Source organism: Bombina bombina, chromosome 4, assembly GCF_027579735.1.
Source record: "Bombina bombina isolate aBomBom1 chromosome 4, aBomBom1.pri, whole genome shotgun sequence".
Classification (NCBI taxonomy): Eukaryota; Metazoa; Chordata; class Amphibia; order Anura; family Bombinatoridae; genus Bombina; species Bombina bombina.
In genome coordinates, this window is record NC_069502.1 from 443,448,834 (window position 1) to 443,593,012 (window position 144,179).

The window sequence follows — 144,179 nt, forward strand, 5'->3', positions numbered from 1 at the left end:
TTATAGGGTTTGCGAGGCGGGAGTGAGGCGGTTTAGGGGTTAATACATTTATTATAGTGGCGGCGAGGTCCGGTCGGCAGATTAGGGGTTAATAAGTGTAGGTAAGGTAGCAGCGACGTTGGGGGGGGGGCAGATTAGGGGTTAATAAATATAATGTAGGTGTCGGCGACGTTGGGGGCAGCAGATTAGGGGTTCATAGGGATAACGTGGTTGCGGCGGTGTCCGGAGCGGCAGATTAGGGGTTAATAATAATATGCAGGGGTCAGCGATAGCAGGGGCGGCAGATTAGAGGTTAATAAGTGTAAGGTTAGCAGTGTTTAGACTCGGGGTTCATGTTAGGGTGTTAGGTGCAGACTTAGAAAGTCTTTCCCCATAGGAAACAATGGGGCTGCGTTAGGAGCTGAACGCTGCTTTTTTTGCAGGTGTTAGGTTTTTTTTCAGCTCAAACTGCCCTATTGTTTCCTATGGGGAAATCGTGCACGAGCACGTATTTCAAGCTGGCCGCTACCGTAAGCAACGCTGGTATTGAGAGTTGAAGTGGCGGTAAATATGCCTCTACGCTCCCTTTTTGGAGCCTAACGCAGCCCTTCAGAGAACTCTAAATACCAGCGTTATTTAAAAGGTGCAGGGGAAAAAAAACACACGTAGCTAACGCAACCATTTGGCCGCAAAACTCTAAATCTAGCCGTTAGTTATGCAAAACTGGGGAATTGGTAATTAAAGGATGATCTTTTTGTCTTTTTAAACAATAAGTAGGCTGTCTTTTTAAGGGATAAGTGGAATCTTTAAATCTAATGGCTTGTCCAGGGTCCTGGGAGTTACTTGTTTTTATTGGCAGTTCTATTTGGGTGCTGAGGGATCCTATACAGCAATATGTTTTCCATAACACTTTCACTTTTAGGTTACAGTTTTAGGTTGCAGTTATTGCACATTATAAAATATTTCGGGACTGCAATAACCGTACCCTAAATTTTTTTAAGTATACAGCAATTGCAAAAATGGCTCCCAATTGGAGAGGAGGGGATATTGAAAAATAGTTTTTATAAAGTTAGACTATCAATGGATTTATGAATTAGAGACTAAATACCCAAAGGGGTTAAATATAGAATTTAGCATAACACCATTCGTACACTGATATCCTTTTTTATAGATTTTATAATTTTGTCTAGAAATATTTGAAGCAAGTTTTCTGTAGAATGAGAGTCTTTATATATTTTATTTTATTTATTTTTCATTTCATATGTATAACTTCCTCCCATCAACTGAATAGTTAGATTTTTCCTCCTTAGATAACCCCCCCTGCAATGTCCCATGAAATTAATAGATTAGTTAAGGATTTAAATATGTATTGTTAATATGTATATTTGTATTAGGATCCCTCTCTACTTTAAAAAGACCCCTTTCCCTATTTCTGGTTATATATATCTATTTGAACACCATTTTTAATTGTTGATTGATAGTTTCTTACTGTTGTTTTGAAAATAGGTTATCTAATACATTTATATGATTAAGTACGCTGAATATTGTATCCAATAGCGTGAAATGTGATATGTTTTAAGATACATTACTAATTGAACCAGGTTATCAATTAATAGGGAAGAATCTGTAACGTTTACCCATAACCAATCAAAACACTTCATTGGGGTTTATAAAGCGACACAATATGGACTTCAACATACTGTTTGAAAAAGGCTGTGGAATCAGCTGAAACGCGTAGCAAGGTTTGGAAGCTGGAAAAAATACTGCCTTTCATTTAAGCTGTAAAACGCTAGAACGCTGTGAGCACAGGAGCTGGGTTAGATCATAAGAAGCAAACCTCCAAAAGGTCGGAAGGTCAAGGAGCACTACGTTGAATTTAGGTGGCTTCACGGTGCCTGCAAAACCAACAACAGAGGTTTGCAGAGGATCTTTGCTCAAGGACGTGCCATTAAGATCGGAGCGGATACTACTGCAAAGGCTTTGCTTTAACATGAAATGGCTTTTACTGGTAACTGTCTGAAAGACTCAGTACTATTTTGTGTTGAGTAAACGTTGCAAGATAAGTTTGCTATATATGGATTGGTTAGAGACGTGCAGTCACTAGAGGCAGGTGAGGCAGGGCTTCACCTGTCATATGGGCAAAAATATTTTTTTTATTGGCTTCACAGCTAAATGTTGTGCAATGGAGAGGCACAAGAAGGTCTGCTGCCCTCCATTACACAACATGCTATGCCACCTACTAGATGAAAGTGGTTAAGATCATTGCATGGTCCATAAGTGCTTATTTGAGGCAGGCCTCTTTGGGGCTGACCCAGGGGAGCCAATCCAGTGAGAGGCATCAGTCAGGGGAACGTATGGTTGGGGCTGAATGTTAAATCATATAAAACAAAACAAAAACGGAAAAAAACAACTTTCATTTATTTTGTTGCTACACTGTGCAGCTGCCATCTTTGCTTTAGTGAAAAAGAGAGTTCTGTACTTCCCCTCCAAGTGCAGTGGAATGTGCCGCTGTCACTTCCTTACAGAGCAGGAAAATATGCAGTGAGCAGTGTTTTAGCCACATTTTATTGAAGTAAGTGCTGCAACCTTAGATTTTGCTGAAAGGGATTCTGTTAGTGAAAATTATAATTTAATGAATGTGGTTTAGTGTTTTTTGTTGTTTTACTATTTTACAGCAGTTTAAGGATCATTTTTGTATTTTGTTAACTCAAACTTTACACCCACTACCTTAGCAGCTTGCCTCTGTACTGCACACTAGTTTATAGTTGTATCACTCTCTTACTGACTTATGAACTCTCTGTAGCTCTGCAACTGTGTTTTCTCACATTATCTTACTATTATACTGTTTGTATGGATGAGTTGTTATTTGACCAGAGTAAGCTAAACCAACAGCATGGTAATGTAAAATGAAACCAAGCAGTTTAGAATGAGTTATAGCAAATATTCTCCATGGGTCCTGTAGCTATATTATTTCATTTAAACCAGTGATTCCTTAGGTGTATGTTGGACAACCCGGATGTAGACAACAAATAATAATTTATTAATGCTCCCATTCATATGTGCTGTTCTGTTTCAGATATTTAAAATAGATTGTAGACTATTAGCATTTGATAGTCACTTAAAATATTACTTAAACATTCAGTGGTGCCTCCCCCATTTCAGTGTTCCCTCTCTCCCCCCTTATGTGTCTCTCTCCTCCCTCTCTACCCCTTCTGTCTCCCTCTCTCCCCTTCTGTTTCCCTCCACCCCTGTCTGTCTCTCACTCCCCTCTGTCTGTCTCTCTCTCCTCTGTCTGTCGCTCTCTCTCCCCTCTGTTGCTCTCTCTCCCCTCTGTTGCTCTCTCTCCCCTCTGTCGCTCTCTCCCCTCTGTCGCTCTCTCTCCTCCCTCTGTCTCCCTCTCTCCCCCTTCTGTCTCCCTCTCTCCTCCCCTCTTTCTCACTCCCCTCTGTCTATATCTCACTCCCCTCTGTCTGTCTCTCACTCCCCTCTGTCTGTCTCTCTCTCCCCTCTGCCTGTCTCTCACTCCCCTCTGTCGCTCTCTCTCCCCTCTGTTGCTCTCTCTCTCCCCTCTGTCACACTCTCTCTCCCCTCTGTTGCTCTCTCTCTCCCCTCTGTTGCTGTCTCCCCTCTATCGCTCTCTCTCCCCCTCTGTCTCTCTCCCCCTCTGTCTCTCTCCCCTCTGTCTCTCTCTCTCCCCTCTGTGTGTCTCTCTCTCTCCCCTCTGTCTGTCTCTCTCTCTCCCCTTTGTCTGTCTCTCTCTCTCTCTCTTCCCCTCTGTCTCTCTCTTCCTTTCCCCCCTCTGTCTCTCTTTCCCCTCTGTCTCTCTCTCCTCTCTCTCTCCCCTCTATCTCTCTATCTCTGTCTCTCCCCTCTGTCTCTCTCTCTCTCTCTCTCCCGTTTCTCTCCCTCCCCACTGTCTCTCTCTCTCTCTCTCTCTCTCTACCCTCTGTCTCTCTCTCTCTCTCCCCTCTGTATCTCTCTCTCTCCCCTCTGTCTCTCTCCCTCTCTCTCTCTCTCCACTCTGTCTCTCTCCCTCTATCCCCTCTGTCTCTCTCTCTATCTCCCTTCTGTCTCTCTCTCCCATTTGTCTCTCTCTCCCCCCCCTCCCCCTCTGTCTCTCTCCCTCTCCCCGTCTCTCTCTCCCTCTCCCCATCTCTCTCTCCCTCTCCCCCCGAGTGCTTTTCTGTGTTTCTGTCTACCTTTTATTTATTTAATTAATGAATTGGTGGTGCCATCTGAGAGTGTGGCTTTATTTAAAGGGGTGGGGTCAAGAGCCCCACCATATTTAAATTTCACCAGCCGCCACTGGATCAAGACATTTTTATATTTACTGAATAATGAAGGAATCTATAAGCATAATTTGCAGCATTAAAGTAAAAAGTATGTTTTAAACATATTTTAATGGGCCTGGAATTCTAGATCTCATAATCAGAGCAAGCATTTTGTTATCTGGCAAGAGTTTCTGTTACAATCCTTTAGACTAAAATCAGATGTTTACTAAGTTGACCAGTTTTCCAAGACACCATTTAAAGGGACATGAAACCCATGTTTTATTTCATGATTTAGAAAGAGCATGCAATTTTAAATAACTTTCCAATTTACATCTAATATCTAATTTTCTTAATTCTTTTGGTATCCTCAGTAGCTGCTGATTGGTGGCTGCACATAGATACCTCGTGATTGGCTCACCCATGTGCATTGCTATTTCTTCAACTAAGAATATCTAAAGAATGAAGGCGTATCCTAGACAGTGCCTCACCAGCCTCTGACGTCACCGCATGTACCTACTCACATAAGTCCCGGGCAATTTTTTAATGAGATTTGATTGAGTACTGGGTATTTGTAACATTTTGCTATGTATATTGTTTTATTCCTTTAACTAATACTTTTTTAGTAAGGAGGAGCCTTACTAAAAGTGGTTTTAAATATTTATCAGTAAAATTCTTTTGAAGTAGACACAGATTCTGTCCTATTAATTTTAATGTATGTTTTTAAAAAATATTAGGCACATATTTATATAATATATGTTTGCAACAAGTGAGTTTAAACTGTACAGTGTTTTTTCTTTTTTCTTTTAGACTAGTAGTCCTAGTACTGGGATTTCTGGGTGCAACGAATTACATTTTGTTCTTTGATTCAGTCCTCCTATACAATATTGTGGTTTTTATTGGCTTTTTGGGTGTTTAAATAGGATGGAGCCGACCCTGTTAACTGCTACCATTTAACCTGTATAATAATTTTTTTACCCTGAACTGCAAAACAAAGCATCTTTTGCTAATAAAATGACAGTTCTAAATGATTTTAAAGCATTTGTTGTGTTTGCAGATGTTGGGCCAGATTACAAGTGGAGCGCTCGAGCGTTAACTGTGCTAGAAGTAAGCTTTTTGCGTGCTTTGGGTTGTGCTCGTATTACAAGCTGAAAGTAAATGCATAGTTAAAACCATTATTAAATATGAATATTGTATAAATATGTTTTTTAATTTTTTCCATCTCTAATGCACTTGTATATGTATGTCTATATATGTGTAAATATGTAATTATGTGTTTATATGTGTATATATGTCTGCAAATACATATATACACATATAAATACATATGTACACACACACACACTTATACATATATATGTATGTGTCTCTTTGCCTGCCTGAGACCTCATATCTTTGAGCCTTTAACTTTATTGTGCAATATTTTTATTAATCATTTTTATTAGACAGTGTTATTATGAGTGTAACTGTACTTTGTAATGTGTTTTTGATGTGTTTTGTGTCAATTTTTTGTTCAGCAAAAACAGTTAACCAGAGCTCTGAGGTTGCACTTACCTGACGCGTTAACTTCAATTGCGCTCAAGTGATTGTGTTTACTATACGAGCGGAAAATCTGATGCGCACAAATAACCGTGATAAACCCCTTTTCACTTGCGCGCAACAGTTAGTGCACCACTCGTAATCTAGCCCATTGTGTTCAACTGCTGATATCTATTATGTACTTTGTTCCAGAATCAACACATAAATGTTCTAAAATAAATGTTATATCATGTACTACTGCACATATAACTTATTTCTTAAAGGGACACTAAACTCAAATTTGTTTCTTTCATGATTCAGATAGAGCCGCAACTTTCTTACTATTATAAACTTTTCTTCGTTCTCTTGCTAAAAGGTAGGAATCTAAGCTTAGGAGCCGGACCATTTTTGGTTCAGCACCCTGGATAGCGCTTGCTGATTAGTGGCTACATTTAGCCACTAATCAGCAAGCGCTACCCAGGTTCTGAACCAAAAATGAGCCAGCTCCCAAGATTACATTCTTGCTTTTCAAATAAAGATACCAAGAGAATTAAGAAAAATGTATAACAGTAGTACCTTAGAAAGTTGCTTAAAATTGCTGCTCTATATGAATCACAAAAGAAACAAATTTTGGTTTAGTATCCCTTTAACAACATGCAAGGTAATCAATAAATAATATACATCTTAGATAATTTGAAAAATAAAAAGCTTGTGTGTTACATCATTTTCTAATTGCTCTATTGATTACATATTGCTATTCGTTTAACTGTTACAAATGGGGTTAAACACATAGATAAATAAATTTCCAGAGCACCAATGCACTACTGAGACCTATTAGAACACATCTGGTGAGCCAGTTACATCAATCACCAGCTAGCTCCCAGTAGTGCATTGCTGTTTTTGAACCTACCTAATACCTATATATGCTTTTTAACGTAGGATACCAAAAATATAAAGTATGTTTGGGGATAAAAGTAAATTGAAAAGTCAATTAAAATTGCCTGCTCTGTCTGAGCAATGTAAGATCTAATGAATCCTGTTGTCAAGTGATTTATAAGTGAAAACAACACTACCAGTAATCTATTAAAGGGACATGAAACCCAAACATTTTCTTTCATTATCTAGACGGAGCGTAGAATTTAAACAACTTTCCAATTTACTCCTATTATCTAATTTGCTTAATTCTCTTGGTATCCGTTGTTGAAGGAGGGCAATGCATTACTGGGAGCTGGCTGAACATATCGGCTAAGCCAATGGCAAGAAGAATATATGTGCAGCTACCAATCAGCTATCTCCCAGTAGTGCACTGCTGCTCCTGTGCCTACTTAGGTATATGTTTCAACAAAGGAAATAAAGAGAATGAAGTACATAGACGTATAATAGAAGTACATTGGAACGTTGCTTAAAATGATACGGTCTGTCTAAATTATGAAAGAGCAATTTTGGCATTCATGTCTCTATAGGGTATTTCTTACATTAATCTGATGGGATATGGAAGAGAGAGAACACACAACCTTAAGAGATACATTTTTGGCGTAAAGGGACAGTCCACACCTTAGTCATCTTAAGAAAGGGACACTGAACCCAAATCTCTTCTTTCATGATTCAGGTAGAGCATGCAATTTTAAGCAACTTTTTAATTTACTCCTATTAATTTTTCTTCATTCTCTTGCTATCTTTATTTGAAAAGCAAGAATGTAAGTTTAGATGCCAGACCATTTTTGTTTCACAACCTGGGTTGTGCTTGCTGTTTGGTGGCTAAATGCACCCACCAATAAACAAGTCCTGTCCAGTGTCTGAACCAATAATTGACTGGCTCCTTAGCTTAGATGCCTTCTTTTTCAAATAAAGATAGCAAGAGAATGAAGAAAAATTGATAATAGGAGACAATTAGAAAGTCGCTTAAAATTGCATGCTCTATCTGAATCATGAAAGAAAAAAATTGGGTTTAGTATCCCTTTAAATTCTTCCCTTCGATTAAGCAGCGAATAGCCTCCTGCACCCCTCTCTATATCATGGAGCAGGAACGATAAAAAAGTTATTTTAAAAAGAATATCTTTTCTACCTACTTTGAAATAGCCCCAAACTCAGCCCACTGATGACATCACAAACCGAGTTGCATATGGTGTCCAATCGCAAAAGCCTCACTAGTTGGATTCAGCAGACTGTCAATGCTATTCAGTGCCCAGATGCAGGATTGTGACGTCATCAGTGTGCGGAGTTTAGCGGCCATTTCAATGTTGCCAGAAACAATATTCATTTTAAAATAGCTTTTTTACCATTCTTGCTGCATTATATAGAAATGGGTGCAGGGGGCTGTTTGCCGCTTAATCTACTGTAAGGTAAGACTTTAAGATGACTAAGGTGCAGACTGTCCCTTTAACGCTAGATTTCATCATGATTTTAATACAAATTTGGCTGTCTATCCAAATATTATATACAGTATATATGTTTTGTTATGATTCATTTATTGATCCAGAATATATTAGAAATAGTATATTTCTCTTTTTATACATAGATGAGTGTATTATGCATTTTCAGGTCCTGTTACAGGTGATTTCACTTAGTTCATTACACTAATGAGTTAACATTAAAGGGTTGATTTATCAAGCTACGGCAGACAGGGGCATACATATGCGGCCCTGTCCGCCGCAGCTCGCCTCTGGCAGAATTGCACACAGCCAATCACATGTGGGCAGGAGCTGTCAATCTCCTTGGCCGGACGAGACTGGGGAGATTGAAATTCTCCATCTAAGAGGTGGAGAAGAGGCTAGGAGGCAGCGGTCTGATGACCGCTGTATCATAATTACGGACTGCAGGTTCTCTTGTGAGAACCTGCAGTTGAAGGAAGGAGAAGGAAGGCAAAGCCTTTTATAAATTGACCCTAGGTGTTTGAGGAGCCTGGATCTATTTTAATCTATGTTGGATTGCTGGTCCAAATTGTGATCAAGTGCAGTCACACAAAATAAATTTGCTTTGCTACCAATGATCCTGTTATTGAAATATTGCTATTTCTGTGTTACCAAGTTTTTAATTAACGTTTTTTTTTTTTTAAATAAAGATGTTCATTTTTTTGGAAAGCTTTGCATTTTATTTGATTTGCTGTTAGGCCCTTAATGGAAAACACCTTTAGTTGACAAGTAGAGGATACTGAATATTTTATGGAGGAGATGTTATAGTAGCACAACATAGCAGCACCCTAGTTGCAGTGTCCCATAGATGACCTGATTTCTGTCAAACATTCTGGGGGCTTTTGGCTAGTAGCTTATTGTTATGACACAAATAGCCTCTCAGAAGGACCTCATCATTGTGTCTATGTATCCAACCAGATGAGAACTGAGAGTTGTGCATGGTGGGCAGGTGTGGATGCCTGTGGGTTGAGTTTGCTTTGAAATCATGACCAAACCATGGAGGGGGAGTGGCAGAGCTCCTGGATGTGACTGTTGGGAGCTTTCATAGCTCAATAATGTTTTTCAGACCTCTCTGGCAGCAGAGGGATTAGCTTAAAGGGACATATTACTCATATGCTAAATCACTTGAGGCAGATGCAGTATAACTGTAAAAAGCTGACAGGAAAATATCACCTGAGCATCTCTATGTAAAAAAGGAAGATATTTTACCTCACAACTTCCTCAGCTCAGCAGAGTAAGTTCTGTAAAAAGTTATACTCAACTGCTGTCCAGCTGCAGGTAAAAAAAATTAAAAAATGAAGAAATGAACAGCAGCCAATCAGCATCAGCAGTGCTGAGGTCATGAACTCTTTTACTGTGATCTCATGAGATTTCACTTAACTCTTATGTGATTTCATTGTAAACTTACTTACACTGAATAGGGAAATAACATGAGTGTGCACGAATGCTTGCTCCTTCTGCTGTCCCAGGGCAGACATACTGATTTGCTGCTTAGAAGTCCTTTACAATGGGATGTGGCTACTGAGGAACTTTTGAGGTAAAATATCTTTCTTTTTACATAGAGATGTTCAGGTGATATTTTCTAGTCAGCTTTTTACAGCTATGCTGCATCACTTTCAAGTGTTTAAACATTTGGGTATTATGGCCCTTTAACAAGTAACTTTATAACCTGAAGCTACAGTACATAACAAGAACCATGACAGCAGGGCCAACAGGCTGATCGGGATCTGCTGCATTAGTATTTCTCATTACAAATAAATAAAAACAATAAAAAGCAAACTATTTTAGTTTTTTTATGTAATTTATTCCATAAATAAACTTTTACATAATTTTTTTCAAAATCTTCAAAACCCATTGAAGTTAATTTTAAGTTATTAAAAACACTAAAAAAATGAGAAAGTAAATTATATTAATATACTTTGTTTTATTCTCTTTATTGTGTCAGCAAATCACATCTCCCACCATGACACTTTCCTCATGTTACATCAGTCTCCTGTTTTCTATCCTGTAATTAAAGGTGTCACCTGCAAATGGAAAAGGAGGCGGTACATTATAAGCTCCTCCTAAAAATATCCACAAGGTCCCAAGAAGCATGACAGGAGTCACAAGGAAAAGGCACAATCGGTCAAAAGTCCGGGCAATGCGGTACCAGTTATCCTTCTCCTACAAAAAAAAAATGCAAATGGTGTTAATAAAAAGATAAAAACAGGAAGCTGGTAAATACAGGACTAACATAAAATACATGGAAACAGGTTAATCGAAACCACCACCCATAATGAAAGTATTAGCCTTTGTGTGTATATAAAGGGCCACTAAAGTCATAATTAAACTTTCATGATTCAGATCATTTTAACAACATTTTTAATTTACCTATATTAGAAAATTATGCAGTCTTTTTATATGCATACTTTCTGAAGAACTAGCACCTACTGAGCATGTGCAAGAATTGCCAGCATATACAAATATGTGATTTGCTGAAGGTGTCACATAATACAAGGGCAGAGAAATGGATGTCAATTTCAAAAGTTTTATTATTCCTTTGCTGACTATGCAATTCTTCTGTGTATTAATGGTCATTTTAACTCTTTCTCATTACTAGAGTACACATTTTGCTTAAAAAAACAAACCCTTATTGCTCTTGTGTAAACATTATGATTGACCCACACCCTTTATAAGACCAAAAAGTAAATCCGTAACCTGCAAACACTCCATATGAAATAGCTGATTTAGGAAATTTTCAACATTTTGAAACTCTAAGTTACAGATTTTGTACTTGGATTTTCTAGAGAGTGAGGGACAAAGCAAACTTTTTAAACAAAACCAGGAGAAATGTCCCTTTAAGTGTCAGGTAGAGAAACTGTACATTCAATATAATGAAATATTGCACACTTCAGAAAGCCTTTAAAGGACCCAAAATGTTTCCTTTATGATTCAGATATAGCATGCAATTTTAAACAACTTTCCAATTTACTTCTATTATCTAGTTTGCTTAGTTCTTTTAGTATCCGTTGTTGAAAATCATACCTAGGTAGGCTCAGGAGCTAGTTGCTGATTCGTGGCTGCACATGTATGTCTTGTCATTGCCTTACCAATCTGTTCAGCTAGCTCCCAGTAGTGTACTGCTGCTCCTTCAACAAAGGATACCGAGAGAATGAAGCAAAACTGATAATAAAGGTAAATTGAATCATGAAAGGAAAAATATTGGTTTCATGTTCCTTTAAGACTGAAACTTAGAACACAGACAAATTAAATTACTCAAGACCAGTAACCTGATCACTGATCTGCGCACAAATGTAGTTATTTTGAAGAGAAGGACTTAAATTTCATGATTGAGATAGAGCATACCATTTTAAACAACTTTCCAATTTACTTATATTATCTAATTTGCTAGGTTATCTTGGTATCCTTTGTTGAAAAGAATACCTAGGTAGGCTCAGGAGCAGCAATGCACTACTAGCTGCTGATTTGTGGCTGCACATATACGCCTCTTGTTATGGTTAATCCAATGTGTTCAGCCAGCTTCCTGTAGTGCAATGCTTCTCCTTCAACAAAGAATACCTACGGAATGAAGCAAATTTGCTAATTGAAGTATATTGGAAAGTTGTTTAAAATTGCATGCTCTATCTCAAATATGAAAGAAAACATTTGGGTTTCATATCCCTTTAAAGGACCTTTATAGTTAAACAAATTGCATGCTCAAATTTGTTAGCGCATATAATTATAAAAATAACAATGATGTAATGCTATGTGTTTAACCCCCCCCCCCCCCAGAGGAGTTAAACACATACTTAGTGTTGCTCAGGAGCCTTAGAGCACTACTGGTCCAGAGGGGAAACTGTGTATGTCGTATGTTGTTCTCAATATTTAATGAATTGAATAAACCTTGGTCAGTTAAAAGGGCAAACAATTTTCATACTGAACACCATTTGCACATAAAAAAGAAAATTAAACATTGGAACATCTCAGTAGCTGAGTAAATTTTGTTATTTTTTTTAAATGATATGCTAATATTTAGTAGAAATGCACGGAAAAACCTGTTTCTATAAAAAAAAACACATGGCCGTTGTGTTTACAAAAAATAATCTATACTAAACTTATTTGTATAATAAATGCAATCTCTGTGTAGCTCCAACATACTTTTTCTTTAACATAGTCCCCCCTCCATAGTCCACAAATGCAAGAATGCGTAGTCAGACATTTTACTAATAAATATTCTGCTCTGCTGAGTGAGTCTCTTGAGTGCTCACTTACAGACTCAGATTTACAGAATCTAAAGCGCTATGCTCTGGTGAGATGATCTAAGTCTCGTTAGTACTGTGAGGTCCCTTAATGAATTTAAGAAAGGCAAATTTTACCTTTTGAACGGTTTACCTAGCTATGGGTTTTGGGTGTGAAGGAGAAACATATATTACAATATAATGCTCAATTAAACTCCCCCAAAGGTTTTGCGTGATTTCTCTCTATGCTCGTGAGTTTATTTATCATCAGGCCCAGATTGTAAAGGGCCACCAGGCTCCCTGAATGATAAGAGAGACTATTTGTGCAAGGAGATAGAGTTTGACCAGTAGATGCCACACTTTCTATATTGGAAAAGAGATTAAACTTCTTGCGCTATAAATCCAACAGCAAGGACCAGCACTACAGATGGATACTAGTTCCCTACAAACTAGCAAAAGGAATATTGAAGTGAAAAAACAAGTACTGTGGGCGCCTTAAAGGGCAGGTCAAAAAAATATATGAGTTGATTATGTCCTAATACATATGAAAAAAATCTTTTAACAAATGATAGGTAAATGATCAAGAAGAAAAAAAATATTTTAACAAATGATAGGTAAATGATCAAGAAAAAAAATAATCTTTTAACAAATGATAGGTAAATGATCAAGAAAAAAACAACAGCCAATTGAAATGGATGTTAAAATATAATTTAATTATACTTTACTAAATGTATTAAAAAAGTTGTAAGCGAAATAATTCATACAATGAGATAAATATAAAAAGGCAATACTAAATGTACATAAATAAATGCATAAAAACTTGTTTATATAAAATGAGTAATTCTCTGTAAGTGACCTATCTATGTAGAGAGAAGACCTCTAAAGACACTTCAAAATACTTAAGCCTCTGCTGCAGACAGGGTTAAGGAAGCAAAAAAGCAGTACTAATGAGAGAAAACGAATCCTGGTGATTTAAGCAAAATAACAATGAACTGCAACAATAATGCTCAATTCAATTTCAAAGTTTTAGGATTGGTGTAAAACGGCAATCCTGCGCAGGTTATAGCCGTGGAGAAACAGTACCTTAATTTGTTCAGGAGCTCCAAGTGTTTTTGTAATCCAGTGTAGCAGTTATACCGCCAGCATGAAACAGCTCTGGGAACCCTCTGTGTGTGATGGGAAGAAAGCCGCTGAGCTCCTCTCCCCTGCACACTCTGGAATTCCACCCTCACCTGTGTGATGTCCGTTTGTTGCTTCAGTGTTTCCTGGAGTACGGTGTCCTTAGTGAACCACAATAGTGTGAAGAAAGTAGTTCCGGCAACGTTTCAGCTCTTAGCAGAGCCTTTGTCATATTTTGCTTAAATCACCAGGATTCGTTTTCTCTCATTAGTACTGCTTTTTTGCTTTTTTGCTTCCTTAACCCTGTCTGCAGCAGAGGCTAAGTATTTTGAAGTGTCTTTAGAGGTCTTCTCTCTACATAGATAGGTCACTTACAGAGAATTACTCATTTTATATAAACACGTTTTTATGCATTTATTTATGTACGTTTAGTATTGCCTTTTTATATTTATCTCATTGTATGAATTATTTCGCTTACAACTTTTTTAATACATTTAGTAAAGTCTAATTAAATTATATTTTTACATCCATTTCAATTGGCTGTTGTTTTTTTTCTTGATCATTTACCTATCATTTGTTAAAAGATTTTTTTTTTCTTGATCATTTACCTATCATTTGTTAAAAGATTTTTTTCATATGTATTAGGAAATAATCAACTCATATATTTTTTGACCTGCCCTTTAAGGTGCCCACAGTACTTGTTTTTTCACTTCAAGGTGCCACACTTTCACCTGCAACAGCTATCCTGTGCTTTCTGCAGGGCATAGGAAAAGTAATGCGTTCACTGTTCCGTGTTTTACCACCTAAGAGTGATTACCACATTGCCCTGAGTGTGCTGCATTGCTCATGGCAGCCAGCGAACTGCCTGGATTATGGTACCATATTGATTTTTTCATAAAAATGGATTCTCTGCTAAAACCAATAAAAGGCAATTACAAATGGATCACTAGAGTGGGCAATCGATTACCGTGTGGAATATAGCAGTGTAAGTCTTGAGCCTGTGGGCCACATGTACGAAGGAGTGAGCAGACAACCTTCTTAAATGATTACAGTAAATGCAGTATACCATAAGTCCCTACCTAATGTAAAGTTACTGTATATAATGGATGCAGTCTATAAATAAAACACAAAAACCATCAAAAGAATAAATGATGTTACCCTTAGAGAAAAATTCCACATGTGCAAATTAACATAAATGAAATTGGTTATATAAGATCTTAATTTATAATGCTCTTTCAATGCAAAGCCAACCACAATAATAAGAATTTGCATCAAGGCATATAACTAAAGAAGAAAGTTAATAGGATTTGGTTTGAGGTCACTTTCAGAAGGATTGTTAATATAATGTATGTCAACCAATATTTAAAGGGACAGTCTACACAAAAATTGTTATTGTTTAAAAAGATAGATAACACCTTTACTACCCATTCCCCAGCTTTGCACAACCAACATTGTTATATTATTATACTTTATTCACAGATTCTAATAGCTATCTTCATGCCTCTAGTGGACACCATAAAAATTGGATTAAAAATATACCGTTTGCCCAATTTCAACTCTAAGTTACAGATTTTGTACTTGGATTTTCTAGAGAGTGAGGGACAAATCAAACTTTTTAAACAAAACCAGGAGAAATGTCCCTTTAAGTGTCAGGTAGAGAAACTGTACATTCAATATATTGAAATATTGCACACTTCAGAAACCTTTAAAGGACCCAAAATGTTTCCTTTATGATTCAGATATAGCATGCAATTTTAAACAACTTTCCAATTTACTTCTATTATCTAGTTTGCTTAGTTCTTTTAGTATCCGTTGTTGAAAATCATACCTAGGTAGGCTCAGGAGCTAGTTGCTGATTGGTGGCTGCACATGTATGTCTTGTCATTGCCTTACCAATGTGTTCAGCTAGCTCCCAGTAGTGTACTGCTGCTCCTTCAACAAAGGATACCGAGAGAATGAAGCAAAACTGATAATAAAGGTAAATTGAATCATGAAAGGAAAAATATTGGTTTCATGTTCCTTTAAGACTGAAACTTAGAACACAGACAAATGAAATTACTCAAGACCAGTAACCTGATCACTGATCTGCACACAAATGTAGTTATTTTGAAGAGAAGGACTTAAAGGGGCATGAAACACCAAAAATATATTTCATGATTGAGATAGAGCATACCATTTTAAACAACTTTCCAATTTACCTATATTATCTAATTTGCTAGGTTATCTTGGTATCCTTTGTTGAAAAGAATACCTAGGTAGGCTCAGGAGCAGCAATGCACTACTAGCTGCTGATTTGTGGCTGCACATATACACCTCTTGTTATGGTTAATCCAATGTGTTCAGCCAGCTTCCTGTAGTGCAATGCTTCTCCTTCAACAAAGAATACCTACGGAATGAAGCAAATTTGCTAATTGAAGTATATTGGAAAGTTGTTTAAAATTGCATGGTCTATCTCAAATATGAAAGAAAACATTTGGGTTTCATATCCCTTTAAAGGACCTTTATAGTTAAACAAATTGCATGCTCAAATTTGTTAGCGCATATAATTATAAAACTAACAATGATGTAATACTATGTGTTTAACCCCCCCCCCCAGAGGAGTTAAACACAAACTTATTGTCGCTCAGGAGCCTTAGAGTACTACTGGTCCAGAGGGGAAACTGTGTATGTTGTATGTTGTTCTCAATATTTAATGAATTGAATAAACCTTGGTCAGTTAAAAGGGCAAACAATTTTCATAATGAACACCATCTGCACATAAAAAATAAAATTAAACATTGGAACATCTCAGTAGCTAAGTAAATTTTTTTTTTAAATGATATGCTAATAATATTTAGTAGAAATACACAGAAGAACATGTTTCTATAAAAAAACACACGGCCGTTGTGTTTACAAAAAATAATCTATACTAAACTCATTTGTATAATAAATTCAATATCTGTGTAGCTCCAACATACTTTTTTTTTTTAACATAGTCCCCATCCATAGTCTACAAATACAAGAATGCGTAGTGAGACATTTTACTAATAAATATTCTGCTCTGCTGAGTGAGTCTCTTGAGTGCTCACTTACAGACTCAGATTTACAGAATCTAAAGCGCTATGCTCTGGTGAGATGATCTAAGTCTCGTTAGTACTGTGAGGTCCCTTAAGGCAAATTTTACCTTTTGAACAGTTTACCTAGCTATGGGTTTTGGGTGTGAAGGAAAAACATATATTACAATATAATGCTCAATTAAACTCCCCCAAAGGTTTTGCGTGATTTCTCTCTATGCTCGTGAGTTTATTTATCATCAGGCCCAGAGTGTAAAGGGCCACCAGGCTCCCTGAATGATAAGAGAGACTGTTTGTTCAAGGAGATAGAGTTTGCCCGGTAGATGCCACACTTTCTATATTGGAAAAGAGATTAAACTTCTTGCGCTATAAATCCAACAGCAAGGACCAGCACCACAGATGGATACTAGTTCCCTACAAACTAGCAAAAGGAATATTGAAGTGAAAAAAACAAGTACTGTGTGGGCGCCTTAAAGGGCAGGTCAAAAAATATATGAGTTGATTATGTCCTAATACATATGAAAAAAATCTTTTAACAAATGATAGGTAAATGATCAAGAAAAAAAAATCTTTTAACAAATGATAGGTAAATGATCAAGAAAAAAAACAACAGCCAATTGAAATGGATGTTAAAATATAATTTAATTAGACTTTATTAAATGTATTAAAAGAGTTGTAAGCGAAATAATTCATACAATGAGATAAATATAAAAAGGCAATACTAAATGTTCATAAATAAATGCATAAAAACTTGTTTATATAAAATGAGTAATTCTCTGTAAGTGACCTATCTATGTAGAGAGAAGACCTCTAAAGACACTTCAAAATACAGGGTTAAGCAGTGGAGGCTCCTCCATTTGAGCACATTCGCACGTGCCCCCCTCAGCATCCCTGACGAAAAAAGAAAAAAATATATAATTTTTCCAATAGCCCCCTATTGAAAAAATTATATTTTTTTTACCCCCCAGAAAAAAATACAATATAAACTTTTATTTTATTTATTTTTCAATTATTTAAGTAAAAGTGCCATAATATTACACAAATAGATTACATAGATACACAGCCTGCCTGCCTGGCCCCTGTACTAGCCCTACCGCACGTGCGATAGCCTAAGCTATGGCACTGTGCTTTGCGCAATCTAAAATTGCCTGCTGCGCAGCTCCCAGCCTCCCCATCCCCATACTTAGCTGTTCGCACACTTCAGCCTGTGCGAGGGGTGGGAGGGACTTGAGGGAGACAGGCAGCAGGCCATCAGCAGCCAATGACAGAGTCACAGAGAAGAGCCGCGTCATCAACTCATCATTCCCATGTGATCATGTGACATCCTTTTGACTGCCTGCAGACCGGGAGAGTGAGAGTTGTTGCTGTGATGCCCCAGACAGTGTTTGCGCGCTAAAAGGTAGAGGTAAGGGCTTATGTATTTTTTTTATTTTTGTGGTTTGATCACACCATGTTTAGTTACTAATATAAGTTATATTAGTAACTAAACATGGTGTGATCAAACCACAACTGCTCTGCTGTATATTTAGTCATTTGTTTCCGGTGGTGGCCCAGTGTGTATATTATACACACAACTCTACATGGCACAACAGGCAACGTCATCAACTACATTTGAGCCTGGCCGGTGGCCGCTGTCACTTAGGCTGCATCTGCCGAGTGCTTCTGACTGCTTGTTTTTCTTCTCTCTCCCCCCTTGAAACTAAAGTTACAGCCTTACAGTAACGATAACTAACTAACCACGCTGAACTGGAACTTCCTAAACACAGATATCTATGCATTATATATTGCACGGTATATAATGTATAGATATCTGTATTTAGGAAGTTCCAGTTCAGCGTGGTTAGTTAGTTATCATTACTGTAAGGCTGTAACTTTAGTTTCAAGGGGGGGAGAGAGAAGAAAAACAAGCAGTCAGAAGCACTCGGCAGATGCAGCCTAAGTGATTGTAGCAAAAAAGCAGACGCACGTTACTGGCTTCCTCCCCCAGTCACCCTTCAGTAGTTTAGTAGCAACAGTCTTCCCTCCTGCACTGTCTGCTAGAATTGAGAGGTAGAGCAGAGGAATCTAAGCTTTATGTGGTGCAATTTAGCTCCGTGTGCTAAACACTGCATATATCATCTTGACAGGCATTGTTTAGCACACGGAGCTAAATCCCACAGCATAAAGCTTCTATCCTATGTGAATGTCTGTGCTTGCTATTTAGCAATAACATCTCTGCAGAGTGTGCAGGCTAATAAATTCCAGCCAGGGGGTAGAGTTCTTATTGGCTGCCTAGTGTCTCCCTTGTCAGTGTTTTAACTATTCAGGTATTAAATGGTTTAAATTACAGTGGCAAAACCATGATTTCCCTATGTAAATTTGCCAACACTTTCTGTCTCTGTATCTCTCCCCCCTCTCTGTGTTTGTATTTCTCCCCCCTCTCTGTCTCTGTATCTCTCCCCCCTCTCTGTATCTCTTCCCCCTCCCTGTCTTTGTATCTCTACCCCCTCTCTGTCTTTGTATCTCTCCCCCTCTCTGTCTCTGTATCTCTCCCCCCTCCACCTCTCTGTCTCTGTATCTCTCCCCCCTCTCTTTCTCTCTCCCCCCTCTCTGTCTCTGTATCTCTCCTCCCTCTCTGTCTTTGTATCTCTCCCCCTGTCTGTCTCTGTATCTCTCCCCCCTGTCTGTCTCTGTATCCCTCCCCCTCTCTGTCTTTGTATCCCTCCCCTCTCTCTGTCTCTGTATCTCTCCCCCTCTCTGTCTCTGTATCTCTCCCCCTCTCTGTCTGTGTATCTCCCCTCTCTGTCTCTGTATCTCCCCTCTCTGTCTCTGTATCTCCCCCCTGTCATTGTATCTCTCCCCCTCGCTGTCTCTGTATCTCTCCCCCCTCTCTGTATCTCCCCCCTGTCATTATATCTCTCCCCCTCGCTGTCTCTGTATCTCTCCCCCCTCTCTGTATCTGTGTGTTTGTATCTCTCCCCCTCTCTCCCTCTTCCCCCTATGTCTCTCTCTCTCCCCCTCTTTGTATCTCACTACCCCCTCTCTGTATCTCTCTCTCCCCCCTCTTTGTTGCTCTCTCTCTGTGTCTCTCTCCCTCTCTCTCACCCTTCTCACTATGTCTCTCTCTCTGTATCTCGCTCTTTATCTCCCCCTCTCTCTCTCCCCTCTCTGTCTGTCTCTCTCTCCCCCCTATATCTCTCTCTCCCCCCTATCTCTCTCTCTACCCCCCTCTCTCTCTCCCCCCCCTCTCTCTCTAATAACCATAAATTATATGCAGTTAACCTCCAAATGTACATTATGAAGAAAATGTAATAATGAGTTAAAGGGACACTGAACCCACATTTTTCCTTTCATGATTCAGATAGAACAATTTTAAACAACTTTCCAATTTACTTCTGTTATCTAATATGCTTTGTTCTCTTGATATCTGTTGTAAAAAAGGATACCTAGGTAGGCTCAAAAGCAGCAATGCACTACTGGGAATTAACTGATGTTTAGTGCCTGCACATATATGCCTCATGTCATTGGCTCACCCAATATGTTCAACTAGCTCTCAGTGAGATATTGATGCTCTTTCAATAAAGGATACAAAGAGAATGAAGCAAATTTGATAATATAAGTTATATATAGATATATATACATACACACACACACACACACACACATTAAAATGGGCGGGGCCATCTGAGGGGTGGGGCTAGTGCTCCCCCATCCTCAAAAGTCACCAGCCGCCACTGGGGTTAAGGAAGCAAAAAAGCAGTACTAATGAGAGAAAACGAATCCTGGTTATTTAAAGGGACACTGTACCCAAAGATTTTCTTTCATGATTCAGATTGAGCATGAAATTTTAAGCAACTTTCTAATTTACTCCTATTATCAAATTGTCTTCTTTCTCTTGGTATCTTTATTTGAAATGCAAGAATGTAAGTTTAGATGCTGGCCCATTTTTGGTGAACAACCTGGGTTGTCCTTGCTGATTAGTGGATAAATTCATCCACCAATAAAAAAGTGCTGTCCAGAGTACTGAAGCAAAAAAAGCTTAGATGCCTTCTTTTTCAAATAATGATAGCAAGAGAACGAAGAAAAATTGATAATAGGAGTAAATTAGAAAGTTGCTTAAAATTGCATGCTCTTTCTGAATTACAAAAGAAACTTTTTGGGTACAGTGTCCCTTTAAGCAAAATAACAATGAACTGCAACAATAATGCTCAATTCAATTTCAAAGTTTTAGGATTGGTGTAAAACGGCAATCCTGCGCAGGTTATAGCCGTGGAGAAACAGTACCTTAATTTGTTCAGGAGCTCCAAGTGTTTTTGTAATCCAGTGTAGCGGTTATACCGCCAGCATGAAACAGCTCTGGGAACCCTCTGTGTGTGATGGGAAGAAAGCCGCTGAGCTCCTCTCCCCTGCACACTCTGGAATTCCACCCTCACCTGTGTGATGTCCGTTTGTTGCTTCAGTGTTTCCTGGAGTACGGTGTCCTTAGTGAACCACAATAGTGTGAAGAAAGTAGTTCCGGCAACGTTTCAGCTCTTAGCAGAGCCTTTGTCATATTTTGCTTAAATAACCAGGATTCGTTTTCTCTAATTAGTACTGCTTTTTTGCTTCCTTAACCCTGTATTTTGAAGTGTCTTTAGAGGTCTTCTCTCTACATAGATAGGTCACTTACAGAGAATTACTCATTTTATATAAACAAGTTTTTATGCATTTATTTATGAACATTTAGTATTGCCTTTTTATATTTATCTCATTGTATGAATTATTTCGCTTACAATTTTTTTAATACATTTAGTAAAGTCTATTTAAATTATATTTTTACATCCATTTCAATTGGCTGTTGTTTTTTTTCTTGATCATTTACCTATCATTTGTTAAAAGATTTTTTTTTTCTTGATCATTTACCTATCATTTGTTAAAAGATTTTTTTCATATGTATTAGGAAATAATCAACTCATATATTTTTTTGACCTGCCCTTTAAGGTGCCCACAGCACTTGTTTTTTCACTTCAAGATGCCACACTTTCACCTGCAACAGCTATCCTGTGCTTTCTGCAGGGATAGGAAAAGTAATGCGTTCACTGTTCCGTGTTTTACCACCTAAGAGTGATTACCACATTGCCCTGAGTGTGCTGCATTGCTCATGGCAGCCAGCGAACTGCCTGGATTATGGTACCATATTGATTTTTTCATAAAAAACATAATTTATGTAAGAACTTACCTGATAAATTCATTTCTTTCATATTAGCAAGAGTCCATGAGCTAGTGACGTATGGGATATACATTCCTACCAGGAGGGGCAAAGTTTCCCAAACCTCAAAATGCCTACAAATACACCCCTCACCACACCCACAAATCAGTTTAACGCATAGCCAAGAAGTGGGGTGATAAGACAAAAGTGTGAAAGCATAAAAAATAAGGAATTGGAATAATTGTGCTTTATACAAAAAATCATAACCACCACAAAAAAAGGGTGGGCCTCATGGACTCTTGCTAATATGAAAGAAATGAATTTATCAGGTAAGTTCTTACATAAATTATGTTTCTTCTGTTATGTGTGATCAGTCCACGGGTCATCATTACTTCTGGGATATAACTCCTCCCCAACAGGAAATGCAAGAGGATTCACCCAGCAGAGCTGCATATAGCTCCTCCCCTCTACGTCACTCCCAGTCATTCTCTTGCACCCAGCAACTAGATAGGATGTGTGAGAGGACTATGGTGATTATACTTAGTTTTTATAACTTCAATCAAAAGTTTGTTATTTTACAATAGCACCGGAGCGTGTTATTGCCTCTCTGGCAGAGTTTGAAGAAGAATCTACCAGAGTTTTTACTATGATTTTAACCGGAGTAGTTAAGATCATATTGCTGTTTCTCGGCCATCTGAGGGAGGTAAAAGCTTCAGATCAGGGGACAGCGGGCAGATGAATCTGCATTGAGGTATGTAGCAGTTTTTATTTTCTGAATGGAATTGATGAGAAAATCCTGCCATACCGTTATAATGACATGTATGTATACTCTACACTTCAGTATTCTGGGGATGGTATTTCACCGGAATTACTCTGTTAAAAGTACATTAAACCTTTTAATAGGTATTTATTATGTTAAACGTTTTTGCTGGAATGTAGAATCGTTTGCATTTTCTGAGGTACTGAGTGAATAAATATTTGGGCATTATTTTTCCACTTGGCAGTTGCTTGTTTTAATTGTGACAGTTTCGTTTCTCTCTCACTGCTGTGTGTGAGGGGGAGGGGCCGTTTTTGGCGCTCTTTGCTACGCATCAAAAAATTCCAGTCAGTTACTCTTGTATTTCCTGCATGATCCGGTTCATCTCTAACAGATCTCAGGGGTCTTCAAACTTCTTTGGAGGGAGGTAGATTCTCTCAGCAGAGCTGTGAGACTTATATATTGACTGTGATTAAAAACGTTGCTCTGTAATTTTTATGTTTCAAATTTAATTATTGTTACTTTACTAATGGGAACAAACCTTTGCTAAAAGTTGTGTTGTTTTTAAGGATTGATGCTATAACTGTCTTTCAGTTCATTATTTCAACTGTCATTTAATCGTTTAGTGCTCTTTGAGGCACAGTACGTTTTTGTTAAATAAGATTGTAACCAAGTTGCAAGTTTATTGCTAGTGTGTTAAACATGTCTGATTCAGAGGAAGATATCTGTGTCATTTGTTCCAATGCCAAGGTGGAGCCCAATAGAAATTTATGTACTAACTGTATTGATGCTACTTTAAATAAAAGCCAATCTGTACAAATTGAACAAATTTCACCAAACAGCGAGGGGAGAGTTATGCCGACTAACTCGCCTCACGTGTCAGTACCTGCATCTCCCGCCCAGGAGGTGCGTGATATTATGGCGCCTAGTACATCTGGGCGGCCATTACAGATAACATTACAAGATATGGCTACTGTTATGACTGAAGTTTTGGCTAAATTACCAGAACTAAGAGGCAAGCGTGATCACTCTGGGGTGAGAACAGAGTGCGCTGATAATACTAGGGCCATGTCTGATACTGCGTCACAGCTTGCAGAACATGAGGACGGAGAGCTTCATTCTGTGGGTGATGGTTCTGATCCAAACAGATTGGATTCAGATATTTCAAATTTTAAATTTAAATTGGAGAACCTCCGTGTATTACTAGGGGAGGTTTTAGCGGCTCTTAATGATTGTAACACTGTTGCAATACCAGAAAAATTGTGTAGGTTGGATAAATACTTTGCGGTACCCGGCGAGTACTGACGTTTTTCCTATACCTAAGAGACTAACTGAAATTGTTACTAAGGAGTGGGATAGACCCGGTGTGCCGTTCTCACCCCCTCCAATATTTAGAAAGATGTTTCCAATAGACGCCACCACACGGGACTTATGGCAAACGGTCCCTAAGGTGGAGGGAGCAGTTTCTACTTTAGCTAAGCGTACCACTATCCCGGTGGAGGATAGCTGTGCTTTTTCAGATCCAATGGATAAAAAATTAGAGGGTTACCTTAAGAAAATGTTTGTTCAACAAGGTTTTATATTGCAACCCCTTGCATGCATCGCGCCGATTACGGCTGCGGCAGCATTTTGGATTGAGTCTCTGGAAGAGAACCTTAGTTCAGCTACGCTGGACGACATTACGGACAGGCTTAGAGTCCTTAAACTAGCTAATTCATTCATTTCGGAGGCCGTAGTACATTTAACCAAACTTACGGCTAAGAACTCAGGATTCGCCATTCAGGCACGTAGGGCGCTGTGGCTAAAATCCTGGTCAGCTGATGTAACTTCTAAGTCCAAATTACTTAATATACCTTTCAAGGGGCAAACTTTATTTGGGCCCGGTTTGAAAGAAATTATCGCTGACATTACAGGAGGTAAGGGCCACGCCCTGCCTCAAGACAAAGCCAAAGCTAAGGCTAGACAGTCTAATTTTCGTCCCTTTCGGAATTTCAAAGCAGGAGCAGCATCAACTTCCACTGCACCAAAACAGGAAGGAGCTGTTGCTCGTTACAGACAAGGCTGGAAACCTAACCAGTCCTGGAACAAGGGCAAGCAGGCCAGGAAACCTGCTGCTGCCCCAAAGACAGCATGAACCGAGGGCCCCCGATCCGGGACCGGATCTAGTGGGGGGCAGACTCTCTCTCTTCGCCCAGGCCTGGGCAAGAGATGTTCAGGATCCCTGGGCGCTAGAGATCATATCTCAGGGATACCTTCTAGACTTCAAATTCTCTCCCCCAGGAGGGAGATTTCATCTGTCAAGGTTGTCAACAAACCAGATAAAGAAAGAAGCGTTTCTACGCTGTGTACAAGATCTGTTATTAATGGGAGTGATCCATCCGGTTCCGCGGTCGGAACAAGGACAAGGGTTTTACTCAAACCTGTTTGTGGTTCCCAAAAAAGAGGGAACTTTCAGGCCAATCTTGGATTTAAAGATCCTAAACAAATTCCTAAGAGTTCCATCGTTCAAAATGGAAACTATTCGGACAATCTTACCCATGATCCAAAAGGGTCAGTACATGACCACAGTGGATTTAAAGGATGCTTACCTTCACATACCGATTCACAAAGATCATTACCGGTATCTAAGGTTTGCCTTCTTAGACAGGCATTACCAGTTTGTAGCTCTTCCATTCGGATTGGCTACGGCTCCAAGAATCTTCACAAAGGTTCTGGGTGCCCTTCTGGCGGTACTAAGACCGCGAGGAATTTCGGTAGCTCCGTACCTAGACGACATTCTGATACAAGCTTCAAGCTTTCAAACTGCCAAGTCTCATACAGAGTTAGTTCTGGCATTTCTAAGGTCGCATGGATGGAAAGTGAACGAAAAGAAGAGTTCTCTTTTTCCTCTCACAAGAGTTCCATTCTTGGGGACTCTTATAGATTCTGTAGAAATGAAGATTTATCTGACAGAAGACAGATTAACAAAGCTTCTAAATGCATGCCGTGTCCTTCATTCCATTCAACTCCCGTCAGTAGCTCAATGCATGGAGGTGATCGGCTTAATGGTAGCAGCAATGGACATAGTACCCTTTGCACGTCTACATCTCAGACCGCTGCAATTGTGCATGCTGAGTCAGTGGAATGGGGATTACTCAGACTTGTCCCCTACTCTGAATCTGGATCAAGAGACCAGAAACTCTCTTCTATGGTGGCTTTCTCGGCCACATCTGTCCAGGGGGATGCCATTCAGCAGGCCGGACTGGACAATTGTAACAACAGACGCCAGCCTACTAGGTTGGGGCGCTGTCTGGGATTCTCTGAAGGCTCAGGGACAATGGAATCAGGAGGAAAGTCTCCTGCCAATAAACATTCTGGAATTAAGAGCAGTTCTCCATGCCCTTCTGGCTTGGCCCCAGTTAAAAACTCGGGGGTTCATCAGGTTTCAGTCGGACAACATCACGACTGTAGCTTACATCAACCATCAAGGAGGGACAAGAAGCTCCCTAGCAATGATGGAAGTATCAAAGATAATTCGCTGGGCAGAGTCTCACTCTTGCCACCTGTCAGCAATCCACATCCCGGGAGTGGAGAACTGGGAGGCGGATTTCTTGAGTCGCCAGACTTTTCATCCGGGGGAGTGGGAACTTCATCCGGAGGTCTTTGCCCAAATACTTCGACGTTGGGGCAAACCAGAGATAGATCTCATGGCGTCTCGCCAGAACGCCAAACTTCCTCGCTACGGGTCCAGATCCAGGGATCCGGGAGCGGTTCTGATAGATGCCTTGACAGCACCTTGGAACTTCGGGATGGCTTATGTGTTTCCACCCTTCCCGCTGCTTCCTCGATTGATTGCCAAAATCAAACAGGAGAGAGCATCAGTGATTCTAATAGCGCCTGCATGGCCACGCAGGACTTGGTATGCAGATCTAGTGGACATGTCATCCTGTCCGCCTTGGTCTCTACCTCTAAGACAGGACCTTCTGATACAGGGTCCATTCAAACATCAAAATCTAACTTCTCTGAAGCTGACTGCTTGGAAATTGAACGCTTGATTTTATCAAAACGTGGTTTTTCTGAGTCGGTTATTGATACCCTGATACAGGCTAGGAAGCCTGTTACCAGAAGGATTTACCATAAGATATGGCGTAAATACCTATACTGGTGCGAATCCAAAGGTTACTCCTGGAGTAAGGTTAGGATTCCTAGGATATTGTCCTTTCTACAAGAAGGTTTAGAAAAGGGTTTATCGGCTCGCTCATTAAAGGGACAGATCTCAGCTCTGTCCATCTTGTTACACAGGCGTCTGTCAGAAAATCCAGACGTCCAGGCCTTTTGTCAGGCTTTAGCTAGGATCAAGCCTGTGTTTAAAACTGTTGCTCCGCCATGGAGTTTAAACTTAGTTCTTAACGTTTTACAGGGTGTTCCGTTTGAACCCCTTCATTCCATTGATATAAAATTGTTATCTTGGAAAGTTCTGTTTTTAATGGCTATTTCCTCGGCTCGAAGAGTCTCTGAGTTATCAGCCTTACATTGTGATTCTCCTTATCTGATTTTTCACTCAGACAAGGTAGTTCTGCGTACTAAACCTGGGTTCTTACCTAAGGTAGTCACTAACAGGAATATCAATCAAGAGATTGTTGTTCCATCCTTGTGTCCAAATCCTTCTTCAAAGAAGGAACGTCTTCTACACAATCTGGATGTAGTTCGTGCCCTCAAGTTCTACTTGCAGGCAACTAAGGATTTTCGACAAACGTCTTCCCTGTTTGTCGTGTATTCTGGTCAGAGGAGAGGTCATAAGGCTTCGGCTACCTCTCTCTCCTTCTGGCTTCGTAGCATAATTCGTTTAGCCTATGAGACTGCTGGACAGCAGCCTCCTGAAAGAATTGCAGCTCATTCTACTAGAGCTGTGGCTTCCACTTGGGCCTTTAAGAATGAGGCCTCTGTTGAACAGATTTGCAAGGCTGCAACTTGGTCTTCGCTTCATACTTTTTCCAAATTTTACAAATTTGACACTTTTGCTTCTTCGGAGGCTATTTTTGGGAGAAAGGTTCTTCAGGCAGTGGTTCCTTCTGTATAATGAGCCTGCCTATCCCTCCCGTCATCCGTGTACTTTTGCTTTGGTATTGGTATCCCAGAAGTAATGATGACCCGTGGACTGATCACACATAACAGAAGAAAACATAATTTATGCTTACCTGATAAATTCCTTTCTTCTGTTGTGTGATCAGTCCACGGCCCGCCCTGTTTTAAGGCAGGTAAATATCTTTTAAATTATACTCCAGTCACCACTTCACCCTTGGTTCTCCTTTCTCGTTGATTCTTGGTCGAATGACTGGGAGTGACGTAGAGGGGAGGAGCTATATGCAGCTCTGCTGGGTGAATCCTCTTGCATTTCCTGTTGGGGAGGAGTTATATCCCAGAAGTAATGATGACCCGTGGACTGATCACACAACAGAAGAAAGGAATTTATCAGGTAAGCATAAATTATGTTTTTCTTTCATGTATTTAGCAAGAGTCCATGAGCTAGTGACGTATGGGATAATGAATACCCAAGATGTGGATCTTCCACGCAAAAGTCACTAGAGAGGGAGGGATAAAAAAAAGACAGCCAATTCCGCTGAAAATAATCCACACCCAAAATAAAGTTTAAATCTTATAATAAAAAAAAAACTAAAATTATAAGCAGAAGAATCAAACTGAAACAGCTGCCTGAAGTACTTTTCTACCAAAAACTGCTTCAGAAGAAGAAAACACATCAAAATGGTAGAATTTAGTAAAAGTATGCAAAGAAGACCAAGTTGCTGCTTTGCAAATCTGATCAACCGAAGCTTCATTCCTAAACGCCCAGGAAGTAGAAACTGACCTAGTAGAATGAGCTGTAATCCTTTGAGGCGGAGTTTTACCTGACTCGACATAAGCATGATGAATCAAAGACTTTAACCAAGACGCCAAAGAAATGGCAGAGGCCTTCTGACCTTTCCTAGAACCGGAAAAGATAACAAATAGACTAGAAGTCTTTCGGAAATTTTTAGTAGCTTCAACATAATATTTCAAAGCTCTAACTACATCCAAAGAATGCAACGATCTTTCCTTAGAATTCTTAGGATTAGGACACAATGAATGAACCACAATTTCTCTACTAATGTTGTTAGAATTCACAACCTTAGGTAAAAATTAAAAGAAGTTCGCAACACCGCCTTATCCTGATGAAAAATCAGAAAAGGAGACTCACAAGAAAGAGCAGATAAATCAGAAACTCTTCTAGCAGAAGAGATGGCCAAAAGAAACAAAACTTTCCAAGAAAGTAATTTAATGTCCAGCGAATGCATAGGTTCAAACGGAGGAGCTTGAAGAGCCCCCAGAACCAAATTCAAACTCCAAGGAGGAGAAATTGACTTAATAACAGGTTTTATACGAACCAAAGCTTGTACAAAACAATGAATATCAGGAAGACTAGCAATCTTTCTGTGAAAAAGAACAGAAAGAGCAGAGATTTGTCCTTTCAAGGAACTTGCAGACAAACCTTTATCCAAACCATCCTGAAGAAACTGTAAAATTTTAGGAATTCTAAAAGAATGCCAAGAAAAATGATGAGAAAAACACCAAGAAATGTAAATCTTCCAGACTCGATAATATATCTTCCTAGATACAGATTTACGAGCCTGTAACATAGTATTAATCAGAGAGTCAGAGAAACGTCTATGACTGAGAATCAAGCGTTCAATCTCCATACCTTCAAATTTAAGGATTTGAGATCCTGATGGAAAAAAGGACCTTGTGATAGAAGGTGTGGTCTTAACGGAAGAGTCCACGGTTGGCAAGTGGCCATCCGGACAAGATCCGCATACCAAAACCTGTGAGGCCATGCTGGAGCCACCAGCAGAACAAACGAGCACTCCTTTAGAAACTTGGAAATTACTCTTGGAAGAAGAACTAGAGGCGGAAAGATATAGGCAGGATGATACTTCCAAGGAAGTGACAATGCATCCACTGCCTCCGCCTGAGGATCCCTGGATCTGGACAGATACCTGGGAAGCTTCTTGTTTAGATGAGAAGCCATCAGATCTATTTCTGGAAGTCCCCACATTTGAACAATCTGAAGAAATACCTCTGGGTGAAGAGACCATTCGCCCGGATGTAACGTTTGGCGACTGAGATAATCCGCTTCCCAATTGTCTATACCTGGGATATGAACCGCAGAAATTAGACAGGAGCTGGATTCCGCCCATACCAGAATTCGAGATACTTCTTTCATAGCCAGAGGACTGTGAGTCCCTCCTTGATGATTGACATATGCCACAGTTGTGACATTGTCCGTCTGAAAACAAATGAATGACTCTCTCTTTAGAAGAGGCCATGACTGAAGAGCTCTGAAAATTGCACGGAGTTCCAAAATATTGATTGGTAATCTCACCTCCTGAGATTCCCAAACCCCTTGTGCTGTCAGAGACCCCCAAACAGCTCCCCAACCTGTCAGACTTGCATCTGTTGAAATCACAGTCCAGGTTGGAAGAACAAAAAGAAGCCCCCTGAACTAAACGATGGTGGTCTGTCCACCACGTCAGAGAGTGTCGTACAATCGGTTTTAAAGATATTAATTGAGATATCTTTGTATAATCCCTGCACCACTGGTTCAGCATACAGAGCTGAAGAGGTCGCATGTGAAAACGAGCAAAGGGGACCGCGTCCAATGCAGCAGTCATAAGACCTAGAATTTCCATGCATAAGGCTACCGAAGGGAAAGATTGAGACTGAAGGTTTCGACAAGCTGAAACCAATTTCAGACGTCTCTTGTCTGTCAGAGACAGAGTCAAGGACACTGAATCTATCAGGAAACCTAAAAAGGTTACCCTTGTCTGAGGATTCAACAAACTTTTTGGTAAATTGACCCTCCAACCATGTTCTAGAAGAAACAACACTCATAAAAGACTGGAAAGGTTCTTTCTAGTGAAAATAAGCAAAGGGAATTGAATCCAATGCTGTGGCCATACAACCTAAAACTTCTGTGCATATATAGCAACTGAAGGAAATAATAGAGACTAAAGGTACCGACAGACGGAACCCAATAGAATTATCCCTTGTCTGATAGAGACAAAGACAGTGACACAAACTATCTGGAAACCTAAAAAAGGTGACCCTTGTGTGAGGAATCAAGAGCTTTCGAAAAAAAGATCCTCTAACTATGTCCTGAAGAGCAAGTGAATCATATGAGATTCCGCATCCTCAGAAAATAATCTGAATGAAAGCAGAAAAATGAAAATATGCATTTATTGTATCTAATGAAAACAAATAATGCTATCAATGACCATAAAAGGCAAAATAGTTTGAATAAAACTCCAAACCCGGTTCCTAAAAAAGGAACCCGGTTCCTAAAAAAGGAACTGGAAGAAATACCCCAGAAGATTCCAGGTTTGAGCAGCGCTTGAACCCCATGGGAGCCCAGCCATGCTTCAACAGTACCCAAAATATATAGGACAGAAACACACTTAAAGAAAGTGTTAGCCTTACTGGAATAAAATCAAAGAAATTTGGACAAAATAGAACCAAATAAATTTCAAAGAAGTCTTAACCTGCCCCTTACCAGCCAAGCTGGAATACGGCACGTACATGGCAATATTAGGGAGCTGATTTCGAACCCCAATTAAAAACATGTTACTTGGGAAAGAACTCAGGAATTCATTCCTTAATAAGAACAACCAAACTAGTATAAGCTTAAAGTTTTAGTCTTAGAACTCAATCTTGAAGCCCAGAGTAACAGTTAAGAATTGAATCCAATTATAAAACAAATAATTGATTATCTTAGAACAAAAGAAATATGGATTTTTTTTTTTTTTTAAAAATCACAAAATTCTTCTAGCTAAAATAGCTAAAGACATAGATTAACCCTCATTTGCAAAAATATTCAATAAAATGAAGAGACAAATGAAATTATTAGCATGATAGTCCAGTTTAAAGGACCAGTCAATACAGTGGACTTGCATAATTAATAAATGCAAAACAACAAGACAAATGCAACAGCACCTAGTCTAGTAAATGTTGTCCCTTAACAATGCTAAAATAAATCATAATCTGATACTTGATCTTAAAGTAAACAGAAAAAATGAAGCAATTGCAATATCCAAATAAATCACAGGACCAAGAAAAGTACCTGAAACGAAATAATTTTCCATAAATAAGATACAACTATCTAAAGGAAAATAAATACTATTTTGCTATAGAAACAATAGCATAATTAGTAGAAGTAGAGATAGCCCCAATAAATTGGAGAACCCTCCAAATTGAATTTAACTGCTGGCAAAGAATATAGTTTAAAACCTTCGAAGAAGGAATAAATGAAAATTCTCAGCCTATTCCATTCCCTAGAATGGGGAATTGGAAAGAAAACCTCTGAAAACACAGAAGAAATAAATAGGCAGAAATAGTGTCAGCTAGTCTTAAAGAACTAGTTACCTTAATATCCAAAATAATCAACACCTTTTCAACAAAGAACAAATGTACTTTAATAATAGAAAAATAATAAAAAAGTAGATTTGTTAGTGTCAATATCTGATGAAGAAAATTTCTGAAAGAGAAAAAAACATCATCAGAGAAGGATAAATCAGTATGTTGTTGGTCATTTGAAACTTCAATAATTAAAAAAGAAGTAAAAAGACCTAAAAATTTTATTAGAAGGCATGAAGTCAGACAAAGCCTTTAAAATAGAATCAGAAAAATATTTCTTATAAATCTTCTAAATATTTCTTGTACATAAGATGTAAGAATATAAATATATAAAGCATAAATACTAATGGATTCTGCATGTAAAAGTATATCATAATAACTTATTACAAACCATAGCTAAAGATAAACATTTATAACATTTAAAATAAATGAACTTAGCTTTGGTAGAACTGAAACTCAGTTAAGCGTTTATCCAGAAGTGACTTCTGATTCAGGGTCAATCTGAGACATCTTGCAATATGTAATAGAAAAAACAACAAATAAAGCAAAAATGATCAAATTCCTTAAATGACAGTTTCAGGAATGGGAAAAAAATGACAATGAATAAGCTTCTAGCAACCAGAAGCAATAAATAATGAGACTTAAATATTGTGGAGACAACAATGACGCTCAAATTTTTTAGCGCCAAAAAAGCCGCCCACATTATTTGGCGCCTAAATGCTTTTGGCGCCAAAAATGGCGCCACATCTGGTAACGCCGACATTTTTTGGCGCAAAAAACTTCAAAAAAATGACGCAACTTCCGGCGACACGTATGACGCCGGAAATGACAAGAAAATGTTTGCGCCAAGAAAGTCCGCGCCAAGAATGACGCAATAAAATGAAGCATTTTCAGCCCCCGCGAGCCTAACAGCCCACAGGAAAAAAAGTCAAATTTTAAGGTAAGAAAAATGATTTATTCATATGCATTATCCCAAATATGAAACTGACTGTCTGAAATAAGGAACGTTGAACATCCTGAATCAAGGCAAATAAATGTTTAAACACATATATTTAGAACTTTATAAAAAAGTGCCCAACCATAGCTTAGAGTGTCACAGAAAATAAGACTTACTTACCCCAGGACACTCATCTACATGTAGTAGAAAGCCAAACCAGTACTGAAACGAGAATCAGTAGAGGTAATGGTATATATAAGAGTATATTGTCAATCTGAAAAGGGAGGTAAGAGATGAATCTCTACGACCGATAACAGAGAACCTATGAAATAGACCCCGTAGAAGGAGATCATTGAATTCAAATAGGCAATACTCTCTTCACATCCCTCTGACATTCACTGCACGTTGAGAGGAAAACCGGGCTCCAACCTGTTGCAGAGCGCATATCAACGTAGAATCTAGCACAAACTTACTTCACCACCTCCACAGGAGGCAAAGTTTGTAAAACCGATTTGTGGGTGTGGTGAGGGGTGTATTTATAGGCATTTTGAGGTTTGGGAAACTTTGCCCCTCCTGGTAGGAATGTATATCCCATACGTCACTAGCTCATGGACTCTTGCTAATTACATGAAAGAAATGGATTCTCTGCTAAAACCAATAAAAGGCAATTACAAATGGATCACTAGAGTGGGCAATCGATTACCGTGTGGAATATAGCAGTGTAAGTCTTGAGTCTGTGGGCCACATGTTCGAAGGAGTGAGCAGACAACCTTCTTAAATGATTACAGTAAATATAGTATACCATAAGTCCCTACCTAATGTAAAGTTACTGTATATAATGGATGCAGTCTATAAATAAAACACAAAAACCATCAAAAGAATAAATGATGTTACCCTTAGAGAAAAATTCCACATGTGCAAATTAAACATAAATGAAATTGGTTATATAAGATCTTAATTTATAATGCTCTTTCAATGCAAAGCCAACCCCAATAATAAGAATTTGCATCAAGGCATATAACTAAAGAAGAAAGTTAATAGGATTTGGTTTGAGGTCACTTTCAGAAGGATTGTTAATATAATGTATGTCAACCAATATTTAAAGGGACAGTCTACACAAAAATTGTTATTGTTTAAAAAGATAGATAACACCTTTACTACCCATTCCCCAGCTTTGCACAACCAACATTGTTATATTATTATACTTTATTCACAGATTCTAATAGCTATCTTCATGCCTCTAGTGGACACCATAAAAATTGGATTAAAAATATACCGTTTGCCCAATTTCAGAGGGGCATATTTATCAAGCTCCGATTGGAACTTGATGCCCCGTGTTTCTGGCGAGCCTGCAGGCTCGCCAGAAACAGCAGTTATGAAGCAGCGGTCATAAAGACCGCTGCTCCATAACCTGTCCGCCTGCTCAGAGCAGGCCGACAGACATCGCCGGAAATCAACCCGATCGAGTACGATTGGGTTGATTGACACCCCCCTGCTGGCGGCCTATTGGTCGCGAGTATGCAGGGGGCGGCATTGCACCAGCAGCTCTTGTGAGGACAGAATAATACATATAAAAATATTTTTTAGACTAAATTTAATAAGGAATTAATGAAAATCAAACAAGCAGTTAAAAAACATTGGAATATTTTACTTCAGGACTCCATTTTGGGCAGAACTTTGGATCCAACACCTAGAGTAGTTTTTAGGAAAAATAGAAACTTGAAAGAAGTTCTAGCCCCAAGCAAATTGCGAGATAATAGTAGAAATACTAGGGGGAATTGGCTAAATAAATTGGCCAAAGGTTTTTTCAGGTGCAATAGAAAGGGATGTAATACCTGCCCCATAATTCACCATGATAATAAGAACATTAAATCTAACGCCAATGGATACACGACAGATATAAGACATGCTATGAATTGTCATTCTAAGTATGTAGTATATCTGTTGGAATGTTCGTGCACAAAATAATACATTGGAAGAATGAAAAGAACGATAAAGAGGAGAATAATGGAACATCTGGGCAATATAGAAAAGGGAAATGTGACCCATGGAGTAACTGCCATAAAAATGATAACTCTAGCCTCAGGTTTAAAGCAATAGAACAGGTAGTCCTGGATGAGAGACGTGGAAACAGATTGCTCCTTCTAAGACAGAGGGAGACTTTCTGGATCCACCGTCTACAAACCAAGGAACCCCGGGGAATGAACAGAGATGTGGACATTCAAGCATTCTTAGTTAAGATATATCTGTAGTGTATATTCTTTTTGTAATGTATTTTATGGGCATATATAAAACTAAGAATGTAGAAAGTATATTCTGTGGTCTTCCTATATATCTTTCTTATGCCCGTATTTATAAAATACATATAAGATGCAGTTTAGCTCCACCTGTGCATTTTACTTATGGATCTATAGTGTTTTGTTTATTTAATATGAGATACTTCAGTGCTCCTCTCTTAAATTGTATCTATGTTTTCACTAGGTCACAAGAGTCTTGAAAAATTTAAAATATTTTTAAAAAATAGAGACATATTCAGCAGTCCTCCATGCATTTTACTTATGATCTTATATATAAACTGCATATGATATGCTTCTTAATTTGATGCACATTTTCTTTATGGATTTAAAGCGTTTTTTAGTAGTGCTCCTCCCTTAAATTTTATTTATGTGTTTATTCTATGAATTCACAAATCTTGTAATGTAAATATATTATGTACAATTTTATTTATGTGTTTATTCCATGAATTTACAATTTTTGTAATGTAAATATATTATGTATATTCTTACTTTACTATTATTATTTATTCTTTAGGTATCATCATTGGACATATTTGCTAAATATTTCTAATTCACAGTGGTCTTAAGAAGGATTTTTTCTAATTGGTAATTATGTTTTTTAGATGTAAAAACAGAGTACGGATTAGCTTAAATAGAGATATTGCCTTTTGGAACAGTCCGGAGTTCTAACGTGACGTAGGTAGGGGGCGTGTATTTTTGGCCTATTTAAAGCAGAGCAGTAAGGTGGGTAGTTATGAGCCTGTGACGAAGCGGTATTCCCGTGAAACGCGTTAGGCCACGCCCACCTTACGTCACGTTCTCACTTCCAAGTAGCACCACTGAAGTAACTAATGACCAGAATTTACACAGCTTGGTAAATATATTTGTGATAACGAGTCACTTTGTTCCTGTCAATTGTGGTATTTAACCATAACGGATCATCTGTGGAGTCTTTCCATGCTGAAATAAGGACTTTGTCTTCCTTTATTATGACTGGCATTATTTGGACAGCTACGAAAAGAGGACAATTGTACCTTCACTTTGCGGCTTGTAACTTACCTCATTTGATTGAGGGTTCCTTTGTGAGTACCCATTGAATGGGATTTTACTTGTGACTGTTTAAACTTTTATTAATTTAATAAATATATTGCACTATGAGAGGTGCCTTGTGCGCTTGTTTTTTCAGATAGATCTAATATACTTTATAACATTTAAACCTCTAAATTTCCGCCTGTTTTACGCCACTACAGACAGCCTCTTATCACATGCTTTTTTTTATTAGCTTTTCACAACAGGAGACTGCTAATCCATGTGGGCCATATACATAACATTGTGCTCACGTCCGTGGAGTTGTGACTGACACTGCACTAATTAGCTAAAATGCAAGTCAATAGATAATAAATAAATAGCAATGTGATAAATGGGCTGTCAAAAGAGGCTTAGATACAAGGTAATCACAGAGGTAAAAAGTAAGAACAAAGGGAGTAACCCAATAGGGGGCGCTACTAAGAACGGTGTATAATATATATGTAGGCCCACGTGACCATATATGGATGTTTCAGACAAACAATCAACAAAGTACTAAGATAACATAGATACAATGCAAGTGTGTGTATTCACAATATTATACCCAATCCTAGATCAGGATGATAGACAAATATACAAAGTCCAAGATAACCCAATCTGGTATAGGTATCTGTCTTCTATGGGACTGGAGGCAGCACTCGATCTTCACCCTCCAAAGGTTATAAATCTAAAATCAAACACAGGAAAGAGGCGCCGTATGTGTGAATCTGAAGAAGCCAACGACAAATATGACATGTGCAGGGTACTCACAATGTGAAAAGGCACTCCAATGTGCCTATAGGGGCAGGCTGGTATTCACAGCAAACCAGCTGACTGAACCGGCTAACCAGGATACCCAAGGTAGAGGACTCTATGTCTTGATGGACTGTGTATACTGGATCCAGCAATGTGGGAACAGGAGCTAGGTGCAAACACAGGCACACCACTGTGTGAATCTGTAGGAGTACACAGGTAAATATGCAATCTGTGCAGGGTACTCACATTCTGTAGCGGCACTCAGTTGTGCCAGTAGAGGCAGGCTGGCTTTCTCAGCAACCCAGCTAGCTGTGTAGAGTATGAAGCAGGATACTAGGCAGCAATCAGGATTGGCAGGTAGCTCAGAAATGGACAATTGCAATGAGGATATATGATTAAAAGAAGGATTTTAATAAAAATTAAAAGCAATAAAATACATATATTCCTCATGCATAGTAAGTAAGTAGCATGCTACTTACTTACTATGCATGAGGAATATATGTATTTTATTGCTTTTAATTTTTATTAAAATCCTTCTTTTAATCATATATCCTCATTGCAATTGTCCATTTCTGAGCTACCTGCCAATCCTGATTGCTGCCTAGTATCCTGCTTCATACTCTACACAGCTAGCTGGGTTGCTGAGAAAGCCAGCCTGCCTCTACTGGCACAACTGAGTGCCGCTACAGAATGTGAGTACCCTGCACAGATTGCATATTTACCTGTGTACTCCTACAGATTCACACAGTGGTGTGCCTGTGTTTGCACCTAGCTCCTGTTCCCACATTGCTGGATCCAGTATACACAGTCCATCAAGACATAGAGTCCTCTACCTTGGGTATCCTGGTTAGCCGGTTCAGCCAGCTGGTTTGCTGTGAATACCAGCCTGCCCCTATAGGCACATTGGAGTGCCTTTTCACATTGTGAGTACCCTGCACATGTCTTATATTTGTCGTTGGCTTCTTCAGATTCACACATACGGCGCCTCTTTCCTGTGTTTGATTTTAGAGGTAAAAAGTATATTTATATAACAGTGTTGGTTATGCAAAACTGGGGAATGGGCAATAAAGGAATTATCTATCTTTTTTAAACATTACACATTTTGGAGTTGACTGTCCCTTTAAAGGGACTGTAAATGTTAATTGTTTTTAACATAGTTGTGCATAATTAATAAGCACGTTCAGAGACTCACCTTTTAAAATTGAAATTTTCACTATATTTTGCCAAAAATGCAGTTATGCTAAAAAAAGTATTAACGTGTACTGTCCCTTTAAAGACACATGAATAAAGGTCAATTATTGGTATTATAAGGGAAAATAATGCAATATGTCTGCTTTAAAAATACACTCTTCATGTGCACTGCAGCACAAAGCTAGCAGCAATAAGGCATCATGCGTGCACTTTTAGACCTTGTGAATGCACAGTAAATGTAAATAAATTTGCACATGAAATCATTGATTATCACCTGCGTATGTGGCCAAATACATTTGCATAGAACTGCAGCCTACCATCGGCACAGAGGCATCTGAATAGAGCTCTGTTAGAAAAGAAACAACTCATTTACCAAGTTTGTTTATGATTTCTTTATAAAATATTATGCATAATGAAAGAAATGCACATTACTTTTCAATACATTAAGGCCTAGATTTAGAGTTCGGCGTTATCCGTAAAAACCAGCGTTAGAGGCTCCTAACGCGGGTTTCTTACGCACTCCGGTATTTAGAGTTTATTTACCGCCACTCAAAATACACCTAACGCTCACCTTTCTACCGCCACCTCAGACCCAGTAGTAAACATATACCGCAAAAAAAAAAATCCACGAATCACAAAACAAATATTACACAAAGTACACTTACACTCATACAAACACAACACTATCTTTATTTTTCTTATTTTTTTTTTTTTCATTAAAATACAAAGGATTAAAGTTGCGAGATCTCGGGTGTTTGAAAAAAATCCACACAAATCCATTTTCCCATTGACTTACATAGACACACGGGAAAAGACCCTCATATACCTACATCTAACTAATAACATTATCACAAACATACACTCATCGATGCATACAAACAATATACACCACATGACATACACAAAATTTTTATTTATTACAAAAAGAACACGATTTAGCGACTTTTTCACGCAAGATCATGACGTCACTCACTTTACGAGGAAAACCAGTCTTAGAAAAAAAAAAGAGAAATATTTGGAGCCTCCATTGACTTCTATTGGGAAGACGTGCTCGTGCACGCGAAACCCTCATTTCCCTAACGCACGCAAATAGCGTAGACTGAAAAACTCCAAATACCAGCGCTAGAAAATACATGATTTCATGCGTTAGACCTAGCGATGATAAATAGATCAAGAAATGACTATTTCCCTATGGTGGACATATGGTTTTTAATATTAAATATTCACCACACCATAAATATTTTTAACACTTTTAGATTACATCAACTAAAAATCCCCATCACTAGTAACACATTATTATTTCAATAAAATTACATTTACAATTAAAATAAAATTCAATACACATTTCTGGATTCACAAACACTACACAATGGGAAACATCTCTCATTTACCTTTATTATTGCATTTCAGTTATTCAACTCATATGCTTGCAGCAACTGCATATCTACATAGGCTTAACACATAATCACTCATGGATGCACATACATTACGTTTAACATTCACTCATACATGTGCATTCAAATGATGGGGGACAAACACATTACATTCTCTACAGGAATCACAAAACACAACATATGGATTTGACTGTACTTGTAACATCATGATTCCATCACCAGAAACCATTAGGAATTACGTACAAGAAGAACATCATTACACCAGATTACAGATGTCACTTTATGGGAAGGAACAACAATGCCAGACCGCTATATACAAGTCAGCATATGTGGGACACAATCACAATATATACGTACATGTACATAACACGCATCACCCATCACGCAACCACAAAGCACACATTTAGATTTTATTCAGCACACAATAACAATGTAGCACAATACAACAACACAATGAGGATTTCACAACTACATAGGCAGGGTAATAATATCATGACGTCATTACAAGATTCAACCATACACATCACAGATTCACCACTGTACCGCCCCTTTAGGAACTTTAACACTCAATACTACAATACAACATATACGTAAACCACACTTTTGAACAGCATTATTATGGAGATTTCAATGGGACAATTAAGAAATATTGTCAGATCGCAAATCACTTATATATACAATACTACAGATGACAGCCGGAAGTTATTCAGTATTAGTGCCATTTGAATGGGACGCATACAATATTGACAGCTCGGCAATCACTTATATATACAATACTACAGATGGCAGACGGGAAGTTCGGAATTATTATTGCGATTTAAAAGGGACGCATACAATATTGACAGCTCGGCAATCACTTATATATACAATACTACAGATGGCAGACGGGAAGTTCGGAATTATTATTGCGATTTAAAAGGGACGCATACAATATTGACATCTCGGCAATCACTTATATATACAATACTACAGATGGCAGACGGGAAGTTCGGAATTATTATTGCGATTTGAATGGGACGCATACAATATTGACAGCTCGGCAATCACTTATATATATAATACTACAGATGACAGCCGGAAGTTATTCAGTATTAGTGCGATTTGAATGGGACGCATACAATATTGACATCTCGGCAATCACTTATATATACAATACTACAGATGACAGCCGGAAGTTATTCAGTATTATTGCGATTTGAATGGGACGCATACAATATTGACAGCTCGGCAATCACTTATATATATAATACTACAGATGACAGCCGGAAGTTATTCAGTATTAGTGCGATTTGAATGGGACGCATACAATATTGACATCTCGGCAATCACTTATATATACAATACTACAGATGGCAGACGGGAAGTTCGGAATTATTATTGCGATTTAAAAGGGACGCATACAATATTGACAGCTCGGAAATCACTTATATATACAATACTACAGATGGCAGCCGGAAGTTATTCAGCATTAGTGCAATTTTAAAGGGACGCATACAATATTGACAGATCGACAATCACTTATATATTCAATACTACAGATGGCAGATGTTACTTTATCGTTTACAAACAATATTGCATCAACATTGATCGATCACATTCTATGCACATTATACACAACTATGCACTTTCATTCATGTTAGCCTGGACGTGTGCTTGTTACTATAAGATCGCGTTTAAGAAATATTGATTACGCATATGATCAAACATTACAAACATGCACTGTATGTGTGATATTGGACACTTTCACATTGAGAATCATTGTTTGAAACTAACATTTCAGCAAACAACAAATAAACGCCCACTGTGAAAGCATTCGCGCCGCTCACATACAAACAGGTGAATACAATCAGCAAACATTACAAACTCACTACCATTGGACAAATCGTACTATAAAGCCCCCAAACAACATGGCCAATTCATCACTTGTGATCCACATCAGATCAAGTGCTTACCTTGTTACGCTGTTTTGAAAGATGGATGACGATGACATGGTAGACGCTGCTGGTGGTGCTATTGGCGAACTAGCTGTTGGTCGAATCAGGCAGCCTCGGCGGCTCAGACCGAGACGAAGGGGTCGTCTGGTTCGAGGTCCTCGTGTCTACAGGGTGAGACCCACCTTGGAAAACATGAGTGACTTTGAGGTTTTTGATAAGTATCGGCTCGATCGCGAACAGCTCATTGGCCTTTACGAGCTTCTTAAACCTCATTTGGAGCCACGTATACAAATAAGGACTGCTGTTCCCCCCATGAGTAAGATGCTAAGCTGTCTATACGTCCTGGCCTCAGGGAGTTTTCAATCCGGAGAACTGTACATGCATGGCCTGGCTCAAGGTACATTCTCTGGGGTGTTTAATAACTTTCTGGACGCCATGGTACGTATCAGTAAGCAATACATAGGATTCCCACAGAATGATGGTGATTGGAGGCGCCTGAAGCGGGAATTCTTTGATATTGCTCAATTGCCCAATGTCTTGGGAGCCATTGATTGTACCCACATTGCGCTGCGTGCTCCAATTGATGACTTGCCCTTCAGAAATCGCAAACATTTTCATAGCCTCAACGTGCAGTATGTTTGTGACGCACGGATGAGGATTATGCATGTGTATGCGAATTTTGGAGGGGCTTGTCATGATGCCCGCATCCTCTCTCTGTCGTCCCTGTGGAGACAGTTTGAGGAAAGACAAATGCCCCCTGGTTATCTCGTTGGTGAGTATTTGTGCTCAACATGGTTAATTATTTTGACAATTGCCCCTGTATTTTTTAACTGTTAGCGTCATGTTCAGCTATAGGATTAAATTTAACCATTTGTTATTTACCGACGCTAATGTCTAGTTTTATTGAAAAGCAGATATGTAGCATGTCTTACCTTAAGTGTTCAGATAGAGAATGCAATGTAACCATGTAGTTAGCATTTTACACAAGGTTTGGTTTAGTCAAAATACGCATATGTAGCATGTCTTAGATGAAATGGCAAGATATTATCTCATGCAATTTAACCCTGTCATTGTCTTTTTCCGCTAATGTCTAGTTTTATTGAAATGCAGATATGTAGCATGTCTTACCTTAAGTGTTCAGATAGAGAATGCAATGTAACCATGTAGTTAGCATTTTACACAAGGTTTGGTTTAGTCAAAATACGCATATGTAGCATGTCTTAGATGAAATGGCAAGATATTATCTCATGCAATTTAACCCTGTCATTGTCTTTTTCCGCTAATGTCTAGTTTTATTGAAATGCAGATATGTAGCATGTCTTACCTTAAGTGTTCAGATAGAGAATGCAATGTAACCATGTAGTTAGCATTTTACACAAGGTTTGGTTTAGGAGAAATACGCATATGTAGCATGTCTTAGATGAAATGGCAAGATATTATCTCATGCAATTTAACCCTGTCATTGTCTTTTTCCGCTAATGTCTAGTTTTATTGAAATGCAGATATGTAGCATGTCTTACCTTAAGTGTTCAGATAGAGAATGCAATGTAACCATGTAGTTAGCATTTTACACAAGGTTTGGTTTAGGAGAAATACGCATATGTAGCATGTCTTAGATGAAATGGCAAGATATTATCTCATGCAATTTAACCCTGTCATTGTCTTTTTCCGCTAATGTCTAGTTTTATTGAAATGCAGATATGTAGCATGTCTTACCTTAAGTGTTCAGATAGAGAATGCAATGTAACCATGTAGTTAGCATTTTACACAAGGTTTGGTTTAGGAGAAATACGCATATGTAGCATGTCTTAGATGAAATGGCAAGATATGATCTCATGCAATTTAACCCTGTCATTGTCTTTTTCCGCTAATGTCTAGTTTTATTGAAATGCAGATATGTAGCATGTCTTACCTTAAGTGTTCAGATAGAGAATGCAATGTAACCATGTAGTTAGCATTTTACACAAGGTTTGGTTTAGGAGAAATACGCATATGTAGCATGTCTTAGATGAAATGGCAAGATATTATCTCATGCAATTTAACCCTGTCATTGTCTTTTTCCGCTAATGTCTAGTTTTATTGAAATGCAGATATGTAGCATGTCTTACCTTAAGTGTTCAGATAGAGAATGCAATGTAACCATGTAGTTAGCATTTTACACAAGGTTTGGTTTAGGAGAAATACGCATATGTAGCATGTCTTAGATGAAATGCCAAGATACAGATTTATATATAAATTTATTTTTTTTATTTTATCTTTCTGACAACTTTTAATATGGATTATGGTTTTTAACAAATATATTTATACAACAATATACTAGTTTAAGTATTCTGTTTGAATTATGTTCTGTTCTAAATTTATAGGTGATTCTGGGTACATGAGCCGGCCTTGGCTCATTACCCCCTTGCGTAGCCCAACTGATGTGTCTGAGGAGCGCTACAATAGGGCTCATAAGAGAACCAGGGCGGTGGTTGAAAGGATGTTCGGGCTCCTGAAGATGAGATTCAGGTGCCTGGACCGTTCTGGAGGAGCACTCCAGTACAACCCAAAGAAGGTGGCTAAGATCGTTGTAGCCTGTAGCGTCCTGCATAATATTGCACAGCGGGCTGGGATGCTGCAGGCCGTCCCGGTGGACAGAGACCTCCTCAGAGATGAGGAGGATGATCCTGTTCTAGAGGGGGAATTCCAGGACGAGGGACTTGATGTCAGAGCAGACGTCATCAACCGCCACTTTAGACGGTAAATAATAGAAGTTACACTGGAGTATTTTCAATAGATGTGAACTCTAGGGAAATGACAAGTAGAGAATTGTGCAAACATGTTAGTATTGATCAAATGTTAGAATAATCTTTATTTCTCATAATATAGGTGATGCTCTGGGCATTGGGTCCTATAGCGAGTCTTTGCCACCTGGTTTTTAAAGAGGACATCAGATGGTAAGTAGAAATGTATGGACTGTTGCTGGCATGATTTGTACACAAATACATCATATGGCATACATTTTAAAAAATATAACTTTGTTTACACATTACTTAAAATGTACATAATCAGAAAGGGATACTCTAGAATGACTATGGTTCAATGTCACACAGAGGTTTGTTCTGCTCAATATGACTCATCTTCACACTTGATAGAAAATAACACAGGTTCATACACAGGCTTAGTAAGCTAGTGATAGATATTTATTATGAAATGGGGGGTGGGAGAGGGGTACAGAACTTATTCACACACTTGTATGAAATCTTTATATATAATTTCTTACATTAGGGAGATGACTTAATCTAAAGACTGAAAGGGAACAATTTGAAGCCTGACAGTGAAGATTTCCAAGACTGACAGTGGGGAAAAAGCCAAGATTGAAATTGAAGTATACCAATGGGATCATGTCTGGCATTATATTTCAATTCTGCTGACCTTGAAAACCATACAAATACATGTTCACATGGTAAGTGCAAACTATTTGATAGAATAAGGCTGTGGAGACATCCTATTGGAGACACTTAGATGATTTTCTATTTTGTAGATGGTATTTCCCATTCCTCTATTTAATGAACTGATGAATAATACACCTATTGAAGATCAACTGTTTACCCCTGAATTGACTTTCAAAGACCATGCATTGTCCAGGTTGGTGTACCAATGCATGCTAGTGAAGACTGTAGAATATTAGTAGCTTACATACATTAGTCATATTTAGTTCTTTATTAGATATTTAGGGATCACAATCAGACACTTAGATGATTGTACTTTTTTAGATGGTATTTCCCAGTCCTCTATTTAATGAACTGATGAATAAGACACCTATTGAAGATCAACTGTTTACCCCTGAATTGACTTTCAAAGACCATGCATTGTCCAGGTTGGTGTACCAATGCATGCTAGTGAAGACTGTAGAATATTAGTAGCTTACATACATTAGTCATATTTAGTTCTTAATTAGATATTTAGGGATCACAATCAGACACTTAGATGATTGTACTTTTTTAGATGTGATTTCCCAGTCCTCTATTTAATGAACTGATGAATAAGACACCTATTGAAGATCAACTGTTTACCCCTGATTTGACTTTCAAAGACCATGCATTGTCCAGGTTGGTGTACCAATGCATGCTAGTGAAGACTGTAGACTATTAGTAGCTTACATACATTAGTCATATTTAGTTCATAATTAGATATTTAGGGATCACAATCAGAAAAAGGAATACATATTATAGTTGATATAGAGGTATTTGAATGGACATGAAATATTACATTTATGTTCAGCATACATATATTGTTTACATGTGATATACATTATTATGTATAATTTTAATTTTTGATATTTAAATATAATTTTTAATCAACAATATAATGGTGTATGTATTTCATTAATTTAAAATCAATGTAATGATTATCTTTAAAAAATGTTGATCAAAGTTAGAGCATAGACACCATATGATTTTAAATGTATTTTATGAATATTTTACAACGTGTGTATTAACTTTGTTCCATTTTTATTATTTGTCATTTCAGATTGGCATCTGATGACTTCCTGGAATATTTAATTTTTTTCAATTAAATATATGTTTATTTTTAACAGATTCTAATATATATCAATATAATCTGTAAATAAATAAAACTTGGACTCCCATGACTGGTAGTTGGCTATTTGACAAGCACATGCATAAGAGAAAATAATGCATTAATAGTAGAAAATAAAAATCTTCAGAGAATATTAAAATATATCTTTTAACATTAATTGGGGAGTCAGATTCTTCAATGCTTTTATATTTAAAAAGTATATATTAAAAATATTTTGGATATGTATTAATATTATGATTGTTTTAACATTTAATAAGGTGAAGTGGTTCAATTACATGAAAGTGACAGTGTTGTTGAATGTAAAAAGAATTGTATAAGATCATGTATCTTCCTTAGGTATCTCAAAACATTATTAGAAAATATTTTACAATTATTACATTTAGAAATGGTAGGTCATTTAACTTTATATTTTTACAAAATTAGTTATTGGATGCCAGGTTAATCTATGTAATTTTCTAGTGGAGTCATTTAACTATACTTAGTAATATTATGTATTTATTACAATCTTACCTCTTGGGTTAGACATCAAATATCTATATAGAATGTAATTTCCCCTTTAGTTTATTTTGTCAATCTTAAATCAAAATACAATATGTTTGTGTCCTTAAAGGGGTCATTCAAAATGTATATTTTGTATACATTGTAACAAATATCATACAAGAATTTAAACATATTTAGAATGTACTATAGAATTACATTCAGTCTTTAAATATACTTGTTAAAATACAAATAAATGCACATATCTTAGTCAATGATATAAGGCATCTATATGCAAACAACAATCAGCATCAAAATAGCCTATGTAGAGATGTATTTAATCCACGAATATATATATAATTACAATATAATGATTGAATAACAAAACATATTAAGTTGGTCAAATATAAGATTATTATACAAAATGCATACATAACATATAGCTTAATGTCCCTCTACGCTGAAGGCTAAAAAAGACATCATTTAATAAATATATTTCAGTCAGTGTGTAAAACAATCTAGAAGTTCATCTAAATTTGCTTTACTCATATGTTAGACTCATTTAGCAAAATGAAGGTGCCTAGGTTTATGATATATTAAGCATTATTGTTAAATGTTTATTTAAAGGGACATGAAATCAAAATATACTTAAAGGTAGCCATTTAAAAAAACAATGATTTATACATTCTGAATGAGTATTCTATTTTAATCAACTTTAAAACTTGTCTCATATTATGAATGCTCATTGTGATGTTGCTATCATTACTTTAGAAATAAGGCAGTAAATATCTAATTTATTTGCTTCAGTACTCTGGACAGAACTTGATTGTTTGGAATAATTGATGCAACAATCGTCAAGGACAACCCAGGTTTTTATTAAACAATTGTCCGTAATATAAAATATCATTATTGATTTGCAAAGAAACATAACAAGATAACTTAACATTTGATAATCGTATTAAATAATAAAGTTGATTAACATTTCATGCTCAATCACCAATGGTAAATTTGTTTGGACAGTGTCCCTTTAAGAGATTTAAAGAGTGTATTTACTTCTCTTCCTATCTTGACATACTTTGCTTGAAAAGCATATCGAGATAGGCTCAGTAGATGAAGATTGGTGGATGCACAGAGATGCCTTATGTGATTGTCTCAACCATGTGCATTTAAATTTCTTCTGTTGAGGATATATAAATACTAAGAGAAAATGATTTACAGTTTAAAGTCTAAACAATCTTCTATCTCTACAGATCATTTGATACAATTGTTTGTTTGTAATGTCTCTTTAAAACTAAAGACGCCATTGCACAATAACATATATGAGCACTTCAGAGAAATACAAGCTCGAGGTTTATTTGCGAATAACAAAGCTGTAGTTTAACATTTATAAACAGATTATCCAAGTTACTGACATTCTAACCGGAATTTTAACATTAATAAATATTGCGTGGGAAACGCATCTTCAAACACCAGATTAGCATATTTAAACATTAGTGTAATGTCACGCAATAGCACACAATCAATGTGCATTATAAATACATTTAATAGAGCAATGTCAATACTTCACAATCAATTTATTTAAAGAACAATAAAGACATACAATATTAAATGTGTATTTGTATTAAAGAAACAGACCGTTATTAAACCCAGAAATGTCTACAACATTAATAATGTGACAGGATTAGATTTTAAACAGTATTTAATCATTAATATTTCACGGATCCCGGATATTAAATCTGCGTCACACATATCCGCATGACAGGCCCATGAGTTACAAATAAGTCTACATGAAAAATGAAGTTACAGCACCACCAAGCGGTATGTGTAAGGAAGTTACTAAGATATGAAACATTAAGGAACGGCCAATCAGAGTTCATCACACAAACACAACTTGAGTCAGGATGGTCTCACAGACATTATAACAATATTTCAAACTTTTATCCAATCAGATGTACAGATAAATTGTCCCATGGTGCATCTCATGTTTACTTCACCATATAAAAGTCCATTACACGTTGCCATCTTTGTCAGTTCTCTAATGCCTGCAGGCAGTTTATATTATTATAATATATTTATTGGACAACCCAGCAGGCATGTCAGTTCCCAGGTTCACCAAGGAGGAGAGCGCTGCACTGGTCCACGCCGTCAAGGACTTTTATCCCCAGCTGTTTGGGAACAAGAGGAGCTCGACAGATGCGCCTGTTAAGAAGGCCCTCTGGGAGTCTATCACCAATGCGGTTAGATTGGTGTGTGACGTCCAGAGGACCCAGGATCAGATCATGAGGAGATTCGGAGATATGAGGTTGCGTTTATCGAAAAAAGTCAACCTCATAAGGGACTGGGTACAAGCCCGTAAAAGAGGGGGCCAAAGAAAGGCCCCGCGGAAACTGTACCTACTCCCTTATGAGGTGACTTTATGAGAGCTCCTCAATCTCCGGGTCCCCAAAAGATTTAGATCCTCGCCATCCTCGGCCTCCTCTTCTTCCCTCCCAGCTGCGGGATCTCAAAGTCCTGACGCGGGGGACAGGGCAGATGCTTCTCCGTCCGGTGGCCTGGGAGGAGCCGATAGAGAATCTGAACCAGGTAATTATCCAACTTCATATAATATTTATAATTTTATAAATCAAAAATGTGTATTTAGTCAGATACTAAACCTATACAGATCTCACAACATACACTACATATGATGTTTAGATATCTGATTTTAGATTATTGACACATGAAATAGGAATGATGTTTCTTGCGCTCTACAGAATATGCATCACAGAGCGGAAATGTAATTTCGCATCCACGTTAACATGGGTTTGCGGAAAGTGGCATTGCTTTATACATGTTGTTCAAATGACGGATGCGTAATTCCGCTTGGAATCATTGCGCAATGATCGCGAAAATGGCATTTCTCATCCACGTTAACATGGGTTTGCGGAAAGTGGCATTGCTTTATACATGTTGTTCAAATGACGGATGCGTAATTCCGCTTGGAATCATTGCGCAATGATCGCGAAAATGGCATTTCTCATCCACGTTAACATGGGTTTGCGGAAAGTGGCATTGCTTTATACATGTTGTTAAAAATTAAATGGAAATTCTTAGATTAGTGAAGAATACAGTATTCTTATTTTAAATATTATATCTAATAAAAAACGAATAATACTAATAAATTATAACATATGGCCATCAATTGATGATTATGTAATAACAAGCAGATATTCTTAAAGATACAGTAAACAACACAACTGATTGAAAATAAGAGTCCAGGATATATTTATCATTAATTTAATTGCGGAAACTATTAACTCATGGGACTACCAAAGGATTAATATTTTTCTATTGATTTGATATTAATGTAAATATTTTAAACATGGCATGATTAGTATTAATGATATGCAATCCTCATTTAATATATTACAGATATGGATGTGGCTGCTGGATCCTCAAGCCAGGGCTTGTCACAGTATGGTATGTCTCATTTTAATTGACATTTGTCTTAGAAACATGGAATGAACATTACATACTAAATACACATTGTTCAATATTTATATGTAATGTCTATTTAATAGATGAAAATTATATAATTATTCGGATATCCTTAAATAACATATTTGATTTTAATTGCATGCTCAATACCATTCATTACATCAACATATGGAGTAGATAATTCATTAACAAACAACAACATTGTGGAATCTATTTAATTTTAGATTAAAGGGATACTGAGCTACAATTATTAATATTGTCTTTCACATACAGTATGCAATATTAATAAACATAAAATATAATACTATCATCATATGTGACATATTCTATTGCTAAATGTAGTTTAAAATAAAGAAAGTACGTTTATGTGCATCTAAATATTTGTTGACCAACCTGGGTTTATATTGATGATTGGTGGATACCTTCAACAAACAATATTTATTGAATCCAATATTCCTTATCTGCCTTTAAGATTAATATCGAACAACATTCTAATTATAATAGGAGTCAATGTTAAATCATTTTTTACATTTTGAACATAGAAATCAATTATTTAAATTAATCATGTCAGTGTCCCTTTAAGACAAAATAGATTCATTCATCTTTACATTATTTTTATTAAAAACTATTGATATATAAATCTAATTATCTGTTGGAGTTACTTTATAGATATCTGCATACTCTAACAGCACCATGATTACATATTTGTAATAATCAAGTTTGTTATGTATTGTGATAAATATGTGTTGTGTCCTAAACAAGATTACTGTACATTGAAAAAATGGGTCGATGTGACACATGTTTGTTTAGATTTGTCAACAGATGCTCCTCAATATGTGGTTTGTGTGTATTCTTGTAACTTCTTAAGGACATATGACGGAATAATTCCGTCATAAAACAATTGAGCTAAGTGAAAGCTGTGTCCTTAAAGGGTTAAGAACATTGATCATTGGGTATATTTAGATATGCAATAGCAGCATCTGAGATGAATTTGATGTCTAATGTAGTCTGACATTAAACATATGTTCAATACAGATATGTTTACAGAATCCCCTTGATTCAATCAAGCATTTTCTGGTGTAATGACTGCTCTATTCTTCACAATTTAAAGTTGATTAATGTTAAAATTCTAGACAGATGTGATTTAGTGATATCCAAAATGTGTTTAATAATATATATCTATATCATTAATAGAGAGAGTTGGTGTGGGAAGCCCACAGGAATCCAGCAGTGACATAGAGCCGCCTTTGCGGTCTCCTGGTAAGTCCATTGACTCATTTATATGTAATTGAAGGTGTATTGCTAATCAATATTATGATAATGATTCCGATGAAGCATAACATTATAACAAAACATAGAATTTATCTTCTGTTTATATATTTATTTTTTATATTGAGCGATTAATAATTTCTACTTTATTAGTCTACACATTTGTTATTCATAAGATGTCTAACATATGTTTTTTTCTATTTGTTTTTTTGACAACAGTCATCAAGTGATACACACATGAGAAATCTTAAATGTTCTATGTACTATGCTTTTATGAATTTAACATTAAGACAAACAATACATTAATATTCTGATTTATTGACAATAACAAATTTATTGTCATTTGTATGCTCCATCAAAATGATGTAAATCATAACTTTGTGTGTGTATATCTTTAATGCAACATTGATGTGCGTATTTGAGCAACAGTAACATATGTTATAATATCTGATCTTAAGGTGTACACAACATGTTATGTTTTACAGAGATTGATGTCACATGTGGGATGGAGGAGGAAGAGGCTGCCTTGGAGTCTGATGGTATGTGAAATATATCTATCATGTTTCCAACATGTTTCTTAGTTTGAAATCATTTTATTGAAGACATTCAAAGTCTACAGCTTTTTCCCTTTAAAAGGGAATATTATTTGTCTGTTCAAATACACTACTGCCCCCTTTCTATATCAGGCAGCATGAAAATCTGCTTGTATATATTTTTTTAAGAATATATAATTCATGCCATCATTATGTCACATGCATATTCCATGCCAAAACACAATAATAAGTTTCACATTGTACAGACAGTCATTGAGATTCATCTGAGTGCCTATATAGATACCATATCCTCATTTCAGAATAGTTTACAGATTCAAACACACTTCGAAGTATATTGAAAACATAATCAATTTGAAATGCGTTGATTTGATGTCAGGATGTATGAGATGTTAATATATTTTCTTTACATTTTCAGATGGATCCACCACTTCTGGTCATCTGGATTCCGCCCCTGCCCAGTCACAGACCCCTCCCCGTGCACACACCCCTGACCATGGCCACACCTCTGCACACACCCAGAGCACTTCCCATCACCAAACTCATGTCCATGCCCCGACCACTGCCAGCCCTTCCCATATTTCATATCCTGTCCCTCCCAAAAAACGTCCATACACCCCCCTTCGCCGCTCTCCCCGTATTCTGGCCCGTACAGCTGTCCAGACCCAAACTCCCCACTCCCCAGCTGTACGGCCTACCCTGGAGCAGCAGCTCACCACTCCCCAAGCCATTCCCATCCCTCCCCAAGCCATTCCCATCCCTCCCCAAGCCATTCCCATCCCTCCCCAAGCCAATCCCATCCCTCACCCCTGTTTAAACCTTCATTGTCCTGGGTGTCAGATTGTCCTTCCCAGGCACAGCTGTAAGTATCATTCTAAATACACTTTATAAGATACTTAAAGGTACAGTGAAGTTAAATTGGTTAAATTGTGATTCAAATCCAGCATGCAATGTTAAGCCAATGTATAATAGAATACTCTTATGAATTATTCGTCATTCTCTTGATATATTTATGGAAAACAACTTATTCCTATAATTAGTTTAAAAAATAAAATAAATGTGGCCATCATTTCTTTATTGTTGGATGAATGTATCCATCAACCAGCATGCACAAACAAAGTTCATCAACAAATATTGGCTTCCATAAAAACCAACATTCTTGCATTCAAAATATAGCTTGACAATTAAAACATATAATGAATATGTGTAATTTCTAAAGATTTGTCATGTCATGCTCTATCTGAATCAGTCCATTAAATATTTAGGTTCATTGTCCCTTTAATTGGATATCACTACATATACCAAACACCACTACTTGGATCCAAAATTTTATGTCCAAATGTGGATACATTATCTCTTGTCTAACCCAGTGGGAATTTAATTTCTTCTGGTTGCTATGTTTACACAGCTTGTCCTCAATGCCAAAATGTTTAAGGATAGGTGTGCCTACCACAGTCTAAATTGAATTTTTAAATTGCTGATGTAAGTACAATGTAAATCCTTTAACAAGATTTGATACACTCAAGCTGTATAAGTGGATCATCTAAAAACAATTAAAGGGGACAACATGTTTGAGTAACATGAGCCTTTAATGATTTCTGTCTGTCTGAATAACCTAATTCATGTGTAAAGAATATATGAAAAATAATTTATGTAAATAATTATTTTTCTTTATGATGACAATGTATGTATTAAAATATTTTATTCTGTTGTGTAATTATCCTTAATCTTTAATTTTATTTTATTTTAGGCTGTGACTCAGCATGGCTCATGCTAGAAGGGATAGCAAGAGTAGAGCAGGCCGTGTTGAGGAACGCAGATGTCCTGAGAGGGATGAACAACACCATGCAGGCCCAGCTCCGGATTCAGGACTTGACTCTGCGTGAAATTATGCAATTACGTTCAAGGCCTGAATCTGGAGCTGGACATGCACAGGACAATGAAGATGATGACCAGTAAGTGGAGGATCTGGATATGCTCCATGGTGGCAGATAATAATCCTCCGTCCACATGTTGAATTAGTATTTATATTGTTGCCATTTGGCCTTTTTATCAGTTTATTGTTGTGCCTGTTGCACTCTTTTACCTTGTCATGTGTCTCCAATGAGGCTATGCTGGCCCTTGGCAACTCTCTTCATGGACTGTGATGCACTGTGTTACCTTGCCATGTGTCTCCAATGGGGCTATGCTGGCCCTTGGCAACTCTCTTCATGGACTGTGATGCACTGTGTTACCTTGCCATGTGTCTCCAATGGGGCTATGCTGGCCCTTGGCAACTCTCTTCATGGACTGTGATGCACTGTGTTACCTTGCCATGTGTCTCCAATGGGGCTATGCTGGCCCTTGGCAACTCTCTTCATGGACTGTGATGCACTGTGTTACCTTGCCATGTGTCTCCAATGGGGCTATGCTGGCCCTTGGCAACTCTCTTCATGGACTGTGATGCACTGTGTTACCTTGCCATGTGTCTCCAATGGGGCTATGCTGGCCCTTGGCAACTCTCTTCATGGACTGTGATGCACTGTGTTACCTTGCCATGTGTCTCCAATGGGGCTATGCTGGCCCTTGGCAACTCTCTTCATGGACTGTGATGCACTGTGTTACCTTGCCATGTGTCTCCAATGGGGCTATGGTGGCCCTTGGCAACTATCTTCATGGACTGTGATGCACTGTGTTACCTTGCCATGTGTCTCCAATGGGGCTATGCTGGCCCTTGGCAACTCTCTTCATGGACTGTGATGCACTGTGTTACCTTGCCATGTGTCTCCAATGGGGCTATGCTGGCCCTTGGCAACTCTCTTCATGGACTGTGATGCACTGTGTTACCTTGCCATGTGTCTCCAATGGGGCTATGCTGGCCCTTGGCAACTCTCTTCATGGACTGTGATGCACTGTGTTACCTTGCCATGTGTCTCCAATGGGGCTATGGTGGCCCTTGGCAACTATCTTCATGGACTGTGATGCACTGTGTTACCTTGCCATGTGTCTCCAATGGGGCTATGCTGGCCCTTGGCAACTCTCTTCATGGACTGTGATGCACTGTGTTACCTTGCCATGTGTCTCCAATGGGGCTATGCTGGCCCTTGGCAACTCTCTTCATGGACTGTGATGCACTGTGTTACCTTGCCATGTGTCTCCAATGGGGCTATGCTGGCCCTTGGCAACTCTCTTCATGGACTGTGATGCACTGTGTTACCTTGCCATGTGTCTCCAATGGGGCTATGCTGGCCCTTGGCAACTCTCTTCATGGACTGTGATGCACTGTGTTACCTTGCCATGTGTCTCCAATGGGGCTATGCTGGCCCTTGGCAACTCTCTTCATGGACTGTGATGCACTGTGTTACCTTGCCATGTGTCTCCAATGGGGCTATGCTGGCCCTTGGCAACTCTCTTCATGGACTGTGATGCACTGTGTTACCTTGCCATGTGTCTCCAATGGGGCTATGCTGGCCCTTGGCAACTCTCTTCATGGACTGTGATGCACTGTGTTACCTTGCCATGTGTCTCCAATGGGGCTATGCTGGCCCTTGGCAACTCTCTTCATGGACTGTGATGCACTGTGTTACCTTGCCATGTGTCTCCAATGGGGCTATGCTGGCCCTTGGCAACTCTCTTCATGGACTGTGATGCACTGTGTTACCTTGCCATGTGTCTCCAATGGGGCTATGCTGGCCCTTGGCAACTCTCTTCATGGACTGTGATGCACTGTGTTACCTTGCCATGTGTCTCCAATGGGGCTATGGTGGCCCTTGGCAACTCTCTTCATGGACTGTGATGCACTGTGTTACCTTGTCATATGGCTCATATATTCCTTATTTTTACAAGATTATTTATAAACGTTGTGTATGTTTTCTTACATACTAATAAAATACATTTTATTTCACAAATCTTTGTCCTCATTCTTCCTGTTATTTTTTGAAAGCTCTAGTTTATGTTGTTTATCCTTAAAGGGACCTAACAAATATATTTGTTATAATGAAATCATATATGTAAGACAATAGTAAATGACTTTAAGATTAACATCTCCAATGTAATCTTATTATTTGTGTTTATATTATTTTCTCTTAGCTCTATCATTGCCTGATTATGATTAGCAGAGTAATTTCTTTATATATGTATATATATTTTTGTATTTGTGTATATATGTATATTTAAATGTTCAGATCCATGTGTGTATTTATAAACTCTGCATGAATTGATGCACCTTTACCAAATGATCTGAGTATTGATACAATGATATAATCCCTGTAAAGTGTTAATTTTATTTAAATAGTATTGACTATGTGTATGCTCTTTTTAAAAACAAAATAATGTCCCTTTAAGTGATGTTGATCACTATTGTAAATGAATGTATTTCCATTTGTAAAGCGTTTTTGTCCTTTTTACAAGAACAAGGACATATAGTTTTATTAATAAACAATCTTATTGTAATGTTGACAGCACCTGTATTTCATTTTCAAATCTATATTATTGTCAAAGTGTAACCAAATCAATCTCTGTGTGTAATGCAAATAATGTAGATGATGAATATTAGTTAACTAATATGTTAACAAAATACATCTCCTCCCATATATGGCTATCGGTAGGCTGACAATAATTAAACTTGAATAAATGACACGTTTAATCAATACATGTATAACTATTGTTATTCAACAACAATCCAAACATATCTTAAAACATCAATGGCATATGTATTTCTCATGTGTATCTTTTAAATGTTAAAGATATACACCATAGCTATAGTTCAAGGGACAGTCAAGTCCGAAAAGATGAATCATGATTTGGTGACATTCCTAGATAGCAATCTACACACATACTAGTTCCTAAAATATAAATACGTTTCTTAGTGATATGCCAAGATGTCACTGAGTCCTTGTATTGTCTGCGTTTTTTCAGCGATCTCGGATGCGCCATGTTGCTTAAGACGTCACCTGCCAGGCTGTCCAATGATTCCTTGTATTGACTGACGTTCTTACGTGATCAGGAATATGCCTTTTATTGGATTGCGTTTTGACGCGATCAAGGATGCGCCTTTTTTTTTTTTGTGCGTTCTTACGTGATCAATAATGTGCCTTTCATTGGATGGCGTTCTTACGTGATCAAGGAAGCGCCATGTTAAGACGGAACATGTAAAGGTAAAAAAACGTGTGATTGGATTGCGTAGTCCCGCAATATTTGTGCACGTTAAAAACGTTTGTGACTGCATGCAATTTTACAAAGCTTGCGAATATGTATTATTTGCATCATGTTACATTGTTGACCCGTAGCTGATAAAGACCAACACATTCTCTTTTGCTGGATGTCTGGTTGAATCAACGAACGAAAGCAAAATGTTTTCATGCATAGGATATTTATAGGCAAGTGCAAATCTCTCCAGTCCATGTTTAATATGTTTGTCAACAATGTTCCTTTTTCTGAAAAATTACTGTTGTGTTTAATGTTGAACATATCTAATTAATAAATATGCGCTATTGTGTTTGAATAAAGTAATCAATATGCATTTATCATATGCTAAATATATGATGCCGACTTCTTCTAAATGTAATTTCGTTGTATATTTTATGAAAGGTTCATTAGACACTCACATTATAAATAAAAATATTTGATTTTGTCTCTAGTTAGATAGTCCATTGTTTAACCAATCGGTTTATTTTGTCTTGTGTTGTAATAAAATGTAAGTAATTTTCTTAATCCTCGCAAAGCCAATGAGTTTCATGTGAGTACCATCTCCAGCTTTGTCCAGTTTGTGTAAAGGGTCTTTTCATATGTTAATGATGGGGTATTGTGTTGTTTTACGGTTGTAATGGTGGTTCATCTATATTTTCAATATAGCTAACCCTATTTTATTTTCAAGTGTTTGAAGCTTTTTAATATTGATATCAGTATATGTTAATCTTGTTGTTTGTAGTAGTGTCTATTACATACAGTTATGTAAAAAATATAGGATACTGTCCCTTGAATGCAAATGTTGTTTTTTGTATCATGTATGAGATCCACATAGTTTAATCTTCAAATTTATTTTTGTTAGCATATTTCCCCCCCCCCCACTCCTAAAAGGACTTTAAACCATATTCATTGTTAAAAAAAAATTCTTTACAATAAAATATTAACACAATAATGTCTCTTAAAGAAAATAGACTTTATTTAACACGTCAATATAAATGTTATTTAAAATTTTTTTTTTTTACAAAGTACATGTAGATATACCAACAAGCTTAAAATATGTGTTAGCATATGTAATGTTGTTAAAGGGACAGTTTAGAAAAAAAAATTTAAAAACATTATTCGAAAAGTCAATTCTGTAATATCAAGGATATCAAATGTTTATCAACAATTGAACATTTGTCTGGGTTTATTTACATTTGCTCTCTAAACCTATGAGGTTGGTGTGCTCATTTCTTAAATCTTGAAGAGTGCTTGTAATCATTATACAATTTGAGCACTAGAGGGCATTTGGATAGCATTTGTATATGTAAAACCTTGTGCTCATACAGCATATTATTGACCATGTATTGATCATTGATATCTAAAATGTTGTTATGTCAGAACAACAAATAAGTGGTCATTTTTCATAGTCATAGATACAAGGGTAAGCACATAAGTCACACATGTATTTCTCCATGTTTTGTTGTTTCAAACTTTATAATGCGTAATACAGTGTTTTCTTTGTAATCAATAATTTTCTGACTGTCCCTTTAAGCTGTGTTATTGGCATTCAAACAGTAATATGCCATCATGGATAATTGTTATGGTAATTTAGTTAGCGATTCGGGAAACAGTTTGGACATCACATCACAGAAACCAATCAATATCATGAACAAGGATAGGTATGTGATGATGTGGTTTTCACACACTTATAACCCACACTCTGCAAAGAATCTTCCTCCATGGACCCGGTCCCATAGAAGTCGATTATATACAGAGTGTGGTCCACAAGTGTATGAAAACCACATCATCACATACCTATCCATTACACAAAAAAAATATTTTAAGATGGAAAAAAATACTTACTTCCTCTTCCTTCCCCTCTTCCCACGGGGCTGAGGCTCTGGGAGAGGCAACTGCCGACTCCGAAGAGTCCTCCTTGGAGCTGTGGGAGGAGTGGAAGGAAGAGTACTGGGACGACCAAGGTGAGGAGTAGATGGCTGAGGAGGAGGAGAAGATGGATGAGGAGGAGAAGATGGCTGAGGAGGAGGAGGAGTAGATGGCTGAGGAGGAGGAGGAGTAGATGGCTGAGGAGGAGGATGACATGGGCCGGCAGGAGGAGATGGCCCAGCAGCAAGAGGCCCAGCAACAAGAGGCCCAGCAACAGGAGGTAGACCAGCATGCGCCTCCCGGAAAAATGTGAACATTTCCTGATGTAGATTAAACATTCTTGTTTGTCCTTCTTGTATTCTATTCAGTATATTGATTATTTCATTTTGGCCTTGAATTATTTGATTCTGCCCATCAAGTATTCTGCGTCGTCCTTCTATGTTTTCTATCCGGGAGGTACGCATCTGGTCTATGTACTCCAGTAGAACCCGCACCTCCGCTATTTCTTCTTGTTGTGCCTGTCGAACCCGTGCACGGCGGGGTGCCCGTGCACGGCGGAGTGCGGGTCTTTGAGGGACCTCGGGTTCCGCGGGTTCCGCGGGTTCAGCGGGATCCTCCTGTGCTTCCGGGGCCTCTTCATCATCTCCCGTGCGCTGTTCGTCACGGGGGGCCTCTTCCCTCCGAAGTGGGAATTCCTCACCACCACTCTCATCCCGGGGAGATGCAGGAGGCTGTGCTGCCTCGTCCCCAGACTCTGTATATAAATTAAAAAAAAAAAAAAAAAATGTATATATTAGCATATTTGCAAATAAAGGTTTAAATGACTTAGCTTACGATACAATTACAAATGCAGAATCATTAATCCACTTTGAAATCTAACAAACAATCAATACGATTTCCGCTTTTTCTAAACCGTGTTTGTGATATCTGGTCAATGTGAATGTTTTTGCGTTTGTTTTCAGTCTGTTTAAATGCACACCTAACCTATAGCCTAGATACTGATGTAACCGCAAAGTAATAGAATGCGTGTAAACAGCGTAATAGCATTAATCTGATCCTTAACACATGAAACCCAATGTTTTATCTTTCATGATTTAGAAGCATACATTTAGTATCAACTTTCGAATGTACTTTTCTTATCTAATTAGCTTCATTCTCTGGATATTCTTTGCTGAAAAGCATATCTAAATATGCTTATAAGATGCTGATTGTTAGCTGAATATAGCTGCCTCCTGTGATTGTTTCACCGTGTGCATGGCTATTTCTTCATTAAAATATATCTCAAGAATGAATCAAATTAGGTAATATAAGTACATTTGAATGTTTTGTCAATTTGTATTCGCTACCTCAATCATGAAAGTAAATGTTTGCGTATAGTGTCCATTGAAATACATTCGTATGTGAAATTATTGTTCAATGAGCTTACCGTCAGATGAGAGTGGCAGGTTCCCGGTATCGATTCCTCCGATACCGACTACTTCCACCTCGGAGATGCTGGGCCGCAACATTTCCTCCCATCTGCAGTACTCCATTTCAAGGGCAGGGCCGCCACCGGTCCCTGCGGCATGTCGGGCCTCCAGGCTTAACTTTTTTTAAGTTCAAGTTTACAGTCCCGGTACCGATGTTTTATAGAATCCATATCCCGGTTCCGGCCACCCACTGCATTGACTGCATTCCTAATCTCGTTCCAGAGCCTCCTCCTGTCAGTCGGGGTAGTCTTCTGGTGCTGCAGCATCCTATGCCTGGCCATATAGGCCTCTACGAGGGCCTCCTTCTCCTCCATCGTAAACCTCGCCTCCCTAGTCGCCTTGGCCTTCCCCTGTGACGATGCCCTCTGTTTCCCGGACTGTGAAGCCCTACTCTGACCGCCACTGGGCCCAGCCACTTGGTCATCTTGAACCAAGTGGCTGGGTCCACCCACCGCTTCCACCCCCGCTTCCTGCCCCCCTTCCTGCCCTGTTCCTCTCCCCCTCCCTCTACTCCCCCCTCTACCTGTCCCCTGCCTGGCCTCCATCTCCTCCCTAAACTAAACCCCAAATAATCAAACAAAAAGTGAGTGTGATGAAATGAAAGGGGGTCAAAATAAAGAACTAAAAAGACAAAAAAGGTGCTTAAAGTGTGAGGGATGTAAACAAAACAAAGAGGGTAAGGAGTATTTAAATAAACGAAAAGAAGAAGACTAAAAGGAGGATATGTAAACTAAATGTAACTAGGGGATGGGTATGGGATGGGTATGGGGTATGGGATAAGAGTAAATGGGATGAAAGGGAATGGGACTACAAGGAATGGGGTATGGAGTGTAGTATGAGGGGGTAGGGGGTATGGAGTGTATGTAGTGTTATTGATAAGTGTATGTATGTATTGAATGTGTTTGCGTGTAAATGTGTTAAGTGTACAGATAAATCACTCGCTCGCTAACTCACACTACTTCTAATTCTCAATAACAAACACTCCCACTAACGCTCACTAACTACCACTAACTGACGCTCACACTAACAACTATCACTAATAACTCCCACTAACTCACTCACGCTCCCACTAACAGACTCTCTCCCACTCCCACTAACTCCCACTAACTCACTGACTCTCTCACGCTAACACTACCAACTGACTCTCTCACGCTAACACTACCAACTGACTCTCTCACGCTAACACTACCAACTGACTCTCTCACGCTAACACTAACTCACTCTCAAAAAATCTCTAACTCTCTATTCTTAAATCTCAAAAGACCCACCAGCAACACAGTCAAAGAAGCCATGCTTGTGTGGTGCTTATATACCCTGTGTAAATGTTTAATGATGTCCCAATTTCCATTGAAATTAGTGTTCAGGTGTGCTTTATTAGCAATTAATATTATTGCAATGTGTATTAGGTGTGTTAATTTGCGCATGCTCATTTAGAGTTGGTATTTGTGGAATGTGTAGAATGCGATGATGTCATAGTGTTCGTTTTCGCTTTCATTGTCCAAAAGTATTCTTTTTAAATGTCAATTTGCGATGGTGTGTTCTTCGTGAAGTGTTGTATATGTATGTTTTTCATAATATATAATGATATTGAATGCGATTTTGTTTCTAGTGTATGTATATATTTTTTAATCCTTGTTGTTATTGTGCGATTTTCCGCATCTTAAAGTATATGCGTATTCCCCGTATAAATAGTATTAAAACTTCCCCCGCTTGTGAATGTGTAATGCTTGTGTGCTTTGTTGATTGATTGTTGTTGTGACATTTGCGGCGTGTTATTGTTGTGCATGATGTGGTATGCGTCATATGACCGAGCTGTGCGTATTCTCGCGAGATCGAGTGTTAGGTGAAAAAAGGCAATTTATTTGATTTCCCATTGATCTCTATGGGAGACTGTCTAACGCGGGCAGGATTACGCGTGTGACATACACGCGTTAGGAGCATCGTTAGATGGTCTTATCTTAACTCTAAATACCGGAGTCAAACAATGACGTGCGTTAGACATAAACACGCGTGGCGTTAACAGCCCATCTACCGCCGAACTCTAAATCTAGCCGTAAGTGTGCCATCTGACTTTTAATTAAATGAATTATAGGATTCTGCAAAGGGCTCATCTATAGTGGTCTATATAGCACAAGCGCTTGCTCATTCCAGGCACACACCTGTTATGGTCACTGTGAATACCATTCATTCTCTGTGCCTTGAGGAATGACACTGTTGCAAGCTGCTTAAAATAGATTGTTTATTTATATGTATAAATAGATACAACATATTATAAAGGGGTGCCAGAGACTGTGTTCAATAACACTTTATTCTGTGGTTTCAGGTTGGCTTCTCTTTTTTTTGCCATTATAACAAATGAGTTGCACTCCATTGCTTGCAATTTAAAGGGACACTCAAGTCAAAATTAAACTTTAATGATTCAGATAGAGCATATCATTTAAAAAAAAACAACTGTCCGCCTACTCTGAGGAGGTGGACAGACATCGCTGGAAATCAACCTGATTGAATATGATCGGGTTGATTGACACCCCTTATTAGCGGCCAATCTGCAGGGGGCGGCATTGCACCAGCAGTTCACAAGAACTGCTGGTGCAATGATAAATGCTGAGAGCGTATGCTGTTGGCATTTATCGATGTGCAGCGGACATGATCCGCAATATCGGATCATGTCCGTTTGCATCTTGATAAATGGGCCTCTAAGTGCTATTTCATTGTCTTTTTAATATTCATTTGTTAATTATGCAAATCTACTCTATTTATTGATCCTTTAATATACTGCAATTTAATGACATTGATGGAGAATGTTTGGCCTGGAACATCGTTCCAATAGTATTCACTGCTCTAGATTCACTAATCCCTTCTACAGCCAATATATGTCTTGTTTTTTATTGAATTGCATCCTGTCACTAAGCATTTCATATCCCAAATTTTTATGGCATAGGCTCAATGGAACCTCATAGGAATCAATAGGACTAGAAAGGTTTTTAGTGAATCTAGACTAGAATTTATTCACATAAAATCAATAAACTTAACGAAAACAAAAACTGTACAATAATATTTTGGCCCTTGTATTACATAAATTTAATGTACCACTATTCACACTACATAGTGTTACATAGCTTTTGTGATATACCTTTAAGGTATATCCCTCCCACTCCTCTGATCCTTTAAAAGGAGGTCCTTTATTCCTAATCAGTGCCTGATTATTGAAGTCAAACAGCCTCTTCCTGAGGTTGTGTATTCTCAGTCTCCAGGTCATAACTTCTATAAAGTTTTTGTTACGCTCTCGCTCTTACTGTCATACTTTGACCTATATCTAAGTTAACAGGATTGCCTAAGACAGTGTTTTTCAACCAGTGTGCCGTGGCACACTAGTGTGCCGTGAGAGATCCTCAGGTGTGCCGCGGCAGACTGACAACAGTGTGACATATTTTTTAAATTGTGCTCGTTTTTATTCTGGGCCGTTTTTTTATTTTGAGTGAGATGATGACTGAGGGTAACTGCGCACTGACAGCTCACCTCCCTGACCCGTGTTCACACTTAGAAGGAACCCCCACCCACTACAACACGTGCCTAGTCCACGCAACACTTCTATCCCCCATGCATGCTGGCGCAGCTTTGCTCCTCCTCCAGAACAGTTCCAGCCAGGTCACATCACTCACGTTCCCTCTCAGCACAAGGAACATGACTGGAGGACTGGAGAGGAAGAGGGAGGTGCTCCACATATAATCTTGTGCTCCACAGATAACACTTTTCCCAGTGTGGGGGTGTGAGGAGTATTTCCTTTTTAAGGCTAAATAAAGTGATCTCAGCTGCAGACCTGGGATAATGTGTGTACCACTATCAGTTTTGCAACTAATATTTATAATTAGTAGCTTTTTGTAGAGAGTGGAATTTATCTTTGAATTTGTAATTTGCAATCCTGAAATAGTTACAAGTTGAGGCTTGAGTTGGTAAACAGAATGACACAAGATTTTGCAACAGATCAGTTTAGAGAAACTTCACTTGATACAAATGTTGAAATGGTAACTTGTTGTAAATACTGCAGAGTATGAGGCAATTGGAAATTGTTTAATATGAGATATATTTAGTGCAGTATGAGTTAGAACACTAGCTTACCCTGATCTAAGTTGCGGGACACAAAGTGTTAAATCACACTGAGAATTCCTGGCAGCGTGTGCGCTGTAATATTTTCTGTGTGCTGTGGAAAACTGTCAGCGTCTGAGAGCGGTTCGGCTGGGAGGCGCTACCTTTCTGTAGCTTGACTGACAGCTGACGTCAGACGCTACCGCTGTTAGGCTGAAACCGGGATCAAGAGAAAGTCTGTATCTCCGGTAAATGTGAACACTGCTTATTAACACCTGTAGTTGTTGGAGGATCAGAAGAGAAATGCTGGTATCAATATAGGAGTTTTCCTGGTTCACAACTTAATCCTGTTGTACAAAGTGTAGCGGTGATGGGTTTCAGGGAATCGTGATGAAATGCCTTATTGCATAAAGAGGTTTAAAGTTGATGAGTAGATGAGTGAATAATCCAAAGATGAATCTTTCAGAGAAATCCACTTGAGAGTGGAAGTAGATAGATTTGCTTACTTTGCTGGAGCTTAGCTTAACAGTGACTTTCCTGAGATAAGAGACAAAAAACTAAGCACTAGGAACAGGGTGTGGTTTGAATTTAAAGGAAACAGGTAGGTGGTTCTGTCATAGGTGGGTGGATACAAGGAATTCCTAACAGGGGATGTCCCTCTTTCAAATTTTGAAATATTGGGAGGTATGTGACAGGCTCATCAGGCATCATTTACAACCATGACATATTGACATTTATTCACAGACAATCATTATGATTGTTTGTGAATGAATGTCAATATGTAATGTATAGTTTGTAGAAGGCATGGCATGACAGCACAGTACAGTGTGTGTATGTATGTATGTATGTATGTATGTATATATATATATATATATATATGTATATGGGATGGGGTGTGCCGCAGGATTTTTTTATGTAAAAAAGTGTGCCACGGCAAAAAAACGGTTGAAAATCACTGGCCTAAGAATCTGTACAGCACGGAACTCACCTCCTTTTGCAAGCCTCAGGATTGTCAGCTCTAGAAATCTATGCTGTAGTAGCTGAACGGAGACGCTGCCTCGCAGAACCGGAAGTGAGTCACACACTCTCTCACTGAGCCGCAGCTTACAGCGCACATCATCTGCTCCCCAGCAAGGTAAAGACTAACGGTCCTAATACCAGCTTACGTTCCAGTTTCTGTGCAGACTTATTCCTGGCTCCACTGTTTATCCAAAGGTATTGTGGTGTAGAACACGCTTGAACTAATACTCAATATACATACAGTGACATTTTAACCCCATGTGCCTAAGCTATGTATAACCTCATTCGTGTGCCTGTTATGTAAATATTTTATATGAGTGAGTGTGTATGAAGTCATCAGTTGAATATATTAAGGACTTATACAAGTTTCCTGAAAACAATCTCTGGGACATATATTTATCTCAATGGATATTTTACTCTGTTAGAGTGAAGTTCATTAATCCATTCTTTTCTTCACGCAGTATTTCAATTGCTGTGCATTAATTCAGCTCACTGTGTCTCATCCCTGTAATCCAGTTTATTCCAGGGTGTGTTCACAAAGGAGCAACAGAACAAACTTTTGCATTATTTGATTACTAAAGTGTGGGTTCATTACAGCTTTGGAGAAAGGGTATACATTGTTTCAATAATCCAAAGCTGCTGCTGCTGCTATTTCATAGTTTGTAATGAAATGTGAAATACAGTCAAGATGATTTTTGGATAAAAAAATAATAATATTCATTACCTCATTATAATCATTTTTGTCCCTCATGTGTTTGATAATAAAGTTGGCTCCTTCAATGCCTGGTTTAATCTCTCCATAAAACTGGTCCTGGGAATTGTCTGAAGTTACTGGATTCTCTCCTATGAAAAATAATAATTTAATGTTAGTAAATTAGGGAATGTCTAAGTATAATTGTGATCAGTTAGATGTGACAATTAATAATAATAATAAAATAATTTGCGATTTTTATAGCGTTTTTCTCCCTGTGAGACTCAAAGCACTTTACAAATATACAAACATAAGACATAAAAGTTAGGACTTTCTGAAGGTCAGATAAGCGGACTGAATACCTGATGTAAGAGGTGGGTTTTTAGCTTTTTTTTTTTTAAAGTCTCTCTGATTGCGCAAGCAGGGTCGGATTGGCCTACCAGGATAGCAGGAGATTTCCTGGTGGGCTGCAGCAGCTAGGGCTGGAAAGTTACAATTTAAAGGGGAGATTAATTGCTGCAATTCGGTTGTAGGGTGCTTATATAACAACAATTTGGCATTTTTATTTAATGCAAAGTAAAATAATTTAATTATGAAAAAAATATTGGGGAAGAAGTATCCTAGTAATCCTCTTAAGAAAAATGGGGCCTGTGAATTCTACTGACACAACGGAAAATAGGGCTGGTCTTCATATTTTTCCAGGGCTGCTTTTTATTCCCAGTCCGGCCCTGTCCGCAAGGTAAAGAGTTCCAGGAGGTAGGGGCAGCGTGGCTGAATGCCCTGGAGCCTGAGTTTGTCTTTATTCTTGGCACTGCCAGGAGGGATGTGCTGGCTGACTGAAGTGAGCGGGATGGGATGTAGGATGTTAGGAGCTCTTTCAGGTACTGTGGGCCTAGATTGTTTAAGGCTTTGAAGGTCAGTAAGCCAATTTTAAAATATGTTCGCCATTTAATTGGAAGCCAGTGCAGGGAGTGGAGAACAGGAGCGACTTTGCTTGGTCAGTAGTCTGGCTGCTGCATTTTGTGACCATAGTTCATTATGTGTAAATAATCTAATGTTTTGGCCTCCATTTCAATCCATTAGAGTTTGCCATGTAAAAATTGTATTCAACTAGGTGGTTGTTTACTACTTTTTCTTTGGCATTCATGTATATTAGACGCAACAAATTTTTTCATTAGTTAAAATGACAGTAAATTCCTTGTAAATACAAGATTTTCTGCAGCCTTACAATAAATGAACACAGTTTAAAAATGTTTTGAATGCAATAAGATACAAATAGTAAAACAGCAGCACTGTGGATTTTGCTTCAAAATCTTATTTATTCCAACATTGGGGGAACAAGTATAAAACACTTTTTTTTCTATTTGTATATTTATTTGTATATTTACCTTTGGGGTTGCAGGCCCCTACAGCTTGCACGTGAGTATATTGGAAGGTGCTGGGAAGTGTTTGACTGTTATTGAATGCAATAAGACCTTGTTTACAATAGCCAAACTCTAAGTACACTTGCCTGAATTGGAGGAGTCAGTTCATGTTACTTGAACAGATACAGCTGCCACAGTAATTATGTTAGCAAAACCACAATTAATTTGTAGTTCCTTATCTAATATTCACAGGCTGAAGATTGTTAGGGACAGATGTGGTGCAGGGTGTTTGGCTTTGGAAAAGTTTTTCTCTGAAATTCCCGGTAGTGAAGGGGTTAATAGTCTTAATAAGAAAATATCGATTTCATTGCAACTGAGCTATTAGATTGTCATCTTTAATTTAAATAATTAGGTGGATAGCAGCTGGGGTATCCAATGACACTTCAGCAGCCCCTGGCTAGATAGCCCTTTGTATCTTTTATTAAAGAAAAGGTTTAAGAAAAGGTTTAGTGGTGAAGCAGGCAGTGTTAAATTAAATGTGTGCTTCTGGTTAGGCCCTTGATGCTCTTAATATTATATTGACACTCTTCATGTGTATCTATACAGCTGTTTCTCCCCTTTAATTTGTTCCCAATTATCAATTTTACCTGCTGGAGAGTATTCAATCGTTTACAGATAGCTCCTTTAACTTAATTTCAACCTTTTTAAATAGATGCTTTTGCCTGTGGTATAGGGATACTGAAAGTTTCTATACTCCAGAATTTGTATTGTTTAAAAAGATAGATAATCCCTTTATTACCCTTCCCCAGTTTTGCATAACCAACACGGTTATATTAACCCCTTAAGGACAAGGCCATTTTTCAATTTCTTTCCCATAAGGACCAGGGCTATTTTTACATTTCTGCGGTGATTGTGTTTAGCTGCAATTTTCCTCTTACTCATTTACTGTACCTACACATATTATATACCCTTTTCCTCACCATTAAATGGACTTTCTAAAGATACCATTATTTTCATCATATCTTATAATTTACCATAAAAAATTGGAAAAAACACACTTTTTCTAACTTTGACCCCCAAAATCTGTTGCACATCTACAACAACCAATAGTTTCTAAATGTTGTCCTGAGTTTAGAAATACCCAATGTTTACATTTTGTTTGCTTTTTTTGCAAGTTATAGAGCAATAAATACAAGTAGCACTTTGCTATTTCCAAACCATTTTTTTTTAAATTAGCGCTAGTTACATTGGGACACTGATATCTGGCAGGAATTCCTGAATATCCCTTGACATATATATTTGTTTTTAGTAGACAACCCAAAGTATTGATCTAGGCCCATTTTGGTATATTTCATGCTACCATTTCCCCGCCAAATGCGATCAAATAAAAAAAAATCATTCAATTTTTTCACAAACTTTTTCACAATCTTTAGGTTTCTCACTGAAATTATTTACAAACAGCTTGTGCAATTAAGGCACAAATGGTTGTAAATGCTTATCTGGGATCCCCTTTGTTCAGAAATAGCAGATGTTTATTGCTGTGACTTTACTTTTTGCTAATTAGAAGGCCGCTAAATGCCGCTGTGCACCACATTTGCATTAGGCCCAGCAGTAAAGGGGTTAATTAGGGGGCTTGTAGGGAGCTTGTAGGTAGGGTTGCCACCTCAGCCATGTTTTCCTAGACAATTATGAGTTAGACATGCTACAGGGTGTGCAGGGAGGAACATGTATTGTGTTTCTGGACAGCACTATACATATTCCTTCCTGCACACCCTGCAGCATGTGTAACTTATAAGTGTTCTGTATTTTAAGGGACAGGTGGCAACCCTACTTGTAGGGTTAATTTTAGCTTTAGGGTAGTGTAGTAGACAACCTAAAGTATTGATCTAGGCCCATTTTGATTTATTTCATGCCACCATTTCACCGCCAAATGCGATCAAATAAAAAAAATTGTTAACTTTCACTAACTTTGGGTCTCTCACTAAAATTATTTACAAACAGCTTGTGCAATTATGTCACAAATGGTTGTAAATGCTTCTCTGGGATCCCCTTTGTTCAGAAACAGCAGACATATATAGCTTTGGCGTTGCTTTTTGGTAATTAGAAGGCCGCTAAATGCCGCTGCACACCACACTTGTATTATGCCCAGTAGTGACAGGGTTAATTAGGGAGCTTGTAGGGAGCTTGAAGGGTTAATTTTAGCTTTAGTGTAGAGATCAGCCTCCCACCTGACACATCCCACCCCCTGATCCCTCCTAAACAGCTCTCTTACCTCCCCCAGCCCACAAATGTCCCTGCCATCTTAAGTACTGGCAGAAAGTCTGCCAGTACTAAAATAAAAGTGTTTTTTTTTTATTTATTTTTTATAAAAAATAATAATATTCAAATGTGTACAATCCCCCCTTAGCCCCCAACCTCCCTGATCCCTCCCTGATCCCTCCCCCCACTAACTATTCGCCACCATTTTGGGTACTGGCAGCTGTCTGCCAGTACCCACTTTGCAATAAAATGTGGCCTTTTTTGAAAAATAAATAAATCACCTTTTCTGTAGTGTAGCTGCCCCCCATACCACAACCCCCCACCCCTCCCAGATCCCATTTTCAGATTTATTTTTTCCATCTGCCATCTCCCACCCACAACCCTCTCCCATCACTTACACATTTTTACATTCTAATTGTGGCCAGATCGGGCGTGTGCACGCTCCCGCATATCCAGGCATTTCGCATTGCTTACCAGCGATGGGCCGCCCACCCAATTCTCTGCAGCTGCTCCCACCCAGAACGATCGGCACCATCACTGGCCGATGGAGAGAGGGCCACACAGTGTGCCAAAAAAGGTACAGAATATCGAGGCATCACGGCAATACCTTGAAAGTGGCTGGAAGTGATCAGGTGCTTGACACCCCTAATGTCGTACAGGGTACGTCGCTGGTCTTTAAAGACCAGTTTGTGTAAGACGTACCCTGTAAGACGTTTGTCGTTAAGGGGTTAATATACTTCTTAACTCTGTGATTACCTTGTATCTAAGCCTCTGCAGACTGACCCCTTGTTTAAGTTCCTTTTACAGACTTGCATTTTAGCTAATCAGTGCCCTCTCATAAGTAACTCCACAGGCGTGAGTCATGGCCAGATTGGGCTGCCGGGACTCCGAGAAATTTCCCGGTGAGCCGCAGTAGATAGGGCTGCCTCCCTCACTTTGCATTAGTGGCTGAGGTGGGGGAAAAAGTAAACAGTTACAGAGAGCAGGGCTGACAGCAGGGTTATACTGCACAGTCTCCCTGCACAGCCCCTGCGCACTCTTGAAAAGATCTGACCCGCCTCCAACAACAGCCTGCTTGTGTAACTGCACTGTATGGTGTGTACTTTCCTTCAAGTGCAGTCTCCCCTTCCTATCTTCCCGAGCGCAGCACTGTCAGCCTCTATATCTAGGGAGAACACTTAACAGTCTTATGCTGTCAGAGAGACGGAAAATCATGGTAAGACAAACGGTTGGGGGCTGCTGACTTGACTAATATATGTCTGCTTTTAATGACAGATGTTTATTTGATTTTTCGCTGCTGTGCGACCTGGGAAAAGCGCTCCCAACCTGAGTCCAATGTTTAAATGGGTCATCATAGATGGCTGACATTGCCTTTAAGAAGTTGTTGAGATAATTCAAGATGGGATCTTGGGTGTCATAGTATGAATCTGCCCAAGCCCGAGGTTCTCCTCTTAAATAAGATATAATGGTTAAAACCTTTAACCTATCTGTTGAATAGGTCTTAGGTTTTAACTCAAAAAGGAGCAAGCAAGCATTTTTAAACTCTTTGAAAACTGATCTATTACCATGAAATTTGTCTGGCAAAGAAACCTGTGGTTCAGGGTGAGATTCAGTTTGAGTGGGTCTTGCTGCATATATGTCTCTGAGACATATCTGAGACAACTACCTGGTTAACCACTTCTTGTGGATCCGTGAGGTAGAATTATATATCCTAATTTTAAGGCTGGATTATTATGTCACACCTCTAAATTTTCATTAGATGGTGGTCTGTAATTTCCTAGGACTTTATTTGCATAGCACTAGTATTAGTAAATAAGGTAATTTGTATGTGTCAGGTGAGGTAACAATTATAGCCTATAATGATAGTTACCCCTTCTGACTTGTTATAGCCACTAGTGATAGGTCAGTGTACACACCGGTATAACTGACTGATTTGTGAGATAGTGGCAAGTAAGGCTTAAATACTATATCCTAAAATGGACCTCCCGTGTATGAGATGGTTATATCTAGACAGTCCAGCATATAGTGATACTGTATTTGCATCAGGTGATCACAGTATGTGATTAGACATAGAGCGTTGCACACTGGTTGGTAGGGGTAGTAATCAAATCAGTTCAGTCTAATAACTCAGTGGGTTTAACAAGTTATAATATCAATACAATAGTATCCATATGTATTTACACTTGGCACAGTAAAACTTGTATACGACCTGACACCATGGATGAGAGTGATCTCAAAGGAATCTGCCAGCAGGAATGAGTTACGCTGTCTGCTGCTGAGTTGAACGTCCGAGACAGGAGGCTAAGACAGAAGTGGCTCTTGCGGCAGTAGCTGATGACGTCACTGGTAGTGCGTTCCTCCGTAGTGGCTAACTGCAGAGAGAGGTGGAAGTCCGGGCTGCAAGAGACTGATTCAGAAGGTGGTCCGAGGAAAGATTAGTGCTCAATGACAAGTAAGCACTTCTAAGATTGAATAAAAGGCTAGCTAAGGAGAAGTGAGTTACTTAAGGCGAAACTCTTTTCCAAGTAAAAAAGCATGGTGTGTAGGTAGGAGGAGACTTATATAGGGAGGCAGGGAATGAATTAAAGGTACAGTTAGCAAGAGAGAAATCAGGACAGAAATCCTGACATAGTCCCCCCCCAAAAGGATCCGCAACGAGGTTCTACGGAGAAGGTCTCTCAGGATTCCGTCTATGAAATACAGACACCAAACGAGTGGCATTGAGGTTGGTCGCAGGTTCCCACGAATCATCCTCATGGTCATACCCTGTCCAGTGAACTAGATATTCAAGGATTCCATTCCGTCTGCGAGAATCGAGGATGCTATGAACCTCATACTGTGTAGTGAGACAGGGTTTTACCAGGGAAAGTGGAAGGTAGGATGTAAGTTGCAAGAATCTGGTAATCGTAGAGTTACTGTTACTGGGTTAGTGATAGCGATTATAGGGAAAGGTCCTATATAGAGTTTGTTGAGTTTTCTGCATGGTGCCTGTAATCACAAATTTTTAGTGGATAACCAAACTGATTGTCCCACCTGATATGGTGGTTGAGGTCTATGTCTAAGGTTGTAGTACTTTGTATGTGAAGCCTGTGCGTGTCTAATATTCTCTTCAATAACAGATAAAGCTTGAGTAATATCATTCATGACATTGTTAACTTTAGGACAGGCTGCTTCAACACGAGGGTAGTAGTTTATCCTAGGATGTAATCCGTAATTTATGAAAAATGGACTATGGTTGGTAGTGAAATTCTTTGCATTGTTGTAGGCAAACTCAGCTAATGGTAGGTAATTGCCCCAGGTATGGTGTTGATGAGAACAGTAACAACGGAGATACTGTTCTAACCACTGGTTAGTCCTCTCCGTTTGGCCATTAGTCTAAGGGTGGTAAGAAGTACTCAATTTCTGCGTTATATGTAAAGATTTGCAAAGCTGAGTCCAGAATTTTGAAGTGAACTGCGAGCCTCTATCACTGAGGACTGAAATGGGTAACCCATGTAGACGTACAATCTCTCTGATGAAGATGTCAGCTGTCTGTTGAGCAGTCAGTATTTTCGTGATTGGAATAAAATGTGCCATCTTAGAAAACATATCTACGACAACGAATATAGCAGTATAAGAAGAGGATTTTGGAAGATCAACTATAAAATCCATAGCAACGTCTGTCAAGGGGGAGTTTAGAACAGGATAAGGTTGCAACAGATCAACAGGAAGTTGGTGGGAAGTTTTAGAGGTGGAACAGACTGAACAATGAGACACACATCTCTTGACGTAGGTAGTCATTGATGGCCACCAGTACAACCTCTTTAAGAGGTCTAGAGTCTTTTAATAACCTACATGTCCTATGAGAGGGGAATCATGAGTGGATGTTAAGATTTCAGACCTCATGACTGGTGGGATGTAAAGCCGTCTGTTAAAGTATAGGAGTCCATCTTCTAAACGTTGGAGTAAATGCCATGGCTTAGATAGATCTTGTTCCTGATGATTTCTAATCTCAGTGTTGGGTTGAATAAGCATACCCAAAATACTAAGTTTGGAAATGACAGTTGTGGGTTTGTTTTCTATGGGCGGTCTGGGATCTCTTCTTGATAGAGCATCAGCATTCCCATTTCTCTTTCCAGGTCGGTAAGTGATAACAAAATCAAAACGTGAAAAATAAAGACTCCAACGTAACTGTTGTGCGGATAAGGTCCTATTCATTTGCAAGTATTGGAGGTTTTTATGGTCAGTTAACACGATTGTAGGGTGAGTTACACCTTCTAGAAGGTGACGCCAATGTTCAAAAGAACATTTAATGGATAAAAGTTCCTTCTCCCCCGCGGGGTAGTTCCTCTCGGCAGGAGTCGTGACCCTTGAAAAGAAAGCCACTGGGTGCATGATGTCATTCACAGAACTTTTCTGTGAGAGAACTGCCCCTAAAGCATATTCTGAGGCATCCACCTCAAGGATGAACTGTCGGTTTGAATCAGAGAACTGTAATATTGTAGCTGTGGTAAAACTAGTCTTGAGTTGATAGAAAACCAATTGAGTGGCAGGAGACCAGTGGAAATGTTTGGCGTGTTTGGTCAAATCTGTCAAAGGTTTGGCTATTGCAGCAAAATTATGTATGAATTTGCGATAGAAGTTCGCAAACCCCAAAAACCTCTGTACTTCCTTCCTGGACTTAGGAGTTGGCCACTGGTTGACAGCATGAATCTTTGTATCTTCCATCTTTATGCCATTCTTTGAAATATGGTATCCAAGGAAAGAAACCTCTTTAGTATTGAATGTACATTTCTCTAGTTTAGCATATAAATTATGGTTACGTAACCTGGCAAGTACAGTCCTTACGTGTGTGATGTGTTGTTCTTGTGTCTGAGAAAAAATTAAAATGTCATCAAGATAAACAACTATAAATACGTCTAAGATATCTCTGAAAATATAATTTATAAAACACTGAAATGTCGCCGGAGCATTGCACAGACCTAAAGGCATAACAGTATATTCAAATAGACCGTAACGGGTATGGAAAGCTGTCAGCCATTCGTCACGGCTCTAATTCTCACAAGGTTATAAGCACCCCTGAGGTCCAATTTAATTAAAAACCTCTGCACCACGTAACCTCTCAATTAATTCGGAAATCAAGGGTAAACGGTATCCATTTTTTTGTGTCCGTTTGTTAAGTTCCCTAAAATCTATTATGGGTCTTAGGGAGTTATCCTTATTCTTGACAAAAAAAATGTCTGCCCCAGCAGGGGAAGTAGAGGGTCTAATGAAACTCTTGGTAAGGTTCTCCTGAATATAATTTTTTAATGTACCAATTCAGGTTTGGATAAGGGGTAAATGTGTCCATAAGGGATGGAAGCACCTGGGAGGAGATCTATTGGGCAATCGTATGGCCTATGAGGTGGAAGACTCTGAGCTTCTTTTTTGCTAAAAATGTCAGTGAAGTCAGTGTAGTCTGCGGGAAGTGTAGATTGGGATACTAACATAACATTTTTTAAAGGGAAACATGTTTTGTTACCATAAGGTGAATCGAGATGTATGGATCTTTGTTGCCAATTAAAAGTGGGTTCATGTAGTTTGAGCCAAGAGATACCCAGAATGATGAGAAACATAGGAGAGGTTAGTACATCAAAAGAGATTATTTATCTATGTCCTGAATTAGTACAGATAAGCAGGGGAATGGTCTGATGGGTGATTGGACCAGAGGAGATGGGGTTACCGTCAATAAGATTAACAGAAACAGGGAAACGTTTAGTGAGTATAGGTATTATATTTACAGATACAAACTCGTGATCTATGTAGTTACCACATGCCCCAGTGAACTCAGAAATAGTACCGGTTTTCTTTTTCTTTAATATGAGACATGTTTTCACTTCATGTTCACTGGAGGCGCAATACATACAAAGGTTTAGTATGCGTCTCCTATTTTTTTCCTGAGTGGTTAGTGGTCCTCTGATAAAACCTATATCCATAGGTGTCTCCAATTCTTTTGATAAGTTTGCAGTAGTATCATATTTCTTGTATGAAGAGGTAGATACAGCTCTCTCCATACATTGTTCCCTCAAACGTCTATCGATGGTGATCGATAAGGAGAATAGTTCTTCCAGTGTGTCCGGTATTCCTATGCGTGAGATTTCGTCCTTGATGTCATCCGTTAACCCTAGTCGAAATTGATTTTTCAAGGAAACTTCATTCTATTCAGACTCCTTGCCATATATTTTAAACTGGGCCACGTAATCTTCTACCGCTTGTTTACCTTGCTTTAGAGACCTTAAGGAAAGCTCAGCGGTATTCTGTTTAAATGGGTTGTCATAGATGGCTGACATTGCCTTTAAGAAGTTGTTGAGAGAATTCAAGATGGGGTCTTGGGTGTCATTGTATGAATCTGCCCAAGCCCAAGGTTCTCCTCTTAAATAAGAGATAATGGTTAAAACCTTTAACCTATCTGTTGAATAGGTCTTAGGTTTTAACTCAAAAAGGAGCAAGCAAGCATTTTTAAACTCTTTGAAAACTGATCTATTACCATGAAATTTGTCTAGCAAAGAAACCTGTGGTTCAGGGTGAGATTCAGTTTGAGTGGGTCTTGCTGCATATATGTCTCTGAGACATATCTGAGACAACTACCTGGTTAACCACTTCTTGTGGATCCATGAGGGAGTATTATATATCTTAATTTTAAGGCTGGATTATTATGTCACACCTCTAAATATTCATTAGATGGTGGTCTGTAATTTCCTACAACTTTATTTGCCTAGCCCTAATATTAGTGAATAAGGTAATTTGTATGTGTCAGGTGAGGTAACAACTATAGCCTATAGCTGGAGTGTCCAAACTTTGCTCTCCAGAGGTTTTGGAACTACATTTCCGATGATGCTCAGCCAGCATTTTATCTAGCTGAGCATCATGGGAAATGTAGTTCCAAAACCTCTGGAGAGCAAAGTTTGGACACCCCTGGCCTATAGTGATAATTACCCCTTCTGACTTGTTATAGCCACTAGTGATAGGTCAGTGTACACACCGGTGTAACTGACTGATTTGTGAGATAGTGGCAAGTAAGGCTTAAATACTATATCCTAAAACGGACCTCCCATGTATGAGATGGTTATATCTAGATAGTCCAGCATATAGTGATACTGTATTTGCACCAGGTGATCACAGTATGGGATTAGACAGAGTTCCTTACATAGAGCGTTACACACTGGTTGGTAGCGGTAGTAATCAAATCAGTTCAGGCTAATAACTCAGTGGGTTTAACAAGTTATAATATCAATACAATAGTATCCATATGAATTTACATTTGGCACAGTAAAACTTGTATACGACCTGACACCATGGATGAGAATGATCTCAAAGGGATTTGCCAGCAGGAATGAGTTACATTGTCTGCTGCTGAGTGGAACGTCCGTGACAGGAGGCTAAGACAGAAGCGGCTCTTGCGGCAGTAGCTGATGACATCACTGGTAGTGCGTTCCTCCGTAGTGGCTAACTGAAGAGAGAGGTGGAAGTCCGGGCTGCGAGAGACTGATTCAGAAGTTGGTCCGAGGAAAGATTAGTGCTCAATGACAAGTAAGCACTTCTAAGATTGAAGAAAAGGCTAGCTAAGGAGAAGTGAGTTACTTAAGGCGAAACTCTTTTCCAAATAATCCAGCATGGTGTGTAGGTAGGAGGAGCCTTATATAGGGAGGCAGGGAATGAATTAAAGGTACAGGTAGCAAGAGAGAAATCAGGACGGAAATCCTGACTAGACATGTGCGTTTCGATTCGTTCAGAATTGAAATTCGGCCGAATTTGTTAAATTCAGAGATTCGGATCGATTCGAATTTCCGAATTACGGTAGTACCAAATCTACCGAAAAAAATCCGAATTAGTTCGGATTTATTCGTTACATTCAGATGGCCATGGATTACACTTGTATTGTACAGTATATTAGGTTATATCACTCTGCTATGGGTTACACCTAATATACAGTACATAATACTAGTCTAATACACAGCACATCCCACCTAACACATACCGAAATTCTGAATTTCCGAATCGAACCGAACCAAATCCAGCCAAATTTATTTGAATCCGAATGAATCCGAAACTAATTCATTCAAATTTTTCCAAATTTGAATCGATCCGAACCGAAATTCGAAAACATCTGAATCGATCCGAAACAAATTGTTTGGCCATGCACAAGTCTAATCCTGACACACACTGTCAAGGTCCTATAACCCACTACACTGGAGGTCTCTCCCTTACAGAAACAGTAATTTACCTCATATCAAATGTGGTATGTTCTAGTAAGTGAAACCTATTACCGGATATTCTATTAAGATTATTCATGCAGAGATTATCTGCAGAGATTTGTGCACCTGAATGCTCCTTTATCGTTGAAACAAACTTGAGATATATATATATATATATATATATATATGTATATATATATATATATATATATATATATATATATATATATATATATATATATGTATATATTATATATATGTATATTCAACTAAGAATACCAAGAGAACATAGCAAATTTGATGATAAAAGTGAATTGGAAAGTTGTTTAAAATTGAATGCCCTATCTGAATCATGAGATCATGAGTCAAATAATTTTGACTAGACTGTCCCTTTAATTATTGGCTATAGAAAAGCTGTGTAAATATAGCCAGCAGAAGAAATTACACTCCTAGTGGGAGGTAAGAGAGATAATTGTTCTTTAAAAGTATTGGGCTTTTGTTTACAGACAGACATACTATAAAGAAGCATGTGTCTATTCAGAAAGTGATAAAATAAGGAGACTGGATTTTACTGCAAGCTCAACCCATTTTTATTGGCTGTGGTTTCAAAGAACAAAACCAGCTATTTCATATGCAAAAATAAACAATAAAAGAAGCATTTTTTTCAAATATGTTATACTCTGCAGCTGGTATAACAAATCATTGGAAACACATTAAGGGAAAAACAAATGTACTGTACACTGTCCCTTTAATTTGTCAGACACCAAAGCTTTGACAAACATATATAATAAATAGTGTTTTCATAAAACATGTTCCATAGCAGAACGGTTGCAAATAATTTTACATCAGACACTCACATAAATAATGAAAAATAAATTTGTAAATGTAATAACCTTGTAACCATAAAAGTATAATAGTAATGTGACACAAAGTCAAAGGGGCAACCGGTTTATTTGGAGGAAAATTTGTATGTAACTTGAGGTTCCCAACTAAATCATTTGTTTTTAGTTGATATGCTGCGATTGCCTGTGTGCCTCTGATTCCTATTTCTTAAAGAGACACTCAAGTCAAAGTTAAACTTACATGATTTAGATAGAGCAGCAATTTTAAACAACTTTCCAATTTACTTCCATTAACAAAATGTGCACAGTCTTTTTATAATTACACTTTGAGTCACCATCTTCTACTGAGCATGTGCAAAAATAAACAGAATATATGTATATGCATTTGTGATTGGCTGATGTCTGTCACATGATACAAGAGGAGTGGAAATAGACATAACTGACATTTGTCAGAAAAAAAAACTACTACTCACTTTAAGTTCAGACTTAGGGGTAGATTTATCAAAGCAATTTGCATGTAATTACGGGCAAAATAACGCATGTGCACCAATCGCCATATTTATGAAAGCAATCTGCGCCTATAATTATGCAAATCTGAATGAAACTTCTTCGCACTCTGCTTGCATTCGCCTAGGCGCACGGGCGCGCTCCCAAGTGCACCAATATACAGTAGTAATAGGCGTAATTTCACAGCCGACTTACAAATATGCTCAGTTTCTTATTTATCATTGCTTTGCACCGATAGTATTCTATATTTCGCCATACAGACTGAGGCGAACACCATTATCATACATGCTTTTATATCTTTTGATGCAGTACTTTTTTCTTTTAACTAATTTTTCAAAGGCTTGGCGCCAAAAGAAGAGACTGTTATTGACAGAAATTTGCGCTTCCACAGGTGCATATGGGAACCAAGAGTATTATATATATATATATCGATATATTGATTTTTGTGATCTTAAATTCCCAACATATGACAAAAACAGCCCGGAAACATTACATAATATAAATATGTGCAAAATAGATACCTAAAAAACGCTTTCTTAATAATCAAGACATGGCGGCTTAAATATTTATAGGGATGTACTGTAATAAATAGGGAGTAAATGCTTTTTCCGACAGGCGAAATTTATAATTATTACGGCCCAGCTCGCCTTTTACTAAACGCGCAAAATTACATCTATTTTAGGCAATTCTGACCTATTTGAGCTTACATGGGCCGACTGGAAAGACATTTATGACACAACCTGGAGACCTAATGTTCTTTCTCCCTCTTAGCCCTCTTGGGCGGGATAGGAGATCTGACTTAGGGATAGACCTGACTGGACCCAGATGGCTTTCTTTTGAAACACCCACTTCTCACTGACGACATACTCCTCAACCCTCTTCCTCCCCCCCCTCTTCTCACTTCTAGACTTCTATCCTTTCCCCCTTTATCCGGGCCAAGAGACCCTTGGGTCTCCCCCATTCGTGCTACAAGGTACCAATATGTATTTTAACTAATCTCTATATTAACGGAATTTCCTTGAACAATATACTAGTCATCTTACAATGTGTGTCTATAGACTGCTTAGAGGACGAGATGTGTCCTCGCATTACTAAATTTGTTTCTGTTTTGTTTCTCTCTTGTTACTTGTAAACATGATAAGACCAATAAAGCTCTTTTGAAAACTAAAAAAAAAAAAAAAAAAAAAAAAAAAAATTACATCTATTTTTTTTTTATAAATTCAGGCGCACATGTGCGCTTCTCCGGAGGAGAGCTGGGGCGCAGTTACATGCGAAGCACATACAGAGTTCACCTAGCCTTTGATAAATCTACCTCTATGTGCTATTGCATTGTCTCATACATTTGTTGACTGTGCAAATCTACAGTATTTACTGGTCCTTTAAGAAGTGTTTTGTTACCTTCAAGAAACATGCCCATTTACAAACGCAATATAATGTGAAAGGCTATATAAAGTAGCACATCAAACTAAGCAGAGTGATTTACAATATTAGCTCATTAGAATTGCCTGATTTGACTCACATGGATGTATTGATCAAAGGTTCTAAATGTCACATTATTCCACTGAGCATTTGATGTGTATACTTCATATAATAATACATTTTTTTTACATTGTGGGTTGGTTAAATCAGATTTTTTTTATTAATGTAACAAAACATTAAAGTACTTTGTCAATATATATTGTACAACTCACTTGCAGGGGTGGTTCTGCTGGTAAGTCCATGTCGCTCTGACTGTTTCTCAAACATAAGTTCACTCCGCGACTTGACGCAGAAATATTCCTCTGCTTTCACAATATACCCCACTGAACTACTGCGGCGCTGTAAGACCACATTCCATGGTTCAGGATCAGGTTCCGCTGGGCGAGACATGTGCAGAATACGGGGCAACTTATTAAGAAAGATCTGAAAAAAATAAAAATGACAGAATTAGAAAATAAAAAGGAAAAAGCTAAAGGATTTAGCTTCTCATACAACATAGCTGGAAGAAAAATGTGTAGGAAATCAGAAGACATAACTGAGTAAGAGGATACAACACTTGTAGCAAAAATCTCCTTTTCAATAGTCTTTTACTAAAGAAACATGAAAATCATTATTTCATATATAATATATTCAGCTGTGTGAATTCAAATAAAACTGATAATATTGCGATCACAGTGTAACAGACTTGTTATTAAAGGGACACTGAACCCAATTTTTTTCTTTCGTGATTCAGATAGAGCATGCAATTTTAAGCAACTTTCTAATTTTCTCCTATTATCAAAATTTCTTCATTCTCTTGGTATGTTTATTTGAAAAGCAAGAATGTAAGTTTAGATGCCGGCCCATTTTTGGTGAACAACCTGGGTTGTCCTTGCTGATTGGACAGCACCAATAAACAAGTGCTGTCCATTGGTCTGAACAAAAAATGTGCTGGCTCCTTAGCTTTTATGCCTTCTTTTTCAAATAAAGATAGCAAGAGAACGAAGAAAAATTGATAATAGGAGTAAATTAGAAAATTGCTTAAAATCACATGCTCTATCTTATATCATGAAAGAAAAAAAAATTGGGTTCAGTGTCCCTTTAATAAAGAACACATTTATTGCAGTTGCAATATTATAACATTTTCAGAATAGTGAGAACTAATATTGGCTATAAAAATAGAATATTAAAATAACATCACAGCAGACGGCCCCTTTATCTCAGTTCTTTTGACAGACTTGAATTTTAGCCAATCAGTTCTGTCTCATAAATAACTCCATGGAGTGAGCACAATGTTATCTATGTGGCACACGTGATCTAGCACTGTCTAATGTGAAAAACTGTTAAAACGCACTGAGATAAGAGGTGGCCTTCAAGCCTTAGAAATTAGCATATGAGCCTACCTAGATTTAGCTTTCAAAAATAATATCAAGAGAACAAAGCAAATTTAATTATTAAAGTACAGTGGAAAGTTGTTTAAAATTGCATGTCCTATCTGAATCATGAAAGTTTAATTTTGACTTGACTGTGGGTTTGTGACCAGATGTGCCTTTTTTTTTTTTTTTCCTGATGTCCGAAATGCCTTCTTTTTTATGTTTTTTTTTTTAATATATCCAATGCTTGTGTGCTATTTTTACCTAGTGCTTGAATTACAATTTTTTTTTTTTATAAATACTATTGGCTAGATTACGAGTTTTGCTTAAGAGGCTGTGCAGTTCTAACGAGCAGTTTTCCCTCACTGCTCACTTACCTGCAGCGTTGATATTACGAGTTTTCAGAAACCTGTCGTTAAAAGACAAGAAGTGCGCATTGAGCAAAATTTTGCTCATTACAGCACTCCAATATCAGTGCTGCTTAAGTCAGCGGTGAGCTGGTGTAACGTGCTCGTGCACAATTTCCCCATAGGAATCAACGGGGAGAGCCGGCTGAAAAAAGTCTAACACCTGCAAAAAAGCAGCGTAAAACTCCTTAACGCAGCCCCATTGATTCCTATGGGGAAATAAAAGTTATGTCTACACCTAACACCCTAACATGAACCCCGAGTCTAAACACCCCTAATCTTACACTTATTAACCCCTAATCTGCCGCCCCCGACATCGCCAACACCTACATTATATTATTAACCCCTAATCTGCCACTCTGGACACCGCTGCCACCTACATTATACTTATGAACCCCTAATCTGCTGCCCCCAACATCGCCGCCACCTACATTATATTTATTAACCCCTAATCTGCCGCCCCCAATGTCGCCGCCACCTACCTACACTTATTAACCCTAATCTGCCACCCCCAATGTTGCCGCCACTATAATAAACATATTAACCCCTAAACCGCCGCACTCCTGCCTCACAAACATTAGTTAAATATTATTAACCCCTAATCTGCCGCCACCTACCTACATTTATTAACCCCTAATCTGCCGCCCCAACATCGCCGCCACTATATTAAAGTTATTAACCCCTAAACCTAAGTCTAAACCTAAACCTAACACACCCTAACTTAAATTTAATTTAAATAAATCTAAATAAATATTCCTATCATTAACTAAATTATTCCTATTTAAAACTAAATCTAAAATGTGCAAATATAGAATAATGATACAGTTTAAAGGACAGATATTTTAGTTTAATACATGCTTAATTTTTGTTGTGCTCATTGTTTATAGGTACATTGAAGGGAAAAACAGGTAATAATGAAGGAACAATGCACTATGACCAGACATATTGTAAATATTTAAACAAAAGTTAAAATGTAAACTAGTGACACTTATGGCACATTGCATTGAAATGAACAACCATAAAACTGATTAGAAAAAATAAATAAAAAATAGATATTTTCTAAATAAATGAATTTCACTACCCCTGAAATAATATGAAATAATCATTGCTTATGTTTTTTCCCCTCTAATGTTTGTTCTTTAAACTTACGTTTTTCATCTTGTCTGACAAGATATGTGTGCTTGGTGTTCTGAAGTGTAAGTTGAGCACAATGACACAGCTCACAACCACGATTGTCACCAAGACCATGATAAACATCAGGAACCTAGGGGGACATAAGATATCTTTAGTTATTCTGTAAATCTTCCATTTCTTACGGAGTGGGAGTCACTCAAACAACCAGTTAAAGTGTACAGTGCCTCTTACAGTTAGGTGTAGTGCACACTGTAGGTTCTGCACACAAGTCACTCAACCAGTTAAAGTGTACAGCACCTCTTACAGTTAGGTATAGTGCACACTGTAGGTTCTGCACATAACCCCTGTATACCACTGTAAATAATCCAAATAACAGCAGCACCATCCTCCAATCTTCAAGGCAAAAAGTCTATTGAAACAAAGCAATAAAATACAGCAACAACATTTCTGTCTAACTGACCTTAAACATCAGTTAGACTGAAATGTTGTTGTTTGGATTATTTACTGAGTGAGACATATAGGGTGGTCAGTTGAGTGCTATGTGATATTGTGTTAGGGGACAGGGTTTTATATATGGATAATTGCAGTAGGCAAAGTGTTAGATATAGGATTGTGGTAAATGACAGGATCATGTAAGTGTATATGGGTAATTGTTTTAGGGAACAGTCTTGCAAATTGGGTTAATTGTTGTGGGAGGAAAAGTTCTATATCGAGTTATTTGCAGTAGAGGACAGGAATGGCTATAGCGTTAACTGTCGTGTGGGATACTAGAGTTGCATATAATATATTTTTTAATGTGGTGGAGGTTTTATTTTATTGTGCTCACTGGCATTTTCTGGAGCAGTAGCTGCCAATTTGTTTGGCTGTTGTGACTAGATGTCGATAAAAAAGGGCTATAAATATGTAGTTTCACTTCAAGATATGTCTAAGGGCCTGAAATCACCAAATTGGAGTGAAATATCACACTGAACCATGCATAGGCAGATCTCAATCAGTTCTGTAAAAAATGAGGTTGAACCTGGAAATCCAGGTGAGTGGAGGAAAGTAATGGAGCCCCATGGAATGGAGAATCTAGCAGGAGCATTACTAACTAGCATTACAGGAAACATTACTAACAACATGATTTTATGAAGGGTATGCACATTTAATTGCAGTGTTTCCAGTGTACTTTAACTTGCATTTAACTTCAATAGTTACATTGGTGAGATAAAACAGTGAAACTTGGGGAATTAAAGGGACAGTACACTGTAAATTTTTTTTTCTTCCATTAATGTATTTTAAATGACTTGTTATACCAACTGCAGAGTATAAAATATTTGAGAAATTGCATTTTCGGGTTTATTTGTGTATATGAAGTAGCTGGTTTTGTGCATTGAAACCACAGCCTATTACAATGGGTTGAGCTTCAGGTAATATCAGATCTCATTATGTTATCACTTGGTGTACACACACTTGCTTCCTTTATCTTATAATTGTCTGGAACACCAAAGCTCAATACATAGAGAGAACAATGGAAAATTATCATTTTATTACTTAACTATCACCCCCCCCCACTGAGAGTGTAACTTCTTCTGCTGACTGTGTTTACTTAGGCTTGTCAATAGCATATACTACAGTATCAAAACTTTCAGTATAGGTTGGGAAACCACAAGCTAAATCAGCTGTTTCAAATGCTGAAATAGGAGTAAAGGAGCTACTTGCAACCAATTTAATACACTCTAGCAGGTAAAAAGGATCATTGGGAATAATTTAAAGGGGAGAACGTTTTTGGGTGAACTGTCCCTTTAACATTTTTAGACAATAAATTGAAATCTGTGGGAGAACTCTAGATACACCAAACACCCCTACTTGCCAATGTTGTGAGATTCATTTTGCAAATAATATATGCTATTTGAATTTACTACTTTTTGGTATAATTTAACTTTATACTTTGAAATAACATTGTACAATATGATTTTAATATGCTTATTTTATTGAGCATTATACTGTTATGTATGTGTATATAGCAATGTATGGCATACCGCGTAATGAGATACACAGCTTTCATGGTAAAATTTGCCATTCAAAATTCTGGTAATGGAACTTGTAGCACCGACAGGTAGATAATTACACCTTGCTTTAGAGAATGAGGCCTAAGTCTAGATAAACAATAAAAGAGGGCACGAAAATGTGAAGAAAAAAAAAAACACTTATGCAAAATATCAAATAATATCAAACCACCAAAATTAGCCCGTGTTCATAATAAGGTTCCAAATATAACAGAGTACAATCGGATGTAGAATCTCTTAGAATTAGGGATGCACGAAATTTTGGCCGCAGAAACGTTTCGGCCGAAAATGGCTTTTTCGGTCATTTATTTTTTTGTATTTTTTGCCTATTTTCTGTTAAATTATTGTGTAGCATATTTCAAATGTGATGCTAACCTAGAGCTGCCGTTTGAGTTCATTACTTGACTTACTGTTTTGCATATAATAATAATTTCTAGGACTATACTTTATTTGGATAATTGGGAAAAAAAAACCCTGTTAAATCTGATTCTGTTACACAGAACTAAATACAGAATAATACAGTATATTGATATTTAATGTTGTTTTAAGAAGGGATGCAAAAACATTTTGGCCGAAAATGGCATTGTGGGTTTTTTTCTGTTTCGTTTTTTTTTTTTGGCTGCTTTTTTTTCTTGGTAAAATTATTGTGTAGCATATTATTGTCTTAAGATATTCCTTGCCCAATTTTAGTGTGTTACTTTTAATAAGTGTGGTTATTTTATTGGCTTGCAGTTTTTCAATTCAGATTCATTCCTTAGATAGTCTAATTATGCAAAAAAAAAAAACTTAAAAAAAAAATATTTAAAAATTATTTGAAAAAAATAAATTTTCGGTTTTGGTTTTTCGGCCAAGTGCATCCTGGATTTTCGGGTTCGGTTTCGTTCCAGAATTTCCACTTTAGTGCCTCACTACATAGAATGATGTCTCCTCAAAGAGAAAAGAAGAATGGAACAAACAGCGTGATACTGCATATAAGAATCTTCCCAACAATCTTTAACACTTGGTACTCACACTTTGTTTAGCTACTATAGCTCAGACGTATAGGCACTATTCAGTAACCTAATGGATGGCTGGAACTCTTCTTTAAAAACATTTATTTTGCTTACAAATGTATATACATTTTTTTTTAAAACAAATCAGGCTTAAAAGTCCATTGAGGTAATTAGCAGCCCATAGCAAACATTAGATTCTCAAACGTATAGTCAATAATACAGTTAAAGGGACATGAAGCCAGATTTTTTTCTTTTATGATTAAGATAAAGCTTTCCAATTTCCTTCTATTATCTTATTAGTTTCATTCTCTTTGTATCCTTTGTTGAAATATATACGTAGGTAGGCTAGAAGCTGCTGATTGGTGGCTGCACATCTATGCCTCTTCTCATTGGCTTTCAGCTAGTTCTCAGCAGTGCATTACTGCTCTTTCAACAAAGAAGAGAGAGAATGAAGCAAAGTCCCTATTACACTATTAATTCCTAAACAGCTACACCATCACTAAGTGCCTGATACACTATTAACCCCTACACCGCCACACCCACACATCACAAAGTATCCTTCTACACTATAGACTCCTAAACTGCCAAAGTACCCACTAACCTCTAAACCCCCTAACCAACTACCCCCCTAACACCCCTAACCTAACACCCCCTAAGTTATAAAAAAAAACAAAAAACGTTACATTAAAAATAAAAGCTAACATTACAGAAAACAAAAAACCTAACATTACAAAAATCAAAACAATGTAACATTACAGAAAAAAAAAAAAACTAACATTACAGAAAAAAACCCAGTTATAATTATTCTAAAACTAAAGCCCCACTTAAACAAAAAAACACCAAAAAAATAGAAACCCTATACTAACACTAAAAAAACTATTGCCTTTAGAATGGCTTTTTGTAGGGCATTGCCCTAAAGTTACTTAGCTCTTTTTCACCAAAAAAATACAACCATTTCTACAATCAAAGTAACCCCCCACCACCACAAAAGAAAAACTTACTCTAAAAATTGCTCTGAAAAAGGCGTTTGGTAGAGCTCTTTTGCTGCCCAAAACCAAAATAAAAACAATTCTAAAAAAAACAACCAAAAATAAGAGTACCACTAAACCCCAAAGATGGTACTCACCAAACTTGAATCTGGCTCCTACATGCTTGCCAACTGCAGTGCTCCTCTTCTAGCCTGGCGGCGGAGGTCTTCTATCTTCACCTAGTAGTGGTGTTCCTCTTTCTTTATCCCAGCGGGAACGGTGGTCTTTTTTCTTCATCCATCTTTTTATCTTCTGATCTTCCGTCCGATGTCCTCTTCATGCGGTAACGCCACACTCTGAATTTTTTATGTGAGGTACCCCCTTTAAATATGGGTACCCTTGCATTGCTATTGGCTTTTTTTCATTTTCAAATTCAAATCAGCCAATAGAATGAAAGATTTTTTCTATTGGCTGATTTGAATTTGAAAAATGTTCCCTTCCAGGAAATTTTTGTGGAGTCCCATCATGAAATGTCTGTTTTATAGGCGCTCTGAAAAGCAAAACTGCTTGTGAAGGAATAACGTGTTGCTGGGAGGCAAAACTTGAGGACTTCTTCCTTGTAGGCTTCTCAATGGGTCTAAAGACCGCTGCTCCATAACTTGTCCGCCTGCTCTGAGGCTGCGGACAGAAATCAACCCGATCGAATATGATCGAGTTGATTGACACCCCTTGCTAGTGGCCGATTGGCCGCAAATCTGCAGGGGGGGGGGCAGAATTGCACCAGCAGTTCACAGTGAACTGCTGGTGCAATGGTAAATGCCAACAGTGTATGCTGTCGGCATTTATCGATGGGCAGCAATGGGCAGCAGACATGATACGCTACTTCGTATCATGTCCGCTCGCACATTGTTAAATATGCCCCAATTTCTCCAATATGGTTGACTGTAGGATGCACCTCAGATGGTAAGCTGCAAGAAGAGGGATCCAGTTCCCTGTCTGCTGGTATGCTACACCAAACTGTACTGCCTAGTGGAGGCATCTGTGTTTGCAATGGGTTTGAAGACTCATTCACACTCAACTTGGTATCTTCTCTTTACTGGTAGGATCAGAAGTGAATTGCTGGGAAATGGTCTTTGAGAAGTAAGCATTGAGATGCGCTGATTTGTTGTTCCGAAGAGCACACTACTTATCCTCCACGATGCTAATAAAATATTGCAGGTCAGGCAGATTATACTGGGTGAGGGAAAATGCAGTGACAAGCGAGATTGCAATGCTCACTCGGCGGTTTCCTGGAGTGTTATTGCTAAGGGGGGTTAAGGTAAGGCCATCTCCATTTGCTCCTAAGACTTCAAATAGCCTGGAACACTGGAGCTGGATTGACAAACAAAAAAGGCTGCATCAGATCCTCAGCACTTGATAAAGCACAATCCTTGCAGAAAGTAGATTACATGAAAATCTAACGATATTCAGTAGAATACTAGCACTGCGGAATCTGTTGGTGCTCTACAAATAACCGATAATAATAATAATAATAGAATAGATTCAATATTGTCTCCAGCTCTCAGCATTGCGATCTGTCATGGCTGCCGCTCTGAAGTTCTCCAGTCCCTATACATTTGAGCTATAGTAGCTCAGTGTGAGTACCAAGTGTTGAAGATTGTTTGGGAAGATTATTATATGCAGTTTCACTTTGTTCCTTTCTTCTTTTCTCTTTGAGGAGATATTATTCTGAGGGGTTCTACATATAATTACACTTAAATTCAGGAACCTTATTATGAACATGTAAGAACTTTGGTGGTTTGATATTATTTGATATTTTGCACAAGTGTTTTTTGTTTTCTTTACATTTTTGCTCTTTGTTTATTTTTTTTACACTTGTTGAATTGTAATACGCTTGTTAGCATTCATTATACAGTATAATAAAACAGGATTATTGATCTGAATATAGGTTGTGCTAAAGCTCACTTGCTGATAAGTGGGATAGCCAAGGAGGTCTCTGGTAGACGTTGCGATATCAGCAGTAAGAATACAGCCTGAGCCAGCAGGACCGAAATGGAAAATGTCATCTTCTCTCCACCTGTGGGAAGCAATCAGTTACTACTAACCGTCCTCAGAGTGATCCAGGCAAATGCTGTAATACATTTAATTAAAATTTATTTTATCACATATATAAAACTTTACTAAACAACTTTTTAATGTTATACTTGAGGATCTGTGTCCCTATCCACCAATAGTACTGTGAATTTTACCCTTCTCTCCCAATATGCAGCTGCTCCAAAAGATGGGTCGTGCACAAAACATATATTTCCTGTTAGCTTCAATACCCATATAAACATCTTTAAAGTAACCTTATCTTCTTCCATAAATATTTTATTATGTTCATTTACTTCTCTTTCCTATATACGATTTGTTTTTTAGCTTTATGTCCCCTTGTTCAGGGCAAGCCACCCTGTATACAGGAAAACTATAATAATAATTATTTCTAATGCACAATAAGCATTTTCGTTAACCTAGACTGAAAAGTATCATCAGAAACTATCTGCTTAATTAAGACATTTACACACTGTTAATAATGATGACAACTAATTGTAGCATAAACTATTTAAGATGGTGTTGTATGTCTTGATTACTTAGACTTTTTTACTTAGATTTTTTTTTTCTGAGAACCCACAAATAGATTAAGTGTATGGTAGTTCCAGAGAAGTAGATATCAGATGGAACTAAATATTTTCCAGCCTTATACTAAAATCATAAACCTTTGCTGTTCATCTTCCTACAACAACAAGGTTTGTGTTGATCTCTAGGATGTTCATACAATTCCCCATGCTGTAGAAGAGCTGGCTACCTACTGTCAGCAGGCAGGTAGAAGACAAAGTTGGCCATCAAAGCAATAAGGACACAAGGAGCGAGGATGTTAATGATGTAGAATAGAGGCTTGCGTTCTATGATGAGATAGAATGTGATGTCCTGGTACTTGGTGCTCTCAGGAGACACAGTCTTGTCAATGTTCTTTTTTGCTGGAATATGGACAATCTCCCACTCGCCATTTTCTGCCAGAAGGATTTAGATGATTATTAAAAAAAATGCTCACAGAGTAGTTTAAACATCTGATTAATAATATGGTGATTTTTCTTCTTCTGTATACTGTGAGCCTTATTTAAACAATTTCTCAGTTTAATTCCAAAATTTAAAAAAAAATGGACACAAAAACATTTTTTTCTGTTTTGAATCTAGGAAAGGCCATTTTAAAATGTATTGCAGTTTTTTTTCTTCTTGAAAAATAGATGTTCTTGTCACAGTCAACCAATGAAGCACTGGAAGTTCTGGTTATCAGACAGAAAACAGTGGCACTCTATCGGCTAGATTACGAGTTTTGCGTTAAGAGCGGTGCGGTACTAACGTGCAAGTTATTGTCACCGCTCACTTACCTGCAGCGGTGGTATTACAGGTTTTTATAAACCCGGCGTTAGCAGACAAGAAGTGAGCGTAGAGCAAACTTGTGCTCCATACCGCACTCCAATACAGCGCTGCTTAAGTAAGCGGTGAGCTGGTTGTACGTGTTTGTGCACGATTTCCCCATAGACATCAATGGGGAGAGCCGGCTGAGAAAAAGTCTAACACCTGCAATAAAGCAGCGTAAAGCTCAGTAACGCAGCCCCATTGATTCCTATGGGGAAACTAAATTTATGCTTACACCTAACACCCTAACATGAACCCCCGAGTCTAAACACCCCTAATCTTACACTTATTAACCACTAATCTGCCGCCCCCAACATCGCCGACACCTACATTATACTTATTAACCCCTAATCTGCCACTCCGGACATCGCCGCCACTATAATAAACATATTAACCCCTAAACCGCCGCACTCCCGCATTGCAAACACTAGTTAAATATTATTAACCCCTAATCTGCTGTCCCTAACATCGCCACCACCTACCTACATTTATTAACCCCTATTCTGTCGCCCCCAACATCGCCACCACTATAATAAATTTATTAACCCCTAAACCTAAGTCTAAGTCTAACCCTAACACCCCTAACATAAATATTATTAAAATAAATATAAATACTATTAATAAATAAATAATTCCTATTTTAAACTAAATACTTACCCGTAAAATAAACCCTAGGCTAGCTACAATATAACTAATAGTTACATTGTAGCTAGCTTAGGTTTTATTTTTATTTTACAGGCAAGATTATATTTATTTTAACTAGGTAGAATAGTTACTAAATAGTTATTAACTATTTAATAACTACGTAGCTAAAATAAATACAAATTTACCTGTAAAATAAAACTTAACCTGTCTTACACTAACACCTAACCTTACACTAAAATTAAATCGATTACCTAAATTAAATACAATAACCTAAATTACAGAAAAACAAAAACTAATTACAAGATATTTAAACTAATTACACCTAATCTAATAGCCCTATCAAAATAAAAAAGCCCCCCCCCAAATAAAATAAACCCCTAGAATAAAACTAAACTACCAAAAGCCCGTAAAAGGGCCTTTTGCGGGGCATTGCCCCAAAGATATCAGCTCTTTTACCTGTAAAAAAAAATACAAACACATCCGCCCCAACAGTAAAACCCACCACCCACACAACCAACCCCCCAAATAAAACCATAACTAAAAAAACCTAAGCTCCCCATTGCCCTGAAAAGGTCATTTGGATGGGCATTGCCCTTAAAAGGGCATTTAGCTCTTTTGCAGCCCAAACCCTAACCTAAAAATAAAACCCACCCAATACACCCTTAAAAAATCCTAACACTAACCACCGAAGATCCACTTACAGTTTTGAAGAGCCGACATCCATCGTCAACGAAGCCGGAAGAAGTCTTCATCCAAGCAACAAGAAGTCCTCAACGAAGCCAGCAGAAGTGGTCCCCCAGACGGGCAGAAGTCTTCATCCAGACGGCATCTTCTATCTTCATCCATCCATCTTCAAGACATCAGACGCGGAGCATCCTCTTCTTCCGACGACTCCCGATGAATGAAGGTTCCTTTAAGTGATGTCATCCAAGATGGCGTCCCTTAGATTCCGATTGGCTGATAGAATTCTATCAGCCAATCGGAATTAAGGTTGAAAAAACCCTATTGGCTGATGCAATCAGCCAATAGGATTGAGCTCACATTCTATTGGCTGATTGGAACAGCCAATAGGATGCAAGCTCAATCCTATTGACTGATTGGATTTTTTCAACCTTAATTCCGATTGGCTGATAGAACCTTTATTCATCAGGAGTCGTCGGAAGAAGAGGATGCTCCGTCTGGAGGACCACTTCTGCCGGCTTCATTGAGGACTTCTTGTCGCTTGGATGAAGACTTCTCCCAGCTTTGTTGACGATGGATGTCAGCTCTTCAAAACTGTAAGTGGATCTTCGGGGGTTAGTGTTAGGATTTTTTAAGGGTGTATTGGGTGGGTTTTATTTTTAGGTTAAGGTTTGGGCTGCAAAAGTGCTAAATGCCCTTTTAAGGGCAATGCCCATCCAAATGCCTTTTTCAGGGCAATGGGGAGCTTAGGTTTTTTTAGTTAGGGTTTTATTTGGGGGGTTGGTTGTGTGGGTGGTGGGTTTTACTGTTGGGGTGGTTGTTTGTAATTTTTCTTACAGGTAAAAGAGCTGATTTCTTTGGGGCAATGCCCGGCAAAAAGCCCTTTTAAGGTCTATTGGTAGTTTAGTTTAGGCTAGGGGTTTATTTTATTTTGGGGAGGCTTTTTTTATTTTGATAGGGCTATTAGATTAGGTGTAATTAGTTTAAATATCTTGTAATTTGTTTTTTATTTTCTGTAATTTAGTGGTTTTTTTTTTTGTAATTTAGGTAATTGTATTTAATTTAGGTAATTGATTTAATTTTAGTGTAAGGTTAGGTGTTAGTGTAAGACAGGTTAGGTTTTATTTTACAGGTAAATTTGTATTTATTTTAGCTAGGTAGTTATTAAATAGTTAATAACTATTTAGTAACTATTCTACCTAGTTAAAATAAATACAAACTTGCCTGTAAAATAAAAATAAAACCTAAGCTAGCTACAATGTAATTATTAATTATATTGTAGCTAGCCTAGTGTTTATTTTACAGGTAAGTATTTAGTTTCAAAAAGGAATTATTTATTTATTAATAGTAGGTTTCATTTATATTTATTTTAATTATATTTAAGTTAGGGGGTGTTAGGGTTAGACTTAGGTTTAAGGGTTAATAAATTTATTATAGTGGCGGCGATGTTGGGGGTGGAAGATTTGGGGTTAATAAATGTAGGTAGGTGGCGGTGATGTTAGGGACCGCAGATAAGGGGTGAATAATATTTAACTAGTGTTTGTGATGCGGGAGTGCGGTGGTTTAGGGGTTAATATGTTTATTATAGTGGCGGCGATGTCCGGAGCGGCAGATTAGGGGTTAATAATTTTATTATAGTGTTTGCGATGCGGGAGGGCCTCGGTTTAGGGGTTAATAGGTAGTTTATGGGTGTTAGGGTACTTTTTAGCACTTTAGTTATGAGTTTTATGCTACAGCTTTGTAGCGTACAACTCATAACTACTGACTTTAAAATGCGTTAGGAATCTTGATAGGATAGGCTGTACCGCTCACTTTTTGACCTGCAAGGACAAGCTTGTAATACTGGCGCTATGGTAGTCCCATTGAAAAAGACTTTACAAAATTTACGTGTGGATTTGCATTAAGGCCAAAAAAGTGTGCGGTGCCACTAAACCTGCAAGACTCGTAATAGCAGCGGGCATGAAAAAGCAGCGTTATAACCTGATAACGCTGCTTTTTCACCTTAACGCAAAACTCGTAATCTAGGTGTAAGTTAGCTCTTTTTTCTTTAAAAACAAGAATATTTTAACACTTTTAATTAAAATGGCAATAAAGTCAAAATTAAACATTCATGATTCAGATAGCGCATGCATTTTTAACAACTTAACTCATATTATCTAATTTGCTTCTTTCTCTTGGTATCCTTTGTTGAAAATATACCTAAGTAGGCTCAGAAGCAGCCATTCTGTTTTTTTTTTGTCCCTATATGTATAAATGTTGAGCAAGTATGATGAATCCAAGTATGATAATAAAAAACGTGGCATTATATTTTATAATTTACTTACCTGTGAACCCCTCGGGATCAATTATAATCCATTCTACTGGGTAATGTTTCTTGGTTTCATCATCTTCATCTATTCTTAGCTGCAAGTTGATCTCTTTGGCATTATATGTAAGAGAACTGGAATCACAAAAAAAAATCCAGTATCAAAGGTGATATATAATCTGTACCTGATTAAAAACCAATTTGGTATCTCCAATCTTCCTCTCGTTAAGAGTTATTCAACATCATTTGGCCTCTGTCTATAAACCAAGGTAGTTAATCACACACATATTGTATGTAACTTGTGTTTGCAATATTTGTCTCTCTTTTATCTTTCGATATGATTAAGGGCTACTGAGCCCGAAACGTCATTATTTTACCTCCAGGTACCTAATAAATTTGGAAGATAACTCACTACTGTTGTGCTGCTGGAATTTCTTTGTGCTTGGCTCTCTTTTACTTTCATGTTCTGATTTTTCTGGCATGAACCTGCTAACACCACAAATCTTTCAAACACACTACTACTTGATCTTCCACTACTCTGGTGTTTACTCAGTATTTAAGCCTTTCATTTCTCTTCTGCATAACATATAATTAGGGTTGCTAGGTGTCCTGTACTTAACTAGACAGTCCTGGATTTTAGTCTAACAACCAATAATCTATACAAAATAATAGACTCTTCAATTTGACAGCTACATATTAAATGCCTATTCATCTATGCCCTGAAAGAAGCAACAATGCACATAGACGGATCTATTTGTTACTAGCAGCCAATGATGGTAATAAAACAATTCCTCTCTTATTGGTTAATAGCAGTATCGAAGGAGGGTAGATATGTAGATCACTGTGGTAAATACAGTGATCTGTGTGTGCCTATGGCAGTCAATGGGGTTGAATGAATGTTGTGTGTGTGCTACTGGTAACCAAATGCATAAAATAAATGAATTGTGTTGCGTGTTACTGGCAGCCAAGGGGATAAAATCACTGCTCAGTTGTGAAACATGAATGACACAGTCCATGCCTTAGGAAGAGGTTATTATGACCCCACCTACCAGCACTGCAGTGTCCTGTCACCTACTGTTAGTCCAGTATTTGTGTAGTAGACAGCTGGCAGTCCAACTTATAACATCTAAATTACATTCATTTCTACACTTAACAGCTGTATTATAACAATGAAAATATGAATGTCATAGGGGAAACATGGAAAGCCCAGCCTGCTCTCACTAAGCACAGCAGTCTTCCTTGTACTCATAAATATTTTTTTTTAAATCAAATTATTAAAATTATTACAAATAACATGGGCATTCCTGTGGATATATATTTATAATTATTTTATATATATATATATATATATATATACTTATACATATAAAATGTATGTAGAAAGAATTAAGCTCTACAAATGTATAGGACAAAGTTTGCTTAAAAATGTCTTTCTGGTTCTGCCATTCGTTCTTGCTAAGCAGAAAGAATGAAGCTCAATAAGTACCTATGTAAAAAGTAAGGCATTTGTGAGTTAGAAAATAACGCAGCAGTAACATAATGTAGACCTAGACTATACTAGTGATATAACAGAGAGTGCCGCCACGGAAATAAAGTCCTATACAATACCAATTGGTTCCTTCCTCTTTAATTCATGTTTTAGTTTTAGACAGAGTTTATTATTCTTTATTTGTAGAGTTGCTAAATCATGTAAAAAGACTTTACAAAGAAATCAGTGCAGTAGGATGAGGCCCTTGCTCAGAAGACCTCACAATCTACAGGATGAAGGGTGGGGAGACTTGATGAATGGAGTATCTGGTCATGTGGATTGTAGGTGCAGCAGTGAGATTAGAAAGTTCAAGATTTATCTTTCATTTTGGATAAAGAACTTTATCTCAGGAGAGAGGTGGTAAACCTCTTTACATAGGTGGGTTTGCAAAGAGCACTAGAAGCTATGTAAGGTTGGTTATATCTTGCATTCTTTTTTTGTGTCACTCAATCTTACTTCAAATCTTCACACACTTAAATATTCCTATTTTTCATTCCTCTACCCTTTTGCACAATATTTTTGACAATGAGATGACCATAGAGCATTTGAAATTGAATGTTTTATTAGTAAATAAACACTGTTTTAACAGTATTTTCCATTTCATTCAGTGTGATTGTACTGATCTATGTTGGGATTTGGAGAACAGACCTCATTCTGATAATGTCTTATAGTATGACTTGACAGCTCTGAGACTTAATAACGGTTATATTAATAAACTGTCTGGAAAGAATATACAGTAAAGGAGAACTAAAATTATTCCCATCCCTGCATAGCATGGGAACCCAAAAAAAGTTTGTAGAAGTCACAGGTTTGCTCATCGTAGGATAAATGACAGATGATTAGAGGCCCTAACTATCAGAATAAGGAGATGAGGAACTAGGTTATCAGAGCTAACTCTGCTAATCTCATTAGACAAACAGGAACAGCTTTAAATGCTTGATTGAAGAAAGTGAAGTATTTAAACCAAATAAGAGACTGATTAAAGATGATGGCAAATATGCACAAGTGACAGACTGATAGATAGGCGTGCAAAACTACAATATACAGGTAATGGCCAGCAGCAAGCAATAAGCCAGTAATGGTCAGAAGAACAGATATGTACATAAAGCCCAAGATGAGAAATGTACTTTGCTATTAAATATAATGTAACTCAAAGGTCATACAATTCCCATTTTTTTGCTTACATGAAAATGTTGTATATTTCTTAAAATGCCCCGGTGATAAGCGGTTCTACTGGACAATCAAGTAGACCAGTTACAGATAGATAACATTAGCACAGATATAGGTTTTTCTTTTCAATACAGTGGGAGCCCTGTGAAGAGCCTTGCACACATTTATGCAAGGTTCTCAAATGCAACACCATTCCATCAGAAAACACTGCTGTTTTTTTGGGAATAGCTTTGCATCTTGCTTTCATCACATATTGTTTCCCTGCGAAAAAAAAATCCACAAGAAACCCAGTAAAAAAAAACAACTTATCTTTTGAATATCAAACTATGTGGGATCTGTTTATTTTTTATACAATCACTAAAGGGCAATTAAAGGGTTAATGGTATCAATATTCTGATTGGTGGAATAATGTTTTAAATATTGCAAAGGTGTAAGTAGGGGCTATGCATTAAACATCGCAGCTTATCCATTTGTATGTTTTTAAAGGATATGAAATAAAAACATGGATTTTTTTTTCATGATTCAGATAGAGCATGCAATCTTAAGCAACTTTCTAATTTACTCCTATCATTAATTTTTCTTCGTTCTCTTGCTATCTTTATTTAAAAAGCAGGAATGTGATGCATAGTAGCCGGCCCATTTTTGGTTGAGAACCTGGGTTATGCTTGCTTTTTGGTGGGTAAATGTAAGCCTCCAATAGAAAGCGCTAGCCATGGTGCTGAATATAAAATGGGCTAGCTGCTAAGATTTACATTCCTGCTTTTAAAATAAAGATCGCAAGAGAATAAAGACAAATTTATAATAGGAGTAAATTTGAAAGTTGATTAAAATTTCATGCTCTATCTGAATCATGAAAGAAAAAAATTTGGGTTCAGTGTCCCTTTAATGGTGCTGTGGACCTTTATTGAAATTGGATTTATACATAAACTGGGAGGGTACTTTCATGTGGGGTATGTATAGATGGGCTATGGAATGGCCTACTGAGGATATATATATATATATATATATATATATATATATATACATACACACACATATATACACACACATACATACACACACACATACATACACACACACACGTACATATATACACACACACATATATACACACACATATACACACACACACACAAAGTGTGTGTGTGTATGTATATATGTGTATGTGTGTACACATATGTACAGTATTTTTATGTATGTAACTAAATGAAGAACTACACTACTTGAGCAGAGGTTTAGTGCATTTTCAGCTTATGGGTTTAGGGATAGCCAACATGTGTTTTTACACATTCTAACCTAAAAGTCTATTATGTGAGGGATTTAGCTCAGACGTGCTATCCAACATCCAGATGTAAGCGCACCCTAAACTTTAACTTGAGAAATAAAAAAAAATAATTTGAAGGGCTGTGTTCAGAGCGCCTCAAGTAGGGCAAAGTAACTTAGAGTCTTGCTGTGGGTACTACCACAATGGGCAATATCTATAAGGTGACTTGGATAAATCCTAAGTCACAAAGTGTCTCGTGGAGATAACGAGATATTAAGTTGTGAATGATCAAGTGATATAAAATGCAAAATAATAATATAAAATTGCTAATAGTTTATTACAAAAAGGTAAAAATTGTGGATCCACAATGTACATTTAAAATTGTGAAATTATATCTTAGAAAAACAAGCGTGATAGTAAGCTGAGGTGTATTATGTTAGTTGGCAGGCTACTATTGGATATTCATCTCTAAGTGCCTCACATCAACTGGTGGATGCTACCATATGTGGTTCCCTGTCCACTTTTAAACAATGGGGTTGTATATGAATAGGAGGAATCTGTTGTGTTGGTGAAGTGTACTAATAAATTGACAAATGATTGTGTAATAAATCTAATACAGAAAAAACAATAAACAGACAGTGTTCCAATTCAACCGTGAATCCTATGTATTTCAAAAGCAAAAATGCACGTGCAAAAATGAAAAATTAAAAAATGTTGGCAAAATTATGTGTAAAACCAAAAAAAAAGGAGGAAAAAGAAAATGAAAAAAAAGAAGAAAAATACGATAAATTAAAGTCAATTGTAGTTATCCAATAAATAGTGAAGAAAAAAAAGTCAAACTTGTTTCCTGGTGGTGAGAATCCTTGCTGTGGATATTAAGTGATGAGAGTCGTGCTGGATCCTAATGGTCTCTCAGTTCTCTCGATAAGTCTCTTAAAGGGCCACTAAACCCAAAATCTTTCTTTCATGATTCAGATAGAGAATAGAAATATAAACAACATTACAATTTACTTCCATAATTTATTTTGCTTCATTTTATAAATATCCTTATTTGAAGAAAAAGCAATGCACATGGGTGAGCCAATCACATGAGGCTTCTATGTGCAGCAACCAATCAGCAGCTAGTGAGCATATCTAGATATGCTTTTCATCAAAGAATATCAAGAGAATAAAACAAATTAGATAATATAAGTAAATTAGAAAGATGTTTAAAATTGCATTCTCTTTCTAAATCATGAAAGAAAAAATGTGGCTGGCATGTCCCTTTAAGTGTCCAGTGAATATGAAAAATAACAGTGTAGATTGTACAAAACTAGGTAGCCTTTGTTCAGATCTACAGGTGCCATTGTCTCTAGGGGCTTAATTTACACTCGATATTCTAAATAAAAAAAATGCAACTAGTAATACTAGCACAAAAAGAAAGGCACAGGAACACCCATTAAAAAACAAACAAAAAAAACACATACTCTTTTATAAGGAACAGAGAAAATGTTAGTTTTCTTTAGTTTTGTGTGCTCTTTGCTATGAATGTCTGAAAATCCTTTTGAAAATGCAATCGATAAATCTGCAATATTCTTATCAATTTACCTTTGTTTTCCTGAATTTAAAGGGACACGAAACCTAAAATTTTTCTTTCATGATTTAGATAGATTATGAATTTTTAAACAACTTTCCAATTTACTTCTGGTAAAGGGACAGTCTAGTCAAAAATAAACTTTCATGATTCAGATAGCGCATGTAATTTTAAACAACATTCTAATTTACTTTAATCATCAAATGTACTTTGTTCTTTTGGTATTCTAAGTTGAAAGACAAACCTAGGTAGGCTCATATGATAATTTCAAAGTACTTGAAGGCCGCCTCTTATCACATGCTTTTTAATTTTATTTTCACAACAGGGGAGTGCTAGTTCATGTGAGCCATATAGATAACATTGTGCTAACGCCCATGGCTTGTGGCAGACACTGCACTAATTGGCTAAAATGCAAGTCAATAGATAATAAATAAAATGTCATGTGATCAGGGGGCTGTCAGAAGATGCTTAGATACAAGTTAATCACAGAGGTAAAAAGTATATTAATATAACTGTGTTGGCTTTGTAAAACTGGGGAATGGGTAATAAAGGCATTATCTATCTTTTTAAACTATAAAAATTCTGGTGTAGACTGTCCCTTTAACAATTTAGCTTCATTCTCTTGGTATCTTTTATTGAAGAAGCAGTAATGCACTCCTGGGAGCCAACTGAACACATTTGTAAGCCAATGAAAATGGGCATACAAGTGAAGCCACCAATCAGCAGCTTGTTCCAAGTTCCTGAGCCTATCTAGATATGCTTGTCAACAAAAGATACCAAGATAATTAAGCAAATTAGATAATAGAAGTAAATTGGAAAATTGTTCAAAATTGTATGTTGTATCCAAATCATGAAAACTAAATTTAGGGTGTCGTGTCCCTTTAACTAGATTGTGCAGTAATATCTTGTACAAATTAGAGATTTTTTGCTAATTTAAACTAAAGTGCTTCTAATGGATTGGAATGGCTTAGAAAGGAAAGCCAACCATCACCTGAGCTGCCATAAAGTTTTTTAGCATAGGAATTCTGATGGACTGGAATTATGGCCAAAGAGTATTTAATGGGTCAACAAAGAAGATATAAATGGACAGTTGGGGAGGAGCATTTTCAGGTGTGGAAGGGAGGAAAGTGACATAGATTTACTAATGATTTAAAGAATTCCCTAATAAAAATGATATGTTAAAGTGAATCACTATAAATTGCAAAATCTTAGTGAAAAAGGTATCTTAAAGGGACATAAAGCTGCAAAATAAAACTGCTCTAATGCATTAAAACATTTTCTCTGGTGTGGAGTAGAACATGGCTACCTAGCCAATCAAAAGCAGTAAAATGTGTAGCCACAAATCACAAGCCTTGTTCAGCCCATTGTATTCCTGGAGCTGATTGTAATTTTTTTTTTAATGCATGAGCAGGGCAAAGTGCAATTGCAATACGTTAATGATCTAACGCACTGGAACATTTTCTTATTGCTGCTAGATGACACAGATACTGAAGCTGTCTGTTGTACAGAAGAGTTGAATAAATTAAATATTGTGACCATCAAAATGATTCTAAAGAAGGCTCTTGAAGGGAATATTGTATTGAAGCATATATACTTGTAAGATATAAAGGCTTTTATATTAAAATTACAATGTTGTATCATTTACCTATACTACATTTATATACAGAACTATTAACCAGTTTCTTTTATTTAATGAATATTTAATTAATTTATATTTTGTTATTCTAAAATTACAATTCAATGTAATTCTTTACCTACTGTGATAGTAAGAAACCACTTATTTTAGTAAAACTCTATAATTCTGGAATGCAGAACTCGAGTTACAGTTTACTTTTTCTTTGCCTTACTCTTATCTCTCACACTTTCAGCTACTATGGTGTAGATTAAAAAGAGTGCACGTGTATTTTGCTAGAATATGTGTCGATATGGGTTAAGCCATGTGTGTATTATCATTCTTATTTAAAAAGAAATGCAACAAATGATATAATTGATTAGAATATAATATTTATATTAATTGGAATAATATTATTTTGTCAATTATTATAAATATTATATTACAACCAATTAAATATTAAGCATTAATACAAATAACCCCAATCATCATTCTATGTCACAGCTATTTTTAAGTGTTGTGGGCTGCTGTGATAAAGAATTAGTATCATGAAACGGATTAAGGTATTTTTCTGTATGCAGTACCGCTGTTGTTTGTACTTTTTATATCACATGGTTTACAATATAGTTCATCTAGACAAGATGGCTGCCTTTGACATGGAACATTGCAGACCCATATTGCTTCCTGTAATAAGCTACTTGTCTAAAGAAGTGTTGCAGATAAAACAACAAACACAATATTTATGCAGCTCTGCTTGATTTTGAATAGTAGCTGCATGTGTTTCATGTGAATATCACTTTGATTTTGAATAGAGTTGTGTGAGTCAATTAATTCACAAAGACATCTCTCCTGCCTCTCCAGTTAGTCTAGGCAGAAGATTAAAAAAAGATGGAGTGAGGCTGGTTAAGTTGGAGAGACTCGACCGACCACTTAGTAAATCTGACCAAGAGAATAACATCATGTTTACCAATTTATGGTAGTTTATGGCAGGAAACTTTAATGTTGAATTATACATTTACCCATTTTGTATGGTTTAGTCAAATGCTGGTTGGCAAAGCTTCTTATATCCATTATCCATAGACCACTAATGATATCCCCACCTGGCACGTTAGAGTGAGATGGTGTCTCCTTAAATGGATATTAAGCACAAAATCTAATTCCCTATAAATTAATTAATTAATTAATTAATTTAATTAATGAAAATAAAATGGAATTGCTGTAAAATGCCTCTAGAAATTGTGCTTGTTCCATTTCCTTAGAGAAAGGCTGGAATGTAAATTCTGTGCTAGAAATTGCCTGACTTTGCTACATACCACACAGAAATTGCTTAGAACAGTGCACAATCTAATTTGCAGCTAGCTGTAATTGGCTGTAAAGAGATACATTTACTCACCAGTATTTTCAATATGTTTATTCATGTTTGCCACACCCTAAACAGTGCTAAGGAACTAATATTTTTAACTGTATTAAAAATATTTACTTTGTACGCAGATGCTTTGCAATTCAGAGCTTCAAGGGCCATTATAGTTGAAAAATGCAATTTTAAGACTAGCAATCCTGCACCTCTATGCGTTTAACCCCAGAGCACTGCTGGTCCAGAGCGGAAACTGACACTTACCTAATCAGCTGTACTAGTTGCACAACCTTGCTATGCGAATAGCACTGCTGACTGGCTCAGAGAAAGTTTCCGCTCCATGTGTTTAACCCCTTTGCGAGGATACAAATAGAGTTGTATGGTTGCTAGTCTTAAAGGAACATTCCAGGCAAAATTGGAATCCACATGGGTGCATTTCAGTTTTGATTAGAATCATTTTTTGATATATATGTATTAGCAAAAATGCTTCTAAAACCCCCCAACTATAGCTCTTTCAAAAGTGTATTTTAGTATGCACCGTGCACCAGCATTTTAAACACAACACTTGCTCAGAGAGCCTAAGGTGCTTGTATCATCTGATAATGACTCAGTTTATTAATAACTGACATGATACAAGCCCCACTTGTGCTCTGAGAAGCTGCAGTATTTAATATGCTGATGCATTGAAAATATCTAGCTATGCTTCACATGCACTTGCAGAGACAAATGTTAACACTAAAAGAGGGATAACTTTAAGTAGAAACATTTTTGCCAATACATTTATATTGCAACTATGTTTATATTCAAATATGTAATTAAACTATGTGCATTTACATTTTGAACAGAATATCCCTTTAAAATGTCATACTCTAACAAAGTAGAGCATATACTTTTTTGACTATATTGGCCCTTTAATTGCTAGTAAATTCTATATAACATGACTTTAAGCTCCCTTTAAGTGTTGTCTACTTAGTGTGCCTTGAGGACAGGGGTTAAGAAACATAACTTAATAGTATGCTCTCTGCAGTCATTAAAGGAAGTTTTTCTCAAGATATATATATATATATATATAAAAGTAGCATTGACAGGGATAGTTTGCTGGGGCTCTACTGCAATGCAAAGTGTGATAAGAGGTATCTTTTTAACACCTGAGCCGTGCTACATGAACAAGAGATCTCATCTGGTACTTGTATTTGATGTCAATCTTGGCACTAAAAGAAAGAGGTTAAACATCCTTTTTAACAAGTAGTACTGTTGCTGTAGCATGATGTACAGCCTGGACATACTATACAATATTATGTTTCTTTAGGTTGAAATTAATTCACTATTCACAATTGTATGAAGGATTATGAAAATATACAGTCAGTAATAAGTTGTAGGCCTAGTAAAACTATAATTGTACCAAATAACACTGATTCACTGGGGCAAAGTATTTATTTGGACTCTTTATTGATCTGGATGGACACTGTACCTGAATTTCAGAGAACAGTTCTGCCAATCAAATGGGAAATAGTTGACATTGACCAAGCAAGATGTTTGGAATATAGCTGGAGGTAGCCAGTAGATATAGCCATTGCTAGATATCAGAATGTTGCAGTAGTATGCCACCTCAAATTTACCATCATTGCTAGAAAGAGAAAAAAATATATACTTGTTAGTTCTTAGACTTCTATCCATATTAATCAATAAATAAGTCTTCTCTGCAAGCTAAGGGTTTAGAATTTTGCCCACATGACAGTCCTACTATTTAAAGTATGACCTGTAGTGAGCCTGCTGCATGATGCAATTATTATGCCATCTTAGTCAAATTTCTCTCACTTGTTTTCTAGGATGAGCTGTGGCTGCCACACCATGTCAGGGCGAACCCGCAAGATATCAATGTTACTGAACTCCGACATGTTCCATGATAGTCTCATATCAAACCAGCCCTAGGAGGAGAGAACAGATAAGATAAGGGAATCATACAAGACAGCTGAGATTATTGTCCCCAGCCATACCTATATGCATCTAACGCATTCTAGCACCATGATATATTATTTTCATCACTAAAGGGTCATAGCTTCTATTATGTCTGAAGCACTTCATTAAAGATCAATATTTGAATCTACTATTTTCTTGGTTTTTAACCAGGATTGTTCAGAGTAACTGTGGATGGGATCAGTAATAAGTCTCTGAGGTTCCTTGCCCTTCTATATGCCACCCGTGTTTTTTTCACCAGATGTAGGGAATTATCAGAAGCTATAATATCCAATTGTTTAGATACCTGAGTCCGCAGATCCTTGAATTTAGGGGTATATGTGGTTAGTAGAGTTAAAGAGGCCAAATTAACAAAGGTCTTGCAGACCTCGCTGAATGCGAAGAACAATACGCTCTCTGTATTCAGCATTGAGAGCTGCTGGTGCAATGCCACCCCCTGCAGACTCGAGGCCAATTGGCCGACAGCAGGGAGGTGTCAATCAACCCGATCGTACTCGATCGGGTTGAATTGCGGCGATGTGTGTCCGCCTGCTCAGAGCATGCGGACAGGGTTATGGAGCAGCGGTCTTTAGATAGGCCTCAAAGTCTCTTCTTTTGGTTGTTGTATTTTATCTCTAAGTAGATCCTCCCGCCTGGTGTCCACTAGTTATAATCTGATCTCCTTGATAAGTTTTGGATTATAGCCCCTTCTACCAAAACTTAGTTCCAAATCATCCAGTTGTTCTTCTCTTTTAGTATCATCTGAGTTATTACCGCTTCTATCATCCTTCTAGGGTGGCAACTCTGGGCTGATAGGATGAAGTTCCTATCTGTATCTTTTTTAAAGAGTGTAGTAGATACTTTCCCTTGAGTCTTATATATCCTCAGATCTAGAAAATTCACTTGTTTTGTATCTGCTGTCATTTTCAATCTTACAGGATGTTCACGCTCATTTAAATTCTGTGTCCAGGCCATCAACTCATCCATCGATCCCTTCCAGATGATGATGAGGTCGTCGATGTAGCATCTGTAGAGATTGATACAGGGATGCTCAAATGCTTGCATGATATTATTTTCATACTTTTCCATATATATGTTGGCATATATCGCGGGGGCCATATTCAAACCCATTGCCGTCCCGGGAATTTGGAGATAATATGTGTGTTCAAAGCGAAAATAGTTGCAAGTGAGACATAATTTAACGAGTTTGAGGATGAATTCCAGTGGTGGACCAATATAAGGATATTGGTTTAATGTAGTCTCCAAAGCAGCCAACTATCCTTGTGGGGGATGATGGTATATAGACTTGTGACGTCTAAGGTGGCAAGAATTTCATCTTGTATCTCACCAAAGTCCTGGAGTATAGTGATCATATGTATGGAATCACGTATATATGAGATCTCATATTCCTTACAAGCGGTTGGAGTAGACCATGAATGTATATAGCCACCGGTTGGAGGAGAGACCCTCTAGCCAAAACAATTGGGCATCATGGAGGGTTAAGCATATCTTTATGTATTTTCGGTAGTGTGTAAATTGTTGGGCAGATAGGATGCGAAGTGATCAAAAAGTCATATGTGTCTTTATCAATAAAGTTGTTCCTAAAACCATCACTGAGTATCAGATCTAATTGTATCTCGAATTTATGCACCGGATTGGTGTCAAGTCTTTGATAGACCATAATATCCTTTAGTTGGCTGTGTATTTCTGCGCTGTATTTGTGGTAGTCCATGACAACCAGGGCTCCGCCCTTGTCAGCTGGTCGAATGATTATAGATAGATAACTACTAAGTGAGCGGATTGCCATCTTCTCATCTTTTGTAAGGTTAGATCTTATCAGTGTTGGTACACGTTCACTGTATTCTGACTGAAGTAGTCTTATAAAGGTCTTAATACTTGGATTCGTATTCACCGGTTCAAATGTGCTTTTCTTTTTGTAGGCACTTGTTGTTGTCTGTAGATCCTGATACTGAAAAAAGTCCTTCAGTTTAAGTGCTCTTTGAAACTTGAGAAAATCAATATGTAAATTAAAGTTATCATCATAAGGAATGGAAACAAATGATAGACCTTTATTAAGGAGACTGTATTCACTATCTGTCAAGGTCTGGTTGCTGATGTTGATGATGAGACCATGGTTCTCTGCTACCTGGGGGGTCTTCTGTGTATATCCACCCCTCCGTGGGTGTGGCCTCTGCCCTCCTCTTGAACCCCCAGATCTTTTAGTGACCCCCTGAAAAACCTGCGGTTGAGGTGCAGAGACTCCTTGTGACGTGGATGGTGTTATGGTATTCTCATTACCAGACCCAGAACTGCTATCAATGGTAGTTAAGTTTTGTCTGGTGTGATACCTTTTTCTCCAAGGGCGTTGCGGTCGTATTCTCTGTGTGCCAGTAAGTCATCCGTATACTCTTTTATGGGTATAGTCATCTGTTACATATTGAAAATTTCTGTTTTTGAAAGCTTTAAGTTCATTCTTGTATGTATCCACTTGTTTCTTGAGCTTATCAAGCCACTCATCCGATTTATCTGCCTGTAGCTTGTCCTCCTTATTGTTATTTAAAACTGTAATGTCTTCCTTTACTTTCGTAAGAAGAGTACGTACTTCCTAAATAATAATAAGAATGAGACCCTTGGAACATTTATTTAGAATTTGACATAATTTAATGCAGAATTTATCATTATTCCGGACAATGGTTAGTACATTGCGGATCCTTAGTCCTTTCGGAATCATGCCTCTGCGATAATATTTAGATAGATAGAAAGCATGTTGTTCCAGGTCACATTCTTTCTTTTTTCAGTTTAAGGATGGAGTGATACATATCCATAATAGACTCCCCATCTGTGTCAGTTTCCTCTATATCAATAAGGATGCGTGCAGCATCAGCCTCAGTATAGGTAAAAGTGCCCTCTGTATTGTCAGTGGGTAGTGCCTCTGTATTCACCAGATATTCATCCATTGTTGCCAAATAAGTGATGGTGAAGTGATGTGTGCTGTGAAGGTAGGGTCCTCAAATCAATAGTGGGTGCCAAATAAAGAAAGGACGTAATACAATAAGTTCATAGGGATTTGCACTCTCACCTTATATATAATGTGCCAGGGTGTCAGGAGCATAGATATTCACTTCAAAGCTATGGAACCGCACTCTCTGGACTTGTAACAATCAAAAAATTATTTTGTGCAGTGACGTTTTGGGGAACCAACCGTCCCCTTCATCAGACCAAATATGAGTCAAACAATATGTTTAAATAGCAACTGTCAACCAGGTTTAATATATGACATCACATATGGCCGGATGCCTATAGTAGTCTGCAGCACTCATCTTAACCTGCAACAAACACATACTATATCAAGATATGGGTCTTATTGCCTTTCCGTATTCACTCATTGCGCCCTAAGATAACACTATTATAGCACTACACATGAATATCAATGCAATTTCACTGTTGATGTAAATGCAATTTCACTATTGATGATTTTAAATGTGATACACTGTTTTATATGTACCTTTCATGTTTATGATGGTTCCTATGGATACTACTAATTGTGTCACTTCCTGTGGGTGGGGCCACATGCTATTTAAACACATTGATATACTCTGCTTTTGTGTCTAATGTTTCAAATGTGTTTGAAATCTGATGTTTATTAACAGTCAATGAGACTCTGGTAGGGGCAAGGCAAATAGAAACAGGCTCTCTAGGGTAGGTGGCTTTTATACTGTATTTTTGGCTGAGTCTATGAGATGTGTGGGTGGAGTAGTCATAATAACTTTGACTAGGTCACTGAGATAAGGAGTGGAGATAGGAGTTCTGTGGGAGCTACCAGCACAAAAACTAAATACACCAATAGCCAAAATGGTCTAGATTACAAGTGGAATGCAAAGATATTAGCGCTATTGAGCAATAACACCACTCAAGTTAAATCAATAGCTCTCCTATTCTTTTGCTCTTATTACAAGTTGAAAGTAAAAGGTTTTTGCTCAAGTGAAAGCCTCAGGTGAGCCAACATCTGAAGAATGGATAGCGCAGCCACACTAAATCCCTTTGACCATAAACTAAGAAATACTTGAAAAGGCATTATTCTTCACTCTGATGACATATATATATATATATATATATATATATATATATATATATATATATATATATATATATATATATATATATATATATATATAAGAAATAAAGTAGTAGAGAAAGTTCAGAAGTCAGCCAAGAGAGTATCAAAAAATCGTAGTGCTTTATTCCAGGATAAAACAACAGGACAAGCAGTAAAATTTCAGAACAAAGTCTGACCGGTTTCGGTCTCCCTGACCGTAATCATAGACTGATTCAAAACATGTGCAACATACATTTAAATAGCATGTATCTTATCCTAATTGGCTAAAAACAACAATCAGAAATTTTAACTCCTTATGTACTGACACCAATAAATCACACTTGTTGATTAAATATATATATATAAATTTGTTATACCATATAAACAAAAAGTGATAGAGAGGACAATAATAGACCCTTTAAGCAAATATTATATCATTACATGTAGATTATGCACAGATATGTTCAATTTATTTACAAACAGTATTTATAATGGAACACAGGAACTTAAAAAAATGGGAAGTAAAAGTATATGCAAGCAAATGTAGATATATATATATATATATATATATTCATGCTTATACTCAGTTAAAGCAAGAATATATACTGATGCAGAAAATGATACTCATCTGTATCTAATCCCCTAGAATAACAATAAGTCATATAAAAATATATGTAAAAATATATCTAAAAAATTCGATAGACATAAGATCATATTAATGGCAACATCTTACCATTCATTGGACACATATTTAATTCAACATATTACTCTCGAAACATACATTAAGATAAAGCAATATAGAACGATGTTTTTATACCTCCAAAAAACTAGGTAATAAAGCATACCTAGGTAATGCTTGATCATCTTTGCCAATAATTGATGATGTCGAACTCAGAATTGAAACCTAAAGGTAACAAGCTCTTCATCTTAAATATCCAATAAGTCTCCTGTTTGCACAAAATTGGAAATTTATCTCCACCCCTTGGGGGTTTCCTAATTTGTTCAATAGCTTGCCATCTCAAAGTCTTGGTATTCTGACCATGTATTTCAATGAAATGTTTAGACAGTGCTGAACAGGTGACCTTATTGGATATGTAAGACAAATGCTCTTTGATGCGTTTACCAACTTCCCTAGTGGTTCTTTCTAGGTACTGTTTCTGGCAAAGATTGCATTCCACCAAATAGATGATGTATGTACTTCTACAATTTATGCATCCTTTAGTTGGAAAAGTTTGTCCAGTAACAGTAGATTGGAATGTGTCACCACTGCGAATATGATCACAGGAGCCACAATTTTTCCTACCACATTTAAATGTCCCATTGTGATGTAACCAGGAGCTGGTCACTAGTTTGTCACTTCTCAGCATGCTTGGTGCTAGTATATTACCCAAGGTGACATTTCTACGAGGGACAAACATACAACCCTTATCTATTGTCTGTCTAAGGGACTTATCTCCCATAAGAATAGGAAGATTTTTCTTAAGTATGGTGCAAACCACATCATATTGATTGGAAAAAGAGGTAATAAATGTAGGTTTACTGTCATCTATTTGGTTGATTTTATTCTGTTTTTCCTTTGTTGTGAGTAAAAAATCACATTTTATTCCTTTGGTCTCAAAGAAAGCCTATTGATTGTTTGTTTGGGATAACCCCTATCAATCATTCTATTTCTAAGTTGTTTACTTTCAGATAGAAAATCACTTTCAAGGGAACAATTTCGCTTTGCTCGTAAGAACTGGCTCTTAGCGATACCTTTAAATACATGCTTTGGATGACTGGAATGGGCATGTAAAAGACTATTACCTGAGATGGGCTTTCTGTATAGAGTGGAAACAATTCTTTCACTCCCCACATCGCCAATCAAGGTAACATCTAAAAAATTAATCCTATCCCTGTTCCATTCAGCAGTAAATGTTAGACCTACATCATTGATATTGATGTTTGATACAAACCTACTTGCTTCTGATTCATCAGATGACCAGATGATTAGCAGGTCATCAATGAATCGCTGATAGAATACAATGTGATCAATATTACCTCCATAGATGTGGGACCGCTCCCACCAACCCATGAATAGGTTGGCATAGGAGGGGGCAAACTTGGCCCCCATAGCGGTCCCACGCCTCTGGAGGTAATAGGTATCTTGAAACACAAAAAAGTTATGTTCCAATAAGAATCTGACTACTTTGATGAACAACAATCGTTTTTCATCCGTAAGGTCTGAATATAGCCTTAAATAGTAGTCAATTGCAGTGAGGCCATGTTGATGGGGGATTGAGGAATATAAGGAGGTGACATCTATAGTCAACCAACTAAATCCTTTTTGCCATTTGATGTTCTCCAATAGTTGCAGGACATGGGTAGTGTCTCTCACATAGCTAGGTATTAATTTCATTATTGGCTGTAAAAACTGATCAACCCATTTTGATAATGGTTCCAATAAGGACACAATTTGTGCAACTATTGGTCTCCCCTTAACATTTTCAGTGCTCTTATGGACTTTCGGGAGATGATGGAAGATTGGAGTCACAGGTTGATCAACCAAAAGATGATCTGCTGTTACTCCATCCATCAAACCCTCTTCCACAATTTCGTCAAGAAGATGGGATAATTCCTTTTTGAATCTGGCAGTGGGATCTCCTGACAGGACAAAGTAAGTGTCACTGTCATTCAATTGTCTGGTGGCTTCAGCAAGATAATCAACCCTGTCCAAGACCACCACGCTCCCCCCCTTGTCAGATTGCCTGATGACTATCCCACTATTCTTTTGTAAATTAGCAAGTGCCTCACGTTTCTTGAATGATAGATTATAAGTATGGTCATCTGTTTGTTCGGCCAACATTGAAAGATCCTCTAAAACTCTCTGATGGAATGTTTCTAAGAGTTTACCCCTATCATGTATAGGATAAAAATCCGATTTATTTTTAGGTTTGGATTTATTCAATGTATAGCTGGTCCCAGGATCTACAGAGCCTTCATGACTGAGATCCTCAAGTGTAATGATGGCACAGGCATCGACAAAATTTAAATTTAATTTTTGTCCTCCCACTTCAGGGCCTTTATTGGTAGTGTTGCCATCACATTGTTGGTAATCGCAGTCATGAAAAAACCTTTTTAGGGTTAAATCCCTAACTAATTTGTCTAAGATGGTTTCAAAGAGGTTAAACTTTCTGGAAGGAACAAAGCCCAACCCATAATTTAGAAGTTTAATCTCAACATCAGACAACAAATATGTTGATAAATTTATCACCATATTTATTGGTATTTCTTCGTTTTCGATTGTTTCCCCCTCAGTGTATTATTATCCACTTCCTGTGTGTTGTCTATCACTGATTTGCCTCCTCCCTGGAATTGTTTTGTGGCCCCTTGAAAAACCTGTCCCTCAGTGGTGGGTTTATTGTGTTGTTTATTGGTTTTATTCTTATTACCATTTTCCACTATGATTACATTACTACTAGTCACTTTAGGTTTTGTTCCTGAAGTTGAAGTGTTCTTCAATATACCCTTATTTACGTTAACAGTTGGTAGTGTACATTGATCATCACATTCAGAGCCTCCCTCCTCTCCTGATGTGCCCTCAAAGCTAGAGGCAAACCTTTCCTCATCAGTGTTGTCACTTTCTGATGTGGAAAACGTAACTTTTTTGTAGGGTTTGATTTAGCTTTCTTATATCTCCTATTGAAAAACCTCCTCCTTTTATTTTTCTTGTTAGTTTGAGGTTCCTCTAATTCATCTTTATCGTACCAAGACTTATTTCTCTGGCGACGTCGCCAGATATATACTGAGCCCTGTGAATAGTCTTTCTGGTCACGCAGGAATTTACTGTGTTTCACCTGAATGACTAATTTTTTGGACTCCTCCATTGTTTCTTTAAAAATTTTATCAAATTTGAAAAATATATCACATTGATTGAATTTATTCATATCAGTTTCTAATTGTGCAATCTTACCCTTGATATCATTTAAAAGATAGTCTTTGTACTCAATAAGTAGGGTTATAAGTGTGAGGGAACACTCAGTTAGTGCTTTGTTCCATCTTTCAACAAAGGATTGATCTTTTATGTCATATGTTGGGAACTTGTTAATTCTGAGGCCTCTAGGGATCATTTTTAAAGACAAATATTTAGATAATATCCACTTATCCCATTTGAGTTTCTGTTCCTTTAATTTTAAATGTTCATAATCTTGAAATAAGTCACCCAATTTCGTTTTGGGGGAATCACAATTAAGCACATCTTCTAATTCTAAAAGGTCTAAATTGTCCTCATCGATGTCATTAAAAGAATACATAATTTCTAAATCCTGAGTGTTATCCATTTTATATGTCTTAATAGTAAATCCACCAACTATTGAAAACAATCTTGAACAAGTGTTGATTAAAAATCAAAACTATAATGCATATAATTGGATAAAGCAAAACTTATACAATCAATGTAATCAATATAGATAATAGTAAATAATTGTACACTCTCTCTCTCTCTCTCTCTATATATATATATATATAATCACCCCTATTAGGAAAGAAAAAAAGAAGTCAAACAATATGACTAAACTAGAATAATAATGGCTCATATAAACATTCCTATATATATATATCTCTGTAGGGTTAATGATAAGAGAAAAATATGGAGCTGAGATATATGTGGAATACCTATAACAAATGTTATAAACAATAGTCAGCCACTTAGGTCATATGAAAATTCACAGGACAAAAATGTACAGGTAATAACCCTTTAGAACACAAGTCCCATCGTAATGAAGTGGTTAGTCCCATGAATATATATTTTTACATATATTTCTATATGACTTATTGTTATTGTAGGGTATTAGATACAGATGAGTATCATTTTCTGCATCAGTATATATTCTTGCTTTAACTGAGTATAAGCATGAATATATTTATATATCTACATTTGCTTGCATATACTTTTACTTCCCATTTTTTTAAGTTCCTGTGTTCCATTATAAATACTGTTTGTAAATAAATTGAACATATCTGTGCATAATCTATATGTAATGATATAATATTTGCTTAAAGGGTCTATTATTGTCCTCTCTATCACTTTTTGTTTATATGGTATAACAAATTTATATATATATTTAATCAGCAAGTGTGATTTATTGGTGTCAGTACATAAGGAGTTACAATTTCTGATTGTTGTTTTTAGCCAATTAGGATAAGATACATGCTATTTAAATGTATGTTGCACATGTTTTGAATCAGTCTATGATTACGGTCAGGGAGACCGAAACCGGTCAGACTTTGTTCTGAAATTTTACTACTTGTCCTGTTTTATCCTGGAATAAAGCACTACGATTTTTTGATACACTCTTGGCTGACTGCTGAACTTTCTTTACTTTATTTCATTTATACCTGGTGGATTATGGGGTATCTACCTTCTATCAGCAGTTTCCACATTTGATACCACCCCTGGCTCGATTGCATTTTACCTATTGGGGTATCTAACAAGCACTTTACAGTCAGCGTTTTATTGGTGGAGTTGTCCAGAAGCCACCTGTACTTGCCACCTTTGCTGCCGCTATCTAAGCGAGGAGATGCCTAAAGCTGGAAATATTGTGCAGTGAATGGAAGTTCCTGTCTGCATTGAAGTATTAGCTACGGCTACACAAGGCTACCAATTGGTTTGGCAGAAGACCACGTGATGTATGACACAACAGCCAGAAGTGATTTGCTCCCAGCTGTGAACGCCGAGACGGCATGGTCCGGCGGAGAGAGGAGCCTCTATCTTTCCTTCCATTGTCAGTTGTTTTCTTCTGGGTGAGTGTATTGGTGTCAGTCCTCACGCTGTGCTCAAGGGCCTAGAGAGGAACTGCTCCGTTTTTTTGCTGAACGCATCCACTGAATTGCGCTGACTCTTGTTGCGTCCCTCTATGCAAATGGGACATGTCAAGCCCTCTTATTAATTATATCCAATAAGACTTGGGACATTTTCTACATATATTCATGGGACTAACCACTTCATTACGATGGGACTTGTGTTCTAAAGGGTTATTACCTGTACATTTTTGTCCTTTGAATTTTCATATGACCTAAGTGGCTGACTATTGTTTATAACATTTGTTATAGGTATTCCACATATATCTTAGCTCCATATTTTTCTCATATATATATATATATATATATATTACTTATATGTATGTATGTATAAATAAATACATAAAACATTTTCTTTGGAATGAAGATCAATGCTATTTCATGTATTTCAATTCTAAAAACAAAAAAAAAATAATGTTAACATTGTTTTAAAGCTATATGGTATGTTACAACATGTTGTAATGAGAAGTGTGTTTGTCTGTGTGTTTGTATATATGTGTATATACTGTATATGTACATATTTATATGCATGTATGTGTATATCCCTTTAAAACACTTTTTAATACATTTATTTCAATAATAAACATATATTTTACATTTTATATATATATATATATATATATATATATATATATATATATATATATATATATATATATATATATATATATATATATATATATATATATATATATATATATAATAAAGTGTAATATTTTATATTAAAATGTTCTACATGTGTTTTGTTATACTTTTATTGTGGCCCTAACACTTCAGGTCTGAGTCTATTCTAGTTGAGTGTTTTAAATGCATTAACACCTTGCTTTTGCAATTGTGTTCCCCCAACCACATTTTACTCACAACTTGCCTCATTTAGATGAGGTTATATAGACTTGTTACTTGAGTAGACACTGCCTTTTGTTGGTACAATACATGTTGTTTTGCATTATCTTATCACCCCCACTACAGCCAGTTAGGGACAGATATGTAGAACTGTTAGAATTTTGAAGTCTGTAGTGTGCATAACAATATATCAGAACTTGAAATTTTACAATTTTTAGACTTAAAATACAGGAAAAGGGGACAAAATTTATATTGAAAATATATTGCAAATGTTTATTTTACTATGCATAATTAATGCACAGAAACTTTGAAAAACTGGCACTATGATTAAAAAATTACAGAGGAATGAGATCAACAAAGGATCCGGTGCTACCCCACTATAATAGAATCCAACTACCCACCCATAGACAGAAGAGAACCAAAGATAGGGGCTTATAGCACTCAACCTCAACGTAGTTCAGTAATTAAGCTAAAACTTAACCTTTAATAAATGCACACATAAAAAAAGGAAACTGCGGGATTACTTGCTAGTTTCTACCCATCACCATTAATAACAATTGTGGAACACCCCCCTGTTTCCTGGCCGATAACAGGATATGTCGGCTTCAGATGCCAGCGGTGTCACAACAAATATACTTTTAAAACAAACGCGTTTCGGCCGTTAATCTGGCCTTTTTCAATGTTTAGTACAAGTTGTTTTAAAAGTATCTTTGTTATGACACCCCTGGCAACTGAAGCCAACATATTTTTATGTGTGCATTTATTAAAGGTTAAGTTTTAGCCTAATTACTGAATTACGTTGAGGGTGAGTGCAATAAGCCCCTATCTTTGATTGTCTTCTGTCTATGGGAGGGTATGGGAGGGTAGTTGGATACTATGCATAATTAAACATTTTATATTACAATTCATGTCCTTTTAATGTTAATTTGTTGTGATTACTCTTTTAATGTTTTAACCCCTTGTGCCTATTGGACGTAGGTACTACGTCCCATGGTACTTTGCTCAGCCTACCTTGTTGACGTAGTACCTACGTAAAACCTTCTGCCTAATTTTATGGTCCCAGCTGTCAGCTTTGACAGATAAGACTGCAGCCAGGGGCAGAAGGCATCTGCCTTCATAATGGTAAGTGAGCGCTGATCATGTCCCTTTACTATATGAAGACAGACCGCCGATACAGACAGTGACACTCTGAGTCACTGTCTGTATCAGCTTGTGGTGATGCCGTGGGTGGTGTGGGAGGGGGGAAAACCAGTGCATAGCAGGAGGAATATGAGAAAGTAGGGGGGTTCCCTACCTACAGAAAAAAAAGTTTAGTTAGGGAGGGGGAGGGGTGGGTTCCCTATACTACGGAAAGTGGTGAGGGAAGTGGGTCCTACATGCAATTGGTTGCAGGGGATGAGGTGGTTTCGTTACACTACAGAAATGTTTTTTATTTTAAATAAATAATAAAAAAAAAACTACAAACTAGGTACTGGCAAGCAGCTATCAGTACCTAAGATGGTGGCACCTAGTATGAAATGGGAGGGTTAGAGAGTTGTTTGGGCGGTCAGGAAAGTGGGTGAGTGAGGAGGGTGCCCTACATTTCAGAAATAAAAAATAAATAACAAAAAAACTCTACCTAAACTGCTAAATTGCATACTGGCAGACTGTCTGCATGTACCTAATATATGGTGACCAGTGGGGGGTTAGGGAGGGAAGAGAGCTATTTGGGAGGGATCAGGTAGGGATCATGGGGTGGGAGGTGTCAGGTGTGAGGGTAATCTCTACACTAAAGCTAACATTAACCTTACAAGCTACCTGATTAAGCCATTCACTACTGGGAATTTCAGTAGTGTGGCAAGCAGCTGCAATAAGCTTTCTAATTGCCAAAAACAATAGCAAAACCATGCTAGTCTGCTGTTTCTCTAAAAGAGAAGCTTTTACAGCCATTTAGTCTATAACTGCAGTAGTTGTGTTTAAGTTATTGCAGTTATTAAAAATTCAGCAGATATTACTTTTTTGTTGTACATTTCAAGCAAAAATTCTTGGCAGTCTTGCAATAAGTTAACATGTCAAGTCTGAACATGTTTTGAATGCATCATTCACATTTCAATGTTAACCTTTCTATCCCTTTAGTTTACAAATAACTCTATTATCTTTATTTTGTCATTTGAAATAGCCATTTTTTACCTGTTGAAACCACCACCTGCTCTGAAAATATAAATGATGTATTCTCTTTCAAAAACCTATACAAATAAGATGCAGCTGCTGCAATCATCCTCCCAGTAGTGATAGGAGCGATATGTACTAAATGCTATTTTCAGTTACTCTAAGTATTGGCTTTTGTGTACACAGAAATGTGTATGAAGAAAAAAATAAGATAAGGAGGTCTTCTCTCCCTGCATAGTCTATCCATTTAAATGGGATATGGTTCAATTAGCAGAAACAGTTATTTCATATACAAAAACAAACGTAATGGAGCAATTCCCAATACATTTGATACTCTGCTGCTGGTATAACAAGTAATTGGAAACACATTAAGGGAAAACAATTTTTATTGTACAATCTCACTTTAAATAACATGTTCTAAGAACTCTTCTAAAAGATTAAAAAAGAGGCCATTTGTTTTTTAAATACAGAACACACTGCTCTGAAGCTCTAGATAACTATTGTCATAGCACTGGGGATTATGTTGGTATATTTTAAATATATGATAATATAATTATTGGTCATATTCATAGTATATCTGCATTCAGCTTGGTTTTAGTTGTAGTCATCTTTTCAGATTAACAGATAAAGGGACAGAAAATTCTAAAAATGCAGCCACTTCATTAACACAATGGATCACTTACTTGCTCTACCCATACATTAGTTGTGAGAGTTTCCTCAGCTTCTTTCTGCAATAAAGCAATGAAGAACTAATTACATATACCAGCATTTGTCTTCCATCTAAATAATATCTAATGTTATCGCCTGACTGTCAAATACCTAGTAATGTATTATTACATCCACTTCATTTGATCCTACAAAAATAGGTATCTTTTCTTTTGGATATTTTTTTCTATATATTTTCAATTAAGCACAGCACCTTTTCAACACATAATATAACAAGTGTTGAATTATATGTTTCTTTAAGGATCTGAAACAATTTGAAACTCTAAGATGATTTTAAAGGGACAGGAAACCTCCAAATTTTTTTTCATGATTTGGATAGAAGATACAATTTTAAACAGCTTTCCAATTTGCTTCATTTTTGCTTCATTCTCTTGTTATCCTTTGCTGAAGGAACAGCATTGCACTAATGGCAGCTAGCAGAACACATCTAGCTAGCCAATCACAAGAGACAAATGTGTGCAGGCACCAATCAGAAGATAGCTCTCACTATTGTAGGACATGTGCATATTCTTTTTCAACAAGGGATACCAAGAGAACAAAGCACATTTGAAAATAGAAGTGAATTTAAAAGTGTTGTAAAATTACATGCTTTATCTGAATCATGCAAGTTTAATTTTTATCTTGCTATCCCTTTAACAATGTACAGTCAGGTAAGTTGTTTTCTAATATCTTATGGGGTAGATGTACGTACAAGTGAGATGAGGTTGGAGAGCGTCAGAGCCACAAATACATCCACTGTATCATCTATCTTTTCCACTGGTCGCAAATCCTTTCTGTATCCTTTCTCTACAAATAGGTGATTAAGTAGACGTTCTTCATCACTCATAGTGTGGGCTTCTATACAGACTGATAAATAAGATAATATAGAAGAAAGGTGAAGAAAGTGGGATCCGGTTAACCTTTTGGTTGCCAGACAGGGCTGACACAAATGACAGAGAATTCCTTGTAGCTGTGTGTAGCAGACAAGGGGTTAACAGAGAAACTGAAAGAGATACAGTAATAAACATTACCTGAAATATAGAGAAGTGAGAGAAGCGTCCATATCTGTGCCATAGTGCCAAGCGGAACTGCTGCCCCTCTGCATAACCTCACACAAGCTACTGATCTCCTACCCCCACCCGCTCACATGAAGGACAGCAGCATGGAAGAGAAATGCAACCCTGGAATGTAGATGGACTGCAGCAGGTGCAGAACAACAGGAAATAAGAGAGGTTACTTATCAGACATGTGGATATATCACAATTAAACAGGCGTGACGTTCTTATACAGTATATCAGAATATTTACATATAGGTTATTTGTGGTTTAAAAAGCTTACAGAGAGCAGCAGAAGTTACAGGGAGGATAGAAATGGGAGTTTAAACGTTTTTATTCATAAGGCATTATTCACAGCACGCAACGCAACAATATTTTTAAAAACAATTAAAACTGCAGTTTTGTTAGCATGATATGCATTGTTTTGCACACATTGGACAAACCCCTAGAAAAGCCTCATGCCTATCTTATTTTGCTGCAGCCAATTAGAGACCGATATAAACATGATGCTGAACATATTAATCAATCAAGCATGCATTCCACATAATGAACTCCAGGGGGAGTGGAGACACTGTAATTTGTACAATTAAAGGAACACTCAAGTCAAAATAAAGGAAGAGCAGCAGTTTTAAGACACTTTCCAATTTACTTCCATTATCAAATTTTGCAGTCTTTTTATATGCACACTTTGTACAGCACCAGCTCCTACTGAGCTTGTGCACAAGCTCACAGGGTATATGTATATTAGGATGTCTGTCACATGATACAAGGGGCTGGAGAATGGGAGAAAAAATGTATTTGCCAAAATAAATCTATGTTTTATTTGAAATTCAGTGTTATTGCATTGTTTTTTTATTATGCACTTGGTAATTATACAATTATTTTGCATTATTATTAATATTATTATTATTATTTTGCAAAAATGATGCTTACTTAAACATTTTTATGTCCAGAGCGATATTAGAATTTATTTTGCATACATTACACTAATATGTCCTTTTTAATAGATTAGCAGAGTTATGGGGAGAGCAACAGAAAAGTGAAAAGATTACCACAAATGCAGTTTGAATTTAAACTAACAGCAGTCAGATAAAAGTTGTGTATGGAGTATTGGGATGAATTTGGTGTGGTGTACATAGAGGAATTTTAGAGTGTGTGTATATATATATATATATATATATATATATATATACAGGTGGCCCTCGTTTTACAACGGTTCAATTTACACCGTTTCAGAATAACAACCTTTTTTTCCAGTCATGTGACTGCTATTGAAAAGCATTGAGAAGCAGTGCATTTATTAAAATAGCTAGTAGGTGGAGCTGTCCGCTTGTGTTGCAGCAAAGCCAAGCAAGCTGAAATTAATCAGTTTAACCAGACCTGAGCTATCAAGCAGATTTAAAAGGAAAAAGATCTTCCTGTTTATAAATCAGTCCAGATTGGAATGCATAGAAAGAACTGTTTGCAGAAAAATGCAAGTGAAGTCTGTGTTGTGTGATTATTTTATTAGGTTTATAATGCTGTTTAGCAAATGTCTTTGTTCATTTAACTTAGTTTAATTATATATTCTGTGTTGTGTGATTATTTTATTAGGTTTATAATGCTGTTTAGCATTTAAAGTCTTCATTTCAAAGCTTTAAAAATAATGTATTAGGTGTTACTTATGACAATTTTGAGAGGGGCCTGGAACCTATTTCCCTCACTTCCCATTGACTTACATTATAAACTAGGTTTCAATTTACAACGGTTTCGATTTACAACTATTCCTTCTGGAACCTAACCCTGGCATAAACTGAGGGCTACCTGTATTTATAAATGATAGGGATATTGCATGGATGAAGGAAGAGTCATACAGAAAGGGGTTTTATTCTTTAAGGAAAACAATAGAGCTGTTTACAATGTAAGCAACAGCACAGTCACTTTATCTCCTCTGTTGGAGACTTATCCGATAAAACCTTATTACTCCCCATCAGTATAAGTATCAAACTCTCTAGATAACTCGGTACAGCCAATGAAAAGCTGGGTTTTTCGTACACTGCACTTTAAAGGGACATGAAATCCCAAATTTGTCTTTCATGATTAAGATAGGGCAATTTTAAATACATTTCCAATTTACTTCTATTCAATTCTATTCTTCAAATTTGCCCCATTCTCTTGGTATCCTCTACTGAAGAAACATCAATGCACTACTAAGTGCTAGCCGAACACATTAGGTGAGCCATTGGCATGTAGCAAATATGTACAGCCACCAATTAGCATCCAGGTCCCAGAAGTGCCTTGCTGCTTTTGAGCCTAGATATGCCTTTCAGCAAAGTTGGATAAAAGAAGTAACTTGGAAAAAAACATTTAAAATTACATGCTGTGTCTGAATCATGAAAATGTCATTTTGACTTTACTGTTTCTTTAAACAAATCAGGGAGGCTATGCTATAACACAGCATGTCAATGGTCAATATAAAACTTTGTATTTGATGTGCAAAATACCCAAAGTAAAATGGTTAAAAGCTATGTTGTTTTTTCCCCCCCAAGCTTCAGACATTTTAATTCTGTTGACTTTTGTTAAGGACCTAGTGCACAGCCTGCAAAGCAATAGTAAATGAGTTGTTGTAACATGAGTTTCCAGTCTGCCTTTCACACTTAAACAGACAACAGCTGTTTCCGGCTTACTAGGCCTCAAACATTTCTGGAATGGTTACTCAAGCTCTGTGGAGTATCCTTGTCAGTGTTTTATTTTTTATGTTAAAGAGATAGTATGAGTAGGAACACTTTAAAGAAGAAAAATAATTTAGTATTGATTTAAACTTAGAAATTAGACATTTTTTACTGTACTGTATAAAAATAAATAAATAGACAAAAATAAAATTGTGAAAATTAGCACAAAAAAAATCTCATTACTTTGCTTTAATATATATCTCATAATCATAAGACACAAGCATTATTGATACAAATTATTTTATTATACAAGATCATGTAAAATACTAACAAACAGCATAACTAGTTTGCACAGTTTATACAATACACAATACATGTACATTTAATTATGCTGATTTGTATCTAGTTAGCACTTATTTCAGATACTGAGTTCCAATAGAAAATAACCAGAGACGGAGGCAAGGAAACTAAAAGTGAAATGGTAGAGAATAATTAATCTGGTCAGTGGTGTATTTAGGTTTCATTCTACCCTTAGGCATAAAAAAATACACCCATTCTTTCACCAAAAAAATGATATCAGCCTCATTTATTTCTCAGAAGTGAGCAGCGATTAAAGGGACATTAAACACTGAATACATCCTATAAGCACAGTATTGATGTTATTCCCCACCCCCATCTAGTCATGGGTGCCACCTCCATCTAGTAATGGCCGCCACCATGTTGAAATCTACCTTTTACTGGATTCCGGTGCTGATGTGTTTGCATATGTGCAACAACTCTTCTGCAATGTAACCTAAGTTTCAAAATGGTGGCACCCATAATAAGGGGAAGGTGCATGATATGTATTTAGTGTTTAATGTCCCTTTAACACTTTTCTGCTAGACACACATGATTAGATAATACAGTGGGTATTGAAATTATTTAAAAAAAAATAAAAAAATAGTTTTTTAAAAAAATGTACAAACACTAAGTGAATCTCTCAAGTCCCAAAGTATCCTATAAAACAGCTAGACATTTACAGATATAATATACTGTGGTTTGATGTAAAAACTGCAAAGTGTTCCTGCTAATAGCCCATGAGCTATGTGAATGCAATATGTGAATACAATAGCCCATGAGCTACTGTATGTGAATGCAAGGAGTATATCGACAAACCAACAGGAGGCTAAGACACCAGTTCCTGCAACACCTGTAGCAGACTTATGACTAACTCCTCACTGGGAGTAATTGTGTCACTGCCCAATACTCCAAACTCCTCTCTGTCTGAATTAGTAGCTCTCTGAGGGGGAAAATGGGCCTCAAAATCTGTCTGAGGATCCCTCTCAATTAAGAATTTGGAGCACATCAATTCTTCGCCTTCCTCTTGTGGAGGCAAATATAAGACTGGCATAATAGAGAAGTGGGAGGGATTAAGTGCTTTAAGTTTTGGGAATCTTTGCCTCCTTCTAGTGACCTGGAATTGAATCCCAGGAGTAATGGCTCATGGACCCTCACCACCTTATGAAGGAAATGGATTTTAAAAAGCATTCTTCAATAAACAATCTTAAGACAATACAAAAAAATGATTGTAGAACATTTTGATGTAATGTTGGATTCTAAAAAATAATTTAGACCTTTATGAAAACATGGGCTCAATACCTGGATAGGTGGGACAGGGAGACATACAACGTCTCCTGTGATAATAAAATAAGATAATTATATGGTAATGAACAATAATGAGTTATTTAACCCTTATAAATGTTAGACTTTGGGGTGTATAGGTTGAAAGTGTTGTGTGATATTATAATATAATGTCATGTTTTTACCTGCATGAATACACCTTTAAGCAGTGCTTACTTAAACCTACTCCTCCCCCTTCCAGGTGCCAATTAATGTTAGTATCCAGCGTGCAAACTTCGGAGTAGCTGCTTGTTCTAACCTCCTGGCTAACTGAATTATCTTTTCCTAAAATTGGGATTACAATTATATCCTATAAAGGGATTCCTGGTGACAAATACCACTTACAATCTTACGGACTTAAGGACTTTATTCCATCTCTCATAACACCAGAGTTCTTACTCTCATCTCCACTGCCTAACTTATTGGAAGTAAACCCCAGAGATATCACCGGACAATCACCGATATAAACAGCACTGACAATTTGTTGTTCTCCTTCACAAACCACCGCTGCGGCTCAGGAGTCGCACTAGGCACCTCTCATACAGCCTCTGCCTGTCAGCGTTTCCTCGCAGCCTATTGGACACACGCTACACACCCCTCTCAGGCTGTCAGCTATCTGCAGCGGTAGCACTTCTCCCATCGCTGGCTCTGTCATTGGTGCTGCCGCAGGACTACTTGATATCAAGCATTGATCTAGTTCAGCAAGACGGTTACAAACCCTGAGACTCAAACTTATAGCTGCAAGCTGAATCCTGAATAAACGCTTACTCCCAAGTTCCACTCTTCTTGAACTTCATTGTTCACCTCTCTCCTGTAACCAGTTAACAGGAGTAAGACTCTCTGTTTTCACCTGCTTAACGCTTCTCTGTCTGCAGTTGAGATCCACCGTTTCTACATACAATTTATAGATATCACATATTAATTGGCCCAAACGATTAAGATGGATCCAGCAGACCTCCCAAACGTAGTATACAACCTCTCTCAAAGGGTTGACCAATTGTCCCAAGCTTTAAGAGAGTTGCAAGTACAGAATGACAACCTCAGGGCAGTAGTTAGAGACAACACCCCAGAACCGCAGGTGTGTTTGCCTGAGAGATTCTCAGGCGATAGGAAATTGTTTAGACAGTTCAGAAACGCCTGCTATCTCCTATTCCAAATGAGGCCAAAGACCTATCACACAGAAAGACTCAAAGTGATGACTGTTATCTCTTTCCTATCTGGTGAACCCAGGGTATGGGCTGACAACCTGTTTGAGAATAACGACCCAATCCTTACTTCTTTATCTGATTTCTTCACACAAATGAGTTTGTTATATGAAGACACACAAAAACAACTGACAGCTGAGGCCAAAATGCGCTCATTACGACAGGGCCGTCGCCCAGTAGAAGAATATTTATCTGAATTCAAACTTTACATCAAGGATTCGGAATGGAGTGAGGTAGCCCTGCGCAACCAGTACAGGCTGGGGTTGTCAGATGCTCTAAAGGACGAACTTGCTCGTACCGACCTTCCTAGGACCCTAGAAGGTATTATGACCTTATCTGTCCAGATTGACCGGAGAATCAGAGAAAGAAGGTCAGAAAGGCAACAATCTGATACACCCCAAAGATACTCACCTGGGATGCCTAGCTCAAAAGATTCATCTGTACCCATGGAGATCGGGTTTACCAAAGGGCCCCTAACTTTGGAGGAAAGACATCGCCGTCAACAGAAGAATCTCTGTATGTACTGTGCATCCCCTAACCATCCTGTTAAGGATTGTCCTTTACTCCTACGTCAAAAAAGAAGTAAGTCAAGACATATTACTGATTGTTTGACCAATAAAGTGGTAGATGTCGCTTACTGTACTTTATCTCTATCCCTACAGTGGGACCACCAGCTGTTCAGAGCGGAAGCAATCATTGACTCCGGAGCTTTCTCCAATTTCATCGATCTTTCTCTTGTAAATATGAATAAAATACCCCTGTGTGTCAAAGCAACACCTGTCTCCATTCGTGTGATTGATGGTACGTTTGTTAATTCTGGACCTATCACACACCACACCATCCCACTCAAGGTTACTACAGGTAAAGGGCACATAGAATACCTGACTTTTGATGTTATTCCCTCACCTCTATACCCTATAGTATTAGGCTTGTCCTGGCTACAACAACATCAACCCACAATCTCCTGGCAGACTTTACAAGTTGATCTCAATTCAACATATTGCAAGTCTTCTTGCTACCCACATCAACAGATACTACAAGTCTCCAAGGCTGCAATACCACTTGAATATCAAGACTTCTATGACGTTTTCGACAAAAAGCAAGCTGAGACTCTTCCTCCTCATCGCATATATGACTGCCCTATTGAGTTACTACCTGGTTCCAGTATCCCATATGGTCATATCTATCCACTCTCCCAACCTGAACTAGATCATCTCAAGACATACTTAGACTAAAACTTAAAGAAGGGGTTCATCAGACCGTCTACCTCCCCAGCAGGAGCTGGGATCTTTTTCGTGAAGAATAAGGACAATTCCTTACGGCCCATAATAGACTATCGAGAGTTAAATCGAAGAACTAAGAAGAACAGGTACCCTCTTCCGCTGATCCCAGAATTAGTGGAACGTCTTAGTAAAGCAACTGTATACACCAAGTTGGATCTCAGAGGTGCATACAACCTGATCAGGGAGGGGGACGAGTGGCTCACCGCTTTCCGGACCCGCTACGGACTCTATGAATATTTGGTTATGCCATTTGGGCTTTGCAATGCCCTGGCTACCTTCCAGTATTTCATTAACGATATATTCAGAGATCTACTGGACGTATGCTTAGTGATATACTTAGACGACATCCTGATATACTCAAACAACATGGAAGACCATAAGAAACATGTTCGATGGGTCTTAGGAAGACTAAGAACACACCAATTGTATGCTAAGCTAGAGAAGTGCTCTTTCAACACTGAAGAAATCACCTTCCTGGGCTACAATATCACCTCCTCCGGAGTTAAAATGGAAGTTGGGAAAATTGACACCATCCTCAAATGGCCTACCCCTACAAACAGGAAACAGGTTCAACGATTCCTGGGTTTTGCGAATTTTTATCGCAAGTTTATTAAAGGATTCTCCATGATAGCAAAACCTCTCTGTAAACTTACTGGTTCTCAAACTCGTTTTCTCTGGACATCTGAAGCTGAAAAAGCCTTCAACTTTCTCAAACATTGTTTCACCACAGCTCCCATCCTCCAATTCCCAGATGCAAATCTCCAGTATATCTTAGAAGTTGAAGCCTCTGAGTACGCTCTTGGTGCAATTCTTTCACAGCGCAAATCTCCTTCTGATCCCATCCATCCAGTTGTATATTTCTCCAGACTTATGTCTTCTGCCGAACAAAACTATGCTATAGGTGAAAAAGAACTTCTCGTGATTAAGTCAGCTCTCGAACACTGGAGACACCTCTTAGAAGGAACAATTTATCCAATACTCATTTATACTGACCACAACAACCTGGAATATCTCCAATCAAGTAAAACCTTGTCAGCCAGACAAGCTCGTTGGAGTCTGTTCTTCACCAGATTCAACTTCCTCATTACTTATCGCCCAGGCTCCAGGAATGGTAAGGCCGATTCTCTTTCTAGGCATCTACACCGGCAGGACCATGATATACATCCACATTCCATCCTCTCCCCGCAACACTTCCTGGGTCTCACTGAAGACTTCATTCATACCTTACGTGCACAACAGCAGGTTGATACAACAATCCCCAAGGAGAAATAACAAATTGACCCCAGTAGAGGGCAAGATATACATACCTCCTAGTCTCAGAGACAAGGTTCTACGTGATCATCATGAAACCCCGCTAACAGGGCACCCAGGCATCCTCAGAACCAGTGAACTCGTAGGTAGAAACTTCTGGTGGCCTAACCTCAGACACTCGGTAGACGACTACATCAAGACATGCCATGCCTGTACAGTTTCCAAAGCACAAAAGACCAAACCATCAGGTTACCTCCAATCACTGCCCATTCCAGAAAGACCTTGGCACACAGTAGGTATGGATTTTATTGTTGATTTACCGGTATCAAACCAATCTAACACCATCTTAGTGGTTGTAGACTTGTTGACAAAAATGGCTCATTTCATTCCCTACAAAAAGTTACCCACAGCCTCTGAAACTGCATCCCTTTTCCTGAAACATGTCGTCCGTCTTCACGGTCTACCATCCATCATAGTGTCCGACCGCGGATCACAGTTCACATCTAAGTTTTGGAGACAACTATGCGCTGTTCTGAAAATAAATCATCGTTATAGTACAGCATATCATCCACAAACCAACGGGCAAACTGAGCGTCTAAACCAGTGGATAGAACAGTACTTACGCTGTTACTGTTCCCACCAACAAGATGACTGGGAGAACAACATTCCCATGGCAGAATTTGCCTATAACAACTGCTTAAACGGATCTACTAAATGTTCCCCCTTCTATGCAAATTATGGGTACCATCCAACTTTCCATCTCTTCCCACATCTGAACACTGCCTCTCCTCAGGTTGACGATACTGCAACCTCCTTATCAGACATCTTTGATTTTCTCAAAGATAACATACGGTTGGCCCAGCAAACCCAGAAACGTTATTATGATTCCAAGAGAAGTAAGCCACCACTCTACCGATCTGGAGATATGGTTTGGCTTTCGACCAAACATCTGAAGCTGAAAACTCCTTCCCAAAAGTTTTCACAATTGTTCATTGGTCCTTACCAGATAACTAACGTGGTGGGAGAAAACGCCGTTACTTTAGCTCTTCCTCCAGAGGTCCCGGTTCACCCTACTTTTCATGTGTCTTTGGTAAAGCCATATGTACCGACCAGACGGCAATCTTCGGACCAGCCTCAACCTCCCGTAATTGTGGTAGTAGACACCTATGAAGTATCTTCAATTCTGAACTCCAGACTCCGTCGAGGGCAGTTACAGTACCTAATCAGGTGGAAAGGTTTCTCCGCTGATGAGGATTCTTGGGAACCCTCCACCAACCTCAATGCCTCCCGCTTGGTTGCTCGTTTCCACCGAGATAATCTGGACAAGCCCGGACCTCCTGCTGCGGAGCAGCTCCCTTGAGGGGGGGATCTGTCATGTTTTTACCTGCATGAATACACCTTTAAGCAGTGCTTATTTAAACCTACTCCTCCCCCTTCCAGGTGCCAATTAATGTTAGTATCCAGCGTGCTAACTTCGGAGTAGCTGCTTGTTCTAACCTCCTGGCTAACTGAATTATCTTTTCCTAAAATTGGGATTACAATTATATCCTATAAAGGGATTCCTGGTGACAAATACCGCTTACAATTTTACGGACTTAAGGACTTTATTCCATCTCTCATAACACCAGAGTTCTTACTCTCATCTCCACTGCCTAACTTATTGGAAGTAAACCCCAGAGATATCACCGAACAATCACCGATATAAACAGCACTGACCATTTGTTGTTCTCCGTCACAAACCACCGCTGCGGCTCAGGAGTCGCACTGTGCACCTCTCATACAGCCTCTGCCTGTCAGCGTTTCCTCGCAGCCTATTGGACACACGCTACACACCCCTCTCAGGCTGTCAGCTATCTGCAGCGGTAGCACTTCTCCCATCGCTGGCTCTGTCATCGGTGCTGCCACAGGACTACTTGATATCAAGCATTGATCTAGTTCAGCAAGACGGTTACAAACCCTGAGACTCAAACTTATAGCTGCAAGCTGAATCCTGAATAAACGCTTACTCCCAAGTTCCACTCTTCTTGAACTTCATTGTTCACCTCTCTCCTGTAACCAGGTAACAGGAGTAAGACTCTCTGTTTTCACCTGCTTAACGCTTCTCTGTCTGCAGTTGAGATCCACCGTTTCTACATACAATTTACAGATATCACATATAAAGATTGAGTAGTATTAAATAAGGATTTAGGGATAGATTATAAGTGGATAAGTATTTAATGCAAAGAGGAGGAAAGCTGTGTTCCTCAAAGAGGGAGCCTAAGCCTATATATTTATTTATAAAATATTTTACCAGGAAGGATACATTGAGATTTCTCTAATTTCAAGTATGTCCTGGGTATATAATGGAATACTGTCTCTATAAATACCTTATGTGGGTGATTAGTTTCTGAAAAAAGGCTGTCTGGTTAGAAGTTAACAAAAAATATAGTATATATATATATATATATATATATATATATATATATATATATATATATATATATATATATATATATATATATATATATATATATATATATATATATAAAGAACCAAAAGAGTGATGATCAGATAAAATCAATAAGATTTAATATTGTGGGGGGGCGGAGCCAACCGCCGAAGAAGCAAGTAGCACCACTTCAGAGCTCCTGGAATCGGATCTTTAAAAAGTTAATTCTCGACATCCTAAGAATTCATAAATTCCTGCTTTTAGTTCCTAACACATCTTACGACATGGTTTAAGCATTTGGGGACTAAGATAAAACTTAAAAGAAATGCTAACGATATCGAGGCCTACTTCTGAGGTGTACACACTGTAACATATACACTACCATATCTACATTTACCTACACGTTGTTTAGGCCGGCAGAGAAATAATACCTCCAACACCATGGGGGATCAAATCTTATTTGCCTTTCGAGCCTTTATGCGCTCCATGGACTTCCACCAGCAGACCCTCCTTGCCGAACTGAAAGCTGCTATGGCTCCGTCTCAGATTACTCCGATAGGAGAAGGTGCTGGTAAGATGGACAGGTCTGCCCCTGATCCATCACATTGCTGCACAGCGGTGACCCAAGTTTCTATGGAGCGTCAGATTCCAAGTATAGGGGATCTTAGCCGACTATCGTTGGAACAAAGTGCAGCATCCCCGGTAAGCCCGCAGCCACAGCTGATCATATTACCTGATATGCCGGACCTGCAATCGTCAATCTGCTCGCCCTCAAGTCCAACGAGAGATGTCACATCAGGAGACCCGCCTATTGATGCTGAGGCTAAGCCAAGGAGAAAAGTCAAACCGAGAGCCCAGCGGAGCACTATACCACTTAGATTCTCCGCATTCCAGAAAGATAGAGAAAGCCGGCCTCTTCATAAGAACCGCGTGGCTCAATCCGCGGCTCAGCCTGCCCGGATGACGATCACTACCAATGTGAAGAAGCTTAGTTTGCGTCGACACAAAGTGGGACTTAGCTGTCCGAGATCCATAGCACTGATGTCCCTTCTTACCAGATTTCATAGAGGGGCTCTCCAACCGCTGGATAGTGCTGCTCGCAGGTCCCATCTCACCTCTTTGCTAAAGGACTGTAGCTGTAGTTGCACACTTGCTTCTCCACTCCCCAGGCCGCTTGGGTGCACTCACAAATCCTCGCACTGGCCACTGCAGCCGTTCGGATATGAACGGAGATCTAGGGCTGGAGTGGGTTAAACATATACTAAATGTTATTTCCTCTTACATACCCACTGTCTGCTCCTGAGTACCCCTTTAACTGGCCATATGACTGACTCCTGCAGGATCCATGATGTGGGCCTTTTACTACAGTGCTGCTCTTGGATTCTATGTCTATCTGAATTTACGCGGATGTTATGCAAAATCTGTTGTATGTGGGACATATACACCCTAGTACCCTATATAGGAGACTAGACTATTTATGTTGAAGTGGGCTATCGTTTTCAATACTGATGTTTGCCTTATACTAACTAGCCCCTGGTACCTTAGTGTTAAAATTTAGTTCACAGGCCCTTCTGTATATCATGCCTCACTCTACTCTAGGTACTGTCCTCACAGATAGTTCCTATAGTAACTCTAGCTGCTTTGATTTAAAAAAAAAACAAAAAACAAACGAAAAAAACAAAACCTAGTTTTATACAGTTGGATGACTTTATTATACCACTTACAAGTTCTTAATTAATGGCTTACTCTGGCACGCAAATGTTTATTATACTTTATATCCACACAATAATATATGCAGCTATACGGTTTTATTATTTAACTGCTGAATATCAACATATAAGAAGGTATCTAGAGGTAGCCGTTTCATATTTAGCTCCTGACATATATCTCATATCATAATGGAGGAGCAGACCAGTGCATGTTCTTTACAGTTAATAATTGTGCTTTTTAATAGTGCCTCCATTAAGCTAGCCTTATCCTTCCTGGGACCCCTAGACAACTCTTTGTTGGACTGTTTGCTTCATTCTAACTTTTATGTTCATATGTTGTATATACCCTAAACAGTTTTTGTTTTTTAACGTTATACTGCTATTTTCAGAAATCTGCGCAGCAGACTTTCTGGTACTAATAGGGACTACTTGTCGTTATATAATGGTCAACTCATTTTACAGTAAGAGCAGTATTGATTGCAACTCCTCATGTTTATACAATATACCATGTGTGTATTCCTCTTTATATTTTTGTCTCTAGGAAATGATATTACCTACGTTGCAATTAATAATAGTACAAATGAGTTGTTTCTGTTGGGCCCCTCTCCTCCCTTTCCCGCCGGTACTTGTTGCCTGCGGGTCATACCCATACTCCTTTTTCCCACATCGCCCAAAGTTGGCATTTCCCTAGGAGAGGAGCTCACCCAGAAGTCCCCTATAATATAATACATGCTAATGTCCCTTCCTCTACATAATGCTGCTGAGTGATACTCTCACTCATTTTATAGACAGCAAATTCACTCGTATTACGTGTTGGATTAAGACTCAGTTGCCTTCTACTTAACTATGACTCCTCTCTATATAACAGTCTTATGCTTCCCACAAATCCCCATTTTGGTCATGGCTTTTTGTACATTGATAGCTTCCATAGACCCATAAATAAACTCATCCTGTGGCCCCATCACAGTAGGCTCCGCCCTCCCTGCTTTTTCCTTCCCCTCCCCTCCCCTTCCATAATTCAAGTGGCTCTGGCCCACTGTAACCCCTCTTCTTTCATGTTCTCTTTGACCTCCTTGTGGTCTCTCTGTAATGATTGAGCAGACTTAGTGTTTTGTGGAACACAACTGCAGAACAGATAAGTAAGTATTTGAATGTTTCACCCTCTTGGTATAATATCACTATAGCTGAGAGTGATATTCGTTGTAGGTTGAGAGTGATTTTATATGTACAAGTATAACTGTAATAATTGTCCCAAAACAGCTTTACAGTTTTCACAGGTTGATTGTGAATATGAGTGATAATAGTAGTGGGTGCAGACTCTGGTTGAATTGGTTTGATGAATCCCCAAAGTAGTTAGCACACAGACAAACCTACGTGAAACAGGAGTTCCCAGATCTCAATTCCTCCTTAGGATGGTAACAGTTCCTTTGTGTATCACTGCTGCTGCAGCTCGCAGCGTTCTGTGGAGTAGCGCGGAAGGCAGGGGAGGAGTCGCTCGCTGACACGCTGCTTGATTGACAGCTGAGAACGCTGGCAAGCCCCGGTCTCCCGTGAATCCCAATTGCGGTAAGAAACGCTGGGATAATACAACAGGAAAGTTATCAACGGCGGTTTCAAGTAACCGGCTAGTGAGGGGAGAGTCAGACTCCGGTTAGGAAGGAGAGCTATCACTCAATTAAGTCCTCTCCTGAAGCGGCGAGAGCCGTGTATGTTACTGAAATGGAGAAAACCAAATGCAGGTAACTGAAGTCTTTTAAATTGAAGAGGTGTAATGATAAGTGGTCCAGCAGGAAGATTTTGTAATCCAAGAGTAGTTGGAAAAAAGTAATATTCTTTACAGGAATATATGAGCTCAGTATGAGCAGGAGTTACTCAGTCAAATGCAACATATACTAAGCACCTGTCTTTGGGTGAGCAGGTGATTTAAAGGCTCTGTGGGCAGGGCTAGGATGATGCAGGTAGCTGCTTAAAGGAACATACATGATGTGAAAACCCTCACATCATCCCCACCTCAAGAAAGCTGTCCCACAGCTTGAGGTCTAGGTTTATCTGGGAAGCGACTGTGGAAAGTAGAGATGAGCCTTGGAGCATTAACCGCTGAGGCTTCTTCCCAAGAGTCGTCTTCTGAAGGATAACCCTTCCAGTGGATGAGATATTGCAGTATTGAACCCTTGTAACGGGAGTCCAGAATGGAATGTACTTCGTATACTTGAGTATCAGTTATAACTGGGGAGTCAGTACTGTTGATATCTTGTTGTCTAGATCCAGTATAAGGTTTCAGAAGAGAGACGTGGAAAGTCGGATGCACTTTCATTCCGATGGGCAGTTGTAGGGTGACAGCGTTAGGGTTGACTACTCGGGTTATCTCATAGGGTCCAATAAACTTCCTAGCAAGTTTCTTGCTGGGGACTTGTAGTTTCAAGTTCTTCGTGGAAAGCCAAACCCGGTCACCGATGGAGTAGTTGGGGGGAGTTCTCCTTCTGAGGTCGTAATGTCTTTTCTGCGTAGCTTGAGCATTCTGTATATTCCGTTTGATGAAATCGAAATTGTCTAGAATCCTAATAGTGAAGTCATCCAATTTGGGGGAATCAGTGCTGGAGGTAGTGTTGAGAAAAAGAGTGGGGTGAAAACCGTAGTTTGCAAAAAAAGGTGAACAGTTTGTAGATGAGCTGGTTAGGTTGTTGTAGGCATATTCAGCCATAGGTAAATAGGACATCCACTGGTCTTGCTGATAGGAACAGAAACATCTGAGATATTCCTCAAGCCATTGATTCAACCGTTCCGTCTGCCCGTTGGTTTGGGGATGGTAGGATGTTGTGAATCTGTGATCAACTTGAAGGAGTTTAGACAATGTAGCCCAAAATCTCGAGGTAAATTGCGATCCTCTGTCAGTTATCACCCTAGTAGGGACACCATGTAGTTTAACAATGTTGTCTAGGAAGAGCCGAGCAGTTTCGGAAGACGAAGGGACCTTATGGTAGGGAATGAAGTGCCCCATCTTAGTGAACATATCTATTACGACAAGTATGGTGTTCTGCTTTTGAGATAAGGGTAGTTCAACAATGAAGTCCATACTAATTTGTTCCCAAGGGCGGCTGGGTATAGGTAAAGACATCAATAACCCATAAGGTTTTAACCTTTCGTTCTTAGAATTAATGCAGGTGGAACAGGTACCAACATATTCTTTAACCGATTGCTTTAGTTTGGGTCACCAGTAGTAACGGTTCAGTAAATCCAACGTACGCCTGACACCAGGATGACCTGAGGTTGGTATGTTGTGATGGTATTTTAAAACCTGATTCCTTAGAGCTTGAGGTACATAAAGCCTATCCTTGTGGTAGAGTAAGCCATCTTTGTTCTCTACTTGGTAGCGAGTTTTTTCTTCGTCTTGTCTTTGATGTTTCTTAATCTCTGCTAGGAATGGTGTAGTAATACCAATGAACCGTTCTTGGGGAATCACCGACTGGATCTCTTGTGTAATTGAAGGTTTAACGTCTCTTCTAGAGAGAGCATCGGCCTTCCCGTTCTTGTTGGCGGGTCTATATTGGATAATGAAGTCAAACCTGGAGAAATAAAGGCTCCAACGGACCTGCCTTGCTGATAAGGTTTTATTATTCTGGAGAAATTGGAGGTTTCTATGATCTGTGTAGATGGTGACTGGATATTTAGCTCCCTCAAATAGATGTCTCCAGTTCTCTAATGCTCTGCGAATGGCGAGGAGTTCTTTGTCTCCAATGGTGTAATTCATCTCTGCAGGAGACATGGTTTTGGAAAAGAAGGAGACTGGGTGCAAGGGTTCTGACATAGACAGGCGTTGTGAGAGTACAGCCCCTAGGGCATAGTCAGACGAATCAACTTCAAGGATGTATGGCAATGAGGCATCAGGGAATCGGAGTATAGGTGCTGTGGAGAAACTATTCTTGAGGAACTCAAAAGCTGTGGATGCTTCCTTGGTCCAATTGAAGGGTTTGGACTGGGTTGTAAGTTGGGTTAACGGTTTTACTATTTTGGAGAATCCCTTGATGAATTTTCGATAGTAGTTGGAGAAACCAAGGAAGCGTTGTAGATCCTTCCTGTTGGCTGGTGGAGGCCAATCTAAGACAGTGTCTACCTTCTTATGTTGCATCTTTATACCGTCAGGGGAGATGTCATACCCCAGGAATGAAATCTCTTTGCAATGGAATTGACACTTTTCTGCCTTGGCATAGAGCTTGTGAGTATGAAGTCTGGAGAGTACCCAGCGGAGATGTTTAATGTGATCCTTTAAGGTCTTAGAATATATTAGAATGTCGTCGAGGTACACGACCATGCAGACATCTAGTAAATCTCTGAAAATGTCGTTTATAAAATGTTGAAAAGTCGCCGGAGAGTTGCACAATCCAAAAGGCATCACCAGGTACTCAAACAGCCCATATCTAGTGCGGAACGCCGTGAGCCACTCATGACCTTCCTGTATCCATACCAGATTGTATGCACCTCTGAGATCGAGTTTGGAGAAGATGGTAGCGATAGGCGTTCAATCATCTCTGGAATCAATGGTAACGGATAGCGATTTTTTATGGTCCTCTTGTTAAGCTTGCGGTAGTCGATGATGGGCCTAAGTGAATCATCCTTATTCCTCACAAAGAAGATGCCTGCTCCAGCGGGAGAGGTGGAAGGTCTTATGAAACCTTTTTTGAGGTTTTCTTCGAGGTAGTTCTTGAGATGTGCCAATTCGGTTTCGTTTAATGGATAGATGTGCCCAAAAGGTATGCTTGCCCCTGGTTGCAGTTGGATAGGGCAGTCATATGGTCTATGGGGTGGAAGGGTGTTAGCTTCAGACTTGCTGAATACGTCAGCGAAATCTTTATAGCAGTCGGGTAGCAACTGTGGATCGGGGAGAGTATGGAGAAGGTGATGCTGTGGGAAACAGGTGCTTTGACAGTATGAGGAGTTGAAGGAGATCTTTGAGGAGGTCCAGACTATGGAAGGCTCATGTAACTTCAACCATGTGATACCTAAAACTACAGGGAAATGAGGAGAAGGCAACACATCAAAAGAGATGAATTCGGTATGGCCGTTTTCAGTAACAACTCTCAGAGGAACAGTATGATGTGTAATAGGGCCATTACGTATAGTGGACCCATCAATAACACGAAGTACAAGTGGTATTTCTTTCAACACAAGTGGGATTTTATTTAATTTTACAAGCTGGGAGTCGATGAAGTTCCCAAAAGCCCCGGAATCTTTGATGGCTTCAGCTGGTACCCTTTTCTGATCCCACTGCAAGAATAGAGAGAGGTTACAGTAAGTAGATTGTTTATGTACCTCATGAGAGGAACAAATAATGGTGGACTTACTTTTCTTATTGTTCTGAAGAATGGGACATTGATATACAGAGTGGGTTGGATCACCGCAGTACATGCAGAGGTTCCTAGTCTTACGTCTCATCCTCTCTTTAGTTGATAGAGGTCCTCTAACTACCCCAATCTCCATAGGAACGGATGTAGGAAGTGAGGGTTTGGTATGGCTTGTGGGAGCTGAATGCTTGACATAGAGATCGGTATGTAGCTTTTCTCCACGTCTCTCTCTGAGTCTTCTATCAATTTGAGAGGAGATCTTCATCAACGCTTCTAAGGTAGGAGGTAGTTCAACCCTTGCCAATTCATCCTTCAGATTCTCCGTCAATCCTAGACGGAATTGGTTACGAAGCGCTATAGGGCTCCAGAGGGAGTCAGAAGCATAAAGTTTGAACTCTGCAATATATTCTTCTACGGGCCTCTTACCCTGTTTGAGGTCCCTCATATGTGCCTCTGCTGTCAATTGGGTGTCTTTATCTGAATATAAATCATCCATAAGACTAAAAAAAGATTCTAGAGTGGCAAGGGCATAATCCTCGTGTTCACATAAATTGTCTACCCAAACCCTGGGCTCTCCTCTGAGGAATGTGATGACGGTTAGTACTCTTATTTTCTCTGTAGTATAGGTTTTAGGACGCAAAGTAAAAAGTAAGTGACAGGAGTTTTTGAATTGTTTGTAATTGCGTCTGTTTCCACTGAAAGTCTCAGGGAGAGATATTTGGGGTTCAGGTACAGTATCATGAGCTGATCTAGCTGCTATGGAGTCCTTAAATAAATCTTTTAAAGTCTTATTCTCGATCTGTAGTTCTCTCACTGCGTGAGCTATTTGATCAACCTTCTGGGATAAGTTATAGACCACTTGAGGAAGTTCTGCTGGTTCCATGATCCTTTGAAGGCTTAGTATTCTGTAATGATTGAGCAGACTTAGTGTTTTGTGGAACACAACTGCAGAACAGATAAGTAAGTATTTGAATGTTTCACCCTCTTGGTATAATATCACTATAGCTGAGAATGATATTCGTTGTAGGTTGAGAGTGATTTTATATGTACAAGTATAACTGTAATAATTGTCCCAAAACAGCTTTACAGTTTTCACAGGTTGATTGTGAATATGAGTGATAATAGTAGTGGGTGCAGACTCTGGTTGAATTGGTTTGATGAATCCCCAAAGTAGTTAGCACACAGACAAACCTAAGTGAAACAGGAGTTCCCAGATCTCAATTCCTCCTTAGGATGGTAACAGTTCCTTTGCGTATCACTGCTGCTGCAGCTCGCAGCGTTCTGTGGAGTAGCGCGGAAGGCAGGGGAGGAGTCGCTCGCTGACACGCTGCTTGATTGACAGCTGAGAACGCTGGCAAGCCCCGGTCTCCCATGAATCCCAATTGCGGTAAGAAACGCTGGGATAATACAGCAGGAAAGTTATCAACGGCGGTTTCAAGTAACCGGCTAGTGAGGGGAGAGTCAGACTCCGGTTAGGAAGGAGAGCTATCACTCAATTAAGTCCTCTCATGAAGCGGCGAGAGCCGTGTATGTTACTGAAATGGAGAAAACCAAATGCAGGTAACTGAAGTCTTTTAAATTGAAGAGGTGTAATGATAAGTGGTCCAGCAGGAAGATTTTGTAATCCAAGAGTAGTTGGAAAAAAGTAATATTCTTTACAGGAATATATGAGCTCAGTATGAGCAGGAGTTACTCAGTCAAAAGCAACAAATACTAAGCACCTGTCTTTGGGTGAGCAGGTGATTTAAAGGCTCTGTGGGCAGGGCTAGGATGATGCAGGTAGCTGCTTAAAGGAACATACATGATGTGAAAACCCTCACACTCTCTCAATACTAACTCCCCACATCAAGACAGGAATTCCTACTTTACTCATCCTATAGAGGTGGAGATTAGATTCCAATCACTAAAATATAAAATGAAGTCTCATCATTGTCTGCCCAAACTTATATCAGACACCTCCCTAGACATAGCATGGGTTCCTATTTGTTCAGGCCAACCTTTTAATATTGCTATTGTTATGATTATTTTTGTGAGCCCTAAAACTCTTGACTCAATTCGCTGCCTGGAACAGTTACTCCCTCACTAGCTACATGGATAACCCATATATCATATCACTGTGTGTTATACTTAGATGTCAATCTAATGCATGGGCAAATATAGTATTTTGTATTTCATTGTTTGCTGAAACTTCAATAAAAAATATATTAAAAAAAAAAAAAAAAAAAAAAGATTTAATATTGTTACAAAAATCACAATTTAAAACACATCATAATGAAAAACAAATGTCTGTGTAAAAACATGAACAGCTAGATTACGAGTTGTGCGTTAGGCTGAAAAAGCAGCGTTAACAGGTCCTAACGCTGCTTTTTCCCTACCGCTGCTATTACGAGTCTTTCAGGTTTAGGGGCACCGCACACTTCTTTGGCCTTACCGCAAAACGACTTACGTAAACTTCGTAAAGTCTTTTTTCTATGGGACTTCCATAGCGCCGGTATTACGAGTCTGTCCTGGGAGGCCAAAAAGTGAGCGATACACCCGACCCTGTCAAGAGTCTAAAGCATTTAAAAGTCATTAGTTAAGAGTTTTATGGTACAACGCCGTAACATAAAACTCCTAACTAAAGTGCTAAAAAGTACACTAACGCCCATAAACTACCTATTAACCCCTTAACCGAGGCCCTCCCGCATCACAAACACTATAATAAATTTTGTAACCCCTAATCTGCCGCTCCGGACATCGCCACAACTATAATAAACATATTAACCCCTAAACCGCCGCATTCCCGCCTCGCAAACATTAGTTAAATATTGTTAACCCCTAATCTGCCGTCCCTAACATCGCCACCTACCTACATTTATTAACCCCTAATCTGCCGCCCCCAAAGTCGCCGCCACTATAGTAAAAGTATTAACCCCTAAACCTAAGTCTAACCCTAACACCCCCTAACTTAAATATAATTACAATAAATCGAAATAAAAATTCCTATCATTAACTAAATTATTCCAATTTAAAACTAAATACTTAGCTATAAAATAAACCCTAAACTAGCTACAATATAACTAATAGTTACATTGTAGCTAGCTTAGGGTTTATTTTTATTTTACAGGCAAGTTTGTATTTATTTTAACTAGGTAGCATAGTTATTAAATAGTTATTAACTATTTAATAACTACCTAGCTAAAATAAATACAAAAGTACCTGTAAAATAAAACCTAACCTAAGTTACAATAACACCTAACACTACACTATAATTAAATAAATTAACTAAATTAACAACAATTAAATAAATTAAATGAAATTAGCTAAAGCAGTCTTTTTCAACCAGTGTGCCGTGAGAGATCCTCAGGTGTGCCGCGGCAGATTGACAACAGTGCAGGGGTGTCCCTCTTTCAAATTTTGAAATATTGGGAGGTATGTGACAGGCTCATCAGGCATCATTTACAACCATGACATTGACATTCATTCACAGACAATCATTATGATTGTTTGTAAAAGAATGTCAATATGTCATGTATAGTTTGTAGGAGGCATGGCATGACAGCACAGTACAGTGTGTGTGTGTATATACAGTATGTGTATATATATATATATATATATATATATATATATATATATATATCCTGTATTAGGCTACAATGTGTCATTTTGTAAAATTTTGGGATGGTGGTGTGCCGCAGGATTTTTTAATGTAAAAAAGTGTGCCACGGCAAAAAAAAGGTTGCAAATCACTGAGCTAAAGTACAAAAACAAACACTAAATTACAGAAAATAATAAACAAATTACAAGATATTTAAACTAATTACACCTAATCTAATAGCCCTATCAAAATAAAAAAGCCCCCCCCCAAAATAAAATAAAAAAAACCCTAGTCTAAACTAAACTATCAATCAACTATCAAACCCCCAAACAGTAAAACCCACCACCCACACAACCAACCCCCCAAATAAAATACTATCTAAAAAAAAAACTAAGCTCCCCATTGCCCTGAAAAGGGCATTTGGATGGGCATTGCCCTTAAAAGGGCAGTTAGCTCTTTTGCGGCCCAAACCCTAACCTAAAAATAAAACCCACCCAATACACCCTTAAAAAAACCTGACACTAACTCCCTGAAGATCGACTTACTGTTCTGAAGACCGGACATCCATCCTCAAGGAAGCTGCAGAAGTCTTCATCCAACCGGGCTGAAGTCCTCAACGAAGCCGGGAGAAGTCTTCATCCAATCTGGATTGGATGAGACTCTTAAGCGCTTGTGCTTAATTACCCAATAAGGAAAGATAGTCTTATAGTTGGATTATTTTTAGAATTATAAATACATACAATAAAATTTAAAACAATAGAAATTGATTCTTAAAACAAATCTAATACAGTGTGAATAAAATGATATAATATGTTTTCCAATCCCTGTTACTTAGTGTATTATACAAACATATCTGTATATTTGAATTTTTGAATTTTGGTTTAATTGCAGATATTTTTTATGGAATTGATATAGTGAACTTGTGAAGAAGTATGGTATCCACAAAGAATATTCGCAATATTAATTCTTAATTACCATATTTACCATATTCGTTTGTTTAAAGCTGAACATACGTAATTAAAATAGCGTAAATGGTATCAACATTAGTAACAAATAATAAAAGTGAAACAAAAATAAAGTGATTATAAGTCACTGTTAAGTAGTTTTGGTTATCTGCCCTTCACATTAACTTCCTTAGTTGGTGTAGGTATAATAAATCTTACCCGTTGTTTCTTTTGGGATACTTTGTTTCTGGTCTAGTTTCTTTTTGTACCCAATTCAATCTTTACTGTGATAAATGTGGATCGGAAGCCGGGATAGCCGCTGCCGGTGTTGTAGTGGTTTCAGTATGTCACGTTGGTTTGTCTCCGTGATTACACACACTTGAAGGAGTAGATGCTGGGGTAATGTGGTAGTGTGCTTTAACCGTTAATCCTTTCGTCAGATGGCTGGTCTTTTTGCCCGGTTAAGTTTTTCAAAACCTCTTGAATTGTTGCGAATGTGTTCTGTTTAGATCCGTACTCTATTTGTTTCAGAGTATCCGATCTGCAGGTGTCCACAGGTTTCTTTAGGCCCAATTTTAGGTAAGGTATTTCAGTTGTTCTTGGCGGTCCTTTAAAAGGAGGACTAGGTGCTTTGAAGGTTGTTCTTGAACGCTTCAGAATATCTTTCAAGCGTTTTTGTTGGTCCGTGGTTTGATGTAGTCTTGGCGGTCCACTTCGAAAGTGGACTATGAAAATGTTTAGTGTAGCAAGGAGTAGACAACGCGTTTCAGCTGATTAATACAGCCTTTATCAAGCATATCCTTGCAGTTGTAAACAGTGGGTTTTTGTATTCTGTGATTTGATTCTATTGGATCCCCTAGGTAGTTGTATCTTTACAATCTGGTGATCCTATTGGTTGTTGTGTCAGTGCTTTTGATTGGTCATTCCTTAGCATGTGACCTATTAATGGTTCAGTTTATCACGTTGATGGGGGAATTTTCACTTATTTGTATCAGATGACCAAGTAAATGCATAAAACGTTATGAAAACTTGTTCCAGTAGTAAACACAAATACGAGTGTATTGTTATAATAAAAACATAAATAACTTTTGTGTACATCAGAGAATCTGTCCTTACAGGGTTTGTGAGTCAGTATAAGGTTTTTGGTATATGCCAATTTGAATATTTATTATGTTCTTTTTAGTCCTTTAGTGCAAGAACGCATATTTTATTGTTGGTTCAATTCTAGGGTTGGTAAATTAGAGGTTTAGTCATTTGTTTTGATGATACAATTTAATATAACAGTGGAATGGGAAATTTCAATTTTGCGTGATCTTGTTTGATCTTTAGTAAAGTTTGTTAAAAAGCAGGTTTTTTATTAATAATCGTTATTTCCATTATTATTGCTTTGGTGCAAGTATATGAAACATGCATTATTATTGGTTCTGGAATTTTTATTCCTATTTTTGCCATTTATTTATTTTTAGTGTTCGTTTGTTTATAATCTTTTGTTGAAGAGCAGGTTAATATTTTGGTATTCATCATTTCAATTGTATTGGTTCAAGGATATAGAACATCCATTATTATTAGTTGTGTATCAACCTGTTGGGTTTCTCTTCCGAATTTGGAGTGTTTGTTCTATTTCAGCCTTTGTTGAAGGAGTGTATCATAAAAGATTTTTTTAAATTTTTGGTGAAATTTTGAATTGTTTATGAAGTGTTGTTATCAGATTGGGTTTTGGGTGAAACATGCATTATTATTGGTTCTGGAATTTTTATTCCTATTTTTGTAATTTATTTATTTTTAGTGTTCGTTCTTTTATAATCTTTTGTTGAAGAGCAGGTTAATCTTTTGGTATTCATCATTTCAATTGTATTGGTTCAAGGATATAGAACATCCATTATTATTAGTTGTGTATCAACCTGTTGGGTTTCTCTTCCGAATTTGGAGTGTTTGTTCTATTTCAGCCTTTGTTGAAGGAGTGTATCATAAAACGATTTTTTTAAATTTTTGGTGAAATTTTGAATTGTTTATGAAGTATTGTTATCAGATTGGGTTTTTGGTGTTGGCATGCAGGATTTTTTGTGGTTCAAGTATTCAAGAAACAGTTTAGACTGAAGTCTATATTCAGACCTTTTGGTCTTAAAGGGACAGTCAAGTATAAATTAAACTTTCATTATTCAGATAGGACTTTTAATTTTAATTGACTTTCCAATTTACTTTTATCATCAAATTTGTT

At 37.8% G+C, this 144,179-nt stretch overlaps 1 protein-coding gene across 2 annotated transcripts; it reads right to left on the bottom strand.

Annotated features, from left to right (window-relative positions):
- Nucleotides 1–9,958: 9,958 nt before the first annotated feature.
- Nucleotides 9,959–120,029, bottom strand: CHRND (cholinergic receptor nicotinic delta subunit). 2 transcript variants are annotated; one of them, XM_053710293.1, is made up of 13 exons: nt 119,892–120,029; nt 119,573–119,727; nt 118,839–118,883; nt 105,096–105,205; nt 104,749–104,904; nt 94,796–94,911; nt 90,536–90,736; nt 89,652–89,763; nt 83,694–83,808; nt 80,998–81,208; nt 66,155–66,273; nt 38,412–38,483; nt 10,205–10,339 (listed from the first exon to the last, which is right to left on the bottom strand). In XM_053710293.1, the coding sequence occupies exons 1-12, from the start codon at nt 119,932–119,934 to the stop codon at nt 38,451–38,453; spliced, it is 1,416 nt and encodes a 471-aa protein (XP_053566268.1). In that variant the 5' UTR covers nt 119,935–120,029; the 3' UTR covers nt 10,205–10,339; nt 38,412–38,450. The 2 variants fall into 2 exon arrangements, with proteins under 2 accessions (XP_053566267.1, XP_053566268.1); XM_053710292.1 differs by lacking the exon at nt 38,412–38,483 and having other exon boundaries at nt 9,959–10,339.
- Nucleotides 120,030–144,179: the final 24,150 nt, after the last annotated feature.

Bases quoted from the DNA above. Each gene is read 5' to 3' on its own strand.
- CHRND (XM_053710292.1), bottom strand. From the start codon at position 119,934: ATGGCACAGATATGGACGCTTCTCTCACTTCTCTATATTTCAG. The intron at 81,209-83,693 runs GTAAGTTTAAAG...TATTTTTTTCAG, and splicing joins TGTCAGACAAGATGAAAAAC to ATCTTTCTTAATAAGTTGCC. The intron at 10,340-66,154 runs GTAATGAATATT...TTTTTTTTGTAG, and splicing joins ACAAAAATGATTATAATGAG to GAGAAGGATAACTGGTACCG.